The sequence below is a fragment of the Emydura macquarii genome, unplaced genomic scaffold (genome assembly GCF_026122565.2).
Source record: "Emydura macquarii macquarii isolate MOO-44397 ecotype Brisbane River unplaced genomic scaffold, CSIRO-AGI_Emac_v2 contig_1146, whole genome shotgun sequence".
Classification (NCBI taxonomy): Eukaryota; Metazoa; Chordata; order Testudines; family Chelidae; genus Emydura; species Emydura macquarii.
In genome coordinates this window covers 16,053,557-16,177,338 of record NW_027131283.1, presented here as the reverse complement: position 1 = coordinate 16,177,338, position 123,782 = coordinate 16,053,557, and the positions used below count along the sequence as shown (strand labels likewise).

The window sequence follows — 123,782 nt, the reverse complement described above, 5'->3', positions numbered from 1 at the left end:
AATTGAAGCAGGAATTAATTCATGGAAGTTCTATGGCCTGTGTTATGCAGGAGGTCAGACTAGATGATCACAATGCTCCCTTCTGGCCTTGGAATCTATCTATAAATGTTTCATTTTGATGTGCTTATTGTGGTAAAAGCAGGCCAAAGTCTCTTGATACCAAGTGAGCTGTTTAATTAATGTTGTCCTAGTAAAATGAGGCTTCCAGTAACATCTTAACACCTTGGAGCCAATTACCCCTTTATCACTACATTTGCTTGCTCGGCAGAGTTTCTAAGCTCTACCAGAGTAGGCAGTCTGTTATGGCAGAGCTCAGAGGTGCCTATTCCTGCAAACCTCCACCATGCCTAATTTTAATTTTAACAGCTCCTGAACTGTGGCTCCTTTCTTAGGCCTCCTTGCACCCAAGCCTGACTATTGGCCTGATCCAAAACTCAATGGGAGCCTTTCGATTGACTGCAATGGGCCCAAAGTCCTGATGTGACAGAGTGGGATGTCTTTCCGAGTGTGGAGTGTGCGCATCAGTTTTCTCATCTGTGAACCATGTTTTCCCTTCATATGTACTCCTGTATTTCAGTGGTGGGACCATGTCTTCCCTTTTATGTGCTATATTTCAGTGATGGGACCTGGTGTGTGAACATTGCAGAGACCACTAGAGGGCAGATGAATCCCCCAGCCCCCCCCCCCCCCCAGCCTCATGTAGGCAGACCCCCTCTGCTCTCCTGAGTCAAACCAGGTACAACAGGTTGTAACATCTGGCCTGGGAAGGAGACAAAGGAATAGGGAGGGGCAGAAAGGGGGGTCTGTCTGGGGGGCGGAGAGGAAGAGCAGTGCCCCGTGAGGGATCAATGGGAGTAGGGATCTCCAAGCATGGCTCCGAGGTTCCACAGGTGGTTGCTGCTATAATCTCTAATTAAGCTGCTAGCAAAGTCCTTCTACGCTGTGAACCAAAGAACTAATAAACCCTTATGACTTCCATGCTGGCTGTGAATCGCTTCTGACTGCAAGGTGGGGTACCTGGCCCTTTGGGGTGTGGAGGGATTCCCTGGAACCCTTCCAAGGGGCGGGGGTCCCCATAGGCGGAGTTCCAGGTGGAACAGGGGGCTGACCCTCTAAGGCCAGATTGAGGAGCTGGTTGTACTGATGTGTGGAGACTTGGGGTGGACTTTGGCAGACTGCAGCACCAGAATCCTGACTGGCCGGGTCGAGAGGGGACCCCGAGCACAAGTCCTGTGAGACTCTATCACACCTTCCCACGCCATTTTCTCTTACTGTTTGAAACAAGACAGATCAAATGAGTGCAACAAAGGACTAATAATGAAATAAAGCAGAAAAAGCCTTTCCTATGCTCTTTATACCAAAAAAGAATACACTCAGTGGTTTCAAAAATCCTTAGTCACCTTTACTGGTTTTGTTATTTGACACAGCCATGCTACCTCCCAGAAAAGATCTGCCAAATCAATATGCTTGAGTAGGTTGTCTGTAACATGCGGCTGCTCGTGTATGTAACCTAATGTTTCAGTGTGTTATGTAACCTCCTTTAGTGGCTGGTCCACAGAGGTTAACAGCCTACCTTGCTGCCAACTATTGTAGTTAGTCTTTTAATCCAAGTGATAGAAGTAGCCTGTACTGCAATATTGAATGGCCAGGGTTCAAACCTTACTGAGGATGTGGGTGCAGGCAGTAACAGAATTTGGTAAAAGAAACCAAGTCCCAAAAGCTACACACAAATGGCTTGACATTAAAGGAGTATTAATAAGGTTGCAAAGTCAAGACTCAAAAATTAGGAATTAAGGTTGCATATACAATCTTAATTTTATCCCCATGTGCATATGCATTATAGTACAGTTTTTAATTACATGAACACATACTATTTTTTCCACAGGGTCCTTGCTTCATTGAGTGCAAGAATGGAGGGTGCTTAAGGACTGTATCATGGTTGCGTAGTGAATGAGTTCTATGTGTAAAAATCCTGATTCATTCAGTCTGAGAAGAGCAAAGGTGATCTTATGGTCATAGTAGCTGAATGATGTACAGGATAACTATGTTCTTTCCCTGCCTCTGCCACAGAGTTCCAATGTGATGCTGGGTGATACCTAAAGCAAACTTTTGGCATGTGGTCACTAAATGTGAAATAAGAAGAGATAAATAATTGGGGAAATGAAGGAACTTGGGTAGAGGGTAGGGACAGCAGGATAGAAGAAGGGACAGAGAACAAAATGAGGGAAACCTTAGGAAGACTGCTGAAAGAAGGAAGTGGAAGAGTGCAAATAGTTAAAGAGAAGAAAAGCAACTAAGATAGAAAAAGGTATCAAGATAAAAGTGGGAGATGGAAAGAGAAATAAAGAAGAAAATTTAAAAGAGAGAGAGAGACTGAAAGGGAAAGAAGAGACAATTTTAGGATGAGAAATTTTTCTTTTGTTTATTCATGATCCTGTATCTTATTTCCCCTGGCAGAAAAGGGAAAACTGAAGAAAAAAAATGTAAAAAATTGTAAGGCAACAGCAGAGGGAACAGGGAATTCTCAGGCTAACCAAAGAGTCAAGGTTACGCTAGTACATTTCATAGCAACACAATCATCATGTTACGCAGCTTTAATATCCAAACCATCCACAATTCACAGATCTTGCCTAACTACGAAGAATCTTAATACCCAAATGCATTTCCACCACAGCAAACTCCCTTTCATTCCTAATCCATAATACACACATCCAGTTCCCCACAGTCACACTCAGATTTAACTCTGATTTCAGCAAGAAAAAGGAGGTGCCAGGGAACTATAGACCAGTCAACCTGACTTCGATACCTGGGAAGCTACTAGAGCATTGTATAAAACATTCAATTTGTGAATACATGGAAGATGAAGGGGTAATCACTAGCAGCCAGCATGGATTTACCAAGAACAAATCATGCCAAACCAGCTTGATTTCCTTCTTTGACAGGGTAACTGGTTTGGCGGATGGGGGAATGAAGTGGACATAATATATCCAGACTTCAGCCAAGCTTTTGACGCAATCCCATATGACATTCTGATAAGTAAGCTGGAGAAATGTGGGCTTGACAGAACTACCATTAGGTGGATATATAATTGATTAAACAACCGCAAACAAAGAGTAACTATTAATGCAATGATGTCAGATTGGAGGAAGGTCTCAAGTAGGGGTGTAACAGGATAAACGTTTAAACGGTGAGCAGCAGTCTCACCATTTAGCAAATTAACCAAACGTTTAAATGAGAGAGCCGGGGGAAGGCTCATCCTGGAGAGTCCTGGAGAGTGCAAGTACTTTCTCTTAAAAGTATATAGGGTGAAACCCAGGACCCACTGTAGACAGTGGGAGTTTTGCCATTATGATATTTTGGTGGAAAGGCATATGAGGCAAGGTTAGGGAGAATGTGAGTATTGTCTAAACTGGTTCTTTCTTTGATTTCAAATGGTTTTGTTGGTAGTGAATACACAAGAATGACTGTAACTCAATAAAGTTTTCTTGTGGGGAATGTCCTTTGTTTTTAAAAGTAGGGGGGCTATTGTTAGGGACCGGAAATATGGGTGGGAGCAATATGGACTGTTTCCCAAGAGGACATGGGAGAGGTGGGAAAGACATTAAGAGGTTGGTGGTGGGCACAGAGCAGTCAGGGTAACAGAGAGAGTATGGATGATGGAGGACGATGATGATGAGGGGATGATGAGGGCATGGAGAAATCGGACAACAATGTGGGTGGAGAGAAAGTACCAGGGGTGAAGACAAGTGGCATAGTATTTGTGGGTAATAGCTGGTGGCATAGGATTGCTGGGAGCAGCAAGGGTACTGTTGCCTGACAGTCAGAGCTTGAAGGTCTGCTATGAAGGCACTTTACCATCTGATGATAGTTACAAGACTCACCCGCTGCCTGGGTGCTCTTGAGCAGCCAACTGCAGGTAAGTCCTGCCTCAATTTCTCCTTGCTGCCCCCAGGGAAGACCAAATTGCTCATCATCTCCACTACAGATCAGACCACTGGTCACTTCTCCTACCCAAGAAGAGAATGATGGCCTTTTCCAAGTCCTAGCCAAGCCCTGTTGCTGGCCGTAATTTATTAGTACATTTTCAAACCAGAAAATCCCTCCAAGTAAAACAAACTCTCAACCCAAAGTAAAACAAGCAAAAGGCAATAGTTCTCCACCCTTCCTCCTGGAACATCATCTCCAGGTCACCCACTCAAGCGTCTACAGCTGGTTTGTTCTCCAAGTCCTCTGCCATTATGCCAGGGCCCATTCTCCAAACAGTTTACCTGTGAGGGAACAAACTCATTCTTTCCCCCTGTTCCAGGCTCTCCACACCATTGGCCATTCTTCTTATAGCTGTTCCAACCACAACCCTCACCTCAGAGCTATTACAAAATGGCTGCCTGCAGGATTCCACTTCTCAGAACCCTCTGCCTGTGAGTCCTCTGAGCTCCATCAGAATTGCCAACTTCCTCTTAGGGTCAGCTGGCAACTGGCTGAGTCACTTCTTCCCATTTACCTAGTGTCCTCTGTGCAAATCATTTACTTGGCAAGGTTCTTCAGCTCTGGCCAGTACTGTCCCACCAATACTTTTCATTGCTGTCTTTGTGCCAGCTCTTCTCCTCAGCAGCTCCCAGCTACTGCTCTCTGGTGCTGTTCATGCAGCTCTCCCAGGAAACTCTCACCAGCGCCCTGCTACTGCTTCCTGTTCTTCCATCTTTCATCAAAATTCCTCCAGCCAACTGTAGTTGTGATGAAAAAAATTGAATAACTTTCTTCCATTCAATTTTAAAATCTCCATTGTAGCCTGTGTTAGAGACGTGATGACCATGTCCGGGTGACAACTTGACTCATGCTATATTTACACTGACGGCGGCAAAATCGCCGCCGCCAGATCGATCTTTCAGGATCCATTGAGCGGTCAGTAGCGTAGCGCTGAGTCAATGGGAACACTGTTCCCATCGGCTCAGCGCAGTGTGAATAGCACGCAGAAGGGAAGCTGAGCAGTCCAAGTCAGTTACGCAAACTACTATGTGTAGTTTGCATAACTCCCATCGACTGCTGTCGAATCGCACAGTCAGTGTGAACCAGCCCTTAGTGTTACTGTTGCTGGTTAGTTACAGGGAGAACAGGAACAAGATGAAACTCTCTGTCATGAAGACATTTCAAGCCTGACTGATTAGCCATTGTTTTTAGTTGCAAATTTAGTCATTATTCATGCAAGAAAAGAAAAGAAAAGAAAATTGTCTTCGGAAAAGAAATTGTAGTAAATTTAGAGATTAAATTCAATCTTTTTGAACTGTGAAATTGAGGGATTTTAAATCCTGCTTTATGTGAAAAAATTAACAGTATTTCTACTGTGAAGTCAATAATTGATGTCTCCTTCATATATACCACTGGTATATGTAAGATGTATTACAGTGCCCTCTGCAGACACCTATATTTCATTTCTTACCTTAAATTCCTATCCAGAATAAAAGAAGAGACTCTAGCTGATCTCTCTCATGTATACTATGCTATACTATGATTTCTTTCTTTCTTTCTTGGATTTAAACTCATACAAAGGGAGTTTCAAATAAATTAGAGAGACAACGTGGGTGAAGTAATGCCTTTTACTGGACCAAGTTCTTCAAGTCTGAAGAAGAGTTCTATATAAACTGGAAAGCTTCTCTCTTTCTCACCAACAGAACTTGGTCCAGTAAAAGATATTACCTCCCCCATCTTCTCTCTTCAATATCTTCGGACCGACATGGCTACAACAACACTGCATACTTTCAAACAAATTGTCACTTGATAAGCCATCTCAGATACTGGAATAATATCTGTCTGGAAAAACACTTGAATCGGGGGCATAGGTAAACAGTGGTGTGTCCATCCTTGTGCTTGAAATGTGCTTGGAGTGCCACCTAGTGTTTGCTTTCATATACTTTCCTGGTGCATTAGGCAGTGGCTCTGCCAACCAAATACAGCTTCAGTTAGAACATTCCTGATTAGGTCAGTGTGATACTTTCCTTTCAGAAAGTCCATAACCCTATCTGTCAATCATAAAGTAATGAGCTATGGAAGAAAGATACTAATATGGAGAAGGGCTTTGCGTGAGAGGTTCTACTGTGTTTTTGTTTTTTTCTCTGGTTTATAGGGTAGTTGCTCATTATCCTGTTGCAAGAGCAGATCCATGAAGATGCATATATGGATATCCAGGGATGTACACAGAGACACACCCACCCACACAAACACACACGCATACACACACAGAGCAGCAAAAGCAGCAGCATTAGATTCCCAAGGCTATGATATAGCTGTGGTAACACTTAGAATGGACTTCCATCTTGAATGGCCCCTTGCAAGAGTTCTTTCTTCAGAAAGAATCAGTATGGGAGGATTTAGGCTTTCTTAAATGCCTCAAAATTGCATCTTCCCAGATCATTCATGGTTGACCTGGTGCACTTCTTCCTTCAACCTCAGCTCTTTAAAGCTTCTGTAAAAGAGTACCTTCTTCTGCATGCTGGACATGAACCCTACCATTGCAGTCATCTTGTTCTCATCTTGTTCTCAACTGATGCGAGACTGGAACTTGCCATGGAAGGGATACTCTGGAACTAAGTATCTCTTTGTTTGTGACAAAATCAAACCAATGGATGTTAAGAATATACCATAACTTTTGACACAGAAAGCTGTTTAGTTGCCTCTCTCCAGCTGTTATTAATGGCCATGTTTCTGCTCCATATAACAGAGTGGTCATCACCACCACACTGAACACTTGTATTTTATGTAGTTGTCACACAGACATGCCAGTGTCCAGAAGCCTTTGAAAATGCTGAAATGCCATTGACACAAGAAATGTGGATGGGGACCACGAGAGGCACTGAGCTAGTTCAGAGACATGCTTCCTCCATGTGGCTAGCTCTGGCCTCCTGTGGATCCCCAGAGTGCCACGTGGCCTCTGAGGACCACAGAGTTTGAGGCGGGACCTGTGATTCATGCCACAGAAGGTGTTTAAACTTTGCCCCTTGCCCCCAGTGGAAAAATGGTGGAGAATCTTGCAAGGAGAGTTGTGCAGTTTTCCTTCCCTTTAGTCACTGCCCATGGGTCTTACCAAGGAGGAGACAAACAGGTGGAGGAATACAAAATAGTCCCAAATGATTGCATAAAACATTCCTAAAACAGGGCTTTTTGTGGCTGTAACATAGGGCTTATTCAGCATACATGAGGGTATGGTTTTTATTAGCATGTGTTTGGGATGAGTGTACAACTTGTGGCTTTGTCATTTGTGAAGAATGCACTCAAGCCCATGAAATTTTTATTCACACTGCACCGTCATATATTCTGTGTACGTGCCTCTGTGTGACTGTGTACAGACATTTAGGCAGACAAGGTGGGTGAGGCAATATATCTTTTATTGGACCAATATCTTGTCTTTCTAATATCCTACGACCAACACAGATACAACTACACTGCATGAATCCCAACATTGTCACTATATGGGAATGATGATGAAGCATATATAATGGCTTGTTATCATGCTGATATTCAGACATTAGGACATCATGACATAACCGTGAGTACATTGACAATGTGAAAATTGCTATAGTAACAATAATTCCAGCTCTGTGATGTCAAACAGTCAAACATATTTAAATGACCTTTCAGTGTAAATGCTACTGACAGAAAGTAGTAACATAGATGGTACAGGGTATACAGTACATCATCTGCCATTTATTTCAATAGCATCCATGAAGGGAAGATGATAGTATGGTATTGTTTTCTATTAAGGTGCATTTCAAGATTTATTGACCAGTCTGGTAAACACAGACGTAAGCAAGGTGCAGAACTTCTTAGCCACATCACCCTTCTTCGTACTGTCCGCTGTTAGGAGCCATTTTATCTGTTTAGAAGGTGTAAGATTTAAGCCTACTACTACTACTATATCTGGGTTATGATCCATAAACAATAGCTGCAATTACAGCCCGATCCAACTCCCATTATTGTCAATGGGATAAACTTCCTTTGACTTCAGTGGGAGCTGAACGTGGCCCTTAGCTAGCTATAATGTGAGCTATTCTGGAGTCTCCTTTGAAATGTACTGTCATACACACCTTGTGTACTTTGCTACCCATTCCATCAATCACTTTTTTCTAAGCATGGTGGGTACAATATTATACCAAAACAAAACATATGGCATGAGCCCATGTGAGGAATAAATATATTTAGTGCAGATACATTCCATTTTAGAAATTCAAGAATTCTACTCATTGAGTTGATCTTTCTAATTTGAGAAAATTCTAATAAATCTCCTCAAAAGTATATTTGCCCATTTATTGTCATGCAGGATGTAAATAGAACTACACCTATTTAAACCAGCAGAGGAGCTAGCCCAAAGTTTGCCTATATATCATACGTGTCTTCTGACAGCAAAGCCATAGGTCTTATCCAAGGAACATTAGCTTTCTAATGAGCTATGAGAGTTCAAGGCTGACTCTGTAAACACTGAACCAATGCTTTTTTTCATCCTGAGTCACTGAAAATGAATTATTGCTCTATTAAACTCTAAAATCCACATCAGGAATAGATACATTTTTCCTGCTTTGTAACAGAATTGATCTCTTTGCTCCATAAATCCACAGAATCATTTATACTGAAAATAAGGAAGCTTACAATAATACACAGAACTTGTACCAAATTGGCTGGAGTGAAAATTGGGTTCACTGCTTTGCAATATGTATCAGACTATCCCTAATAAAAGCTTAAGGCTTTGATTCAGCAAGGAGCTTAAGCATGTACTTAATTTTAAGTATGTAAGTAGTCCTATTGACTTCGATGGGATTAGTCTCATGCTTAAAGTTAGACATATGCTTAAAAACCAGGCTAAATCAGGACCTTAAAGTAGTTCCTGTATAAATAAGAGATCCCATTGCTGACTTTTAGCAATGTTGATCATTGTTTATAAAGCTGGCACCAAATACTTTCAGGACAGATTAAATATCTTGACTCTGTTGAATTTAATCATGTTAAATAAATTCCGGGTTTATTGCTATTTTTTTCTCCTTGGATGAATATAATCAGTATTCTATTTTAAATGTACGCCTTTCCCTTGTTTACTTCTATACTACATTTTCTCAGTGGCATCTGTATGGTGGCAGATACCATCTCACACCCAGGTCCCCATATCTCAACTGTACACTGACAGACATGTAGATGAAATTTGTCTGACTCACTTGTGGTTTAATATTGATAAAATAAGTATCAGAATGATAGGAAAATGTTTAGTGTTTGGACTATGTTGAATACTTGTGAGTTACTGCATGCATTCATCTTACCTGTAATATCTGTATTCCATATTGTAATGTAACATTTGAGCGGGTGTACTGTGAGTCTCTATGACTGTGAATCACCAAACAGGAAAGGGACATTAATTAGTGTGAAGAGCTTCTCTTCTACAAAAATTGGTTACGCCCCGATCCTGAAAGAGGAGACCCATCAATACTAGACAGGTTATGGTTGGATCTTACAAATGGAAATTCCCTCCTTCTGGTTTGAGGAATAATCAGCAAATGGACTAAATACTCTTGTTGTTATTCTGCTCTCCTCCCCATGAACCTCAGTCATGTGAGTGGACTTCTCCCACCCGCTCAATTTACTGCTGAGAGCACATGGCAGGAGTGGGAGTAAAAACCCCAAGGAAAAGGAACTAAGGATCTCTATGGTGCTGGAATTCTATGGGGGACAAACCGTTTCCTAGGCATAAGCAGGAGAGCCCCAGTTACTTAGCATTTATTACCCCTAAAGAACAAACAGGGTTTGCTGATTATTGAAACCTCTGTTACCTTTTAAAACCTAAGACTATAACTCATTCATGTGTCTATATTCACTTGCTTTAACCTTGTAAATAACTCTCTAGTTTCCTTTTCCTATTTCATAAATCTTCATGAAGTGTATTATAGGATTGGCTACAAATGTCCCTGGCATGAGATCTACATCACAGTTGACCTGGGGTAAGTGACTGGTTCTTTGTGTGACAAGACTGACTGGAGTATCCAAGGGGGCTGTCTGTGACTCCATTTAAAGCTGTTAACATGCCTGAGGAGTTTGCACTGGGCTGTCGTCATTGGCAATCCCTTGATATGGAGAATGATGTCTGCCAGGGGGAAGGTCATTGATGAGACTTAAAATGGCTGAGGAGTCCAATTTGTGCTCTACAGATTTTTCCACATGTATGACAGATGGTTGCTTGGAGAGAGCACAACTGCTGGCTAGGACGCTGTACCTTCCTCCTCTGCCATTTCTCAGCCTCTTGAGCTAGGCGATTCTCTTCAAACCGGATTGAGGCTTGATGTATGATGCAATGCCATTGCAGTCTATTGCCAGCCAGCTCTTCCCAATTCATAGGTTCAATATCACCCTTCTTAAAATATACTTTTAGGGTGTCCTTGTAGCATTTCCTCTGTCCCCCGTGGGTCCTCTATGACTAAGTTGAGAAAAGAGTACTTGCTTTGAAAGACGAGTATCAGCCTTCTGCATACAATGACCAGCCCAGCGAAGTTGATGTTTATAATCTTCGCCTGAACTCTGGTGATGTTAGCTGCAGAGAGAACACTGGCATTGGTGCAATGATTTTCCCATCTGACATGGAGAATCTACCTAAGGCCACACTGTTGGACCATTACAGAAGCTTAAGATGGCTTTGATATGTCACCCATGTCTCGCACCCATAAAGAAGAGTGGGGATGACTACTGCATTAGTTTCCATCTACAGATCTCTGTCAATAAAGACATGACAGAGCAACTTTCCAAAGGATGCACTGGCACAACAGATCCTGTGTTTGATCTCCACATCAAGATTGACTGTCTGGGGAGATGTGGCTACCAAGATAAGGGAAATGCTCAACGTTTTCTAAGGGGTCCACTGCCGATGACAATTTGTGGAAGAAGGAGGGCAACTTGTGCTGGGGCAACCTGGTGGAGCACTTTAGTCTTTCCAATGTTGAGGGAGAGTCCTAGGCTATGATAGGCATCTGAAAAGAGATCTAGGATGGATTGCCTCAGTGTGTAAGAATAGGACAGTCGTCAGCATGCTGAAGGTTGGTAATAACAGTCCTGGTGATCTTAGTTTTAGAATGAAGACACCACAGATTGAAAAGATGGTCATCCATCTGATACTCAATCCCAATTCCAGAGAAAGGCAGTCACAAATAGGAATCAAGATTACGGAAAGATAGAAGGAGAAAAGGGTAGGGGCAATAACACAGCCCTGCTTTAACACCAGTATGGATGGTGAACAGATCCATCTCTAACCCATTACAGAGGACAGTTGCGGTCATTCTATCATGAAGTAGCCTGAGAATCCGAATTAACTTCAATGGACAAGCAAACCTAGACAGCATCTTCCATAACTCTTCATGATTGGTGGAATTGAAGGCTTTAGTTAGGTCAACAAATACCATAAACAATGGCTGGTGTTGTTCTCTATACTTATCTTGGATCTGTTGTGCAACAAAAATCATGTTGGTGATGTCCTGAGATGGTCTGAAACCACACTGGGCTTCTGCAAGGATGTCTTCGGCAAGAGGGAGGACATGGTTCAAAAGAATCTGAGCAATGATCTTCCCAGCAATGGAGAGGAGGGTAATACCTCGGTAATTCCCGCACATTGACTTGTTCCCTTTTTTAAGAATGGTCACAAGATTGGCATTCTTTAGATCAGGTGGAATTTCCTCATTAACCCAAATTCTAAAAAGAAGTTGATGAAGTTTTTCCATGATTGCCACCAACTTTGAAAACCTCCAGAGGGATGCTATCTGGGCCAGGTGCCTTGTTGTTTCTAGTCTGAGTGATGGCACACAAAACTTCCTCAGAACATGGGGGATCGGCAAGAGGTTCTATCACTGGATGTTGAGGAATGGATTTGATGGTGGCAGCTGAGACTTCAGATTAGCGGTTCAATGGAGTCTCAAAATGCTCCTTCCAACATTGCTTGAGGGCTACATTGTCCTTAAGATGGGTGGAGCTGTTCTGGGATCACAAAGGCCATTTGAACTTGGCCTGCAGATGGCTTTTGTTGCTTGAAAAAAGCTTCTCATGTCACGTTGATCAGTTAAACTCTGGATCTCCATGGCCTTTGCTTGCCACCACTGATTCTTGATGTCATGTAGCCTTCTTTGAACTACAGCTTTAAGGCAATGGTAAGTCTATCATTTTTGCTAGTTAGAGGGTTCATTTTGCCAAGCAAAAATGTGCTTCTCTTGATGAATAAGTGCTAGGATTTCTATGTTGGTCTCATCAAACCAATCTTGATGGCAGTGAGTGGAATATCCAATTGATTCAGCACATGCCTTGTGAATAATGGTCTTGAACTCCTCCCAATGTGTTTGGATGGCACTGATGTTGTCAGGTAGGTCAGAAAGACTCTCAGTGAGGTGTTGTTGATGAGTCTCATGACTAGCATGATTTTGAAGTGCCTTGATGTTAAATCTCTTTCAAATTCCTTTTGGTTGTTTGGAATTCTTTTCAGTTGTTTCAATTGTTGAGGTGCAAGCCGCATGTTCATGACTGATCTGACTAAACGATGGTCTGTCCAGCAGTCATCCATACATTTCATGGATCATGTAACATGGACATCAGTACAATCACAGGCTCAGACGATGACATACTCAAGATGATGCCAGTGTTCAGAACGTGCGTGTTTCCAAGTGGTCTTATATTTGTCCCTCTGTCTAAAGATGGTATTTGTGATATCCAAATCGTGCTTCACACATTTACTGAGGAGAAAAATGCCATTAGAGTTAACTTTCCCCCCTCTTTTCTTCCCAATGGTGCCTCTCCAAAGTTCGGGATGTCACCCAACTCTTTCACTGAAGTCACCCATGAGAATAAGACTGTCTTCCTTGGCTATGGCAGTGAGAAGTGCATTAAGAGCACAGTAGAACTGCTCTTTGCTGTCTTTGGCATTACCAACTGCAGTTGGTTGGTGAAATCTTGGTTTAGAACTAATGACCAATTTGGGGTTTGTGCCCTAGTTATTTTAACAGCCTGCCCTGAGGTTGGTATCCATGCTTTTGTGCCACTCTTGGGAACATCACAGCATCCCAGCTAAATTAGGACCCAATTCTGCAAGGTGCTGAGGGCCTCATGTGAATTTCTGAGGATGAAAACCATGATCCTACGAACAGTTAAGCACATGCTTAACTTTAAACATGAGCAGTTATGGGACTACTGTTATGTAAAGTTAAGCACATGCATAAGTGTGCGCTGGATTGGACCTTAAGTCCCATTGATTCATTAGCATTCTAATAGAAAACTCCTGCAAAATATTTTCAGTTAATGAAAATAGTTATTGAGCGTCAATGTATGTAGTTCAGTTTTCACTGTCAATGCACTGTAAGGTGCAGTTTTAAAAACAGCCAGTGCTCCAACTGTGAAGGAAAAGAAGGGGAACTCAGACTACCACCTAGCAAAGCACATGCTTCACTTTAAGCATGTGGGAAGTCCCATATAATGGTACTTCTCTGCTTCATTTCCACAGAACTACTCAGATGTTCAAAGTTAGGTACATGATTAAATACTTTGCTAGAGCAGGGCCATTATGCTACAGTGAAGGGCTGAAATGGGGACTGAAACACAGGACCAAGTAAAAACAGGCATTGCAGGTGCAATACAACTTTGAATTCCTCTTGTCCAGTCCTTCCACTTTGCTTTTCTGATGCCATTTCCTTTGTTCTTTCAATATTTGGCAGTGCTTTTACCTTGTTTTAGCAGTACAGTATTTTTATAACTGGTGAAAAGTGCTAAGACTTAGTTCCTGTTGGATGGGAGTCGGTGGGGCAGGGGAGTGGCGGAACTCAGCTCCCACTCCGTTTGGAGGAAACTCCTCCGCTGAAAGGCCCACACAAGGTGTGCCTGGACTGTTGGGGAGGGGATGTGAAAGCAGAGTATTTGTGCAGGGGTGCCTCTGCACACTCTGTACACCAGGGAAATGTACTTTGTGCCAACTATGCACGTGCTTCTATGGAGGAACTAGAATAGTGGAGATACGGAAATAGCAACCGAATTTGCACATATGTAGTCCAATGGCCAGTGTTGTCTGCACAGGGGTTCCACAGGCAGAGCAGTCACTACTAGAGGTGGGTGAAGTTTTGGGGGAAATAATTTGTTGAAAAATTCAGTTTTTGTTTACTAGAAGCTAGTCACCACTTCCATACAGGGCTAGCAAACAGCCTGTATCCACACTGTATAACCTATAGCCTAGTAGCTAGGGCAGTTGCATGGGACGTAGGGAAACCCACATTTGAATCCCTGGTCTGAACTAGGGACTTGAACATGGAATTTCCCCTAATGACTAGGCTATTCTAGGGTGAGCCGCTCTCAGGTTCTCCTGTTGAAGTTGTTCCACGTTGTCAAAATACTTAAATATACATTGAGCCAAAAAGATAGAGAGTGAGAATAATTCTGGAGCCTGGTGATCAAAGCACTCAGCTGGGAGGTAGGAGATGTGGATTCAAACCCCTCCTCTGAATTAGGCTGAGAAAAGATCACACTACCATCTTACAGACTGGCCCAGTGGCTGTGTTGCAGCCCTGCATCTTGCCTTTAGGCTAGGGTGTGTATCCATACCCCTATCCCTCTGTTGGACAGTCAGCAGCATAAAGCCCCATTACTCCGGCTCTATGTGGGATTTATGATCATCATTCTTTGAGTATTACAAATACCCATGCATCATTAACATCTCTCCCTGTAAGCCATGCTCCAATAGAGTCTGTGCAAATAAAAGTGCCTGATTATCAGAATTAGCTGCACTCTATATCTTCATAAGAATTTCAAATGGCTATTGACTCAGATTCCAACACAAGTGCATGCATTTATGCAAATCTATATCCTGAATAATAAAGGGATACATACAAAATATTTTCAGGGATACAATCTTTGTGACAAAACATGGATGATCTTTTAGTGCAGGTAGAGAGTCGTTTAAATATGTTTTTAGCAAAAACCATGACTGGAATAGCTCTGTCGTACACAGACAAACCAAAATATACAAATGAAACATAAGCATTGTGTATTATGGTATTTCTGATTCATTCCTTGCCATACAGAGGAGACATCAAAGATTCAAGAAGAAGACAAAAGAGATAATATCTCTTTAATATCCATGGTAAGATTAAACAATTTAAATCACTTACAAATGTTGCTGTTTTATTTTAGATACATATGAGCAAACAGAATATTGAGGCTGTGCACAGAAAAGATAGAAGTAGTATGATTGTTGGGAATAAAAGAACCCAGAGGTTATTTACCTGGGGATAGGGCTGAATAAATTGAAGAGTTTTTCAAAAAAGATTTTTTGTGTTTTAGGAAACATATGGAACATTCTGGAAAAGAGGAGGAAAAAAATTATTTTGTTTCAGGCTTTTTCACCCCATTTCTCTTCCTAAAGAGAACAAAAACCTCAGAAGGTTCCAAAAGCTTTTACATCATGAATAAATGGGGTTCTTCTCTCTCCCTGTTTGCATCCCAATCCACTTGACATAATTTCACCAACAAGACTTGGTGTCATTGAAAAAAATAATTTAGAAATTTTATCAAGAATTATATATAATGTGGTTATTATGTTTTGTACAACTGTTTACCATAATCACTGAAACTATCAAAAAAGGATTTGGTTGGGCTAGTATCAATACAGTGCAACTGACAACAATTTAAAAAAAAAAATCACATTCATTCTTTAGCTCTTTCCTGGTTGTGATTTGTAGATTACTTGCTTTTTGATGGACTACAGTAGAAAATGGCATGAAAACCCTAATTAGTAGCTGCAAGTTAATGTCATTCAGATGCAATTGTGTTGCATAGTCCTGCTGAGACCACTACAGTTTCTACTAGGGCTTGGAACCTGTGAAAAGCAGAACATTTGTAAAGTCTGTCGATGGACTCTGTAAATCCAGCAATCCCTAGAGATTAGGAGTCACTACTTTTTCCTTCCGTCTCTGGATTTCCCAACATGGCGTCGGATGATATTTCTCCACCTTCTGCTTCTTCATCTAAAAAGACATATGTACATGATAAAACACTCAGCACATGCATTCTCATGCAAAGGTTTGGCTATTTAATGGAAGATAAATATTTACGGATTGTTGCTAGTATCAACTGGCTCTTAACTACCACAGTAACAGATGTTTTAGCAAAACCACTAGACAGGTAGAATAGATAGATTAGACCGATAGGACTTGCATCTCATTTTCCAGCAGCAATTCCCTATTGATGCTGAGCTGCTTGCCCGATGCTTATACTGATCAGTGCATATTTGGTTGTAAGAATCAAACGGGAGATAATTCTTTTGATTTTTCTCTGTTATTTTCAAAGATAGGAAAGGATTTCACATTTTGGAGTGTTGCTTGGTTGCAGGCAGAGAATGTTACAATTTATGGGGATGCCAGTTATGACTGACTTTCCTTAGCACTGAAATGCCTCAGAGAATCCTTTACAAGATGAAGATTTTTTATCTGATTTAGAAAGTTCACTCTTTTATGGACTGGGTTAAAATAGAATGCCAGTGTATATCTTCTGATGTATTATACTGCTAATTCTTTACTACTGACTAAATAAACAAGTAAATGTAAGGTGCCCTCTGTTTTGTTTTCTCTACTGTTCAGCAACTCTTTCTAAAACCATTTTATCCTTTTTTATACACCACATGTGGCACCACCATTGAAGACAACGGGATTTGCACACACAAATCTAGGGCAGACTATGGCTTTTAGGGATCTGTTCAGACCAGGTAGCTCTGATTTAAGCACACAGTATATGGCTGTGGAACCCTCTGAGTCTTATGCAGTTTGACTGTCAGGATCTAAAGGGTAAATTTTCAGCAAGCAGCACTGGGAATTTGCCATAAAACTACCATTAGCAAGAAGAAGAAATCTGTATCTTATATCCAACAGAGTGAAAATATGCAACTACATATCATCCCAGAGCCAGTGCTCCCTGAGCATCACAAGGTCCATTCTGCAGGATTTGGACCAACTGCTGGAGGTGCTGAACCTCCTCAACTCTTAGGGAAGTCAGTGGACGTTGAGAGCGGCACCTTCATGAGTTGCTTAGCACCCTGCAGACCTGAGCTGCTCAAGCTCTCATCCAGCTATAAAGAGCTCTCTCTAATTCTAGGGTGACTGTGTTGACAGCTAATTTATACTCTGTGCTCTTAGCCTGCATTGATTAGCTGAGCAAGAAGTCATACTGAGACCATCTGCCAGTAGGTAAGACTTTAATGAGCTGACCACTAGTTGATTCTCCTCCAGGAAGCCAGTTTCCAGGCAATCCCAGAATGCAGTAACTCCCACAAAGGGGAGGAACCTGAGAGTTAACTTGATGTGCTCTTTACAGCACATGGACACACTACAGACTCATAGATGCTTCATATTCAAAATCAGCATATGCAGAGCCCATCCTTTTCTCCATGTGGAAGGACAGATCCCATTCTTGGCTTTTCACCAGTTTTGCAGTGGTTGATGGCATCCTGGAGAAAATGTAAAACTTATGGCCCACAAGCATTAAGAAAGGACAAAACAATTTGCATAAAGTACCCAAGATCATCACCCACATTTAAACCCAAATTGAATCTCCTTTCAGGAGAAAGTATGGCTTGCTCTGAAAAATAAAATCATTACTCTCTGCACTCTCTCTTCCCGGCTGGGAAAGAGGCTGTTCTTGGAGTATTTCTGGCTCAACAATGTAGGAATTGCCAGAAACCTCGTAAAAAAAACCTTTCCTTGTGAAATTTCCAGCTCTGTTTTACAGACACAAGTGCAGACAAGGATCCAAACTTTTGGGTACTTGAACCCCCAAACTTTCTGGGCATTGTCTTGGTCATTGCCTTGTCATACGTTTACTTTCCAACAGTGTATATGGGCTATAATCTGTTGCATACTTCAATTTTGATACCTCAAGAATTCTCAATGGGTTTATGTGGCATTTACTAGAATGATACAGAACGTTTCTGTAGCTAGTGTCAGGGAAACCCTTTGAGAACTCCCTGCTCATACGGCACCCCTAAGGTCAGACTTCAGTTCCATCCCATGCACACTTCCTGTTCCCTCATTTTCACTATTGCAAATTACTGATATCAAAGACGGAGGATCTAAAACAGCTCTCTTCAGAAATAGCACTGGCCCATTTATACAACAGTGTCAAGAGCAATTGATGATTCCTTGTTCTCCATTGTTCTTCAAATGTCTGCAGCTTACATTCATGTGAAAGAAGCAGCACAATTTGCTGGAGCTACTGTATTTCTGTTTTATGTGTTCTTAATAATAGATTGGATGGGCACCACGAGTGGATGATTATTCTGTCTGGAAGGCTAAATGCTCATGTCATTTTGTGTAATGCCTTGGCATGTCTTTTAACAAGGCTTTCAGTCTTTCATGTTCATTTTTACGTGGTAAAAGATTAAAGGGAGAGGTTCTGTGCTTTAAGAAGCACTTATTTCCCCCCAATGATTACGTTTTCCAGAGGTTAAAATGAAACAAATGGGATGAATCTTTCTTGATCTCCCTTTGTTTTGTTTGCTCCGTTTTAGTCAATAGAGTTCTCTCTCTCTCTTAAGGGAGATTGTTCTGAACAATATAAAGCTTAATATTTTTCAAACCAATGAATATTTTGTTAAGCTTGGTTAATGCCGTATTTCCACCGCTCCAGCTCCAGCTGTGAATAACAGCCCCAATCTACGTTGTTCTTAGCAACATCCCAGTCAGTAATGGAAATAGCTGCTCCCCAGTGGTGTAGTGAAAAAAGAAGGGAGTAAACGAACCTAAACTCTATATTACCCAAATGAGAAGTTGGTAATCTCCATTTACCCTCATTACATTACTGCAGCTCCCTTTCCCCCAATCTGAGCATTAAGGGAAGTGTGCCAAGCTCAGAGAAGAAAGGTTTATTACTTGTGAAATAAAACCGTATACACTGACCAACATAAATAATTCTCATTATAATATGTATCAGGAATGTGGTAGAGTGGGTATGTCTGTCTTAGGGTATGACTACATTGCAATTAAAAACCCATCGCTGGCTCATGCCAACTGACGTGAGCTTGGGCTAAGGGGCTGTTTAATTGCAGTGTAGACAATGGGGCTTTTGCTGGAGCCTGGGCTCTAGGATCCTGCGAAGTGGGAGGGTCCCAGAGCTTGGGCTGCAGCATGAGCCTGAACACTTACACCACAATTGAACAGCCCCTTAGCCCAAGCCCCTCAAGCCCAAATCAGCTGGCACAGTAATGGCAGAGTAGACATACCTTTAGTGCTACAAGTACTAAATCAGCCTCTTTTCTAATGCAAATGCCTGCAGGGAGATGCTAAAATATCATGGTGAAAAGTTCCAGAGGGGTAGCCCTGTTTGCTGTATACAGCAAAAACAATAAGAGTTCTGTAGCACTTTAAAGACTAACAAATTTAATTTCTGCAGACATAAGCTTTCGTGGGCTGTAACCCACTTCATCAGATGTAAGGAATAGAAATCAGATAGGGGGTCTATATATATATATATATATATATATACACACACACACACACACACACACACACACACACACACACACACACCCCTAAGGTTAAGGAACAACAATGGGGAAGTTTGCTTATACCTAACTTCCCCATTGTTGTTCCTTAACCTTAGATGTGTGTGTGTGTGTATATATATAGACCCCCAATCTGATTTCTATTCCTTACATCTGATGAAGTGGGTTACAGCCCACGAAAGCTTATGCCTGCAGAAATTAAATTTGTTAGTCTTTAAAGTGCTACAGAACTCCCGTTGTTTTTGCTAAAATATCAGTTTCCCTAGAGGTCTGATCTCGCTCTCACTCAAGTCAAGGGGAGTTTTTCCACTGACCTTAGGACCTGATTCAGTTCCTATTGTCCGCCTTCACTGTTGTCAGACTCTCAGGGCTCCCAGCACTAAGGCCTCTATAGTCTCCACTGCCCTATCTCAAACCTAAAGCAATATCTCTGGACCGCCTCTACTGTCTTTCCTTCTAGCTGAAGCTATCTGGGAACCGTCATCAATTATCTTTGAGAACTCATGGAAGACAGGTGAAATTCCAGAGGACTGGAGAAGGGCAAATACAGTACCTATCTTTAAAAGGGGGAACAAAGGGGACCCAGGCAATTACAGACCAGTGAGCTGAATTACAGTACCTGGAAATATACTAGAACAGATTATTAAAATAACCGATTTGTCAGGACCTAGAGAATAATAAGGTTATAAGGAATAGCCAGCATGCATTTGTCAAGAACAAATCATGCCAAATCACCCTCTTTGACTAGGTTACAGGCCTCGCGGACAGGGGGTAAGAAGTAATCATGATATCTTGATTCAATAAGCATTTTGACACAGTCCCACATAACATTCTCATAAGCAAATTAGGAAAATGGGGTCTACATGAAATTATCATAAGGTAGGTGCACAACTGGTTGAAAGACCATAATCAAAGAGTAGTTATCACTGGTTTGTTGTCAAATTGGGTGGGCGTAGCTAGTAAGGTCCCATTCCTCAGTCCTGGGTACAATTCTATTCAATATTTTTATTAATGACTTGGATAATGGAGTGGAGAGTATGTTTATAAGATTTGCAGATGACACCAAGAAGGGAGGGATTGTGAGCACTTTGGAAGACAGAATTAAAATTCAAAATGACCATGACAAATTAGAGAATTGGTCTGAAATAAACAAGATGAAATTCAGTAAAGATGAATGAAAAAGTACTTCACTTAGGAAGGAAAAAAATCAAATGCACATCTACAAAATGGGGAGTAAGCAGTTAGGTGGTAATACAGCTGAAAAGAATCTAAGGGTTCTAATGGATCACAAATTGATCAACAATGTGTTGTGTGTCAACAATGTGATGCAGCTGCGAAAAAGGCGAATATCCTGGAGTGTATTAACAGGAGTGGAATATGTAAGACATGGGAGATAATTGTCCCACTCTGCTCAGCACTAGTGAAGCCTCAGCTGGAGTACTGTTTCCATTTCTGGGTCCCAAACTTTAGAAAGAATATGGATAAATTGAAGCAAGCCTAGAGGAGAACAATTACATAAGGTTCAGAAATTCTGACCACTGAGGAAAGGTTCAAAAACTGGGCATGTTTAGTCTTGAGAAAAGAGTATGTTAAGAGTTATTGTAGAGAGGATTGTGATCACTTGTTCTCCATGTCCACTGAAAGTAGGACAAGACGTAATGGGCTTAATCTGCCACAAGAGAGATTCAGGATAGACAGAAAATTTTTCTAATTAGAAGGGTGGTTAAATTCTGGAATAGGCTTCCAAGGGAGGTTGTGGAATGCCCATCATTGGAGGTTTTCAAGAACAGGTTGAATCTGTCAGGGAGGGTCTAGGTTTACATGGTCCTGCCTCAGCACAGGGGGCTGGATTTGATGACTTCTCAAAGTCTCTTCCAGCCCTACATTTCTGTGATTCTTCTTTCTGTGCTCATCTGTCTCCCCCTCTACTTCACAATTGTTTGCTCTTTAACTTTATGTTCTCCACACACATACACCCTACATTTCTGATTCTTTTCCCCCCTCCGTCTAGTTTCAAGCCAGCAGGTGTCAAGTTGATACCTTTTGGTTCCTCTAGTCAAGTGCTTTATATTCCTGTGGGATCTGCAGAGAAATGGTCTGCCTGTTCATTACCCTCTCACAATTGCCCTATGATCCTGCAGTGGGTTGAGAATATCAGTAATAGAACCTCAGAGAGAGATTACACTGCAGAGATGATGACCATGGAAGATCAATGATAGCGACAGATTCTGTCTTTGAGAGCACCAAGGGGCCAGAATCTATCCATAACTTCCCAGCTGAGAATCCCCTTGGGTTGAGCAAACACTCAGCTGGGGTAAAACTGGCGTAGTTGTCTGCTCACCACCACTTCTCCACCCTAGCAGAGGAGGACAAAACATAACATCTCTCTCCTCCACAAATTCTCAGCTGAGAGATGCAGATGGTCTCCTGAGGATGACAGTCAGCTGTAGTAAACTGCTAGGGTCACCAAGGGGTGACTAATTTATTCTTGGGTTGGGGCCAAAGCTGCTGTCGTTTGGGTATTGGGGTGCTGTAAGTGGCTTCCTGACATCTGCCGTCCTGTGCTGAGAAGACTCCAGTGTAGGAGAGAATCTGGCCCATCGTGTGTTAACTGACTAACAAGATGATCAGTGGCACAACAGTGTTGTGGTGGTGGTTGGTTTTTTGTCGTCGTCATTGCTGCATGGGTTTGGAATTCCTCTCATAATTCTTGCTCCTCAGCCAATGAACGGCAGGCATAAGGGTGGATATGGCAAGGTTAGCTGAAGTCTGGTGTAAAATTAACTTTTCCCAATTAATGGGCACAGCTATCGGCTGCTTTGGAAAACAGAGGCAGACTTAGTTCTAGTGAGAGAAGAAATTATACCATAACTGAGAGAAGTGGTAAAAGTTTTGAGAGAAAATGGAGGATAATTGCATGAAATCCTTAGTTCTCACCAACTTGTAGGCATTACCTTTTGACACAGACAGTTCAGCTAGTTTGTGTGGCAGGTCTGAAGTCCCAGCCCCGGCTGCAGCCCCAGCAGGAGAACCCAGAATATCTGGTAAGGCATTTCGGCGACCTGCCCTTCCCGAAGCTGCAAAATCTGTGATCACAGGCTCCACATCAGTCATTTCTGACTTCTCTCTTCATAGCAACATCTGTAGATAGAACACACACCAAAGAAAAAAAAAAATCTTGTTACTTGACAATGGAAGGCAGTCAGCTTCTGAACAATCAGGTGCCAATGGCTTGTGAGAAGTGACTAACTAGTGCTTTCTTAATAAATGTTACATACTTCAATACCCTGCTTCCATTACTTTATCTATGCTGAGAAAACATTTCACTGTTCATTTCCTTCTCTTTCCATTTGTACTTTAGCAGCACAAACACAGATTAGCATAATGGATAGCTCTCAATACCAACAAGGCACCTATAAATAGAGGCAGCCTTTCTATGAGCCACTTGCATGTGGTTTTTTTGGGTTTTTTTTGTGTGTGTGTGTGTCTGACCTGATCTCTTCTTTTCTCTCTCTCTTTTTACGTGGTTTTACCAGATTGTCACTTGGAAGGGAATTGAAACTCTGCTTTGCTATGTTGTCTTTGAGGAGCAATCAGTGGGTTTTTTATTATTTATCATCATCATCCTTATTTAGGCTGAAACAAAATCTTTCCACAGCTGGAGCAGGGGGTACAGAGAGAGCTCTGTGCTTTGGGTCTGACAAAGAAATCAACATAAAACCTCACAATTCCACAAAGGTCCTTTATCCTACAAGTACAGGTACTTTTACTTTGCCCTGTGCCAACAGAAATACTTCTGTTAGGTTTAAATAAGACGTTGTCTCTTACAAATAATTTCCTTTAGTAAATAGAACCAGTATTGCCCTATCTAGAAGCCTGCTTCAAAGCCCATTGAAGTCAGTGAAAAAGCTCCCATTGACTGCGGTGGGCTTTGGATCACGATTTAGAGGACTGAGTGAAGTTATTTGCATGCAAAAGTGTTTGCAGAATCAGGCCCTAGAATACCAGCTGAGGCGGGAGTGTTTGTCCCCAAAGGGCTGGCGTGGAGGGGATAGTGTTGCAAAGTACAATGTATATGTATAGTTGTAACAATTACAAACAACAACTGAAGTTAATAGCAACACAACAATTTCTTGTAGTATCTCTTTAGTAACAATAAGAGTAATCAATCAGATAAATATTACTTTAAATGGAGCAATTACTATTTCCTTTTGGGACTTTTGAGTGTCTTATTTATAAATAATATGTTCAGTACTTTAAATAGGAAGAGGAGAGGAGGCATGGTCTGAATGGAAGAATTTTTGGGTTCTTACTCTGACATTTTTCATGGCAATTGTCCCTATTTAGAAGAGTTTTTTTTTTTTTTTTTTTTAAAAAGGAAAATATAAATCATGTTGCTACTCTGTTTCTCCTGTCTAGACTGTTGCTCATGTTTCATTTCTATAGTGCTTTTCACTTGAGAAGCACAATGCATTTTACAGTCACTAATACAGTAAGCCTCAGAACACCCCTGTGTAGTAGGTAAGAGTTAGTATCGCTGTTTTCTAGATGGAGAAACTAAGGCAGATAGTGATTAAACATGATTTACTCAAGATCACACAGGAAGTCTGTGGCAGAGCCAGAAATAGAACCCATATCACCTGACTCCTACTCCTATGCTTCAATCACAAAGATGATTCTTCCTCCCTTCTTGTAAACTTGCAGGAGTTTAGCTCCAATTTCAAACATAAATATCATAAATGTTCTAAATTCATCTTTGCATTTGTCAGGAGCTAAATATACTTTACAATAAATGGGAACCCCTCATGCCAACAGCAACAGCCATGAGCAAACTGTTTCACACCACATGAATGTGTAAACGAACCACTCTATTTAAACAAGTGCAGCAACTGTATGGTTATGGTTGGTGGGCTAGTGGAACTTTCCTGCCCTACATGCAAATGATCACATGTTCAAATCCTGGCGAATCTCTCCCAGATATAATTATCCATTTAATTTGTTAACCTGACAAGAAATGCTGAAAGGAGAGAGATTATGTACTGTATATATGTTTTTCATCATAAATATTTGTCTGTGTTTTTACTTACTTACTAGAGGAGTTCTGCAGTTGTTGCTCATGTGCTCAGTCTCCTCATGACAGCAAGGAAAGAGAGGCTGTAAATCAGATTTCTAAATAGAAAAGAGCAAGATTGTAATCAGTGTCCTCCTTAGCTGTTAAACTTTGTTATTTGTTCCTGGTGCCCAGCCCCCAGTGCCACAGCAGCTCCAATCTCTTTGGATCTAGCCAGTCAGGTATTGTGGTGGATGTAGCCAGTCTAGTGTTGTTCCTTTTTGACTGCTGTTTATTTGAAGATATGCAGCGTTGTTGTAGCTGTGCTGGCCCCAGGATATTAGGAAGACAAGGTGGATGAGGTAAGAACCATTATTGGACCAACTTCTGTGGGTGAGAGAGACAGGCTTTCGAGCTACACAGAGCTCTGTCTGAGCTCGAAAGCTTATCTCTCTCACCAGCAGAAGTTGGTCCAATAAAAGATATTGCCTCACCAACCTCGTCTCTCTATTTATTTAAAGATGCAGTTCACTGGCACCTTTGTCCCCTTATATGATTTGTGTACTCTTCAGTATAGGAACCTCCCATCTCCAGCATCTACCTTCCTGTATGATATAGTTTGCCTTCATCCACTCTTCCTCTCAATTCAAATCTCAGCTGAAAACCTCTTTTCTCCATTGCCCCTCTCCCCCTTCTTCTCCCTTGACACAGTTTATCTGACTAATTGTATTCTGGAATTCTGTGTTCTGGAACATTTTGCACTCCTTTTACTTCAATTTAGATTTATACATTCAATAAAAATATACCTGGCCACTGCCCTAGGCACTTTTGAGAAAGACTGAAAAAACAGCCCCTCAATGTCCACCAAACCAGCAGCCTGGTTTTATGGCCACTACTGAAGTTTAGCCAGCCAAAAATACCCCATCTTACCCACAACCACCACCACCACTCACTGCATTCCCTCCTCCCTTTCCAGCATTGCTGAAAAGTCAGTAGATTTAGAAAGGGAGGAGTGAGCTAAAAAGTTTAGTGCCACCCAAAACATCCTGCCTACAGCCCGTCTTTTAAACCCAGGGTGCTCCAGCTCAGACTCCTTCTCTAATTGCAGCTGTGGTTATATGGCATGAAGAGAGAGGTGGTCTGTCAGGTAGGCAGACCCTAAACTTTATAGGCCAAAAGCAACACCATAACTCTGCTTGGAGATCAACAGGCATGTATGAAAGACTGTATTCAGAATAACAATGCATTGTATTGTGTAAAAAAGCTCATTTTTTTCATATTGTCAGGGTTTTTTTTCCCCCCTAACTCTCTTACTATAATGCTTTCTAGGACCCACATCCTGCCCTTTCTATGGTGCCTTTGTACCCCACCATTGTACTCGCCTGTATAGGCAGAACTGGGAACTACTCTGTCGACATCTATTGTAACCAAGCATCTGAAAAGATTTGGTGTACCATAATGTCCCAGTTTCAATGTATGTGAGGGGGTAGGAGATGGTCAGTTACGGTGTAACCCAGGTAAAATGTCATTGCTGTATATATCAGAAGGTTAAACAGGAATACTTTGGATACTTGGACAAAATATTGACAGGCAAACAACCAATGTAATTTTCTTTTTTTTTTTTTTTTTTTTTTTTTTTTGAAGTGAGATTGCTGGCTTATTATTACTTAGATGCAGGACTTCCTGTCAGAGGCATATCCACCATGACTGTCTCCTGAAAGAAATGATGAGTCACAGTAGCCAACAAGGGCTTGATAAAAGCAAATGCCAAAGAGAGAAAAAATTAGTTTCCTGGAAGTCAACATCACAGTCACTCTTGGGATCAAGAATAAAGTGTTTCATGGTGAATGGGAGCAATAGGTACTCCGACCCATATTCATTGTCAGCATTGCCTCTCTCTCACTCTGTCAGGCAGCAGACAAATCACTGATACATGTATTTTTGAAGGCTTTTTCTCCCACTCTTTCTCCTGAATGCAAGGCTTACTCACAGACACATTACTGTGGTTATTCTGCTTGGGAGGACAGACTATTCCTCAGGAAACATCATAGTGCCTGACATTGATATTGCTGCCAGTTCACACAAGAAACAGAAATAAAAAAAACATCCCAGCTTGGTATTCTTAGACACGTCTACCTTTTCTAAATATTTGTACCTGGTTCTTAGGCAAATAGGTGCACTCTCTGTGCACCTTCAAAGAGAGAGTTATATTTGTTAACACTGTAATCTTTTGAAGGTCCATTTTTAAGAAGCCTTCCTGTATCAGAGAACTACACTCGAACATCTGGAAATGATAATATGTAATAAGTAAGAGTTACTGGTCCAGAGCCATGCTAAGATTTATTCTATATCTCAAAGGACTCTCAATGCATGTCAGCATCAGTTAAGTCACATTTTGTTCCTGAAAAGCTTTTCTTTGTTTTCACTTGTAAATAATCATAATATTTTGTGCTCTTATAGCATTTTTCTTCAAAGATCTCTGGCTACAAGAGGGTTTTCATGTGACAGCAGCCTAGGCCCCTATTAAATGATATACTGCCTACAGTGCAAATGAGAGGAAAACGACACCTTCTTTGCTATGTAATTCCTGTATTTTCATAACCTCTTACGTTGCAGATACACACTGATGGCATTACTTCCTACTCCTAAGAATTTCTTCTATACTTGGGACTCCTTCATAATCCATGCTAATGCTATTGCTGGTGGGAAGAAGGAAACATTCTGAAGAGCTTGCCACCACCATTGTGTCTCCCGCCATACAAGGAGTCTGCCCTCAAATATTTCAGTTAGACTGTTCCCAGAAAAAAACAATGAGAGTTCTGTGGCACTTTAAAGACTAACAAATTTAATTTTTGTAGGCGTAAGCTTCCGAGAGATTCAGCTCACTTCGTCAGATGCAGAGTTCCCAGAAAGTTTTTCTCAATTCTTCATTGTTTCTGGACACCAAATTATTTATAGCTCCCAAAAACTCTTTGTCACCTGAGACCAGTAAGGCAGCTGCAGATGATGGCTAGCCAACCCCTGCCACTGAAACTTCACCACTGGGTCCATGCATCTCACTGTACTTGCCAATGAATGTCCTGACCTTAAAAATAGGCTGATCAGTCCAAAATGCAGCAGCCTGGCTACTAGGCAACACCAGCTTCGACGAGCTCATCGACCCCAGTATTCTGTCCTCTCCAGACACCCCATAGAAAACCAACATATTGGCCTTTTTCTTTAAGGCCCTCCATGGCGATGGGCCGAGGTGTGCTCTCACTAAGGGACCAAGACTTCCTTGAGTAGTGACATTCCACAGGAATCATTGTTAACTGTTAACTTCAAGGGTGAAACTCACAAGAGTAGGGGAGAGATCATTCTCAGCAACTGCCCAAAGTCTCTGGAATTCCCTTCCAGAGGAGGAAAGAATGACCTCATGGCCCTTAGAAATAAATGTAAAACTTATTTTTTATCCTAATCTTTGCACAATACCACCAGAGCAACAACTAAGAAAAGAAGAGAAGAGGATGAAGAGAAGCTCTCTCACTCACACTCACACAGAAAAAAAACCTGTCAATTACTTTCCAGTACCTTCCTTTAGAGGAGGGAGAGATAGAGCCCATTTGTTGGGCACTGATTTGCATGAGTTCATTTTGGGGAGATATTCAGCTATCTATGGTGATGGCTGCCTAACAGGAACCTAGATAGATAGATACATGGATAGCACCTTTCATCAGAGGATCTCAGTGTGATTTTCAAATCATCAATAAAACTCACAATACACTGGTAAGGAGAGCATTGGTGCTATTTTACAGATGGGTGAAGGAAAGCACAAAAAATGTAAGTGACTGGCACAATATCATACACTGAGTCAATAAGTGAACCCATGTGTCTTGAGTCCCACTTCCCTATGCTGACCACTAAACAACATCCTGCACAATAACTAACACACAGAAGTGACTCATCTTACAACACTGCAGACCACAGAAAGGTTAAAGCAGAAATGAAAATAAAAACCTCAGCCTGGATTTCCCCCCATCCCTTTAGTTCCTTAATGAATGACGACCGTCGAAGCAAGAGCTGGTTTTTGACATGGCAAAATGAAAAGCCACATGGCTTCCCCACATCCTGAGTGCTGGCCACATGGGCTTCTGCACACCACTTCATGTCTCAAAGAGAATACACAAGTGCTATTCCTACACAATAAGACTAAATTACAGCCTGCATCATCCTTTTCAATCCATTTACAGTGAAGCAGCATGTATGAGTTTTTCCACAACTCTTGACATATTCGCGGTCTCATTTGGTTATTCTGGTTATTTATGAATCTGGGGATAACACTTAAACCTTTGTTATTTGTACTCAGTTTTTCATTCCTTTGGCTCCCCCTGCTCTGTGAAGCTTGGTGTGTTTGTGTTCCTGTTAGGGTCTTACGTTCTGGACCTGACACTTACTTGTTATGACATTCATACACTGTGCAATTTCCAGCTATAGGGCTTCTTTTGGATCTACATCCAAGCTGGTGGAATGCACTTCCATATGATTCTCTTAGTATTTTTACAGTCACACTTAAAATATATGTTATTGTTGGTTATCGTCCCATCTTCTCAGATAGATTACAGCGAGCAATATACCTGAAGCCTTCAGCTACAGCATGTCTCCTCAGAAACACTGGCTACTGTGAACACATCAGACCTGTCTTCTGCTCTCTACACTGACTTCCACAGAATTTCAAATCAAGTTCAAACTCTTGGTACTTATCTTCAAGGTGCTGCAAGATCTGGGCCCAGGGTATCTAAAAGAATAACTAAAATTCTGGGATGGAGACTGTGGTCAACAACTTTCACACCTCTGGCACATTGGAACTTTCTACCATAAGGAGAAAGCTTTGTGCAGGAGACAGTTCCTTGTTGGCTGGCCCAAGACTGTGGAACAAACTCCCCCAGGTAGTAAGGATTATCACAAATCTCACCACCTTCTGATGTAAGTGCAAGGCACATTCCTTTGATCTGGCTTTCTCGAACGTAAGTACACAGAAATGGGTGTGTGCATGTATTGTTAAAAAAATCCTAAACAAAGCACTCCACTGCATACACCACTCCTCCATCGGGAGAGGATGAGAGAACAAATGCATGACAGATGTTTGGTTGTGTTGCTTAATGCACTAATGGAAGATGCACAGATACTACAGTGATAAGCATGGTATAAAAAACCCATACAGAATGGAATTGATTGAGTGTGGGTTGTGTGGTTGCTATTTGGTTCACACAGCACTCTGATACACATTAAAGTTACTTTATACAATAGTAACTGCCCAGCTTTTCCACTGAAAAAGAAGAAATGGAGGGAGGCATGAGGCTGCTAATTGTATCAAATGATTGTCAGCAAGTAAAATTTAAGCTAAATACAGAGACATTTGCTGAAGACCATTGATGCTGGGCGAGAAAGCAATCACATTTCACATGATTTTGTCAGAGTACGAGCAGTGACAGATAAGAGCCTTAGTCATATCAACAAGTGAGGTAATGCAGCTAGAGAGGAAAACAAAACAAACAAAAAGATAAAGCCTATTGTATCTGCACATGGCTGAAAGAAAATCAATCACATCCATACCCTGCTATAAAACAAAATTAAATGCAGCAATGAACCGAGCCAAATGCTGTCTCCACTGTCGTGGCCATTCACCTTTACACTGTTTCCGTTCCCTATTGAATAAGTGGCATAAATATATAATGTGCCCCCTGTGCATGTATCATGGATTTATAGGAGCTGTGCTATGTTCCCAGGCTTTCAACTACCTCCTGGCAGTAACTCCATTAGCCTGTCAGAACCCAAGAGTCCACCCAGAATACAGGGTGAGCTCTGCAGCTCTCTGCATCCGAGACTATGCCTTTGGGCCCCAGCATCCCCATTTCTCGCTGTGGCTCCCTACAGCGACTCCAACTGAGATCAGACTCCTGAGAGAGGTTTTACCCTCTTAGAGAGCACTGCAACCTAGCAAGTATCTGTAATGACTCCAGGCAGCCTTTTAAAACAAGGAGGCATTTATTAGCCAACAGGAGTACAGCATATGACAATTCTTAGATTAGTATGGAAAAGTCAAGCTCAAGTGGGAGTCCAATATTAGTAGAAGAAATAGCCACACACTTCTATGCTTCTCTGGGAGCCATTTTGGCTCCCTGACTCTGTGTCTCTCTGTCTGTGGGCCGGTTCTTAACAGCCACCTGACACCTCATTCCTCTGTTCTCTTGGCCCCAGTCTGCTGTGTTCACATGTTCAGCCTGCTTTGGCTTCCCACTCATTAGGCATTTATGCCCCAGTCATTGATTCCTCCACTGGTTCTTCTGGGACCTTCATTCATATGTGTTGATTCCAGCCAGCTCTTGTTAAAGTATCTGGTATCAAACCAGACAGCACACAATACTTGGCCATGCCTTGTTCCCCTCTTGCCTAGGAGAAGCCAATCCATTTATACTCAGTGTACAGCAATACAAAAAAGGTGGATAAACTGAGGCACACGTATGGATCATAAACCTATTCCCCAAAATTCCTACCTTCATCACAGCATGGCACACATGCATCCTCACTACATTCATGACCCACCTCTTACCTGATTCCTATGGGAAACTTGCTGACGGGCAATGACAAGCTTTAGGATTTAATTTGGGAATCATATGCATGTCCTATGAAATCGGCCAGATTTACCAGCATATTCTGGATGCTATAGCCAGTCACCTAAACTAGGTTTATGCCTGTTTTGCATTGCTAGAGCAGGACAAAGCGGCTAGAGTTTACCACTGAATTTGGCCTTATATATATTGCGTTTATTTAGCTGTAATAGTATACTTATGTGTATGAATGTGTAAGTGTGTGTGTATATATATATATATATATATATTTTGTGTGTCTCAATCTGTTTATTTGTCTGTTGTTGCATTATGAGCTCCTTTGGGCAAGGATCGAGCCTTCTTTTCTGTCCGGGAAGTGTCTACCTAGGATCTTGTGGATGCTGTCCAACAAAAAAAAAAACAAAAACCAATAAATACATAATCCAGCAACTAGTTATACCATAATTAGATTTCTTATTGCCGCCATTCTCAAATTAGTTTACTCCATTTCTGGAGGAAAAAAACCCTACCAATCAAGATGTTCCACTGTATATAGTTTTCTCCCTTGATGTGACAGATGTTAGTCATGTCACTTACACCCAGATCCACAAAGAGACTTGGACATTGCACCACTGTGTGTCACAGAGCCTAACTTTTAGGTACCTAGAAAATCAGCAAAACCACACTGAGATCTACAACATCTAAGTTAGGCAACTTAACTCCCTGTACAATTAAAGGGGAGAGCTAAGCAAAGCCACAAAGCCAGCACACTAGGCTGGGAGCCACCTAAACTAGCCAATGGGAGATGCCGATCAGAGGGGGTGGAGAGAGGCACCTAAGTCTGGGCTGCAGAGGGGTACCTATCTCTGCTTGCAATCCACAAACTAGGGTGGAAATAGACATTCACCCAAGTCACATGAATCACAGCCTAAGTAGAAGCAAAATAGCTATTTCAATGCTAGATCATCATGTTTAAAACAATATGCCGGTAACTGGCCCAGCATGCCCACCCACTGACATGTAAGCCTGAGGACTCAATCACAGGTAGGGTCCACAACCTCAAGAAATAATGTGATCTCACCTTTTTATTAACTGTTCTTTTTATTTAAAACCCTGGCTGTCATTTGCTATAGTTTTTCAGAGGATAGAAATTATTTCATAAGCATGGCACATGCTGCACATACAACGATCTGTAATCCTACCTACAGAGTCATCACGTACCTGGCTGGCAGCCCTAAACAAACATCTAATGTTCCCATCACAAAACCAGATAGCTCCCCCTGTTCATTGATGGATGAGGTCCTGGTCAGATAGAAAAGACATTATGAAAGCATGCTGAGCCACACACCTGCTGACGACTGTTCAGAACTACATGCCCCAGCAAACTGCACGGCTGCCGACCCAGGGACACTGATCTTCCATCATATGAGGCACTATGAAAGGCTATCCAAAATTACAGACGGATGTGCTGCTGGACCTGATTGTATTCCACCAGACTACTCAATTAAAAAAGGTGCCTTTGAAACCAGCAGGCCTCACCTTGCATCAGCCATTCTTAAAAGTGTTGGCTTTAGTGCCAGAAGAATGGAAGATGGCATCATAGCGTCCAGTACAAAAGTAAAGGATCTCGCTCTGAAGGCCAGCCTCATTGTTATTGGTCCCTGGAAAGGTCTTTGCTCAGATTCTCCTAGGTGTGATGCAGCCACTCCTTAAAAGACATCGTCACGCACAGTAATGAGGTTTCACTGTTGTGTAGTTGACAATGGATGCTGTCCTTACACTCCAGCTTCTGGCTTAGCTGCACTGAGAATTTAACTGCCCACTTCACGTGGCATATATGGATAAAAAAAAAGCGGCTTTTGATTCAATCAACAGGTCAGCATTTTGGCTCGCACTAAAATGAGTTGGCATCCCAGATGTTCTGCTAAATCTGGTGCATGATCTTTACACTCATACTGGTGCAAAAATGTGTTGGTTCATAGCTTTCACTGCATTTCTGTGTAACCTCAAGTGTGCAGGTAAGATACATTCTTGCCCCGGCACTATTCTGTTGAGGTATCAACTGGATATTAAGACTTGCTGCTCCACAGAATCAAGATTGATCAAGAAGTGTTCACCAACCAAGACTACATTGACAATGCAACCTTGCTTGTGGAGAAGTAAGATATTTCAGTCCCGCCTTCCTATGTCTCTAAAATGCCGCCTACACTACGAGGTTCAATGTCTCATGGCAGAAGACCAAGGTCAAGAATCTCGGAATTGGGGCATCAAACCCCCAGTGCAGATGGGGTTGAGTACTGTGGAGAGCGTTGATAAGTTCATCTATCTAAGCTGCAATCAGGGTTCAAATGGTCTCAGCAAACTGGACATTCTTTGATGACTAGGTCTAGCCACCTCCTGCATGAAGACCAGGTCTCGCTTATGGATGCAAAAAACATCTTTGCACTGAGACAAAGTTTGGGATGTGTCAAACCTCTGTACTATCTGTATTGCAATGCAGGTCAGAAGGCTGGACCCTCATACAGGCAGACTTAGAGCAACCAGACACATTCCATATGTGCTGTCAGTGCCAAATCCTACACATAAAGTGGTTTGACTTTTGTAAAATGTCATAATCTCACTGAGATCTGGCCTTCCTTCAATGGCTCATTATATTCAAAAGTGGTGAGGGGCATGCTCTTTGGCCATGTCGCCAAGATGTGCAAAGACACCTAGCACACTATGTTCTCAAACTATCCATTGACACTTGGAGAGGTGAACTTCCTGATTTGCCTGGTGCCACAAGATTGGGTGCGCTTAGGGCCACCCCAGAGATTCAATGATTCACGAGATTGAGCCAGATCTGGGAACTTCTCTATGCAATGCCTGGTGCAATGCTATCAACCGTGGTCACTTTCCCTAGCTCAGTTTGTCCGCAGTAGACTATGCATGTTTGATGCTGCTGATACACCTGCTGCCATTTCACTTTCTTCTCTCAAACTAAATATACTTCTTGTGAGAGATGCTGGATTCATAGCCCTAATAGTGAAGTCTTCTATTGATCAACAGAACAGAAAGTAGCAATCCAAGCTTCTGTATTATTGTGCTTCAAATCTGCTCTGCAGAAACTACCTACAAGGATGAGAAGGTATTTAATTCTCCACAGTGCACCCAGTCCTTGCCCCATCTTTATCTTGGGGCTTCCTGCAAGACTCTCAACTGTGACAGTATGTTTAATGAAGTGGATGTCTCTCCATTATGAAATGGACTGAGAACATCAACTCATTTCATGTTGGCCACCAAACAGCCATTAGAGGGCAATGATTCTTGTTTACTGCCAATCTAACTGGATCTGAACTACTAACCTGGATATGAAAGCCTCCATATCTCATTACTGAGCTATAAAACCTTCAGATTGATTTTTTTTTTTTAAAAAAACAAACAAAAAGCATGAACCCTAAAAGGCACTTTATTCTTTTAATCCTTTAAGTAGATCAAGCCCAAGTTCATGCCAGATAAAATTTGACAGTAAGACCTATCAGATTTATGGTCCCCAGTAACAGACTGTTGGGTTTTTGTTTTTGTTTTTTTTAAGTACTAGAATGAGAATTCTCCGTCCACTGATTCAAATAACATAAGTCATGTAGGAGTGGGTTAATAGACTTTTTAAAAAGTATAATTATGGGATTGTAATTATATTTTGATCATTGAAGATATTTACTGTAGGTTAGTTGGTAATACGGAGTATATAGCAAAAGTATATGAAGTATTTATTATATTGTTGTTGCTCATGGATATTTGTTAAAAATATAGGGCCAAATTCTGCTCTTGGATACTCTGTTGTAAATCCAGAGTAAATCCACTGAAGTGAAAGGAGACATTTTGGATTCACATTGGCTCAAATGAGAGCAGAATTTCTTACATAGCGTTGAAGTGTTCTCTTGTTCTAGAACCTGATTCAAAGCCCATTGAAGTAAACATCAGAGGGCTTTGTATCAGGCCTGTATACCAGTTCCTCCTTTCTCTTATTCTGGGCCCAATTCTACTTACTAATGTGGCAGTTCTCATGTTCAGCCACCTTTACAATCACGTCCTTTTAACGCCCATTTGTTCAAAGAGAGATAGGGAGGAGAGAATCTTTTCAGTCAGGTGTAATATTTTGTGTCTTGTTAAGCACAGTAGATGGATATAGGTGTAAGTAGATCTATTGCAGTAGAGCGCCAACTCTGCTAAAGAGTGAGCAGTACTTTTGGTTCAAAATTCTCCTTTTCTTATTCTCATACCAGCATAGGGCTGGCATACTGAAACGGAAGCCCCTAGCTGCAGACCAAGAATTATTCACAGCAGTTATTTGGTGAATAATTTTGAACAATGAATAGATTTGATAAGGGACAAGAATTTCATTGAAAAAGTCACAAGCTGTTCTCAGATAGTTTGAGGTGGAATTTCTCAAATATACCGTTCATTATCAATTACTCACCCAACTCTAAGGAGAACATGTAAAGACTGGCAAGCTAAACCATTTCAGGTTGTTACAGTCCAACAACATAAGCATATGGATGACGATTTTTTTAGGGCAGCAATCTGCTTACACCACCTTGTGGTATAAATTAGTTTATAAATCAAAAGCACTTCTAAATTTTATTGTTGGGCCAAATTTCATGAGAATCCACTTTATGGATAAAGGTGTTTGCTACAATTAGTAATCCAACTAACTATATTGGTGTTGCTGGCACTTGTTACATTAATGGTTCACAAATTCAGTGCGTCTTCATCATCTAGTTATAGCCTTCTGTTGTGCATCACTCCAATCTCTACAACCCCCTCTCTGAATTCATCCTCTGTCTCCCCTTTTTCCATGGCAAACTTCTTGTCCTCACTTTGAAGGCCCTGCAAAATTCTCTCCATCCCTAATTATCTGTTCTTGTCTGTTGCAAACCCCACCCCTTCTGCTCCACTAATGATATAGGTTTCACTATCCAATTTATCTGCTTCTCCCATTAATAGCTAAAGAAATCATTTGTCGTTAGGAGGATAGGGCATTGGACAGTGATCCTGTCATTTGATTTATGTTGTAGAATGCTAAATCAGGAATTAATAAAACATTGACCATCCATAAAGCTGACAAAGACTCTTGCCTTTGTATGTAGAACTGAGCTCAAGGAGGACTATTCTGCTGGATCATTTTGGTGGAGTTAATTCCAAGCAGGACCTCACTGAAACATGAACCAATAGGGAGTCACTGTACTGGTGCCTCTGACCTGAAGTGCAGGAAGTCTCCTGTGTGTAAATCAGCCTTGACAGAACATATTCATTTGGAATGTGAGCTTTGTAATAAAGGCACAATGGGACTAGTGCTGGTGTACAAATCACTTTGTACACTGGAGAGTCCCTGTATGAGAACATGAGAAGAGCCATGCTGGGTCAAACTAATGGTGCATCCAGCCCAGCATCCTGTCTTCCGACAGTGGCCAATGCCAGGTGCTTCAGATGAAATGAAAAGAACAGGTAAACATCAAGTGATCCATCCATCCATTCCCAGCTTCTGGCAAACTGCAATCCCTGCCCATCTGGCTAATAGACTTGATGACCTATCCTTCATGAACTTATCTAGTTCTTTTTTTAAACCATGTTATAGTCTTGACCTTCACAACATCCTCTGGCAAGGAGTTCCACAGATTGACTGTGCATTGTGTGAAGAAATACTTTCTTTTGTCCATTTTAAATCTGCTGCCTATTAATTTCATCTGGTGACCACTAGATTTTGTGTTATGAAAAGGAGTAAACAACACTTCCTTATTTAGCAAAACTGCGAGAGTTTTGTGGCATCTTAAAGACTAACAAAACTATTTGGGCATAAGCTTTCATGGGCATAAACCCATTTCGTCAGATACCACAGAAGGTGGTACCACAGAACTCTCGCTGTTTTGCTAAAAACAGACTAACATGGCTACTCCTCTGGACTTCCTTCTTTACTTTCTCCACACTAGTCATGATTTTATAGACCTCTATCATATCCCCTTTTAGTCCTCTCTGTTCCAAGCTGAAATGTCCCAGTTTTATTAATCTCTCCTCAGATGGAAGCTTTTCCATACTCCTAATAATTTTTATGCCCTTTTCTGTACCTTTTCCAATTCCATTATATGTTTTTTGAGATGGGGCGACCAGATCTGCACGTAGCATTCAGGATTTATAAAGAGGCAATACGATATTTTCTGTCTTATTATTTATCCCTTTCCTAATGATTCCTAGCATTCTGTTAGCTTTTTTGACTGCTGCTGCACATTGAATGGATGTTTTCAGAGAACGATCCACAATGACTCCAAGATCTCTTTCTTGAGTGGTAACAGCTAATTTAGACCCCATAATTTTTATATGTATAGTTGGGATTATGTTTTCCAATATACATTACTTTGCATTTATCAACATTGAATTTCATCTGCCATTTTGTTGCCTAGTCACCAGTTTTGTAAGATCTCTTTGTAACTCTTCACAGTCTGCTTTGGACTTAACTATCTTGAGTAGTTTTGTATCCTCTACAAATTTTGCCACCTCACTGTTTGCCCCTTTTTCCAGATAATTTCTGAATATGTTGAACAGTACTGGTCCCAGTTCAGACTCCTGGGGACACCATTATTTACCTCTCTCCATTTTGAAAACTGACCGTTTATTCCTTCCCGTTGTTTCCTATCTTAACCAGTTACTGATTCAGGAATGGACCTGCTCTTTTAAACCAAGACAGCTTATTTCGCTTAAGAGCCTTTGGTGAGGGACCTTGTCAAAGGCTTTCTGAAAATCTAATTGAAAAACACTATATCACACTTGTCCGTGTGGTTGTTGACACTCAAAGAATTCTGGTAGACTGGTGAGGTATGATTTCCCTTTACAAAAACCATGTTGACTCTTCCCCAACAAATCGTGTTCATCTATGTGTAAGATAATTTTGTTCTTTGCTATAGTTTGCCTGGTACTGAAATTAGGCTCACCAGTCTAATTGCCAGGATCGCCTCTGCAGCCTTTTAAAAAAATTGACATCACCTTAGCTATCCTACAGTCATCTGGTACAGAAGCTGATTTAAAAATGATAGAACTACTAACTGTGGTTTGCAACCTGCAATTTTGCATTTGAGTTCCTTCAGAACTCTTGGGTGGATACCATCTGGTCCTGATGACTTAGTTCAGTATAATTTATCAATTTTTTCCAAAACCTCCTGCAATGGCACCTCAATGCGGAACAGTTCCTCATATTTGTCACCTAAAAAGAATGGCTTTGGTTTGAGAATCTCCCTCACATCCTCAGCCGTGAAGACTGATGGAATGAATTCATTTAGTTTCTCTGAAATGGCCTTATCTTCATTGAGTGCTCCTTAGCATCTCGATCATCCAGTGGCCCCACCGGTTGTTTAGAAGGCTTCCTGCTTCTGATGTACTTAATTTTTTTTTTTTTTGCTGTTCCTTTTTGAATCTTTGGCTAGTTCTTCAAATTCTTTTTTGGCCTTCCTCATTATATTTTTACACTTCATTTGCCACAGTTTATGCTCCTTTCTATTTTCCTCAAGAGGATTTAACTTCCACTTTTTAAAAGATGCCTTTTTGCCTCTAACTGCTTCTTTTACTTTGTTGTTTAGCCACAGTGGCACTTTTTTGGTCCTCTTACTACATTTTTTTAATTTTGGGTATACATTTAGATTGAACGTCAATTACTGTATCTTTAAAAAGTTTCTATGCAGCTTGCAGGGATTTCATTTTTGGCACCTTACCTTTTAATTTATATTTAACTAATTTCCTCATTTTTATGTAGTTCCCCTTTCTGAAATTAAATGCTGCTGTGGTGGGCTGCTTTGGTGTTCCTTCCCCCTCCCACAGGGATGTTAAATTTTATGGTCACTATTACCAAACAGTTCAGCTATCTCCACTCTTGAACCAGACTCCACTTTGTGCTCCACTTTGGACTAAATTAGTAACTGCCTCTCCTTTTGTAGGTTCCAGGATTAGCTGCTCCAAGAAGCTGTTATTTAAGGTATCAAGAAACTTTCTCTCTGAATTTCATCCTGAGGTGACATGTACTCAGTCAATATGGAGACAGTTGAAATCCCCCATTATTTAGTTTTTTCCTCTCTAATTTCCCTGAGCATTTCAGTCACTATCACCATCCTGATCAGGTGGTTGGTAGTATCACTCTACTGCTATAGTCTTATTATTCAAGCATGGAATTACTATCCCTAGAGATTCTATGGGACAGTTTGGTTCATTTAAGATTTTTACTTCATTTTACTCTAGGCTTTCTTTCACATATAGTGCCACTCCCCCACCAGTACTACCTATTCTGTCCTTCCAATATATTTTGTACCTTAGTATTACTGTGTCCCATTGATTATCCTCATTCCACCAAGTTTCTGTGATGCCTATTATATCAATATCCTAATTTAATAGGAGGCACCCAAATTCACCCATCTTACTATTTTGACTTCTACCATTTGTATACAAGTTCTTTAAAAATGGTCACTTTTTAGCTGTCTGCCATTATGTGATGTAATTGAATGGGACTCTCTTTCATTTGACTGTTTCTCATCAGATCCTACCCATATTTTATCATCTTCCATCCACTCCTCCATTCTAGGATACAGAGAATGTCCATTAATAGATCCTCCCCCAAAGGGGATCTGACGAAGGAGCTGATAAGGAGCGGATGAAGATTCTTTTTGTTGTGACAGAGGCAGTGAGGCTGACAGTTCAGTTCAGTGATTTTAACATTTATGTAGATGACAAGTAACCAGAAACACATATAAGGCTGGTGCACGCCCCATTCTTGTAGCACTCTCCATAGACTACTTTGGGAACTCCTGTTCTAATTATTTGTTTCTGTTCTGAAATCCTCTTTCAAACTTTTTTCCTGCAGCCCTGCTCTATAAATCACATTTACACTTCAGTTATGTTTTAACACATTGAGTCATAATTTATGTGTTCATTTGTTTTCCTGCATACAGCACGTGTACTCTTCTTAATACAATTGCACTCATTACACACCTTCTAAATCATATTTAATCTCCAGAATCTCCTGCTTCAATTGTTTTAATTAAATTAACCATAGCAAACTCTGTCTCATACAAGGGTGACTAACCCATGAAATTGGATTTGAGATTTTATTATTCAAAATAGCCTTAATCAGAAATGTTCCCATGCAAAGCCTTGTTGTTTGAATTCAACAGCTTCAGCTATTTTTGACTCTCAGGTCTTTAAATCATATTTTTGGAACATTTTAGCTACAGGTAGGAGAATATGCGCAAACACTTTCAAATCTTTTAAAACTTTTGAAAGATGTCCCATGAATCAACTTTAGGCTCTGATCCTACAATCATGCATGAGGCTCATTGGCATCAATGGGTAAAAGTTAAGCACATGCCTAAGCATTTGCAGGATCAGTGACTTCAATGGAACTTAAGATCATGCTTTACTGAATTGGCACCTCATGGGCAACTTTAATTCACGCTTTTTTCATTCCACGTATGAGACTGGAGCAGATTTTGATGCTTCATCATTTGTGTTGAATGGATGCATAGATATTGGTCCTTGGGTGACTCTGGGTATTTGCAGGAGAGGAGGGATCTGCAATATGGAATCATTTACAATACTGATGTCAGACATTATAGTGATGAAAGACATAATATTGGGAGGAATGACAGTTAAAGAAAAACCACATTATGCTAAGCTCAGCATTTTTATGGGTCATCTTGATGTGTCCCCAAGTCACGTGAGGATGCAGAGGCTGCATCAGTTTGTAGTGACAGGCAGGGGGGACGAGGTAGTAGTTCCAATCACACAGCAAGCCCACAGCTAAGTAAAAGTGTATGTGTATATGCAATAGAATGTAGAGATGAGGGAAGGACATCTCTGATGCTTCCTGGCCCCAGTCTTGTCAATTTTGTCATTTAGACAAGAGCAGCATTAAAAAAAAAGAAAGCACTAGCTCCCTCTGGAAATACCTGATAGATTTTTTTTTTTTGGTGGGGATGGGATAGAGGGGCTATAGTCGGGGAAAGAAAGTAAAGTAAACTTGTTTAACCGTAATTTGTCAAAAGCAATTTTGGTTCTATTCAAATATAAAAAAATGTGCAACAAAACCATCAAAAATACTATGATATAAAACCCATATGGGCTGTCCCTTCCACTACATTTAAGAATATTGGTTTCCTCCACTTATCCCCCCTGTAAAACCAGAAATCTCTAGCCCATATCTCCTGACATCTATATCAAATAGCAGTATTTTGACAACAACCAATTTAATTGCCATGTCTCCCAAGATTTCTGTTCTTTTCCTTAAATCACGGTTTTGTAACTTACCTTTTGTCCGATGGTCTTTTTTTTTTAAACCCCTTTTCTCCATCTAAATTTTCATCCTCCTCCATTTCTGTCCAATTGCAGTGTTGGTACTGCATGTGCAGCACTGCTAGACATAGTAATAAAGGCCTCCTCCACATACCTTATTCTATATGGATTTTACCCTTTGTGTAATAAAGGGTAACTGCAATGCCCTATTTGCTCCTGTCTTCCTGTCTGCAGCTGACAGCTTTTACTTCCTAAACCTCTCCTTCCTAAACCTCCTTCACTTTTATTATATTAGCACAATCTCCTCTTTTCCAAGGGCAACAGAACAAATGGGCCAAATTCATCCCAGTTATAAATCCAAAGAAGTGAAGTTACACGTAGGATTGATTTGGTTTACTTTCATTATCCTTTCACCATACCTTCATTTTAAGAAGGTATGAAACATCTTGATTACTCTCCGCTGCCCCTACTCTAAGCCATTTCAAATCCTCTCCTAGCCTTCCTATCATATAGCTTCCATTATAGAAGATGTTGATGAAATAGTTAGTCTTCAATCAAAATCCTTAGTAACAAACATTTGGGGAATTATTTTAAAGGCGCCCTATGCTTCTTAAGGGAGAAAGAATTTACTATCCAAACAAGAGCCAGCCCTAGCAAACCCTAAATCTAAGCATTATGCCCATCTCCAGTCTAAACAGCAAATCATACAAGCAGTCATCCCACTGGCTTGTAGAGGACTACCAGTCACACAATCAGCACATATTCAAATTAATGTAGTATGAAATTAATTTAATTCAAATTAGTTCTAATTAATGCAGATGACTTTCAAAGAACCTTTTCCCTTTTGGTAAATGACCCTTTGGGAAATGTATCCTAGTATCAAAATACTTGGGTAAGTGTTCTAAATGGGGACTGAGAAAAAAATAGCCAGTGTGCTAAGCAGACAGCAGAGCCGAGCAGTATAAATAGGGCCATTTAAAAGATGAAAAGGGAGAAAGAAAAAGTACTCACTGAACTTGATTCAAGTCATTTATAAAAAGCCAGGCGCTTTAGGCTATTTTTAGCTGGAACACAATCAGGCATTGAACTTTTATTTTGCTTTTTTTTATTTATATGGGCCATTGAGGCTTAAAGGGGAGGGAAAAAACCAGAGCAAAAAAAACAATGGAGTCTTCTCACATGTCACTGAAAATGAGATTAATCCTGTCTCTGTCATACAGGTAATGATACTTGGCAGCCAAAATATATTGAGCTCTCTGGTTTCTTTTACTTTACATTTTTTAACTCATTTTCTATTGGGTACTCATGTGCTGCTTGCTACATTCTGGGTTAACCGGCGTTAACATTGGCATTCAAGGCCAGAGCTGTTCTCCCATATGTGGTATCCCTCTCTGTCCAAGGAGCAAGCAAAGAAGGTCCCAGCATGTGTTTTTACTTAGATTACCTATAGAGTGGTTCCTCAGTCTTTTCATTCTGTCAATCATGTAATCAGACAGAGATGCTTTTATTGGATGATTTACCCTCCAGCACCCCCAATCAACTAAGTTTTGAGGTTCAAAGAGTTTCAGTCTGAACTGCCAGTGGTTTGTGGAACAGTTTGGGAAGTTTACAAGATTTTCCCAGAAGATACAACATTTAGGATCCATTTCAGCAAAGCATTTTAGCATGGGGTTAAGTGCATTCCTAAATCTTACTGATTTAATGGGATTTAAGTGCATGTTTATGGTTAAGCAAAAGCTCAAGTGCTTTGCTGAAGTAGGACAAAGCTTTTTGTCATACAAGATTCCTGTCCCTAAAAGTATAACCAAAGAGAGTAGCAATGAAATATTGCACCTCCACTGCAAGATTCTGTAGAATCCCAGAAGGTTCCATTTTCTCTCCATTCCTATTCAGCATCTACATGCAGCTGTTAGGTGAATTGATCAAACCATGGCCTTAAGTGCCAGGAATATACAGACAACACACGGTTCTGCCTATCTTTCACTATCCAAGCCCACCACTACCAAGGTGGTTCATTGTTTGGATGAGAACATCTTATGTATGAAGAATAGCTGGTTGAAGCTGCACTGAGAGCAAGACTGAGGTTTTCCTAGTGGGTTGAGCTACTTTGTGCCACGGCTGCACACTCTCCAGTCTCTTTTGGTCTATGGTACACACCTATACAGCTGGTCAATTAAGTCCATAGTTTAGAAATTCCTCGATTCCTCACCTACACCCTCACATAACAGCATCCATCAATAACACTTTCTACCATCCCCAGGTGGCTAGCAGACTCCAGCCCATCGTGGTGGACTAGGACCTGGCCTCTATTATGCTCATCTTCATCACCTATCAGCTGGACTACAGTAATGCATTATATCTGCATTATAAGTCATCAATCCATAGGAAAACTCTACAAAGTACAGCCCATCTCCTCAGCAACACTGGCTACCAGGACCAAATCAAGCTGGTCTCTGCTCCCTACACTGGTTTCCCATAGCATGTCTAGTCAAGTTCATGGTCTTGGACCTTATCTCCAAGGTACTTAGTGTCCTGGGCCCAGTATATCTAAAAGATCAGTTAAAACATGGGGATGAAGACCGTCATCAACACTGCTTTTCAGGCACAATGGAACTTTTTAGCACAAGGGTAAAGTTAGTCTGTGCAGGAGATAGAGCATTCTTGGGTGCTGGTCCAAGACTGTGGAATGAGCTCCTCCCACCCAAGGAAGTAAGGACCATCACAGTCTTCACCACTTCCTGCCCCAAGTTCAAGATGCAGGTCTTTGTCCTTATCTTCTAATATAAATATGCAGCAGGGAGTACACATACGTGCACGTGCACAAAAGAACATACAAGAACTCTACACAACACATACAATTCTCCCCTTGGAAAGATGAGAGAGAGTGAATTACACATAGCAAGTATCAGTCATGTCATTTAATGCACTACTGAAAAGCACTAAGATACTGCGGTGATGAAGGCAGTATAGGAGCCATATAGCATAGACTATTAAACTTTTTGTCATATCTCTGGTGTATAGTTACCAATAAGACTTGATATGTAAAATTCTAAGCAGTACCCTTGAAAACCACAATTAGGATTTATGACCTTCATGAAGTTTAAACAGCTATATGTACCTGCATTAATGCATGTTGTTAGCTCAGTAACTGCTGAATGATCAGATAAAGTTCCCTGTCCATCTGCTGTGACTATGACCTCTTCCAACTTTTCTATAAGCTGTGAACATTTTCTTTTTTTAGCTCTGCCTACATAATCATATTATAACCTGACACCAGGCAGTGTAAACTCATCTCTCTTATTTCTTATGCACAACTCCACACAAATGGATTTTTCCCCGTTGCATTTATTAAATAAAGAGAGGGAGGGAAGAATGAGGAGCTATATCCTCAGAGAGACATGCATCACCAGTTAATCTTTCTGTAAACTGATACTTCTGCTTTGATACAAATTGGATCCCACACAAAATGAGCTTTGAAGAACATGCTGAAAAAGGTTTTTTTTTTTTTTTTTTTTTCCAGAAACATGTTCCAAAGGGCACAAACCTGCATTCTTTAGGGGGACTTCCAGAGGGTTTTTGGTATGTTATTATAGGACTCACAGATCTGCTCAAATGTTTCAGGAAAGATGATCAGTTTTTTGTATTCAGTTCTGTTTTAGGTAAACACTTGTAGTAATTGCTGAACCTGCATTGATTTAATATTTAATAAGAACCCAAGAGTGGTGGCTGATACTGTTTTTCCAGCCCAGCTGGAAATTAGAGTTGAATACAGCCCTTCTTTTGGTATTTCTGCACTTCCCCATTCACTCTTCACTAGTTAGTGTGTGAGATGAGGAAGGAGATGTGATTTGGGTGGGTTTTCTCTGAAACTGACTACCTATTTTTGAAAACTTTAAGAAGATGATAGAAACCAAGTGCAAGTATATTTTCCTCTAATTTTCTTCCTACATTTTGGTGGTTCCATTTAAAACAAAGCAATAAAAAGTATTGACTTCCTTTGTTTCTCTCAATAAACACCATGAACAGTTCTTAATTCTCACTTGTGTGCATATACAAGGTTTGGCTACATGGTCGGGTAATGAGCACCGGGAATGTGATTTCTAAAGTGCATTCACATATTGCACATTAATAGATCCTTGTAGACCCTGCTGGTGTGCACCAAACATTCCCTATTGCATTTTAATGTAGTGCTGTCTCAAACAGCACTACATTAACGTGACTGGGAATGTTTAAGTGTGCAACCTCAGGGTCTACATGGACCAATTAATACACAACATTCAGCTGAATGTTAAACATCTATGGAATCTTAATAGGTAGTTTTACAAGGTAGAGTAAAAATATGGGTATGGAACATGAAGTGGTAGAAAACAGCACAAGAGAATTATAAAGTCTACTTGCAGGACAGCAGAAGTGGCATAAAAAGCATCAGTGAAATTCAGAACAGATTAGAACAGGATATTTAATGTCCGTCTGTCAACCAAGTCTTTCAACAGAATAAGTAAAATGACAAGGACAAATTGGATTATTGTCTATGAGAAAACAAAACTTGCATACATTTCAGATCCCAAAAAAACTAAGCCTCACATTGACTCCAATAATTGAGCAGTGTGTGTGAAATGTTCCTGGTGTAATAGTCAAAACTGTACAATCAATCCACAGCTACAAGAGTGTCTAGGAATGAACTCTGCATCTTCCAGCACTACAGAGAGGATCTGTCCCCATTTGCAGTATTGCTACATGTATACTGGAGGCAGCTGATGTAGCCTAGACACATAAGAAAGAAAACTTTGTATAGTTAAGGGCATCCTGCTATCTGTCTGCTTAAGATACAGCAATAGGCTTTCATTCTTTCTTGGTATTTGGGTAGAGTAATAATGCTTACCTAAAGAACCAGTCATTCTGGCACTATGGTTTATATCAATGTACTAGCTATGCTTAAGATGAATGTCTATTACAAATATCTATAACTTGCTTTACAAATACAGTACCATCTATACAAAGTCTACATCCCAGAGCAGCCAGCGATGGAACCGACAGAGAGCTAATGCTGGTTTAATCTGTATTAACTCCCAGATGTGTTTTCATGTAGAAGTTGACTGGCCCACAGGGCACAGTGCCAGGCAGGATGGCCAGTTGACTGATCTACCTGATTTTGCCCCAAAGACACTGTGGGATACCCAGTAAGGGGGATTCCGGGTTTGGGTAGGCATGATCAAGAGGGTCTTCACATGACTTCATCTCAAAGAGCCATTTATTCAAAGGTAGAAAATAATGAGGTAGAAATGTTTCTTTTCTAGATTCGGATTTCAGTTACATCAGTGTAAATCCAGAGCAATCTGATGTAAAATCTGAAGCAACATGGATTTACACCAGTATAACTGAGATCCGAACTCTCACAAAGTATTTGTTCCATACAGGACTTGTTTATATTTTGTGACTGGGCTGAAATAAGATAGAGTAAAATGGGCAAAATTATCCATGATGTAATCACACTATAATCAAGTGAGTTACACTAAGGATGAATTTGGCTGTCAATACCTTCTGACTTTGCATTGTTACCCATTTTACTTTTTCACAGCATAAAAAAAAATTAATATTTAGAACTTATTTATCTAATTATGCCAATATAGGATTTGATTCAGCAACGTACACAAGGACATGATTAAATTGCATTGAAATCTAGGCTGAGCTTCCCAGGGTAAAGAATTAAAGTCTATTTGATGATCCTTTCAGTCCTGAGGCAGAGCTTGAATTGGGCAATTATATGAGTATGTCATACCCACCATTCTAACTGCTGCTGTTAAAATTCTCATTGACGTCAACAGGGCTAAGATTTCACCTTAGAAATTCAGATGTTATTTTTGCTGATTCAAACCCCAAGTCATTTCCACCTCTTTATATTGTGCCTTAGCTGAACACTTTTTCCCCACTCCATTGCCATATATGACAGTATGAGATACAGCCCAGCTAGATGCTATTATATTGCAAAAAGCTGAAGAGCAGTTGGCTGTTTCACAGATGTGACTTTGTGTAAGTGTGCTAATTTTCAAGACAACTTTCTTGTTAAGGTAAAGACATTAGAATCAACATTTTGCACTGGGCATTAGATACAAGCTTATTATGGAGTGACCACTAGATAAAAAACAAACAATTGCCAAAACTATTATACTATATCCGAACCTAAACCACCAGAAAATATTGTTTAGTAAATGGTACAATAAAAGGACACATTTTAAGAGAATAAAATGATGCTATCTTCCCTGCAGCTTTCGACATTCTGCATCATTAGTTATTATGGTCTTGAGCCTGCCATTAAAAAGATGCAAAACCAATAAAATGTATTAGCATAATCCAGAGAATTTGAAAGATGTAACAATCCTTGGCTTTAGTTTGTGGGATCTGCTTAGTTTATTTTTCATGTGTAGTTAGAAAGCAGAATGCAGAAAGGCTAGACTTATTAAAAAACAACATCTGAAGAAACCACTTCTGAGTGAATGGAGCTTTTAAATGATATTGTGTAATACAAGACCAGTTTTGTTAGTGGAAGCAGCACACATTTTGAATTAAACAAATGAGAGGGAGTATTGCTTTTCCAACTCTGGGACAAACCTCACTTAGTGTAAATAGGTATAGCTCCATTGCACTCAATGAAACTATGCTGATTTACACCAGCTGAGGATTTGGTCCATCTGAACAAAGAATTAAAGTTTTGAAGCATGTCTTTATTCAGAAATTAATTCTGTGCACATGTGCCCTTTAAAATATGACATTTCCTGTGTTGATTTTAGCAGGATTATGGTTATTTTAGTACTGGAGAATGAAACACAAAGGGACTATTGGTTGGCTCTCTCTTATTTCATTTAAAGTTCAAATGCATTTTATTTTTATATAACATATATCCTGCAACTCCCCAGGGTTTCCATTAACACCAGCTAAAGGAAAGATTTCTTGACCTGTCACTATAGCTTCTAAAACTGGGACTCAGCACCTTTCCACACTTAGAGGTTTGCCATTTGGATTTGTGCCAGACACAGCAATTGGTCTAACAACTTCCTGTTCTCAAGGTGATGTTTTTAATAAAGTTTGCCAATTAAAAACATAAGAACAAATGCTATTCTTACTTATATTGGTGTAAATTCAGAATAACTATTGACTTAGTGGAGTTACTCTTCAGTTACACTGATGTAAATCCAAACAGAATCCAACCCATCATATAGATTACATAAAAAACAACCAGTGGATGCCAAGTCCAAAACAGAAGAACTGTTCCAGGCTGAAAACAGCCTAACCTGGAATGCCATTCATTTATTCAGACGCAGCGCTGAACATTTCTCATTTCAAAGCCTTTATTTGTTTCCCAGATAAGATTGTTCAGATTCTGCCTTGTTGATGTCCTCCACAGTAGAAGGACCTTGTTGAGAATGGACTTCAAAATCTTCTCAGCTTGTGTTTCAGCTAGCATCGATCATGGAGTTTCTCTGAGTATGTGGGAAGATTTGGACTGCAACTTCCGTTGTCAACCAGTTCCTCTTAGATCCCAACCGAATGAAACATCACATCACACGGCACAGTGGTGCTATACCTTGTTCAGCAATTATAAATCAATGAAAGAGAATGAGATCTCTTGTATTGATATGGTGGCCATATGCACTCCTGTTTTTATAGCTGTGTCAGGATTTCCATCATAATTGCCATTCCCAAAGGGTTTATAATTTGCATTGTTTGTATCACGTACCTTTGATATTGTTCTCCTGAGACACAATGTCTTATTTCATCGGAGTCTTGGTCCATAGGTGACTCATTCTTTTCTCTTCAGTTGTCCTTATCTTCGCTATAAAGGTTGCAAGAAAAGAGTGAAACAACTTTCCTTCAGTTCAGCCAAATATGGGATTGATCCAGCTCCCACAGAAGTCAGTGCAAAAAGCGTTAATTGAAGCCGATAGGAGCAGGATCAAGCCCAATGCATGCAGCTACCACCAAAGCTGAATCTTTGGTCAACTGTCATGATGAAGGAACAGTGCAATCACTACTTCTCATTCACCCCACTCCCCCCTCCCACAGAACTCACCCCCTAATGCCCTCTTCTTCTGCCAACATTGCCTCAAAGTCCTCAGTCTACATGGACGTTCCTTTCTCTTGCAGCTCTAAGGGATCCACAAAGTATCTGCTCCACTGTATATCCTGTGATTTGATAAAGTTTTAATTTTCAGCTGAAATCTGGCTTTTCTTGTATCTCAGATGTCACTTTACTGGCAGCAACACGTTTCTAAATAAATTCCTTTGGTAAGAGCTGTTGGTAGCCGCAGCCATATAACACAAATTAGAATTGAACTTACTACTGCTGTTAATCAGTCAAGTAGTTGTTTATTTCATTATGTTTCAATCAGATAGCTGCTTATTAGTATACAGCTAAATGAATGTCCCTAGAGTAACCTTGTTTGAATGTCACTATGGTAACCTGAAGCAACCATGGTATTATCCTAGTTTCCTCTGAAGGCCTGTTTAGGCTGCAGAAGTTGATTGTAAACTGATCTGAAGCTATATTTATTCTGTTTTATTGTTCTTTTCTTCTCCCCAATGACACTATGGTTATCTAAAGACCAACCCAGCTTACATTTTTTTTTTTTTGTACACAGCAGAATAAGTGGACTGGATAGGTGATGTTCTTGGACAACTGCTGGCCATGTGTCAGCCTGGTAGACAATATCCAACCACTAACTTAGAAAATATTCAGTTTGTGTCCATAAATGTACAAAAATAACCATGTTTAAATATGGCTATAGTACATTTGTGTTATCATGGCTTTTTTCTTGCTTATATGGAGTGGGGGGAGAAAAGCATGTTACAAATATAATAAAGAACCATCTTTTAATCCAGCTAGATACCAGGTCCTGATTCCAATCTAACACCAGTGAAAACCAGAAGTAGCTCCACTTAAATCAATTGAGTGACAAACAAAGGAGATCAGAATCAAGCCCCTAGTCTAATACAGGGGTCTTTAACACAGTCATAACATGTTCACACTGGGAAAAGAAAAAAAAAAAAAAAAAAACCACAATGTGGTAGTAGCACAAATACATTTCACAACTATATTAAAATGTATGGGGCCAGATCTTCAGCTAGTGTAAATTAGCATCACTCAAGAGAAGTCGGTGTTGCTATGTGCAATTTACACCAGTTGAAGCTCTGGGCCACTTGTTTTTGTTACAGTCTGGGTGAATTCTTGGCCTTACTGAAGTTAACATGAGTTCTGACACAGACTTCAGGATTTCATCCATTAAATAGAATATAATTATTTCTGACTTGTGACTTCCTGAGAAAGTGCCTCTCCCGATATTTGGGGCCAGCACTAATGTCAGTCTATCAGTGGAAACCCAAAAGAAAAACACAAAAACAAAAAGGTCTGTAAACGTAAAGTCTGTAAAGATTTACTATAGGTCCCAAGCTTAAAGATGACTTGCAGAGGAGGAAAAATAAAGAGTTTATGTCCTTTTTTTGCTGCTTTATGTACAAAGAAGAGCTCAAAATTGTGGGATTTAAAATGTTCTGCTTCTTGCTTTTCACATTTTAAGTTCAGGTCCTGTTTAGCCTGGAAGATTATAATGCAATGAGAAATGGCATCACAAGAACCATGAGAATATAAGCTGAGCAACTCAGAGAGGAAGGGACTTTCAGTCACACTGTTTAAAAGTCTTGGTTTCAAGTTTGTTTTTGTTAGCACTGGGATGTTTTGATGTTGTTATAACACAAACAAATAACTTTATTCAAGCTAAACTCTATGCTAGAAATATTGTGCTACAAGAAACTATTGAATATTTTGCTAAAATATAATTTTCTCCTGCTTGGTGATATTTATTTAGCAAAACAGTGGGGAGTAAGGCACTAACAGGTGACCCAAGTACAATATTCAAGTTCTCCTGGAGGCAGGTGTTGTTAGATGCTTAGCAATATTTAACATTCCCCATAATTGAAAGTAAATGAGATCAACCAATAAAAAGCTGCCAATCTGGTTAGAGGACAGTTATAATTGCCTGAGTTGCTGCACTTTCTATTGACTCAGTGTAATGAATATCTTATCCCCACAGGGCATGTTTATAACAATTTGCATATGACAATGAAAAGTTATCATTAAAGTGATCGATGGTCAGCTTTCAGTATTGTTATCAATTTTATCTAGTATTTGAATCTACCAAAAATTCAAAAGGATAATGATTCTCCGATGGTTATTAATAAGACAGTTCCAGGAACAGATGTATAACCAAGCATTGGAAACACAGGCATAGTGTACCCCCTTGCCCGTCTGACTTCAGGGAAGTTCAAACATTATACACACACATTTGCTTGCCAGGAGTAGTGGAGCACAAAGCATGAAGAACAACAAATGAGGTCAAATGAAGATGTTGGGGCTCAGCATTTTAGAAAACGGGGCCATGGATATAGAAGCCTAATGTTAGGCACCCACTTTTGAAAATCTTGGTTATCTACTTTTATCCTTTCCCTCATCATCATTCATCACCACCACCACCACTTCTATCTCACTAGCATATTAAGGACCACTTTTTATTCTCAAAAATGGCTCAGTTATTTTTCTTTGAAATTTTAAAAAATATTCACTTCTGAGAGAACATATCTAGCAAATTTCAGCCCCAAAATTACAACACTGAAATGTTACTATACACACCTGAAAACATTCCCCTAAAACTGAAGTGTTAGGTGGAGAGACTAGCTGCACATACTATAGACACGTACTTTTTAAACGCAGCAGAAGCTCACTGACTTGCAGGTTGCTAATCCACATTTTCAATCTGATTTTTGTCTCGGTTCAGTCCCCCTAATTTCACAGTTTTCTTATCGTTATTAGCCAATTCATTGTCTCAAGCAACTCACAGGAAAAGTCTCGTCTGGCTTTTTTACGTCTTCCCATTCCTGGTGTGGATTCTGACTACACTCATGACAAATGCTGCTGAATAAATTTAGGCACAAGTTTTCTGAACTGTAATCAGAACCCAGTTAGGATAGAAAAGAAAAACAATACACTTCAACATTATCTTGTCCGTCATAAAAGAAAAGTTAAAGCAGTAAATTAGGGATGCTTCCTCTGGGCCCTATCCTAAGCCTAATGAAGTCAATGGAAGGACTCTCATTGACTTCACTGGTCTTTGAATAAAGGCCTTAAGATATGGAGGCAGGTCTGGGGGGAAGCAACCTTTGACTGACGTTCACCTTACTCAAGCCTTAAAATGCCATGCTTCCAAATCTCAGATGCCCAGGAATCTGGTGATATCATCAAAAGTTTCCTTTCAAAGAATGGAACAAATCTACCTTTAAGCAAGAAAAATCTTAAATGTTTAGCTTATGGCAAGTGGATGTGGCAAGACCCCTTCAAGTGATTTCATTAATTTATACTTCTCATGTCAATTACAAGGGAAAAAACAGGCCTGATTTGAGGCCCTACAAATAAATTCAAACATATTTTCACATGGTGTAGAATCAGTTGAAGCCAATGATTGGACAGGTGATGCTTTTTTCCACAGTTCATCTCCACTTCATTGATTCCAACAGATGCTACAGTAAGTTATGCAGATTGGTCTTGCCAATGACTACACAGTTTTGCTCTTTGGGGCCCAGTATTTTCTTTCCACCTGGCTTTCAGTCTAAATAACAAATCCGTCTATACTCTTTAGTTGATTTCCTGGTTCCACTCCAAGTGATACCACCAAGATGTGTGCACTCTGGATGTGCCCTCCTTCAGCTTGAATATAGTTGATCTCAATCAAAGCCAGTGCACTGGATAAATTCAGCTCAGCCAAATGCACCTGATCTTCTATGTTCCTACTAACTTACTCTATATTTTCATTGGTGGCAATTGTTTTGAGAGTCTGAATAATAGTTCCTAGTTAACACACAGGTTGTGGACAACAGAATAGCATAACTGAGGGATATTGGTGGCACAGTGAATGAATAAAAAAGCTTTTCACTTCTGAAAAGCTGGGTTCAACTCCTGGTTAAGTGAGCTTCTAGTGAAAATTTGGGTTTTCCTCATAATGGATATTTGTGGGCATCACAAAACCACCAAACAGCTCATCATAGCAATCTTGGCTTGGGGAGGAATAGCATGGTACTGCAACTCACTATATGCATCATCAGTCTGTGTGGGAAAGTCTGCACAGCACTTGTCCAACAATGCTTAACTCTGATCAAAAACAGTCTCTCCCTCAAATTGGCACATAAACACTCTACTGGCCAGTCTATCATATCTAAGATCCTTCTGAACTCTGTGTGTATTTTCCCCACTCTTCTTGCACTTTATACAGGAAGCCAAATTCAGTCTTGGTGTAAATCATGTGAAGTCAATAGAAATGTGCCTGCAATGAATTTGGCCCACTATACACATGGAAGGTATTATTTAGGAGAAAGAAATTGTGTGGCAAGTGGGAAGAAGGAGGCATGAACTTGACAGGAGTGGACAGCGATGGTCCCACTCTGGGGAACCATTGTGCCAGCAATGGGCAGCATGACTCAGGGAAGGTCTGGGGTAACACACAGAGAGTGCAATTTACGGCTGCTAAAAAGGAGCAGCATACACCATCCCCTGGGACATGCACTAATGTTAAAAAAGAAAATTAAACACACTCACTTTAGCCCTTTTCTTGCTCCCACACGAATTCCCAGCTTCCACCCCAGTGTCCTTACAGTCTTCTTCACCCAGCCCCAACATTCCATCTCCTCTCCCCATACAGCTATGCCATTTATTCATGCAATTAATATGTAATATAGATATAAACGGATGACTTCACTCATTTCTTAAAGTAGACAACATGGAAGAAGTGGGTCTCTGCGGAGGATCTGAACAAGGAGAGGCTAGTAGCTTTGCATTCCATGGGAAGGGGTTGCATAGAAGGCAGTGCAGACAGTTGTGGCAGAAACAGACAAACAGGACAAAGCTGATTTCATTGGTGGTGCACTGAGGGCAAGGAGGCCATGTGACAAGGGCAGATAAATAGGAAGGTTACCATGTAATGTGTGATATTTCATAGTGCAGAGTATTTACGCTACTTCCTTATCTACCAGCCTGCGGGCATATCTGCACTGCAAAGATATCTGCATTTAACTCAGGTTAGTAGCATACGAGTTAAAGCCTATAGGGAAGTTAAAAGCAGAATTGCTGTGTCTTCAGTGCTATTTTAATCCAATTTAGCTAAGCCAAGCAAAAAACACGCCTTTTTCTGCAGAGTGGACATGCCCTTAGTAAAGGCTGATCCTTTTTAAAATCTATTTAACATGTGTGCAAGTGACAGAGAACCCATCAACTGTTAGAACCAGTAGGCCCAGTATTAAAGGAACTTCAAGATTTTGGCAACCTGGGGATGGTACCAGGTACCCAGCGGGGTTTGGTTTATGGATCATACAATAACCCAAAAGCAGATGTCTGCACTAAAAACAAGGTCTCTTGTCCTGAGTGAAACTGACACTGGGTTCAGTGTCCAAGTAATGATTTTTATTAAATGTTTCTACTGTTCTGAGAAACTCAGCAGGACAGGAAGGATAGCGAGTCTTTCCTTACACACAGATATCCTGAGACTCAGGAACAACGAGAAAAGGAAACAGATAATGAATGCAATAATATAGTCAGTCACAAAAAAAGATTTGTCACTGTTTCCCCACGAGTCAGGACTTGTGGAAACCCCTAATTATATGTCCAGTGTTTGAGTTCTCCTGCCTGTTGTGGGTTAGGTTGGAATTTCCAATCCTATGTCCTTGTAAAGCCAGATGAAACAGCAAACACACTGACTGCTTTGCCTTACTCACCAATATCATCTTTGAGAGGACAGATGCTCTTGTTTACCATTTTCTCATTTGTCAAATTCTCTACACTGTTGGTTGTTGAGCTCTGTTTTACTATACAAGACTGTCTCCTTTCTTCTGCTCTTTGCTTTTGCTATTTTATTCTCCAATTTACTCACTTCTTCTATTGACAGACTGGCTACTGTTTAAATAGTTTCCATTTTGCATTTGGAAATGTTCCTCACAGCTCACTGAGCTCTCAGATTCTTAGATTTCATTAAAAGTCAATGGGACAAGTGAGTTACTGAGGGACTGTGGAAAAACTCTTCAGTAAAATGAGATACACAAAATGTTTATTCAGCCAATTCAATTCTATTCACTTGAAGCTCATCTGTTCTGTAAGAATTTCTGGGGACAATAGTTACATCCACCATTTCGTTTGGGTATTTACTATCTTCCAATCACTTAATAAAATGAAGGCAATTCAATTCACAATGAAGTAGACTCAAAAGCCCAAACTGATTAAATGCATTGCAATGCAACATAAATTGCATTTCCAGTTTTAGTACAGCTGATCTCTGAAGAATTACTTCACTATAAGAGCACTACACCATATGGTTACAGTTGAACAGAGCACTTAACCATGTGCTTATCTTTAATTTGACTTTAATAGGAATACTCATACGCTTAAAGTTAAGCACATATTTAAGTGCTCTGATCAGTTGGGGCCAAATATCATTTTAATGATTACGTTATTTTATCTAGCATATCATATTAACATCTATTTGAGACTTAAAGACATATTACCAGGTCATAATTTGCCCAGATTTTAAGCTTTACAGCCCTAAATCTGCAAGATGGTGCACACTTTTGACTCCTATTGAATGAGGGTTGAGGGTTCTCTACACCCAGGTGGCTCTGGTCCCAAAAGAGCAGGCATTTGCCAAATCTCAGACCAAAAGAAATGTTTCCACCCATTTATTAAATTCCAATGGAATTTTTGTTAAACAAATACGCATTCCCTTGCTGGTTGCAACCTGCTGTTGCAAGTTCATACATAAGCAAGTGCATTCTTGCAAAGCCACATTATAGTCATGACCAAGAAAAGTGAAAGTGACTAGAACACAAAAGTGCAACTGGCCGCATTACTTTCATTGTCCAAATCACAGTTGCTAGGAGCAGCTCTTTAAATGCCATGAATAATACTTCAAGTGAACCGGTGGGTCTCCAGCCAATAGAGCCAATAGTGCACATTCTGGGGAACTTCTTGGTGGTTTTTCCAATCTTTAAAGGTAAGAAAAAATAAGCTAAAATTCACCAGAAACTCCCCAGCACCTTTCAGACCCACCCCTTATTTGAAAAGTCATTCCTTGTAAACATTGTGTTCATAGCTCTCTGCCCCATGGCTCTGTTTCCTCCGTAGCTCTTCACAATGACTTCCCTTTTTCACATTCCTCTGATTCCCCTGTTGCAGGGCAGGTAATTAACCACTGGAGCAGATTACCAAAGGATATGGTAAATTCTTCATCTCTTGGAGTCTTAAATACAGACTGGCTGAGTTTTAAAAAGCGATTTAAAAAAAAAAAACAAAACACAACCATGAGTTATTGGCCTAGATGCAGGAATCACTGGGTGAATTATGACCTTGATAGGCAGTAGGTCTAACTACATGATCATATTGGTTCCTCTCGCCTTAAAATCTATGACTTTGAACCTGTGTATGCTTAAGCACATGCTTAACTTTACTGCTGTGAGTAGGAATAGTCATGTTAGTAAAGTGAAGCATATGCATAAGCATTAGAAGCATCACAGCCTAAAAATATATGAAATGAGAAAAGGAAGCAAGCATCTTTATGAGAAGTCAATTAGATTTTAAATATTTTCATGCTATTGTAACAGGGTAACAGAGTTCTTTCAACTATAATTTTTAACTTGACAGTGTACCGGTTATGTTTTATAGCTGAGTCTTCACAATAAAAACCATTTTAAAAGAAACATTTTATTTAAAAGATACCTTCATGTTCTGAATCTTGAGCACGACTGATCTCCAGTGTAAACGGACGTGAATGGAGTTACGCTGGTGTAAATCTGGAGTAACTAAAAACAAAATCTGGCCCTTTGAGATTAGCATTTGGGGTAGATCCATCCTTGAAGGAAAATTTGGGGGAGAAGGGGGAACCCTCCAAACACCAGCTTCTAACCTCAAATGTAGGACGTTTTGAGATAGATAGGTGTAGTAACTAAGCCTGAAAAAGTAGAGGAAAGATTCTATAGCGCCTATTTGTGCGCAGCTTATTATACTGTCCACAGGTTTTTGTTAAGTGCAATTACACTTTGTCATCCTACCTAAAAAGAGTAATCACCATGGCAACCCCTAAATCACATGGCATTTACACCTGACACCAGTCTGGCTTGAAAATATCTTTTTAAAGGCACACACACTTCAAATTTGTGTATATGTTGCAGTGGCTCCAATATAAAATAATTGTTTTTTGTATTACAAAGAAAATATTTCCCCATTTTCTCTTTCAGCTAAAAAATGTGAAAAAAGAAATCAGTGATTGCATAAAGGAAAAGAAAGAGTGATGGCGTCAGTGAATAGCTGGCTTGTAAATAATGTATAATTTTTTACTGTACTATAACTGTTGTGGAAACACAGCCTCATTCTGTCTGCTAGAATGTGCACTCAGACTTTTTAGGGAAAAATAATGTAAATATGGCCCCCATCCCAGGGTACTTGAGCTCTTCTCAAGCACTGATAAAAATGGAAAACACATTATCTTTCTCCTGCAAGCTGGAAAGGAATAATCAGCTTCATTAGGTCTGTGGGCCTTTTTGGGTGCAGAATTTACTGAGAGAAAGTTATTTTTGTAGAAATGAGGTCTGCATTTGGCTCTGAAAAGGAGTGTTACCTCCAAGATGGGTCTTGACCTGAGATACAGTCTGCTATTGCACTGCGGAGACAGTGCATGTGCGATAAAAGAAAACAAGAAATTGATAAAGTCATGGTCAGTGTAGTTTTATGATACAGGAAGTGATTCTGAATGATGACAATGTATGTTTTATTTCTACCAAATTTCAAGGACATTTTCATTTATTTACAGGTTACGGACAGTGTTCAAATTGTACTTTTCTTTTACCGAATGTCCCTAAATTTATGGACGGTTGGCAACCCTGCTGATAGAGTGAACAGAACATCCTAGAAGTTTGCTGAAGTCTCTCTCCAGTTTTCATGGCCCCGTTCATTCCTACAGCTCAGTCAGAGCAACCTTCAGTTCTTTTCCAGTTATCCTTCCTCCTTTCTTGTACCTTTGCCAAAAGCCTTGTCTCCATTTTGTTCCTAGCAAGGACTAGCAACAAAGGTGAATGAAAACAATCCCAAACCCTAACCTCCAGGCAGATCTCAACTACTCACCAAAATATTTCCCGATGGGCTGGCTTGGGTATTTTCTATTTTGTTTTTTTTTTCCCAAATTATCATCCCTTTTATAATTCTTAATAATTCTGGTTTATATACTTAATTTTCCTTTAAAAATAATTATTGCCCTTCACTTTGTTTCCATCTTCATCATTATCCACTCCATCTTTCTCGGTTTTGTTTCTCAAATGGAAATTTCAAGTAATTCACACGTGCAGGTCATTTATCATGTTATTCCTCCATAATTACCAGGGGTGACTGCTATGGCCTTAAGAACACCCCAGATCCAACTGGCAAAGGGTTCATTACTGTGTCTCAGCAACAACGAACAGGCCTGACAACTCACTACATCTACCACACCACTGTCATAGTATTTATCCATAAAGGATATAAGATATCTAATAAAAGCTTATGGCCTACTGATCCTCAGTCATTGCAAGATGCATGAACCACTATGTAAAGATTTTACACACACACACACACACACACACACACACACACACACACACACACACACACACACACACACACACAGTTCCTAACAAGTCTGTAATATGTCAGAATATTACCACAATTTCCCTCCAGCCTTACAGTACATATCTATAAGCATGCTACAGGCCTGATCTCAGGCACAAGGGTCCCATTAACTTCAATAGTATAGCATCAGGTCCTATTTGCTTAAGTAAGAGTCAAACGGTGGCATTTAAATGTGTTATTTTTTAGAAGATGAAAGTTAGCTTCATTCTATTGTATTGTTTACAAGTGTTCTATGTATAGATATAATTCTGGTGTAAATGGTACTTTGGGGTGGCAGCACATAAGAACCTAGATAGAATGATATAACACAATAGTTCGAATATATTCAGAAGTCAAAGTAACAGATTATTAGGAGATTATTGGAAATTAATTCCTTGAACAGGAAATGGAATTTTAAAATCTTTAAGGGCTTGATTCTGATACTTTACTCCCGGAGAGGCCCCATTGCCTTTGATGGATATTTGAACCTAGCCCTTAATAAAATTTGTTATTGTGATCCTTGTACATGTATTGCAAGTTTTAGGAGTCCAAGTAAAGGCTGGGTGGGGTGGGGTGACAGTGAGAGATGAAGGATAGTATGGCCTCTGACTATTTATTGACACGTAAGAGAGCAATAAAAATAAGTCCTTCCTGAACGGTGTGTTATGGGACAATGTACTCACTATTATGAAATGCACAAAAATAGAGAGAGAGAGTCCCTGCCCTGAAAGAAAAAGTTTAGTAGTGAAGGGCTAATTAATTACACAGTCCAATCTAGTCTGGAAGATATTCGAAAGCAAACACTGAGGAGAAGTTCCAAAGGTGTAGCTGAGTTAGTCTGCTTCTAGCAAAACAGCAAGAGTCCTGCGGCACAATAAAGACTAACACATTTATTTGGGCATAAGCTTGCATGGGCAGAAACTGTGCATCCAGTGAAGTGGGTTTCTGCCTACGAAAGCTTATGCCCAAATAAATGTGTTAGTCTTTAAGCTGCCACAGGACTCTCGCTGTTTTACTGAGGAGAAGGGAATGCAAAGCGAACCAACGAATAGAATATCAGATTATATCAGCGATGTCAGAATGAAGATCCATTTGTTTTTCGTGTTAGTTCTTATATTTAGAGTCAGTGTAAAAAGAGTGAAGGTCAGAAATCTGATGAATGTATGTGTTTACATTCTGTCCTAGGTCATTATACATTTTTGCTGACAATAAGACTATGAGCCCTTCACTTCATACAGCTGCTTTTGTAATTCCACCTTCACAGAACCTTTGTTAACACAGCAGTCTTTTAACGCATATTAAGCTGCATGACACTATTTGTAGGTCATTATCCATTGCTACTGTCCAAACATTTATGGCTCTCAGATACAAAAGGGTGAACAATTATATATGCCAATTTGCATTTCTATTAACACACACTTTATGGAGATGCTAAACTGGGGCCTTGTGTTATCCAGCAGCAAGTGGTAGAGAGAAAAAATCACTAATAAATAGATGGCTAAAGATTTACTCACACAACTAAACTGGAAAATAGCTTCTGAGGCGGACTCTCTTCTCATGCTGGTGTAAAACTATAGAAATTACATTGATGTCTATTGGGTTACGCAGGTTTAAAACCAGCATGAGGGCAGAGTTAGGCATGGTATGTCTAAGAGAACTAACAGAACAGAACAAAAAGCTGCCTTTTGGGCTCATCTTCTGGATTCAAATGGTAGCTGAGGATTTTGTTTCCTGGGTTCTGTCTTAGTGTTAATACCCAATGTTAATATAAAATGACAAAGCCAGGATTCTCGGACAGATTTATCTTGAACTATCACAGATGTGGAAGCTGCTTTCCCCCCCCCCAGTTGAAAACAGCACACAGAAAGTTCTCCAAAGCATGAAGAAAGAGTGGGAAAAACTCAACCCACTGCTGCTGCTCAAACTCATGTGATTGCTTAGGCTCAAAAATGAATTAAGACAAACAGGATAAATGCATCCCTAGAGGGGGCTCTATAATATTCATTTATCTGGCAGAAGACCTGATGAAAACTGGTGGTCCTTTGGAAATGTACCAGGAACTGTAATCTGCTAAACTCTTAACACCTTTCCACAATTTGTTTAGGTATTAGTGAAGGATCCTGCATAATTTATTAGATAGTGGATGCTTCTTATAGCATAGTAAATTGGAGAAGAATAAGTGATGCAGTAAAAAGGCTCTTCACTTTCCAGTTACAAGACCAGTCCATATAATTAGTTATGATAAGCTCTCCTTGTTCAGCCAAGACCTCGCAGCTAAAATGAGGCAAGGATATGGACAATTTAACCTCACCTAATCTGTGTTTTTTATTCTACAGGAGTCTGTGAAGACTAAGGGGGTGGCGGCACAGGTGTAACTGAAGGTGAGATTTGGCTCATTTTGTTTAGTTTAACCTGGCCATTGAGGTGGTGAGTGTTTTTTCTAAGAGCTTGACTCTGTATAAAAGTCAGTTGCATATGATTTGTTTTTTCCAAATCTGGACTTTCCTGGTATCTATTGAAATAGTTTTGGTTTAATCCAAGTACAATGAAGCTTTCAGTGATTTTAATGTGGCCTGTCAAAATATAGAAATAATCTTTCATGTAGCTTTCAGGAGGCAGGAGTCTTATTTACATATTACAGAGTATTGCCCAAACAAACATCCATGTACTTTTCAGACTTTTGTCTGCCTCCCTTTGAGTAGGTTAGATGTGCCTTTCCCAGCCACTCCTAAGATTAAATACAAAAAGTTACTGACATAGCACTGTCATGGGGTCTGATACTCCACACAGGCCTTGAATGGGCTAATGTGGGCGTGAGAGGTCAATTAACGTACCAGGCTGCACCTGGAGAGGGAGCCAGACTTAATTAAGCATAAAGTCCAGCTGGGCAGGAACAGGCTTATAAGACTAAAAAGAGGAAGTTTGTAGCAGAAAAGTGGCTAATAATTGTTACCACCTATGGAAATAATGCCATCTGCTACCTGTGTAACAATAGCATGGATTCCGGTGCATGTCAGAATACCTAGAACTGAGATGGCTGAAAAAGCAGTAAAACAAGCTCTTAAAAAATTGACTAGGTGGATATTAGGGTACCCTTAAGTAGACAAGAATTTATTAGCGTGGTCATGAAGGAGCTTGCGAAGGAATGGCAAGGACTATGGACTAAGGAAACACAAGGATAAAGGTTTGGTGATGTATGCTCAAAAAAATCAAAGATAATACTGTACTCCACAGTCAGGACAGACAAACTGAAACACCATTTTTAGAGTGGTAGCAGGTCGTTGTGCTTTAAATTATAAGTTAAACTTATTAAAAAGATACAAAGACGGGCTGTGTGATGTGTGCAAAAACCAAAGAAACTGCTGATCATGTTCTCTGGCATTGTGGACAATAGCCTATGGAAAGGCAGTTTCTTTATGAAAAATTGAGTTGGCTGGGAAACTCAGACATTTCCCTAACGTCACTAGTGAGAACATCAGAAAAAAAAACAGTGCAAAAAAAGCCGGACTGCAGTTCCTTAAGGATACTAGAGTAAAAGGATACATATAAAACACTTGGCTGAAAATGAATGAAGAAAGTGGCAGTCAGAGTCTCATATGAGGAGGCTGCTGTGCCAAAAGACAAAGAAAGACAAAGAAAAAGGGCATAGGGAGAGAGTGTGCAGTCACCTCCTGGGAATAGAGGGGTACTAAGGAGGAAGCCCAGGAGGAAGGAAAAGGTCCTGGGATCCTAGCCAAACAAGGAGAAAGCTGGGCAGAAACGCTTGACTTCAGGGGAAAGGAACACCCCTGGGCAGTGAGCCGAGAGAAAAGAGCAGGACTTGGGTGAGGGCGTTAAAAAGGGAGTTAAGCCCTGAAAGAGGGCAAGGCTAGGGATGCTGGGATATGGAAGAAGGCTAAGTCGAAAGGGGAAAGGAACAATAAAAGGGGTTTGCAGGAAGGAATCTGTACTCTGAGTCTGTCCCTGAAGAGGCCAGCTGGGGAGGAGACTCCTAAAGTAGACTTTGGAGAAGAGAGGTTCCAGAGAAGCTGCCCTTGAATGTCAATGGCTTGGGAGGACATTAGGCTCCAGGGAGAAGGCCCTGAAGGCAGCACTCTGTGGTAGAGTGAGGAGGAACTCTGCAGAGCCTGGGTGTGGGGGAAAGCGTGACAGAGGATTGTTTCTAGGAAGGCTAAAAGTGTTTTTGTTCCTTTGAGTTGGACAGGATTACCCTAGAAGTGGACTGAACTTTGTGACTTGGCCAGAGGGCCAAGTCACAGAAGCCCTAGTAAGAGGCAGACGGCCAGCAGGAGGCGTTGAAGATGAGGACCCCTTGTAGAATAGCTATGGTTGCTCTGGGTGCTGAGCATGCAGTATTACCCACAAAATAAGGCAATTCCAGATTATGGCTACTCTTGTCACAAGCCCTGAGCCAAGAACACTATATAGGTATGCAGCCCGAGCTGCAGACCAGAATCAAACTGTGCCTCAGAATCATAAATCTGGTTCCAAGTTCCCACATTGCATTCGGATGCAATGAAGTAATCTCTGCTTCTTCCCTGTCCTTACCTAACCAGCTCCCAGCCACCTGCACAGGATGCAGAACAGCAGCCCTATGGAGGAGGCTGTCCCCCTGCAGCTCACAAATGCAGGTAGCCTGGGCAAGGGACTAAGCGGATGCCTTACATGTAAAGCACTTCACACATGGGCTCTTTGTTATAGTCAGCAAACACAAGCTACCGGTTAGCTTGCATCAGTCCTATGGGCCAGATGGTGATGACCTTACTCATGTCGAGTGGCACTTTGCTCCACAAAAATGCCATGGAACTACTGGCTGAGTAAATTACTACTCCAGAGGCGTCCAAATTTGGACCTATGAATTGAATTTTCTTTCTCCAGCCTTCCTTTAAATGCCAGCTATCCAGCGTCCAACCTCTCTGTGGCCCAGGAGAGTCAACACATCCCTTTATTCTTCTGAAGGGAAGTGAATATTGCATAAACGAACACTGTAGGATTTTTATTACAGTATGTCTTTAAAAGCTGTTTCATGCAGACATTAACAATCCCATGACCATTTTCATAAAATGCTAGTGTTGGTCCCCTTGATTAAAATTTTATCTTTCTACCACACCCCCGCAGCTGTCCAAAATGATGTGCCCTGGGTGGCTGCCTTCCCCCTCAGTGTATTGTGCACATTTAGTTTGTGAAGATTTGAAGATAAAAGATGCTGTCTAAATGTAAATTATTACAGAACGAAAGTTGCTTCAACATGCATTAAGGACCCAATTCAGCTCCCTTTAAAAATCAATGGGAGCCCTTCCATTGACTTCAGTAGGCGCTGGATAGGGCCCTAAGAGAAGGAAATTGTGGTTATGGACTCCCAACAGTGAAGAATTCTGCCTACAGTCAGGCACGTACAACCTTTCAGATGAAGCGTCACCTTTTAATCCCCCCCTCACATGGGCTATTCTAAATATGATGGATATTGGAAAGCTGCTTTTGTATATTATAAACCCACTTTGAGGCTCTTATCTGTCAAGTGGATGGAATTTACCAATTCACACGCTTTTGCCATTCCCGGAACTGTACAAAGATGTGCTGTACATCAAACCAGATAAAGATTCATTTTATTTCTGAACCCATGTCATGCAAAAAGAACCACCACAACTTTTATCCTTCACACGATCTTCAATGCAATAAAAAGAAAAATGATATTTCCTATGTAAAGTAATGCTTTTATCAAGTTAAAGTCAAGTTCTGTGTAGCTGATTGGTAGGTCAAGCTTATGCACAGACCAGTTAAATAAAACTTGCAGGTCCCTGAGGGGTTCAGTTTCTTTTCCCAATAACTTTACTGGCAAGATATTCTGTTCTTTTCAGTGAGGCATGCTAGGAATTGCCTTGCACTTTTAGATGCAGAAATTGTCCCACATGCAGGGAGATTTTGCCAAACAAAAAAGAAATCCATTTTTTCCTCTTTTTAATCCCCACTACACTAGCACCTCATACTCACATAAATTATAGACAACATATAGACAAACCTTGGAAACCTAAAATGAGTCACCTCCGCAAAGATTTTCAGAATAACTAGTAATTTGGGGCATCTCAGTTTTTAGGTGTTCAGCTGGAGACTGATTAAGGGGCCTGATTTTTGGAAAGTATTGATAACCCGACTTCTGAAACAGGCTATATTAAGGGGTCTGAAGTAAGAGCTCCTTAAAACATCTTGGTCCTAAATCCCTGTTTAGTTACCTAATTAAATTACCTTATTTTCAGACGTGCTGAGGTACCTTCCATGGAAGGTCTCAGTGCTTTGGACACACAGCACCTCTAAAAATCAGAACATTAACTATGTGCCTAATGTTCTGTGACTGATAAGAGCTATTTGTTATTGCAGATGTTTTCTGTGATTTATGAAGTGACTCACAGACAGATGTTTTTAACTCCTTAGGAATTGTTTGTCACCACAACTGTTAATAAGATAAAAGAACTTCTAATCCAATTATTGTCAATGTAAACTGAGAAACAAAATAAATTCCATAAATAATGAGATAAGTTGAGATATTGAAAACAGAACACATGAGGAGATCAACTGTGGGAAAGTAAATTTTCCTTCTCCACAAAGGCATTTCTTTGTCTCACACCCTGTAAAAGAAATAGATTTTGAGAGGTGAGAGTGAAAAACCTGCCATCTCTTCACAGTTAAAGGAAGTGATAATGTATACTTTCTGTATTCTGTATAGTTCTTTGGCATCCTTCAGTCTTGAGAGACCATGGGTATGCGTCCCTGAGAAGTAGAAAATTTACTCAATTGGTTTTATGGCAGTCACGGCTATGACTGAAGAGACCCACTCAAGAGAGACTCTCTGCCACATGTGTCATATTTAAAGATGGTGTTTTGACCCTTTGGGCTGGCTTTCTCCTCCACTAAGCTGGACTGCTTCCTCTCATAGCTTTTGAAACCTTTATTGAGCTCGTTTCCAAAGGCTGCGGTCTTGAGAATGATCTTCCCAGTTACCCATATCCATTTCTTTGTGGTCTCACTTGCACACATCCTTGAAATGCAATTTTGGGCGCCCTTTAGGTCTTTTCCCAGATGCTAATTTGCCATAAAGGATGTCCTTTGTGGCATGCCCATCATTCGTTAGGCACACATGCCCAAGCCAGCGGAGGTGTCTCTGTTTCAGGAGCGTTTGTGTATGCTGAGAACGCTGGCTAAAAATTCAATGAAGACAATGCATATGAAAGCTGTTGAGCATTTTTTCCTGATGAGAATATAAGGTCCATGTTTCTCTGCCGGACAAAAGAGTACTAACATACATGATACACACAGATCTGTGTGTGTTCTGTCAGTTTCTTGTTGTGCCATACCCTCTGTATTAATGCTGAATTAAGGTATTAGTGCTGTATTAATCTTTGACTAATAATCTCCGATTAAAAGTTCCAGTTGAACTGATTTGACATCTCATATTGTTTATTATTGGTATTGACACAACACCTCAGACTCCTATAGTACTCACATTTATGTCTTCCGAGAATGATTGAGCCACTACTTCCTCCAGCTTGCCCTCAGAGTCCAGCATCTCTTAATTCATACCAAACAACATTTCAGCAGTGAGGGACATATTAGTGATTCTCTTGCCCTTACTCCAGGTGTCCTTGTGTTTTCCTTTGCCTTTCCGCTGTCAGAAATGAACACTCTGCAAATCCCCACACCTGCACAGACACATTCTTTGCATTCCAGTGCATTCATGATCTACCACGCTAAGCATTTCCAGTCCCTCCTGAAGCAATAAATAATAAATCACTGCTGCTCCCAACGCAGACAGTGCTAGGTTGTGCTAATAGAGGTGGCTTTGGAAAACTAATCCATAACAGTTTACGGCTGCCCATGACAAACCCATCCTGTGCTTAAAATACTAGAAGAAAAACAAACTGATGTCCCTGCTGTGTCTATTCAAAGCAAGTTCAGCTACCTCCATGTACCAAGAAAGAAGTCCAATACGTGCCAACAACTGTTGGCTACAGCTACCTGCCATTGCTTTGTAGAAACGTCAGTGTCAGGAGTCACACACATTGTTTTGGGTGGGGGGCAGGGATGTTCAATTGAACATTCTGCTTTCCCAGGGCTGGGCAGCCGGTGAAGGAAGAATACTAGCCTCCTCAAAGAGGGAGCACCACACCCACTTCCTTCCCCACAGGCTGTACATGGATTCTACTGAAATCCCCCGCAGAAAGACATGGTCCCCACGTAGCCAGCGGTAGTCAAACCAATCCGAGGTGTTGGGGGGGGAATTTGAATGGAAAGGTAGAGGGCTATTGGCTAATAACCCTCCCGCAAATAAAATGCCACTGTTTTCAAATGATGATAGAACAGGACTTTGTTAATTCAGTTCAGTTCCAGGCCAAAAGGCAGCATTAGAGCATGAAATGGGGTTTCACAGATGGAAAAAGGCTCAACCAGGAGGTGGAATGAAAAATGTCGTGTTCCTGTTGAACTCATGTGAGCCCAGTACTCCTTATGCCAAGCCCGGTTTATATGGTGAAATGAAAGTTTCAGCACATGATACCCCAGCCAGAGAAGCAGCAGTCATTAAAAGCCTTGTGACTCGCTGGCAACAGCAGCGGTCCTATGACATTGCTGATTGCTAGCATTGCTGTGCTTTGGAAGAACAATCGATTTGTAAGCTGGCTGTGTGTAAAACAAGGTTAAATGGAGGAAGCTTACAAGGCAACCGCCACTCTAAAGAAACACCACTGGACATAAATAAAGCAATCAATGTATATGCCAGATCTGAAGTCAACAGTTCCAGTATCCACCCTCCCTTTCAAAAGAATGAATAGAAGAAAGAGGATATGAAAAGCATAATCCTCCATTAATGTGCACGCATGCAGGCAGCTGCTTATTGCTTATAAGAGTTCCGTCTAAACTGGATGCTGACATGTGCTACTGCCTGTCATTCTAGCAGTGCCTGCCAAAGGCTTTGTTCCTCCCGTGATGTAGCCGCTGAACAGCTGGCACCAAGGTGTGAAATTGTGCCTGGCCCCTGTGCAGGTGGCACAAAGGAGGGGTGGGATCAGAAGCAAGAAGCCCTTTTGCTCCCTTGTGCTCGCGATAGAGGCCCGACACAAATACAATCCCAGTGCTTTCCTGAGTACGAGGTTTGTTCCTTGCAGGGTCCCCTGAGATGCCAGAAAACAAGGGGAACAGGAATCAGGAACTGTGGAAGGCATTGTGCTTCCCTGAGGAACAATCCTTCTTGGTGCTCTGCACCATCCCCCTAAGGAGAACCTAAGATTTGCACTTCCATCCAACCAAAAATCTGCTCCATCCATTTGACTCAGACGTGTAATTGGTATCAATACATGAGTGGCAGGACAGGATATCACCTTGGAAATAAGCCTTAAGAAAAGTCACAACATTTTTACAATTGCAGTCCCATAGCCCATGCGTTTCCAGCTCCATTACCAAATTTGATACAGGTTTCCAGGCTTGAGACTTTTAAAATCCCCCTCTCCATTTTCAGACCTTTCCCATTACCGCAGCATCACTCCTCAAACAACTCTGCACAAAAGCCTATTGTATTATTAGCCCCAGTAAGGCATTCCAATCATTCAGGTTCTCTAAACCCCTGTCACAACACATTTGCTACATTCTTTTTAATCTAACAGACTTTGATTGATGACATGTCATCCTGCATAAATCCCTAGAGAGATCAAACTTCAAACCAAACAATCAAAGGAATCCTCACAACATCTCAGAGCAGAAGATACGTCATGTTTACGATCATTAAAACAGACAATTGTTTTTACACTCAGTCATTTGTGAAGATGAGCCTAAGGAATCCTAACCAATACTTTCTTCTTTTCTTTTCAGTGTGAGATGTACTGAATCCATATGATAGGAGACTATTGCATCTGATAGGAGATTATTACAAAGCTTTTAACAGTTTGTAAGTGAATGTAATTATCAGGAAAGGTGATGGATGTACATAATTGGAGAAAAGTCCCGCAGTCATCAACAGCATGAGAACAACAGGAAACAGTGTGGAAGCTTCCATTACATCATGGTGCTAATGTTCATTCCTACTCTGCTCTCAACAGAACACGTGCACAGGACATGGTCTAAACATGCTTCCTATTTGCTCATTATTATAACTTCATATTATTTTCCATACAAATGCATTCATCTCAATGGCAGCAGATGGGATGCAGCAGACAGGGTTTGAAAGAAACAAAATCATCTAAGAAAAGGAAAGAATTTACCATCTGTCTTTATTTAGCTTCCTAAAATTCTGTCATTTTAATATTTCTAACCCCTCCAACCCAGTTCTTGACCTATATATTAAATAGCTGTATGTATGCACGTATGTACAATATATCCAAAGTTATTTTCTATGTTGTTGGTGTAAATGTAAACAATATACAACTTCATAAGTAAATGCCAGTTTGTATATAAAATAGGGGCAATGTGGTGGGCATAATCACTTGCACCTGCATTTTTGCAAGCACACAGACTTGGAGTCCATAGCTAAAAATCTGGTATTTGATGACGAAAATTGTGTAGGGCAATAAAGATAGGTGAAACACACAATCAAATGATAATCAGCTGCCAGCTGATCTCTACTGGTAAAGGGCATCAAGACGATCGACATTACAAACACAATTACAAAAGAAAGTAAAGAAGTAGAATATACTGATATGGCCTTCCTGAGATCTCATACGTCAAGAGAAAATGCTGGTCCTGCAGCTCTAGAGGAGCTGTATTTATCAGACTGATTTTGGATTGCTTATTAAAAGTGAACCAAAAGAGATCAAGGGAAATGGCAGTTCCGAACAATAAATCAAGTGAAATAATAGACCATTGGATGTGTGACAGTAGTACATTTGCTTTGTACAGAATAAATTATTTATGCACCAGGATGTGTTGCTTGGATAATAAACTTTTTCAAGAATTATGATTTTCCATTAGCATCAGTTTGGCGCAACTGAATTCATGGTACATCACTCATTCACTCTTTAAAGGAACAAATTCCACCTCCTTTCAAGAATCTCTTTTGCTATTCTGCAGTTTGAGTTTTTGTCACACAGTTGGAAGACCAGTGTCATATGTTTGTTCTTGGCAGGTTGGGAACTATGCTGGGAACAGTAGATGGTTTGAAGTGTACTGGTTAGCATATGTATGTATCACTGCTACTGTTCGTGAAGAAGGCCTATTTTGCTTCTTGAGACTGAAAATGATATCTTTGGCCTCTGTTCTTCTGCATAAATAAGCTTGAAGGCAAAACAGATAAATTAGAAACCTGTACTGGTTTGGCAGCAGCTGCTGGGCTGCATTCTCCTCCCCTTTATGTGGCACCATTAGAGAGGCATAAGAGAAAAAGAGCAGGATCGTGGAAAAATAGGCTCGGAATCCATAAAAAACCTGGCCCCACATCACAGATCCCTGGCTAGATGAATGGCAGGAGAATTCTTTCCCCCCTTCTTCCCCCCCACCAACCCACTCACAGTCTTCTTCCATTTGGATTTGGAGGCATACATTTATTTGTGTCTGGCTTGACATGAGTAATTGGACATTTCTTGGGAGACCGGACCTCATTTCTTGGGAGACCGGATTATGAAGGTAAATGGATCAGCAGGCTGGAAACAGAATGTCTGTACTAGCTAAGATAAGGGGGAACACACAGGGAACCATTTACAGTGCACAAGGTAACGGGTAAGATAAGCCTGGAACAGAAGATGAGGTAAAGAGTAAGTCATGCAGGGACAGTGCATGCTGTAACAGTGACCAAGCCAATCCCAAAATGTGTGATGCAACGTATAGTAAATGCAATGTAATGTGTAAATGTATATAAAGGAAGAGGTTTGCTGTGTAACTTTGGATGTGTGATATGCCCTATACCCACCCCAACACTTGAATCTGAACAGCAAAGCTATACGGAGTTGAATGCCAAATAAAACAACCTTAGTGAAGTGACTGGAGTCAAACTGAGTTCTTGGGGAACTCAGTGGAAGAGGGAACCCCAATATCATTTATTCTTACAGAAAAACTGTAAGAATTTCTGATTAACTATAGGCCAGTTTTGACTTGGACTATGCCCACACAGCGGAGTAAGCAGAAGAAAGAACTTCCTCACCCACTGTGTGACCTACCTAAATCTTGTGCTCAGGTGCACAGGAATAAGTATGCACTGCATGCCAGCTACTCCCCTCCCAGAGCAGTGGGCAGGGAACGCATGGGCCCTTAAATCCACTCCCCAACCCTCAATATGCCAGCCAGTCAACACCACTGATCCAACACCGGTCTACTGTAATTTGCTGCTGATATAGGCCAAGAGTAAAATTATTATATCCCATCTCCTCTCCTCACAGCCCCGGGACAAGAAAAGGAATTGTGAATCAATGTACAAATGTTTTCTGGGGCTACCTTTGTGTAGCTGAGCTTACATAGCTCCCTTTTTCAGTACTGCAGCCCTAAAGGCCTGATTTTGCCATCCTTCACTCGCTATGAATACTATCTCACTCGGCAAGTAATTCAATCCAAATAGTGAAGACAAAGCACAGAGTAAGGTACTACTCAATGTGAGCAAACTTAGCATAAACAGGCCCTAAAATAATTACACCAAATTGATTACAACTTAAGTTACTGAATTTTCCTGGAACAAAATGGTCTCATAGGGAACAAACAGGAATATTAAGTCTGAAATTACATTATGAGAAAGAAATATTCATGTGGAGAATTGAACACAAGCTAGTTCATCACAGCTATCGAGGACAGTATATTGACGGCAGGGAGAGGGTTATGCAAGTGAATGGTGAATTAGATAATTAAAGATCAGTACTTGGAGAACTGTTAGATGTTCCATACAAATAAAAGCCAGAGACTCCAAACAGAAGATAAATGTTATTTATGTTGAAGCAGAGATCACATGCTTCACTAAAGATGAACAAGCTAAGATTTGTCAGGGTCCATTCAAGATCAGTGAGGGCTGGCTGGGTAGCACTTCACAGACTCCAGCCTCCTTCCCCCACTCCCAAATTTAAAAAAGCATATCAAAAAGAAAATTTGATAAATTCCTCTCTGACTTTCCATCCCAGATAGCAAAGATAACAGACTAAGAATTAACAACAAGTAGCCTGCTGCTAGTTAGAAATTTCTTTTAATTGAATCAGTCTTTACTGATACAGTAAGTTATAAACTGATTCTTACATATCTTAGTAGCTATTGTTTTCTTGGGACAGAGAAGAGACAAATCCATGAGAACCAGAATCCATTAACGTGATGAGTTGGTAGAAGAGAATAGGTGGGAAAGATGATAACTAAGTCACATTTCTTGTGAGTTTTTATGTTCAATTTCAAGTTTCCTTTTCCATTTGTTTGCATTTCCTCTTTGCTCTGAATACTCAGTTTTTGTTAAATATCCTGGAATGTCCTATGATAATATGTTGAAATTTCATAAATAGAGACTCATGTACCAGGGCGAAGAGAATGGTATAAATAAATGCCAATGGACAGAGAGGAAGAACTGAGAAGCCAGATATGTCTAAATGATGCACAACTTGCCCTATCACATCCTTCATTTTATCTGCTGCACCCCACTAGACTCTCAAAGAGATATGATAGAGGCGTTTCACACTAAATCCAAGCTACTGTCTCTCTGCTCTGCCATTAAAATCCTTGGAGATGCAGCAGCCTGGCTGTGGATAATGCATTCTAATTGAATATGCCCATGAACAGAGGAGACCTTTACCATTTTTATATTACTAACAACAGTTTGAATAAGTTCTTGAAATATTTGACTTTTTTTTTTTTTTTATTAAAGTGTTCTCTGCCTTGCAGAAGCAAACAGGGTGTTCTGACAGTTCCCAATAGGCTGCACTGGAGCTATTCCCACAGCTCTTGAAACCTGTGATTACAATTATGACAATTATTGTCCTCAAGGTACATTCATTTTGGTACCCAAAGTTCTTATGATTAGACTGGAGAAATATCTGCAAGGGATGATTAGATTATGCTACTCATTTTGGTTATGAAAGAGAACTTGACTGTTGTACATGTTAAAGAATCGACTAATTTCCTTATTTCCCACTAAGTCTCTTCAAAGTGATATTACCTGTTCTGTTTCCTAATAGCAGCAAAGTTTGACATTGGGTTTCCTGCACAAGCATATTACAATGTATAGTCTTGGAAAGAAGAACAATGCTGAAATCTTTTTCAAAGACTGTTCCATGAGCACAATCTACCACTTCTCTCTCTTTTTATTACTGATACTCAATAAGTAAGGAATATTTTGTACTTATGCAGAAACTTGTATCTGAGACTGTCTAAGCACTTTACAAACAATAACCCTCACTCGTGAATAATTATAACCATTCCACAGACTGGTAAACTGAGGCAGAGAGGTCAAGGTGGCATAGCAAGTTAGTGGTGGAACCAAGAACAAGAAACTTGTGGGCTTGATCACACAAGGTGCTGAGCAGTTTAGCCCAATACATCAGAAGACTTAGGCACATGCTTAACTAGAAGCACATTACTTCAATGAGACTATTCACATGCTTTACTTTAAGCATCTGCTTAAGTGTTTAGATGGATCCAGCTACAGTGCTTAGCACCTTGCAGGATCAAGCTCCGAGTCCCAATTCCTTGTTCTCTATTGATAAGACAACTCTCCTATACTTTGCATATGGTATAAATGCTGCATCAATAGTTCAACCTGTGGTCCAAAGTGCCCTTGCTGGTGGTCTGTGAAGAGTTAGCTAGTCATATGGCACTGGCCCCCTGCTCCTTGTTTCCAGCTGCTTCTACTAGAGGCCAGTGATATGTAGGAGGAAGAGAACAAACAGGAGCTAGCCTACAGAACTGGAGCCACCAGCATGACTGAAATTACTAGCCACTAGCAGGAGAATAATGTACAGAGCAACAGAGGATAAGGGAACTTAGTAGCAGGAAGGTACACATGGAGGAAGAGAAACCAGGACAATGAGGCAAAGAAGAATGGAGGAGCTTGAGGAACACAACAGATGGGAGTAGGAAAATTAGATTAAGAACAAAAGCAGACAGTGTGATTAACTTTTTCAAAAGATGCTAAAAATGTATTGGATTATTCAGGATCATTAAAATATATAAATTCTTTCCCATGTAAACACCTGTGGTAGTTGCCACCTGGAAGCTGCATGATCACGAATGGGAGGGGAGCTGGTCAGCAGCATCACGATGGGGGAGGTCAATGGGGCAGTCTCTCTATGATGATGTGGTCCACACTATGAAACGGTTGAGAACCCCCAGTGCTAACCTGCTATGGTCACTTTGCCATGACGTTTTAAAAATCACTATCAATAAAACTTGCCATAATGCTCAGGGTCAGATTTTATTCTGACAAATGGATATGCCAACAGTCCTCAGATAGGATTAACCTGGTGTTTACTGTAGTGAGGTCCTGTTACTGTAGTGTGTCCCTTATTGTTTGCTTTCAAAGTTAAGTCATTAGGCTTCCTACTCATACTGATTGAGGTTAGTATCTTTTTCCACACCTTTTCGGGAAGGTGTTTGTGCCTTTGACAAAGTGATCAAGCTGGTACCTGACTCCCACATTATTTCCGCTGAAATCAGGGCACGGGGGTTTCCTCACAGAAACATTTAACAGTTTTTTGCCTCCACTAAAGCAATGATGACCATTGCCTATGGACTGAAATGCAGAAATGTTTATTTGACATGAATAATAAAAATCAAATCTATACAAAAGTGAAGCTGAACACCACCTAATAGTAGAGATACAGAGTCACAGCCTAACTAGCCAGGCCACATATTCTGGTTACAATCTATTGCTCAAGTAGAGTCTGCCTTGTCCTTTCCAATAACATGCTAGTATAATAGTTTGCAGAATCTTTTCCCCATTTTCAGGTCTCTCTCTTCTAACAGGGCAGACCTCCAATAAATATCCATATATATTTAACACTGACAAGTTCTCTCAGTTACGCTTATTACATCCTAAAGTCTATCAATATTTGCTCATATCAAAAAGAATTCTTTAGACCTTACATATTGCCACTGATACCTTGTGACCAGAATCTGACCAACATCTCCTTTTTGGGAAGAATTTAGTTTCAAATATCATTTATATCTCACCTTGGGTGCTCTCCTTGTTTTCTCAGCCTAAATTGCCAGACTCCCTGACTTTTTACACACAGTTAAACAACTACATATCATTTATATATCTAACCGGCAGGTCCACCTGTTTTATTATATAAATTATTGACATCAGAATGTCTGAATGAGGAAATGGAACTGAATGAGGAAACATATTATAGAAAATTTCATTCAAGAAAGAGAAAAGCGTTAATACAAACTAATTCTTCCATGGTAACACTTTTCTTCATTGGGAGTTGTCACATCTTTGAGCTACAATAAATTGGGAGCTACAATAAATAGATTTCTTCATTCCCATCGGGCCCAGTAAAAGTCCAGATATCTGAATTAGACATGAACCAAAAGTGGAACTTTTAAAACAATCTTCCCTAACTATTGTTGATTTAGATAAAATGGAAACTAGATAAAAAAAGATCAGGCCACATTTTGGTTTTTCAAAACCAAAATCTAAATTGAAAAGTTTTCATAAATGCTCATTGACTCTTCTGTGATCTTATATTTCTTTTTCCAAAGTTTTGGACAGCTAAGTCCTAAGGGAGAAGATAGGACCTAGAAATTAGGTTAGGGTGTAGGACTGACCATGTACAAAGAGCATGCTCCAGCTCTTACAGGTCAGAATGTATTTTTGGAGAATTTACAATTAAATCTCTTAATTAGTTCATCGGTATTAAGCATTCTTTAAAAAGGGGTCCTTAAGAATTTTTTGTGCAAGCCTCATCTTTTTCCCCCCATATCCCTTTAGTGAAGAAATCATTGAATTCTGAGGTATGAAAATTGAGTAACTTCTAGATTTTAATCAAAACTTAAGGTATAGGCTACTTTAACTTCACTAAGGTGTAAACTACTGTTTTATATAAACAGAGAACAGCATCAAAAGGAGGATGTCAGCTCATGTGAACTTTCAAAATACTTGGCTGAACAAATTGGTGCAATTTTCTTTTAACAGCTTTAAAAGCTTTGGTTCACCAGTTACCAAAATTTCAAGAGATTCCAAAATGATTTCTTCTTGCTTTGTGTAATGTAATTTATTTGTTTTTACAAAGACTGGCCTGTTGACCAATTAGTTCATCAATATAGTAAATATTGAATTAAACACAGTAGGAATTCTACTCAGAACAGATAAGTAAATTTTCATACTTACGTTTGCTTTCCATGATTAGAAGCATGCACTGTTGCAGGCAGATCAAATCAAGTGACTGACTCAGTTTTCTTGTGAATACTCTAAGTTGTTTTAAAATTGTGAGGGTTGTTGTAATACTCAGTTACAAACATTAATTCTTCATTATAATTTTTTTTTTTGGTACTTACCAATGAAGTAAATTCTGAAGAGTAATGGTTCCATAAACAAAAAATCAACACAATATAGAAATTGGTTGGACAGACTCATTGTCCACTAATTTTGTCCTTTCATACGCAAGAGAATCCAATTCAATTCCAAGGAAAAAAATCCATCCGAATTGAGGTTCTCTCTGAGTGCTTCTTTAGGGTCCCATTCTACGAGGTACTGATTGCCTCTGCTAAGGTGCTGAGCAACCTCCATTCCCATTTAAGTCAATGGCATTTGAGGGCACTCACAGCACAGAAGGATCGAGCACTTACGCCCCAATCATGCCAATTACTCTGTGTGAGCACAGGAGTCCTAACAACGTGGAGCAGCTTGTAGGACAGAGGCCTTGATTTGCGGTGCCCAATGGATGCTCTGTTTTTTTTAAATGTACTTAGATTTTATATACCAAAGATCTGTTATATCATTATACATTTACATAGTCCCTAAATGCTATGGTATCAGAATGTAATTTCTATTGATGTTGAAGGGAGATTTGTGCGTAGGTTGAAGCTAGTGGATGGTCTTTAGTTTTTATTTAAGAATCATGTGTAATACTTAAATAGTGGTTTTAAGCCTTCGGAGAGCTTTATGGTCTTTAACTCATTAATCTTCATAACCCTTTGGTGAATGAGAAAAGTAAGCGTGACCAATCCCATTTTATAGATGGGGGAAATGAGAGAGAGAGCTTCAAGGGCCACATTTTTTAAGTGATGTGCACCAGGTCACGTCCTTTTGTGCCATTCTAGTTCTGGCCTGAAAATCATGAGGAAATTGACATCAGTTATTTATTCTGCCATCGTATACTTGAGTGTATTTTCAAGATGGCAGCCAGATGGTTAGTATTTTGCTGTCCACGAAGAACTGTGTTCTAGATTGCCCATTATGACTTGTACAGTACTTACTAGATAACCTTGAGGAAATTAATATTATGTTTTATATGTTACAATACATGATAACTATCTTAAAATTAGAGTCAATTCCACTGGCATGTTAATGAAGCATTCTTTCAAAAAAGAAAGACTATTGAACCATTGGAGAGACACCTCCTGTTCAATTTTATATATATATGTATGTTGGAAATGGGGAAACTGTTTTTAGGAAATGTATGTCAGTGTGCAAGGAAGACACCAACTGGGCCAGAAATAAGCTAAAAGTAAACAATAGGAGAAAAAAGACAGGCGTGTGTTATAGCATTACTGTGTAGGACTTTCATAGATTCTAGAAACCTTCAAATATAAAGAGGTATGTAGATAGGACAGTACTTTTTAGAGATTAAAGGAAAGAAAAAAGGGGAAAGGATAGAGAGACAGTTTTCCTTGTTAGGATATGTCTCAGTAAGGGGAGTGACATGACAGACTTTTAGAGGAATGCTGACACTTGGAGTTGACTAGGAGAAGGCCCGAGAGCCTTCGGGGGAGGAACTTTACTTCACAATGCTGTTAAAAAGAGTCACTTCCTGCTTCATGACAAAGGCTCTGCTCTATTTTTTTTTCTCACATCTAACTAGTTGTGTTTACTTGCAACTGTCATTTGATCATTTTCTCTATATAGTCTACCCCATGACAAATACATTTTGCTTTTCTTTAAGGTAATCGGAACTGGCTGCACATGCTCTTCCACTGAGGACAACTGCTGTTAGGCATCCTACTTGACTTCTGGCCTTAACAGAGCACGAGTAGGAGCAAAGTTGCTGTTTGGCCACTGATCAAAGGTCAGGAAATTGAGGAAGCTGATATACTGTGAGACTCAGAAGAGCTAAAAGATCAAAGGTGCAAGAGGTGTCCTTTGGGAGATGCATTTCTTTGCTGTTCTACCTGCTCCTATTTTTCATAGGCCCGATCCAACCCCGTTTCTGTGATTAGGAGTCTTTCTATTGACATCAACGGGCTTTGAATCAGGCCTCCTAGGCACAAGTTAGGTCAAAATTTGATCTCAAGAGAGCTGCAATATGTAGTCTCAATGGAGTGAGACCAAAACATAATTCTCAGTCTTTTAGAGGCTTTAAACAAAACCCTGAATCTCTCTCACACATACACACTTGCGCTCTCTCTCTCAGATAGAATTCCAATCCAAAAGTGCATGTCCTGTGTAACAAGTAAATCAGTGACTAAAGAACAAGAAAGCAAGACAATTGCTTCAGACCATAAAAGGATCACATGACACCTTCTACCGAGACACAGATTCAGCTGAGCGAGGAAGCGTACAGAGACCATTATTCAAAAAATAGAACCAGATAAGAAGCATATAATTCATATATTACACTCACCAGGCTCTAATCTAGGAATCCGACTGACCTCATTACTTTACTTACTTCCTCTCATTAAGATAATTTGTTTAAAATTATAGGGAGAACATAGAAGAGAAGCAGACTTTCCTTCCGCAGCTGCCGTTGTTAAAAGTTTACCATTCAGTCCCTGAACTGACTTAGATTACTACTTTATGTGATGGATGGGGACAGATTTTATATACACATATGGGCTAATTTTCAGAGATGCTGATCACTCACATCCTCCGTTTAAATTATAAGAGCTACATATTCTCTGCAATATGGGGGGGTAGAGAAGGGGGGAGGGAAATCAAGTCACTAATAGACATGAACTGTATTGAGCAAAGTGTAAACTGTCCTTTATGTAAGGATTAAAATGTATCAGAAGAGAAAAGTTAGCTACTTCTAATTAACAAGTCCTCTTCTTAGAGACACAGCATATTCAATTAAATGTTTTATTGTGTCCTGACCCTATATTAAGAGTCTTCATCATTCAGATGAATAGCCTGTAGCCCACATCAACAACAAAACATTCCCATAGTAACGGAGTTTTTAAATTTAAAAACAAACAAACAAAAACAAAAAAAACAAACTCACTTTCTTTCAGAATTCTGGCTTTTCCAGGACAGAAATGACAAGTCTAAGGTAAAGAAATGAATGTTCCTGCAATGTATACAGAACAAAGCCTCACCTTCAAATCCTTTTAAACTTCTAAAACCCTCCAAGGCAAACAATTAATAATGGGAGGGAAAAAGAGGGGGTGGACAAAAAAAGCACCTGCTTCCTAATGCAAAAGCTTTCTTATACCTCTTGGAGAACACGTGTTCAATTACTTACCTAGGAGCCCTGGCAATTTCACAATAAAGAGAAGAGTTTTGTCTGATGTTTACATAAGTGTGACCAAATCCGTAATAGAAGTAATCACTCTTCATGGAAGCAGCCTTAAATCCTAATAGCAGATTAGTGAAGAACTATACTTTCTCTGGAGACTTCATTAGCATGAGCTTTCACTACATTCCAAGCTCTCCTGAGAAGTCATTTAAAGACGGTGTTAAGAATAAAGTACACAAGCTGCTGCTACTGAATCTTTAATACTTGCTTTTTCCAGAGAAGAAAAATACATTTGTCAGATATTAAAAAAATACCTACTAACCTTGTGGAGGAACCCCTTCTTTAAAACCTAGACAAAATCCTATTATAGCCTATTCCTGATGATTAGGGAAGTGATAGAATTAGCTTTTCATTTTTGAACTTCAAATATTTGATTGTGCTAAAACTGCATCAAAAATATTTTTACAAAACTGTCACATATTCCTAACACTGCATCTCGCCTTCAGGAAAACTCTTCATCTAACAAAGGCTAGAGTTTACAGAGTAAGATTGTTACAGCCCAGACACAGCAGGTACAGTAAATGCACAATTGATTTCATACAAACAAGCCATATTTAACATAATTTAAATGACTGAATGTGACCCAGAGACCCCTTCATGCCAAATGGCAGAGGGAATAAGAGGTGCATGGGGTTTTACGGGATCCCTGGGTCAGATAAATGGATAATACTTGACCAAAAGTTGGCACTTGAGGTCTTTACCGAGAGCCGGTAGCCCACTGGTTGTCATAATCATTCCAAAATGTATGTACAGATAATATTTAAGGAGTTATTTATTTATACTAAAAACTATGTTCTTAAGGCCTTGGAATTAAGGCAGGTCACCAGGATGTGACATACCTCAGAAATGTTCCTTTCAGGCAGGAGATAGACACCTATCTCCCTGTCTGGTCATTTGTGTATTGTATGCTTCTCAATAGAGGCCTATTTTAATTCTGAGCCCGAGCAGAATGAATGACTGCAAAATCTACAAGAGAGAAAATTTGAGGATGAAACAAACAGCAGGGGGATGTTCTGTTTCTGAATAAAGACAAATTATTGTTCTAGTATATCCAGGGGTGAAAGGAAACACATGAAATCTTTCATCTAGGAGGCAAGTGACAGCATGCAGGTGTCATGAAAGGAGGCTCACAGCCAACCTGGTTGTAAAGCATTGCAAGGGTTTGGGGTGGACAATAATTAACTAGAAACCTTGTAGAACAAGTTTAGACTCTAGAATACATGTTATATTATTTTTATGTAACCATTTGTTTCCAATACTTCTACTTGCTATTACTTAAGTCTTTATGCTTTGTTAAATAAACATTCTTATTTCATTATAAACGTATCTCCGTGCTGTGTGTTAAACAGAGTGGTAATCTGAGGTGGAGCTGCTAAGCTGGGGTGTACTGTACTGCTTCTTTGGGAGCAGCAGATCAGTGAATACTGCAAGTGGCCAATGGATTAGGGGTTAGACATGCTAGGGAGATGCATGGGAAGTTCAAGAGCTGGGGTGTACCAATCACTAACCTGTAGAGTGACAGCAGGCCCTATGAGACCTAGAGGGAAGTGGAAGTGGAAAACATCATAGTAAATTTTTTGGAGCAGGGATTGTCATTTACTACATCTTTATACAGTGTTGCTCTAGCACAATGGGGCCCAACCTGGTCGGTATCTAGGTGCTAGTGCAATATAAAATGCTAAATATGATAGAACTTTTAGTAATATTTGATCTATCTTCATTTACTCTAGAGGGGAAGAATCCCTCCCCTCATTTCTTATATTTCAAGCACACCTGACAATTGTAATCTGGTGGCATGTCTTGCAGAGGACTCGTACTGAATTTATACTCCAGAAAACTGCTTCTTCTCTGGAGAAAAATCCATTATGTTTTACAGAGGAAAAAATAGGTAATGGGAGAGCCAGAGTTCCAGGATTGTGAACTCCAATCATCATCCTGAGACTCTGCAGCAGGAATGGAGTTATATTCCAATGTCTAACCAGGGCTCCCATACATGTTATAAATAGCTAAATTTAGGTGCCACCGCAACATCTTTAGATGTTCAGTGTATATATAGGGCCTGGTGAGAGAGGAATGGGCAGGCAGAAGAGTGGGCAGGCTAAAAAGTGGGCTGATTTAATCTGAGTAGCTCCTACAAATTACAGATGATGCAATTTCTTTTGGTTCCAATTATTGTCTTTTATTTTACAGATCCAAAAACTAAAATGTGGGGCAGATTTTGTTTATCTGAATTTATTTTAAAATGTCTATCCACAGATCTGCAGGAACAAGCACAGTACATTTATTTACAGTGACTCACAAGGACCAATGTCCTCCATCCCCATACACAGGAGTAATTTGGATATGGGACAATATGGCTGGATACGTGACTAGTTGTCCAAGGCCAAATAATGTACCAGGAATGGAACCTAGGTGGTCCTTGCTCCTATTCACTAACCACTGTACTGAACTGCTTTCTAACATCACAGGCTATGTTTTTTAAATAGGCTTCAATGTAGCCTCTAATTTTACAGGTGTAATTTTGTACCTATGTTTAACTGAAAGAAAACGAGAGGCTTTAGCAGTCTACCTAATTTGTGGGAATGAACATGTTGATAGCAAATTCTTAGAATTTGTGCCCAAAATTAATTATACAGGCAAAAATAGCTTTCAAAATCAGAACTAATATGATAGTTGACACTAGGAATAAAACTAACCAAATAAAAAAAAGTAAAAAAAAAAAATTCTGCAAACCTTCAAACCAGGAAGTGATTTAAAAGCCAAAGAGCAACAGTATTATAAAGAGATACTCAACTTATGTTTTGTTGCATTTCTTCCACCAAATAGGGCTTGCACTCTGTGTCAGATGTTAGTTGCTCAAAGAACTGGTGTTAGAAACTCAGCACTATTAACAATCATCAGTATGTTTTCCATGTTTTCCTCAATCCCTGTGCTGTTCCCCCAGCCAGAATGGAACAGAGGTTACAAGATTGCTTTATAGGCTAAAAGATTCTGGGCCCGAGGCTGAGAAGCTCTCAACAGCCCAACTATATCCTGGATGAAAATCAACTATTATAAGGTTGATTAAAATCTGATCACATCAGCTGCCGACTCAGAACAGCGCTATTTCACAGCTGGCTAAACCAGAGGGAGCATAAAAGCATCCCTAGCATATTGCCAGCAACATCCTGCCTTTACTGTGTACTACTATGGAAACCCCAGCTGAGTTCCAAACTCTATTTTCAGAGCTGTATGCCCAATTAAAAGCCCAATTTCTTCACCTATTCTTCCCCCTTTCTTCTTCTGCCTTTCTACTCAGCTCTAAGCTACTATGAGCGCTCACTGGACACAGGAGTCCTTTCCACAACATATGTTTTAAATTCTACAAATAGTAATGGACCTAATCCCACAATTCTTATTCAATGGAAACTCCCATCGACATCAGTAGGAGCTTTAGCTGAGCAAGGACAGTAAGGTTCAGCCCTGTATTATAAGCAATTGGTAAGTACGTGAACAGCACAGCACACATGGCCAAAGAACCAAAGCTGGATTGTTGCAAAGGAAGAAGATTATAATGATAGGCTCATTTTAATGTTAACCTTTCCAGGGTCACTCAGCAATATAAAAAACACTTATTAATTAGGATACACTATCTCACAGCTGCTAAAGGCTATAATTCTGTCTGAGCAGATATGATTTACTAAAGAAATCCAAAATATACAAGCCCTATTTCCCTAGCACAGGACGTGGATAATACTGATGTCAAAGAGGGTTTTAAAAGTAACTTAAATGGTGCGTCAGCTCCACGCAGAGAGGTGAATTTCATGATGGGGTGATATGAAGGTTTTAAGGGCTCTTGTTTGGTATCAGCTGCATAACTTGGTCATGGCTTTATCCCTTAGAAGCAATACAGTCATCGCAAGCTAATTCAGTACCACATCATCAAGTATTCTCTGTACTGTATACAAATATACTCACATACACATATTTCAAATTAAACCTTTCCAACAAGAATATAAGTGATTTTCTTTTCTGAACTTTTGTTATGTTATGTCTCAAACACAGCCACATCCAAGTACTGCAGTCAAAGAATTCGGATACCACAGCCACAATTTACATTCCCCAGCACGCAAACTAAGATTTACTTCCTCTTTGATTTCAATCATCCACATTTTCATTTTTAGCATGCAGTTCCTTATCTTACCTAATAAGTTCCATCATGTCAACAATGCTAAATTATTTGAATTCACAAATAATGTACAATGCTATATCACTTTTGCAGAGCAATATTCCTCTAACAATTAAAGTTGCAGAATGTTCACCTAATCTCTTAATTTAAAACTAAAAAATCAATCATAGAAAGTTATAATCATTTGTTTTGACTTGTAAAAACTGGCTTATATATTTATGTTCATGTGCACATTTTTTTCTAGGGATCTAACAGCTTTCCCATGTACTAACAGTTGTAGAATATGCAGGTCAGGCACTTAATAAAAATTTGCTTCAATAGTGGCAAATGGTCATGGAAGACTTGCAGCATTCCACTCCACTTCAATACACCTATGGTAAAATTTTCAGAAATGCCTAAGTCACGAAGGCTTCTAAATTACTTCGAATGGGATTTAGAAGCCTAAATCACTTTTAAAAATTTTACCCCTACTCTCTTTGCACTAATCCTCCAAACTATTGCTCTCTTCACTGTGGTCTGCAACCTGGTGACCAGGAATAATTACAAAGGGGTAGATTGTGTTTTGGCCCACCCACCCATACGCAGGGCTACATGGTGGCGTAAATTAACTCCCTTTATGTCTCTGTGCAGACTTGGATCTGGATGTATAAGCATAACCCGGTGCTATGCACTCACTACTCCCCTCCCCTCACCCCTGGAGCAGATGGCCATGGAGTGGGAAGGGAAGGAGTAGTACCTTGGCTATGCAACTGCAACACACTAGTCAGAGATGGGATACCGAGGGGGCAGCAATTTGCTGTTGCACAAGTAAGCAGCAAATACTGTCCCACTGGATCAAAGGAGAAACAGAGAGGGAATTGTGTCTCCGTGAGCCATTATTTCTTCCCCGGGATTCTCTGAAAGCAGCACAGCCACATACAGTGGGCTGTGTCTTGGTAGCATGATCTGGTACTGAATTACAAGTGTCAATGAGATCATCAAGGAAAGATCTGTAATATAGATATTATACACATATATCCCAAGAGGTTTCCTTTGTATATGCTACACAGTGGCATATGAGATACCACAGTTATTTCCTATTCAAAAGATAGCATTTCCCTATGTTCTCATAAATGATGCGAGCAGTTACTGCGGAGATATGTTGCATTTGTGTGACCACAGTAAATAATAGATAACAGAAAAGTTAGTGCAACTTTGGCCCCCATACATAGAAGTATCAAATCAAGTAAGTAATAGACCCCCTCTGTGAACCTATGGTATAACTGCACCTGGAACAGGTTAATCTCTGGGAATCTCATCATCAATATATTTCTGGTAAACTGGAGTGCACGACTATTGGGGAGAGATATGATTGAATGCTACAGATTTTTGATGACTAAACTCTTTCATGCTGCCTTCTTGTTCTCAAGAATGTAAGCTTACCTTTTTAAAAACAAAAGGATCTAGCTGAGATAGTGAGACTCATGTCATGTTTCTGAAGCTGACACTGGGACGTCTGCCTACATTTGCAGAAGTTGAAACAATAGATCTACCATATTCATTGCAATGGGTGCTAACTCAGTTACCCAATAATAATACTTTAAAAGTCACCATTGTTAATTATTTCACCACTCAAGTCACATTAAAAAAAGGGGAAGAAGGTTCAATCTGCACAATCGCCTCTATTTCTCCTCTTTCATCATCATGAGTGAATGAGTTTGGAGGTTACAGTCACTTTTTTGCCATCTCCACCCACCCCCATCAAGGAGCCATACCCAAGGAGCCAAGCAGAGCCAGACAGGGCCCCTGAGCCCCATCAAGAGGAAGACAAACTCAGAGAGACCCGCAGAGACCCTGGGTATATTCAGGTCCCAGTGAGGGCAAGCCATGCCCAAGAAGCCCAGAAAGTATGTATAATAATATTTTGAACATCTCCACCATCTACTTTGAGAGCTATCACTTGTGGGTGCTAACTGATCCCTGAGCACAAACATTTATAGAAATCATACTCATTCATGAATGATTCATTAACCAAATATTGGGATTCAAATATCGTTTGAAATGGATATTAGCTCTATCAATAAATGGACAATGGAGACAATTTTGCACTGACAGGCAAGTAACTAGATGACCTAACAGGTCTTTTCAATCTCTGGATTCTATGGTTCACATCAATATCTTTCTTTGAGTTTGTCTGGATTTCTTAAAGATCATTTCTGCTTTTATAGCACATTCGAGCAAAACAGCATATAATGCATGAACTGGTAACTGCTGTGACATGATTAAACTTAATTAAACTGGCTTGGTATGCATATTCCAATATACAAGGAATAAAAAAGCAGAAGATTAAGACTTTCATCTTATGGCACATTAAAAGACTGGTTTTTGGAAAGTACTTGCTCTTTCTAGGGATGTTTAAAGTTCCTTTAATAAAAAAAAAAAAAATAAAAAATAAAAAAAAAACTAAATTAAATCAGTTACAATGCAGCATTTCATAAACATCAGAATACAGACAGACACTCTAGTGAATTATTTCACCATTTCAAAGGGAATATTAGCAATTCAAATAAAAAAACTGGATCAGCTTGATCCCCAAGGCATCTGCAATGAACAGAAGTAAACAAGAAATAATCTCTCTTTTATCTCTGCTTTCAGGATTTCTGATCTGCTCAAATACTTTATCAAGATTTTTTGTTAGCAACAAAAGGCTTTGAAGACAAACAAGTCAATACACATCTTCATATTCCTAGTTCCTACACTGAGCCCAAAAGGAATTTTATTCTCTGCTGAGACTATTTGAATAATTAGCATAGACTACAGACTAAAAATGGAGTTAGTAGGGATGGCCGTAAAATAAAAATTCTGCTTCATGGATTTTGAGGGTTCAACGTCTTTTTCCATTCCGCATTGGAATAAAACCTAGACCTTTTGAAATTTTTCACAAAAACAACCAGGCACACCAGACAGAGATACATAATAGCCCAGTGATTAGGTCACTTATCTAGAAGGTATGAGATCCAAGTTCAAGTCCCTCCTCCGATTCATTTAGAACAGGACTCAAAGGTGGGTTTCCCATTTGAGTAGGAGCTATTTTGGATTCTCTCTCTGCTTTTGACCAGAATTTCCATCCTGGACCTGAAAAATCTTCTCATCAGAACGGATATGTTTTCACAAAAAGTTGCAGTTTCCACAAATAAGCATTTCTGACAAAGAATACTTTGCTGAAAAATTCCTGACCATCTGTAAGAGTTAAAACCTTCTTAGAATTTCCAAGGTCTATTATTTTTATTATTAGATTTTAAAATAAATCTATGAGAACTGGGTGTGTCTGTAGATGCTGGATATACGGTGTATTGTAGATCATTTACACGTCGGCTTCATGTTAGGTGACCAAAAGAATCAATATATTCTCTCTTTTTCTAAAGACTCTTGCTTTCTGTCCTGAAGCCAGGGTGGTTTATTAACATTTTCAGGAAAAAAAAAAAATCCATCAAAACAGAGCTAGAGAAAGTTTCTCTTACTGCAATTATTTTGTTACCATTGGGAAGGAGAGGAAAATTACATTAACATTTGAAGATTTTCTAGCTGGTCATTAGACCAAGATACAAAGGAATCTCTTAATCACAGATAAAATATATCTTAAAATTTCATCTACCCATTTTCCAGAATTGTTGTTTGCATAAAAAAATGCATATTGATTTAATCTATATAGCATCATTGTCCACAATAGTTGTGGACTTCTAGTATCAGATGTACTTTTCAGAGATTTATTTTAATTAATGTTATTGTATTATACTCAAAGCAGAAAAGGTCATATTTATTGTTTTCCCATATTTACATAACTGAAAAACGACTAATTTCAAAAATACATTTGTTAAAGGGTGCATTGTAGCATTGGAGCACTTTTGATCTTTTTTTCTCCCCATGGGGAAATTTTTTATATCTGATTGAGAAAGAATCTAAGATACTTATGACCCTTATTAATACAATATCCCAGCATCTCAAAACCTTTGATGTATTTAACCTCAGAGCACCCCTACCTCAGATAGGAAAAGACTGATTCCTACTACATAACTGGAGCTCTGAAGCACAAAAAGACTAAGTCACTTGCCCAAAATCACCCAGAAAGTCTAAGGTGCGGCAGGGGATTGAACTCCAGGTCTCCAGTGTCCCTAGCCAGCCCCCTAAGTACTGAGCATCAGCCCTGCTCTAGAACCAAGTGAGCCATACTTCCCCACCTCCTGAAGTGGGACTTTTTTCATGCCGCCTTTCAAAGGAATTTTTAATTACCTGACCCCAGGGCACATGCTTGTTAGCCTAAATGATGCCAACAAGAGGATAATTGAATCAAAAGATTGTAATAGTTATCTGTGAACCATGAGGCATTTACACAATAATCAGATGTATGGAATATCCACTTTTTAGTGACAGACTAGTGTCTGAGCCATTAGGTCAATCAAACATGCATTTAAACGCCACATGAGCAGGAAAGCAATATTCCCCTCCCTTTAGTAAACTTTCCCTGAAACCACTGTTTTCTATGCTCTCAATTTCAATACAGGTATTTACTGATTGTTATATGTACTGATTTCCTGGGCATGCCCTTGACCCATGAGCCACACATTTACTACAGCTTTCTTTAGAGATGGGTTTTTTCTGTTGGTTGTTTGTTCTTTGAGTGGTAACTTTTAAAGCACTTTGTCTGCCACAGACTGCATCTATTTAGGATACTGAAATACTTTATTTTTAATGAAAGAAACAATTCAGACTAAAAACCCCTTGTGCCCTTTTTCTACTCCAAGGCCTGGGGGAAGTTCTATTTGAAATACAGCCTCCGCTCACAGAGTCAGCTTTCCCCATCAGCCTGATGTAGACATGTGGAAATCTTAGTGTTATTTCAACGTGGGGAGGGAGCTGTCTCTGAGCCCGTTTTAGAGCAAGGAGACTTAATCCCCGCAAATGCCGTTTAGTCCACAGGAAAACCCTGGCAGAGTTTGTGGGACTTGCAGAGGGGACTGGAGAGAATCAAACAAACCACATGTGGCTGGCTGTGAACGGAAAGGTGCACTGCTCTAGCAGCCTTGTTTCAGGATCAGCTGAAAGCATCTGATAAGTGACCATGGGGAGAGAGAGCAGGGGACGCGGGTCCTCTCCCGCGGTGTGAATTATCCTATAGCCCAAGACGATCTGTCACAACACCAGTAGGCAACAGTAGCTCCCGGGTCCCTTCCCAGCACTTTCCTACCTACCTGCCTTGCAGGCTGGGGAAGGAAGGATCTGCCTCCAGCTCAGGAGGGGCAGGGTGCCGGGTTTAATTGATCTCGGTTTCAACCCTGTGCGGAGAACCCCAGCTGCTCTGAGCTGCTTTCTCCCCGGGGAGGCTTTTCTCCAGCGGGCACTTAACAACCCCGCCCAGGTGCCGTGCTCTTGGGGAGAGAGGCACTCCCGGGAGCTGGGAGCCGCCGTGGGTGTGAAACGGATCGCCTCAGAATTGCGGATTTGCGCTGAAGTCCCCAGCTAGGAAGGCGGCGGGCGGCAGTCCGCACCGGCGGGTTTCAGCACGCTGCGTGCGAGCTCGTGAGGAACGAAAGTATTGTTTTCAACAACACCCACCTCGCCACCAACAGCTCAGCTGCCGGGAAAGGTCAGTGACACGGGCCCCAGGGGATCACAGGCGGGGGTGGGGGGTGGAGAGCTTTATGGGCGCCCTCAATGCAAACCTGAAGCCCACCAGGCAGCAGACCTTACACCTGGGAACTTTGCCTTGCCCCGGCCCCCGGCCCCGGACTCACCAGGAAGGCGGCGGACTGGCGGAGGCGCCCAGAGGAGTTCCCAGCGGCGATCGGAGTTCCCCCGCGGACACAGCCTCCGGCTTGCCGCCCGTGCAGTCCGGGCAGGGCAGGGCGCAGCTGACACGCAGGGAGGAGCGGCTCCGGCTGTACCAGCTGGGGAAAGGGGCAGCTCCCTGGCTTCTCGGGAGAGCCCGTGCAAGCGCTCCAGTCCGTCCCCGCTGCACGGGGGAAGGCAAGGGAATTAGACACCCTCCCCTTAACCCTTTACACCAGGCTGCGGCGGGAGTCGGACCCACGCCGGAGCAGTAAGGCACGTATCCAGAGGCGGCAGCCATTGGTCCGCGGCTTTCTTGTCGACTCTGACACTTTCATTCAATCTCTGGCCCCTTCCCAGTGCCCCCGCCCCCCAACAAATGAGTAAATCCCGGGCGGATTAGGGGCGGGGCTGAAGGAAGGGGGGGGGGGGCTGTTGCTGGGATTTTTGCCACCTAGAAGCGCAGGAGTTCAATGGGAATCGTAGAAGTTGGAGATTAGAGACCGGGAAAAGGAAAAAGCTGGATCTGTGGGAATCCTGGAGCATGAGCGCCACGGAAAAAAAAAATCCCGATCTGACACATGGATCCTGCCTGAGCCGTCCGATTTTTGGCCCTCCCAGGCCAAATGCCATGGCATGAACAGAAAATAAGTTTAGCCACTCCGACTACAGCAAAAACACACACAAATCTGACACCGATGTACACGAATAAGCACCATAAAAATCTGGATCAGTTTTTGGCCTCCCAACCCGAAGTGTGCAATATAAAGAGAACACAAGAGCAGCCTGCTCTTACATCAGTGGAAAAAAAATTGGACCCTGGTGCATCTCCACCGGAAGAGCACCGGAAAAATATACCTGTGACTTGGATCCCACTCATTTTTAATTTCAGTTCACCAAGTTCCAGTCTTTGCAAAAGCTAGAGGATATTGGCCAATCAAAACCAAATTGTACATCTGTGCTCCTACATGATCAGAAATATCCAAACTTCAGCACGTTCTGGTGCAAGAGCAAAGCAACACACAAAAAACTGGCACAGACATTGCCAGAGCCAGCCTCTTCCCCCCCCCTTTTTTTTTTTTTTTTGTGGCCAGAAACCTCCATGTTCTATTACATGTACTATGAAAATCTAGCCTCTAGTATATCCTGATATACAAACATTTGAAAAGTCCAACCATGGACCTGCTTCCAGCGGAGTGTAGATTATTTTTCACTTAGACAGAAAGTACAACCATCTTTTTACATCACAAAAATCTATATCTAATTCATTATGTTTCAGTGAAATCTTAATAACGGAGATTTGCACATCTTGATCTTTCTAGATACAACCAAATATCATACCAACAGAAGTGTGTAAGCAGATGTGGATGACCACATTACATGAGGCTTTCTTTAGCTGATGAACTCTTGACAGATTTTCAAAGCAGTGCATTGGATACAGATTTATCTGAAGCATTCTTCTGTCTGTCTAGATCAAGGTGCAGTAGGAACAATTACTTTACTATTCATGCCATGAATTTGGGCATACCATTTGGTTCCTGGGAAAGACTTGTGTGACTGACTGCATTGTGCTATTTTTCTTTACTTATGGATACATCGTGGCAAACATCATCAATTGTGAGGATCATAAGAAGTTTATTCAGAGAAGTTAAAAACAATACCTTTAATTGTTCTTCCATTAAAATAATATTCATATAAAAAAAATTTACACCCAGCCACTGACTTTCCCCTCCCGGAGCTAGAGATTGAGATTTAAGTGTGACAGGCCAGATTGTATCTGAGTCTTGTGGGGGCACCTGAGGAATGGTGAAGTGAAGGCAGGATGCCCAGAGCCTCTCTGAGTGTTGGAGTGCTGGCCCAACAATAGTTCCACTGCAGATAAATGCTTAAATACTCACTGAGAGAGAATGAATGACTAGTCCAGTGGTTAGGGCAACAATCAGGAAGGTAGGAGACTCCAGTCCAGTCTCCCTGTTCCAACCACTCATTTATTCACAGTGGAACAGCTTCAACAGGAGATGTGGAAGGAGCCCTACATCAGAATATCCTACACAACTCAGTGGTGAGAGCAACCTCCTGAGAGGTGCAAGACCCCTGTTCAAACCCTTTCTCCTCTGCAGGCAAGGAGGGGGGAATTGAACCTGGTCTCCCACATCCCAAGTGAGTGCTCTAACCACAGGGCTAAAAGTTATAAAGTGGGCACCACCTCCTCCTGTGGAATTTTGAATGGGACCTAGCCTGGTTGACATGCTCAGAGGGCCCTTACCAGCTCAGACCCCACATGCAATTTAGGCAGTCGAACACCTATCTTCCCCTGGTTTGTGGATCCCTCTGGGGCTTAAATGGGAGATTGGGCATGCTCACTGTTGCCTCTCTCTGACAGGCACCTTGGGAACGTTTACCCTGAAAACTTAGGTACCGAGTGACTTTAGGTGCCTGTAAGGTCTGGTGGGAGGTTTGTGGATTGCAGGGGAGCCAGAACAGGGACTTGGGATCCCTAAAAGTACTTAGATGCCTACCACGGACCGCAATGGGTAAAGACTATAATTTACAGTTAGTAGGGTATGAAGATGTTCTTATAGTGGGTTGCTGTTCCTACAGCTGCTTTGAGTGGCATGAGTGTGGTTTTTCCCTCTGGGAGCTAGTCAGTTACACTTGTTCTCCACTGTAGCATAGACCTATTGAAACAAAATGGACAAGATGGGTTTTCAGCCACAAGCAATCCTTGAGAGAAGCATAGAGCATTATATTTTAGAACCAGACATTTTTCTTTATTGCAAACTGTTATTCCTTTGATTTATTTTTTCTCTGTAGCAGAATGAATGCCACTTCACAAACAGGTTTTAGATCTCCAAAGGCTTGCCTGGAAACTTTTGATGTGCTGTCATTGTAATATTTGTATATTTTTAGACATCTGGAAGATTAGGAAAATTGGGTCTGGGGTAGGATATGTTGACTTGTCACATGGATCATGAGTCCTCCATCTTCTACACTGGTGGCTAGTAGGTTTATTACTCTAGCTAATATCTGGCTGGTTAAATTCTAACCTCTATGTATGAAAGGATATGAGTGATAGGTTGTTACACAAAAGAAAGTTTATGGGGAGAAGATAGGAGGAGAATATATAAGGGAGGAGATAGAGAACACAATGCAGGGAAGAAGAGAGGGTTAAGTTGGGTGGAAGAGAAAAGGAAGAGGAAAGATGTTTAAGGCAGCACAGGAAATGAAATGCTATGAGCTTAATTTTCAGAAATGCTGAGCATCCACACTCCAAATAAAGTCTATGAGAGCTGTTGGTGCTCAGCACCTGTGGAAATCAGGCCCCAGGAGTTATTCCAGGAAAGAAAATGTAGGCAAGAAGTCAGGAAGGGAAAGAAAGTAGAAGAAGGCAAGAGACTTGTAGTAAGTTACATTAAAATATACACAGTAGAAGGTGGAGTGAAAACATGTGATAGTTAAGCATGGTACATAATAAGTAGCTACTTATTTCTTTAAATTGGAGGGGACTTAGCAATAGGGTTCTTGTTCACCCTTCAGTTCTTGATCAGGTGTACCTCTGACTTCTGTAGGTTTTTAAGAGCCTCTAAATTAGCATTTAACAAGGTTAATGTAAAAACCATAAAATGTCACATGAAGTCCCCAGGAAAGTTGCCCGTGCTTCAAGTAATTGAACTAGGGGAATCAATATGTTGTTTTTCAGGTGATTTTAATGCATTTTGAAATAAATATATGTTGCTGTTCCACAATCTTTCGGAGTGTAGCCATGTTCTGATTTAAGCTGCCCTTATTTCTTTCTGTATATGGTGCCCAGAATTTTGAGAACATGGCAATAATGCAGAGTTAAATCATAGAAATTAGAGATAGAAAAGACCTTCTCCATATGCTAGCCCATCTCCATTCTATGCATAGTTGTTCCTATTACACATTTTCTACAGCTAGCTATGCTCCCTAAATGCTGTTACCCTAGGTTGGGTCTCACAGGTCACCATGGTGTTCAGATGATCTGCCACTGATCAAACAGAAGGGCAGAGTGCTAGAGCACTGGTGGCAGAAGTCCTGTTCTGAGGCTAACCGATTGTGATAGAATTAAAAAAAAAAAAAAAAAATCTTATCATGGCTGTGCTGCAGGCGAAGAAAAATGTCTTCCCCACCACAGCATCCAGATCTGATTAATGCAAGTTGTTTGCATCTGTGACAGTGTAGAGTATTTCTCAGTGAGGAATTGGCAAATTATTTTTCAAATAAGATTGCTCAGATTCAGACGAAGCTGTCTCCTTGAGAGCAGAGCATGTTTGGAAGGGAAAAATGCAGAATCAGAATGTCAGCTGATGTTTCTCATTGAGGTTCTGGAACATATGATTTAGGTCCATGACTCGTTTTGCTAATGCAGCTCTCCAATACAGGAATTTTTAAAACACAGAGGACTTTCTTAAAATAATGACATCACCACCACACCGTGACTTTGAAGTTTAGTGATACTGAACACTAAAATCTAGGACAAGAAACTAAAAATCTCTCTATCAATTAATCAGAAATATCAGAATGGCCAGTTTTTTTATACCACAACAGCCCTGTTACAGAAACACACAGAGCCTCATTCCGATCTCAGTGGTGACAATCAAGAGTAATTCCATTTAAAGTTCAAAACTAGCAAAAGACAAAAGCCAGGCCTTACACTGCATGAGGGACACCCACATCTTGAGGATCAAGGATTCTTTTATGGTTTAGGATCAGATATTACAGCTTGCTGTGACCTAAAGCAGAACATACTACTATATGTATTAAAAATATCCCCAAAGATACAGGAAGAGATTACATTGCCTAGATTCAGAAGTGTCTACCTGGAGTACCTGTAGATGAAATTCACATTTGTATCAGAATGACAGAGCTAGAGTCTAAACCGCTGTATTGCTTTTTTTAGTCAGGAATTGGCACTGACAGGTGGCATGTGAGAGGTGCCCTGCAGCCATTTAGCACTCCTTTCCCTCCCATCCTCATATCCACACTCCCACACATGTTCATGAAAGGATCAGAATACTGAAATAGCCTGGATGTAAAGCTACAGAGAAATAGTGATAGGATGTAAATTACACAAGCCCTTGGCACTGTTTGAATCACACCAGCCCTAGCCTGGTCTACATTTATTCTAAGCATGCCTCATTATCATTTTCAAGCCCACTCTCTTTTGATATTTATATTGCAAGTTGCATGGGTTTAGTTTTCACTTCTTGAAGTTTTCCTTCCTCAGTTTTATTAATGTTCTTACCAAGTCTCCTTAAGTAGCTAATTTCCATAATTTCTCTCATCCTATTCTGTATTTGATCTTCAAATCTTCCAAGGAATATAAATAACTAATCAAAGAACAAGATTTAAAAAAGAATCTTCTACAGAGTAAGTTATGGAAAAAGAAATAAAAAGTCAAGAAAGGTGAGCCAACGTTCCAATCCACACTATTAAACAGTTTTTGTAATCGGGTTGTGATACATATACAAATACAGATGAGTTGAGTCCATGTCTTTTGGTCATCCTAGCATGCCTACAATATACCACCTGTCCACACCAGCCATGCACTCTCAGTGTTTGCTCCCTTGATTTTGTTTCAGTGTGTTCTAGGTAAATCAGGGCAGCAATTCCATAATGCCTCAGCAGGGGACAGAGAAATGCACCCAGAGCAGCACTGGCAACACATGGAAAAGGTGGTGTTGCATGTCCTACCACATGGAGAGCTGATAGGAAGGAGGACTGGTCAACTTGGTTACAAACACATGGCTTAGGGAGTTCTGTCCATATTGAATTAAAAAAAGGACTGATGTATCCTACTGGTCATTGTGTGCACTCTACGTCTTCCTCTGTGGTCAATCCACACAGGTTGTGAGTCTGTTACAGCTCTTAGCTTGAGAACCTGGCTCTTTAGCTTAAACAGCAACTTGTGCTTTTAGCTGTAGCGGTCCCCAGTTCAAACCTTGGCATTACCCAACATGGTGTCCATCAGGCAGAACCAGTTACAGGAAAACTACCATATATGAAACTAGGCAAGGACAAAAAACACTGTTAGTCGCCACAGTTACCAACCAAGGTTTAGCAGTGTGATGTGTAAACACAAATCATGGTTATAGCCAGCCACTAACTGGTTACAAATTTGATTAAAAGTTTTAGGCCTTGTCTATATTAGAGAAGTTTGGGTTTCTACCCATTGTTTGGTCTTCCTGTTATACCTATAACATCCATCCATAGACAAAATGGTCCCAGTGATGCGCAAGAAATCAGACAACCAGTTGGTGATAGAAATATAGCTAGTGATAAAGATATGCTTTTATAACAGTTGCTATGGTGAATAGACATATTCAGAACATACATTTGAGAATGATCATTGCCACCTTAGGTCAGTCTCCCAGTAAAACAAGGTTGCTAACTGGTGATATCATTGGTATACTGACCCAAATCCTCAAAGGTACCTACACATCTAACTCATATTCAATTCAATGAGAACTAGGCTCCTAAATACCATTGAGGATCGGGGCCTTTGCACTTGTTGCCAATTAATCCCAGTTGATTTTACATTTACCAGAGATCAGTAGGAAACAAGCACAGCTCTGCAAAGTAGATGTTATAATTATAAAAATACTGCATTTTTACTTAATTTTTGCTTCCAAAGTTTTTCATGGAAGCACTTGTAACAAATATATTTAAATGTATTAATAAATTCCTTGCCTAGCCTTCTGGGTGAAAGTTCATTGAAAGTCAGAATCAATTAAACAACTGGATTTGATAATGTTTTACATCAGCCCAGGACACAATGCTATGGTAAGTGATGATTAATGCTCAACTGATTATTTCACAGAGCAACAAACATTTGATCGATGTGAAAGAATACTGTCCAACTAAAAAAGTAGAACTCCGAAACTGACCTAATCAGAGGTAAAAATATGGTGGGAAACAGTGTCATAACCAAAAGGTACTCAAAAGATACCCAAAATATGAACTAGATTTAAAATGTATTGCAGGTAGTCCTTCAGCAACTCCATATATGACGTGAAAGAGGAAAGATTTACTTTGCAGCTCTTGGAGTGTATAAACTCTTGATTAGAAATGACATGGCAAAGTAACAATGATATCAGGTTCCTATTCCCCAGTATGATGGAGGCATAGGGGAGTTCTAGAGATAGCATTCTGGCCTTCCAAAAAAATGGAGTACTTTCTGTGTGGCAGCCTCACTTACTGACTCAGAGAACAAAGCTCAAGTGGTGCACCTCCAGAGTCACATTAAGTGCACTCAACTCCCACTGAACTATAAGCAGTTCATTGAGGCCCCAATCCTGCAAACATTTAAGCATGTGCCCAACTTTCCTACCATGAGAAGCCATCCAGGATCAGGGTCTGATAGTTCTGCACTATCAACACTCCTGGAAGAAGCATGTGAATGCACAATTCTTTACTAGTGTTATAAAATTCCATGTTATAACATGCTTTAAATAGTTTCCTTTAGTTATAGAACAGTGCTTTTCTATCCACATTGCTAGAACAGTTTTTTTTTTTTTTTTTAAACTGTGATTGCATTTACATAGATGTTTAAGTCAAGTACGTTAGCTTAAATATCTTTACTGTTCAATAGCTGAGGGAAGGGCCCTGGCAAGTCCATGAGAGAACCAAGCAGCTCTTAAAAGTATGTGACCTACATCTTCTAACTGGGTACAGTGGCAAAGGGGAGAGTCATGAAGGCTTCACTTATAGCCCTTTGCAGCACGTCTGATCACTCTACATCTAAAATGATTGAGCTTTGCCCACAGGTGGCATAGAAGGTCAAAAGCAGGAGGCTGGACTATTGGACCTGTCCTGGAAGAAGCATAGATAGGCAGCCTCTATGTTTGAAGCTAGTTCTTGCCACCTGGTATGCCACCTCAGAGGGAACGCCAAGGTTCTTTAAAGGAGTTGTCCAAATGGGGTGCCTTGAACCAAGAGAGTAGATTAGATGCCTCTTTAAACAGGGATAGATGTGATCCATCTTGTATCCGAAGAAGCAGATTTTGCAAGGCAGCTTGTCATTTGATGTCAGAAGGGACAATGCTGAACAGGACCAGCAGCCAGGTCAGGTTGGCTGGTCTCATGGTACCAGTTATTATACACACAGTTTCGTTTAGCAGAGTGTCCACTGGTCCTGTGTGAAAGGAAGTGAGCCACACTGGGGAGCAATACTCTGCCACAGAATAACACAAGGAAAGCCCAGAGCTATTTAGTGTTTGTGCATTGGTTCCTGGTTGAACCAGTTAGTTTGCTGACCAGGTTGTTTCTTGTCTGTATTCAGTGAGATCTTGGTAAGATGTCCCTTGAATGTCTAGGTGCCATCCAGTGTAACAGCTAAAGACAGTCTTTGAGTCATGGTTCAGCCTGTGGCCATTCTGGAAGATGTTGAGATGTTTCTTGGCGGTTGTGTGGTTTAGATGGAAATATCTGGACACTGTTTTTCTGGCACTTGGTTTAAATCTCCAATTTTTACAATAGTGGGCCCTTTCTCTCATATCTGCATCCAGGATTTCTTCTAGGTGATTGAAATCCTGGACCTGCACTGCCAAACAGATGACTTCTGCGTAGATTAAAACACCTGGCAGAAGTGTAGGGAAGGTCATTTGTGAAGAGATTGAAAAGCATTGGTGCTAGAACTGAGCCCTGAGGTAGACAATTGTTTTGGGACCTCTAGGAGCTGTATTTTGTCTAAGTGAAACCTGAAACCATTGGTCTCCCCACAGCAGTTCCACAGCCATGACAACCTATTGTGGTAGGAACAATGACAGTTTGTGCAGTAGGCCTGTATGCCAGATTGTGGCATATGCAGCAGTAAGATCTAGGAATACTGTGCCTGTCTTCTGCTTAGTTCTGAAGACATTCTTGATGTAGATGGGGACACCACTTGATCACAGATACCGTGGTTTGGTCTGAAACCTGCTTTATCTACAGTCAGGATACCATCAATGGCAGGGGCAATTCTTTAAAGGATATGCCTTTAAAGTAATTTTTACATGCATCTTAATAAAAAGAGATGGGGTGGTAATTTGCTGCAAGACAGTAGTCTTTTTCAGGTTTTGGCAAGCAATACACTTGCTCAGCACCAGATCTGAGGTATTTTATTCTCTTGCATGACTCCAGTTCTTCCCAGGTTCTTCAGGAATTTGGGGTAGATGTTATCAAGCCCACAGGCTTCACCCGTTGTCAGTGTTTTGATCGCCCTTTCTGTTTCTATTTCATTTGCAGTGAGAGACTGGAAGGTGTCTTCAGTTTCAGGTATGCACTATTTCAGCAGTTCTGAAAACTCCATAGCACCACAACCCCTTGTTGATACCAAAAATTACTACATGACCCCGAGAAGGAGGACCGAAGCCTGAACCTGAACCCAAGCCTCATAACCCTGGGTAAGGGGCCTGTAGTCTATAGCTTCAGGCAGGGGGACTGTAACCTGAGTCCCACTATCAAGGGCTGAAGCCAAAGCTGGAGCCCCACTGCCCAGGGCTAAAGTCCTCAATCCTCAGGCACTTGGGCTCAGGATTGGACTTCAGCTCTGAGACCCAGCAAGTGTAACAGCCCTGGCAACCCCATTAAAATGGGGTCACAACCCACTTTGGGGTCCCGACCCACAGTTTGAGAATTGTTGCACTATTTGTATTGCTGCCATTTTTTCTTCACCCCCCTCCTTCAACGTTTTCATCCATATCCACCTTTGTAATATTTATCAAGTGGGGTAACAAGGCTGTTCGGAGAGACTGGGGGATAGCACTATGTTGGAGACGTCAGAGCAGCACCACCTTTCCTGATAAAGGCCCATGCTTTGTGACTGGACCCTGACATGTTTATTTTACAGGGTCAGGAATAAGACCCCACAGCTGTGCCTGCTCAGTACTCCTGACACCCGAATGAGCCAGTTAGCCTGCCTGATGGACTGCCCTGCCTGACTGATGGAGGAAGCTAGCCGGCCGGTTCTTAAGCTCAGTGGCACCAGCTTGTTGGCTGCTCAATGCATGTACCCATGGACTCTCTTCCTCTCTGTGCTTGCCTCTCACCAAGCCCTGCTCCTGCTGCTCTCCTCCTTCAAGCTTCAGCCCAGATCCTCCCCTATACCCAGCTTTGTTCCCATTCTGTCTCAGCCTTGCTCCCACCTCAGAATCAGCCCTGCACCTGCTTTCCCTGACTCCTGGTAATCTGGTTCTGACCCTCAGCTCTGATTCCGAATCAGTCTTCACCCTTCGCTCTGGCATTCAGACTCTGATTCCAGTTCTGGTCTTTGGCCCTGCCTCCTGCTTCTGGCTCTGTCTTGACCCCTGACTCTGGCATTTGGACTCCAGCCAATAGACCTGGCTGCCTATGACCCATGGTAGCCTGCAGTTCATGTAGCATAGCAGGATCTTAAGACAATTATGCTGCAGTGTTGAATTTTGGCAGCACAAGGAAGATGTGACTCCAGGCAGAGGAAAGACATAATCCAGACACATGAAAAGTGTAAATATCCTGTTCTAGAACTGTGGGAAAAATCAATGATTTTGTTTTGTGGAATTTCTCAATAGTTTCTGCTGTTTTGTTACATGATTTCACAGCCCCCAGTTTTGCACCGTCTCCAGTGATAGAATGACTATTTTTTGCATCAAAGACTTGTGGAAATGCAAAGTTTGGAAAAGGCCTGTTTTTTCTTTAAAAAAATAGCCCATTTTCACGGAGAAATTTTTGCATGAAAAAAAATCACATATCTTAGGAAAAAATTCCATGAAAATGCCCCCATTTGTTTGTAAATGTAAAAAGCTCTTAAATTTCAATTAGTTCTGTGTTTTATTAAAAGTATTTGTCACACTTCTTATCTGCACTATGTAAACTTCCCTCCCTGTAATGAGTGAAGCAACTATGGAAGGGAAAGCTGTGCTGAGAATAGCAGCTATTTATTTATGTTACACACAAGAGCTATGTTAAAAGAACATTATTAAAGTTAAGTGAAGTACTGAAAAGATAGGAAATGCCAGATTTAAGATGGTCTGTGCAACTTTAATTTGGACCCCTTGTGCAAATGCATTATGATACAGTCATTAATTACATGATCACATACTTTTTTTTCATGGGACACCTGTTTCATTCAGTGCACAGCATGAATAGTGTTCAGTTAATGAATACCATTCAATATTTGCTTTTCTCTTCCTTGTTCAGTGTGTGGCCCTAGGTCTCATTTACTGCACGCTATTCAAATCATGTTCTGAAGACAGAATTATTAATTTCCTTGTGGAATTTTCTATGGTGCTCATCACTAACGTATCCGAGTGCTTCACAAACATTGATTTATCTTCCCAAAACCCATGTCAGTTGAACTGGTGATACTATCCCTGTTTTAGAGATGGGGAGCAGATGCACAGAGAGATTAAGATCAAAAGTGTCCACTAATATTAGGTTCCCAGTCTGATGCGCCCAGGTTCTGATTTTTCAGAGTACATAGCTTTGTGTAATACCTGACGTATTCAAAGCACAGCTCCCATTGACATCAGTTGCAGCTGTGAGCACTCAGCACTTCTGCAAATCAGATTCCAGGGTTCCAAGCTGAGCACCCAGAAAATGAGGAACACACACAAATAGTGGCCACCTATGAATAGTTGAAATGACAGCATCACATAGGAATTCTGTGGCAGCTTCATGCTTTCATCTGTGCTGCCCCTCACACCATGGAGAACCTCTCAGTAAACATCTGCAGAACAAACTCATTATCTTACTTCAGATCCCTCCCTAGAACTCTCCTTTGCCGTAAGGCCTACAAAAACTTGATATGGTTAGTCTGCTGGTGCGCTGAGACCACAGCCTGCCATGCTGAATGAATAAGACAATTGAGTCCTCGTACTGTCCCGTATGTCTGTATCCATTTGTTGTTTCTGTTTTGGAGCGAGAACTGTTTTTCAGTTCTGTGGTCAGACAGTGCCTAGCATAATGGGTCTTGGTCCATACTGGGGTTCCTAAGCACTACAATAATAAAAATCATAATAGACAGGAGATGGAATTCAGTCCTCCAGCGCAACATTCAACTGCCTTAACCATTCTTCCTCTTCCTGCAATTTCCTTCCTCATTCACTACACACCTTCCAATATCTGCAACAAATAAAGCTTCTGGCTAATTTGACCCCAGGCCAACAGAGTGCAGAATGATGCTGTATTTTGTAAGGACTGGTGCATTGTTGGACTACAGCAATGGGACTATTTACATCAATTCTTCACTTTGAGATCATTGCAGGAAGAATGCTAGAGGAGGGAAAGTGAGCCATAAAAATAAATCAATCAATTTTTAATTATTGTCCCTTCACTTCTCTGGGCCTTTATTTAAAATCTGTAAAATAGGATTACGATACTTCACTATTTACCTTCTTCAAAGAGCTACTGTGTGATTAAATTAATATTTATATGCATGCCCACAGAGATGCTTTTATCATATCTTCAGATAACTGAGAACAGAATTTGACTCAGTATTATTGCCTCACTTATTATATAGCAGACAGGCTCCCATTGTTCACTCCAACCATTCTATTTCTAACAGAAAAAGTATTATCCAAATTGGTCAGAGGATTTCATAGTAATATAATTATCCCAAATTCAAGAGAAGCAGTATTTGAATGCACACTATAGAGTGATTGCTATACACTAAGGCTAGGAATTCTCCTCCTCTCCGCCCCCTACCCTCCTCAATTCTTCTATAATTCTCTTTTGCTACCTAAGGGAAGAGAGGGTTTAGGACAAGCAACTGAATTTGGGTGTCCAGGCATGAACCAATATTTTAGTGATTTCAGCTAGGTTTGAAATCAAGTTTTTCAACCATCCAATATGTTAGCAAGATGATTTGTCTTAGAGGGGGAGTGAAATGTTTTGGGGTTTGTTTGGTTTTTGAGCCAGAATGCTTCACTCTTACTTATTTATTCATATTGTGGTAATGCGAAGTGGCCTAATGAGGATTCTGCTCTGCCGGGCATTGTACAGCTATAGAGATAGAATCTCCGTTGCAAAGAGCTTACCACATAAAGAAGGCATCATACAAAGGGTTCAGGAGAGGGATACAGTGAAGTGTGCACAAAAATTATTTTCCTTTTTAAGAAAGTGCTGTGTACTATAGGTGGAGCTGATAGTGTCACCTGTTATCAAAGTTGCCCAACATGTCCCATTATAAGTCCCTGTCTTCAGTTGCTTATAACTTTACCAAACTTCGAAATTTTCCATGTCAGGTCTGCCCCAGGCAGAGTGGTTTTGATTTTTTGTTTGTTTGTTTGTTTTGTTTTGAAGTTTCAGTCAAAATTGATTCAGCTGTTCCTGAGAACGAAGATAGGGACACTGGCAAAGTGTGTCTCATTCCTCATTGAGTACAGAATGATATTAGCCTTTTTTGCAACTGCATCATGTTGTTGACTCATTCAATTTGTGATTCACTATAAATCCCAGATCCTTTTCATCACTACTAGTCAGTTATTCCCCATTTTGTAGCTGTGCATTCAATTTTCATATGTAAGTTTAGTACTTTGCACTGCTCTGGACTGAATATCATTGTTTATTTCAGATCAATTCTCCAATTTATGAAGGTTATTTTAAATACTAATCCTGTATTCCAAAGCGCTTGCATTCATGCACAAATTTTATAAGCATACGCTCCATTCCATGATCCAAGTCATTAATAAAAATATTGACTAGTCCTGGACCCAGGACTGCCCCCTGCGGAGCCCCACTAGATACATCCTCCCAGTTTGACAGAGAACCATGGATAACTATTCTGAGTATGTTCTTTCAACTAGTTGTGTACCACCTTATAGCAATTTCAACTAGACCACATTTCCTTGTGAGAATGCAATGTGGGACTGCATCAAAAGCCTTACTAAAATCAAGATATATCACAACTATTTCTTCCCCCCCATCATCCAGGTCTCTGATGCTGTCAAAGAAGGAAATTAGTTTGGTTTGGCATGATTTTTTCTTATAACCCTATTGTCCTCTAGGTGTTTACAAACAGTTTGTTAAATAATTTGCTCCAGTACCTTTCCAGATACCAAAGCTAGGCTGACTGATCTATAATTATCCAGGTCCTCTTTTCCCCCTTTTTAAATATAAGTACTATGTTTGCCCATCTCCAGTCCTCTGGGACCTAACTCATCTTCCATGAATTTTTGAAGATAATTGCTAACAGTTCTGAGATTGCTTCAGATAGTTTTTTTTAAGATACCTTAAGATGAATTTCATCAGGCCCTGACCTGCTGACTTAAATACATTTAAGTTATCTAAATATTCTTTAATTTGTTCTTTCCTATGTTGGCTTCCATTCCTTCCCCCTTGTTGTAGATGTCCAAGAGCGTGATTAGTTACCAGCTCATCACTTTGGAAAAGCAAACAGCCATGTGGATTTCTCACTGGAAATTTTGTTTGCTTACTTAGGGCTAGTGTAATATTTACTCCCAAAAGTAGTCCCATAGACTTCAATGGGAATACTCAAGTGAGTAAGTCCTCACCAATAAGAGCAAGGGTTGCATAATCAAGCCCTTAATGTTTGTACTGAACCTTGAATATGTTGAGTGCTTGGTATTGTATTATTCTGTTACTACCTTTACTTCATAAAACCCATCAGAACATGAATCTCTTTTGAAAAGCCACAGATGTGAGCTATTGCAAACAAGTGGTGATTAGCAAGCAGAGTTCTCTGCTGACTTCTTTATTCCAGACTCTTAGATTTGCTGATATTGAATCTGATTCTCACAAGCATTATGAGAGAAGAACAGCAATTTTTAAATCAGCACTGCAGAGCTGGAAAGCTACAAGAGCAAAACCACAAACGTTGGCAGTCTTGACACTGAAATGTAGAAGTATGACTGGAAACACAAGATAACTACATCTCGCACAAGATTTATTGATTACAACCTGTCACATGACAAATTCTCTGCTAGTTTTACTACATTTGCTGTTTTACTGAGTTCTATGGAATCATATTAAAAAGAATATGAAAGGCAGAAATGAAGTATGTGAAACTAGAGCCTTCAACCATCCAATCTTCTGCTGTGATCTCGTCAGCTCTCACAAGAGAAACAGAAGCAGCCATGGTCAACACTTGGATGGGAGATTCTGGGTGAAAATAACATTAGAAATATCTACACTTGGTCTATACTAGCATTTGTATTATTGCCATCACTGATGAAACTGCACTGATGCTAGCCTTGCTGATAATTCTCAGTGTAGACACTGCCTTTGGTCTAGAGCCCCACCCAGATACAAAAATGTGGCTCCACATCCAGTCCACATCCATGAGAATCAATTTATATCTGACCCGCCATCTGCAGTCTATCTTTTCTATCCACATCAACACCTGCATGTCACCGGCAGCCCTGCAGCCCCCAATCAGCTGTTTAGAGCCAGCCCCCTGCTTCCCCACCCCCAGGACACTGAATCTCAAAAGCTGAATCTAACTGCGGATATAAAGCGGATATCTGTGGATTTGCAGGACTCTACTTTGGTCTATTACAACACTAGTTACATTGACAGGTAGACCCTGGCATGGGATACAGATGGTCCTGTGCTTGCATAATTGTAAGTGGAATTTAAAAGAAAAACAAGCAACTCATGAGTTGTAATAAAGGATGACAATGCAACTATTGGATTCTTTATTAGGGGTGGTCAAATTATTATTTATAGTAATTTAGCAAATGTTGGGATTGTTGACAAACATTCCTGAATAATTTTGCCATTGTTTGACCATCTCTAATGTTAACACTATTGCATGCAGAAAAATTACACCCTGCATTGCACAAAATGCATTTAACTGGTTACTCAGTAGAAAGGGAGGGACACTTGTTCTATGGTTCAATGAGCTCATTAAGAAATCTAGACTGGCTGAGTAAAAGTGGGTTGGTTTGATTTTTTGCCTTTTGCTGGTAATACTCATCATTGTAACTAGGTGACATACTTGCTGCCTGCTACATATTAAAAAATATTTTAAGAGTTATTGGTTACTAGACCCAATGGAAAATTTCCCACTAAAACATTTTGGAAAATAGTGTTTCAATTAAACAGATGTATTTGGGGTTTTTTGCAAACAATTCCATTTTTGTTTAAAATGTTTTGTTTTTTGTTGAAAAAGTTAAAATGTAAAAAAACTGAAAAACCTTCAGTTTTGCAGTTTTCAGTTTTTAGATGAAAACTTGAAAAATGTAAACGGAAACACAAAAAAATTAGTTTTTGTTGAAACTTGGCAAGGGGGAAAAAAATAATTTCCACAACAGCTTCACTTTCTGTGCCTACTGTAGTACAGTCCAGAACCTCCAGCAAAGGCCTGACAGCTTCCTGTTCAAAAGAGGTGTTCACCAAAGATAACAAGAGATATCTTTTTATAGGATTTTTAAGAGATTCCTATTTAAATGTATATAGAAAGATGTTTTAAGTGCTCTCACCCAATTGCAATTATTTTGCCACTTGAAGTATTAACTACTCAATCCTTCATATATCCAAGAAATAGGACTTTGATCTTAGCTACTTGAATTACAGCATATTTTATTTGCATGACTTGAATAAATATGCATGAATACTCTTTGATTCAGTCTGTAACTAATACATGTAACAGAAGAAAAATTCATGCTGAAAGTGATAATAGATGTAATTTGCTATGGAAGCCAAAGTGCAAAATCTTCATGAAGGGAACATGAGCAAATAGTACTTGGTACCATACATAATATAAATGAGATAAAGAGAGGACAGGCTGGGCAGATCAGACATATATTCCTATTTGTACTTTGTTTTCCTCCACGTTCATTATATATATGGTTCTTTCACCTCAGTTTCTATTCCACATCAAACATAGCTTATAAGGGAGGCACTACTACCTTAAGACTTCTTTCTATTAAAAAAACCCAAAAACAAAAACAAGGAAAGGGTCATTGATGTGCCAGCTTAGCAGTACAAAATATCTATAGTCCGCTCCCCAGGAGGAGTTCTTTTGATCACTTAGCAAATGAAAATTTCAAGGAGTGACCTTTTTGCTTTTTCTGAGTGTAGCTTTAGAATCTTTTCCAGCAGGTATAGAACAGTTAGTTATTGACGTAACTAGAACTCCCGAGTGATCTTTAAGCTAGTTCTCAGTCCATTAAGATTGAGCCACAACACAAGCACTTTTAAAGAGTCAGGTAAAATTTGCCTGTTTTGCCACTTTAGTAATAATAAAAATAAAAATTTTCACTTTTCTAGTGGTTGTCACCCATGGTCATCAGAAAATGTAACTTCTGTTAACTGACTGTCATAATAATCATGTCAGGCAAGCACACATTGGTCACCAGCTAACTCAGTAAGAACAACAATACAAAGATACAAACTAAATTTATAAATCAGTTATAAAACTTGCTGATAATTGCAATAATATTTTGTTTAAAAGAACACATTTTAGGAGGGGACTGAAAGGATTTTGTCTTTTAAAAAGTGCTATAAGCACTGTTTTCCCATTTGACTATAATGTGATTCAGTAATCTCAATTTAAGATGTATATATACATTTTAATTTTACCTTTCTTTCTTCTTCATTTTGTACCTCAGCAGCCCATTGTACCTGAATCCTTGTCTTGCTACATCCTCACTGCTTTATAACTTCCTGTGATAGGGCCTCCACCTCACAGAAAGTTGAAAGGGGTGAAGATATCCAGGCAGCCCAATTAACTCTACTGGGTGCACCTGGAGAAGGGGCCAGGGAGCTTGCCACTGATTAGAAGCAGGGTCAGCTGGGCTGGAACAGGTGCAACTCATATAAAGCCCAGAAGTGATACCCAGCAAGTAGGCTGTATTATTCTCTGAGTAGAGGAAGTGGCAAGGTTGGCAAACTCAGTAAGTAGGGGGAAACTAATCATGTAAGATGCTGCTAAGGGAAATAGTAGCAAGGACTGTGCAGAGGCCTTGATGTTGGTTATAGGATTCCTAGGCTAGAACCTAGTATTGTGGTTAGGCCTGGGTTTCCCTCCCAGACCCTGGGAAGTGGTAAGGGTGTGGGAGATGACAGACAGTGGATCTGGAAGAACTTTGAATTCTCCAGAAGGGGAGGACCTTAGTGACCTGGTCAAGCAGAGGAGATTGCAGATCCAAGAGCTACTGGAGCCATAGAGTAAGACAGGAGGGAAGAAGTCCCTGCTGGACAGGGAATGTCATGCCTGGTAGAGCTAATTCCCAGGACAGGCAGCAGGAGGAGCTACCTGTGGTGAGTGAACCCTGTGACACTTCCAGTTGTGTTTCAATTTTATCCTTTCTTAAAGACTCCTTATAATGCTCTAATTTTTTTTCCTAATTTAATTTGATCACTATCCCTTTCCTACTCAAAGTCAGGGCTTCAAAAATTAACACAAACAATTGCCCCAGGGTGAGCAAGAAACATTCTTGGGCATATGCTATTACTTTCTGCAGAATCTAATCTTTCATAATCCCCCTGCTCCCCAAAATACCCCATGACTCTGTCTCTTACGTTTGCAAAGATAACTTTCCAAACATGATCCAAATGCAATACAATGCAGGCATATCTGCCTCATTCTGCAAATGCACAGCTCCGGAGTCTCTGCTACTGGTAAACTTCTAAAAGTTGCAGAGACTGAAAAGCATTCAATTATCACTGATGGTTTTTCAAAAGCCTCTGGGAACAAAGGAAACTGACAAGAATCAGGTAAAATGTAAGTCTCTTAAAGCTTAAAAAGTTCAGAGCTATACAGGAAGGCTGGGGAGAAATTAAAAATATGAAAGCTAGGGGAATTGTATAGTAGCTTTAGCTGAGGGGGTGAGAAATAGAAACAGAATGGTGGTCCTCACTCTTTACCATCAAGCCTCACTTTTTTCTAAGCAAATGTGCTCAGTTGCTAACTTCAAGTGTGCTAGGGACAATACCCATATAGTCTGTATATGACTCTTTATGAAATATTAGCATACTAAAGTATATGCAGTTAGAATAGCTTTTACCTTGACCTGTTTCATGAGACGGATGAGCTTGTTTCTGTGCAACCAGAATGACTCAGACTGAAACTGGAGAGGTTCCTGCTCATCTTGTCATGGGAATGGGGCTGAAGGGAGAACAGGGCTTGAGGAGGAAGAGGCTGAGGGGACAAACTGGGAGCATAAAGGCTCAAGGGGAGCAGTTCTGGTTTTCCTGCCCCTTGACCTTCTGTACTCCCAGCCTGTTCTGTTGTGAGTCTGTTTTCTCTTAAAACCCAGTCCCCCATTCTGTCCCCCTCACCTTGCTATTAACAAGGCTGTCAGACAGCTGAGTGCAGAAGCCTCCTTTTCCTGAAGCAGAACTGAGAAGAGTCCCCAACCCTGCCTTCTGTTCTGGCACCACAGCAGTTGCCAGCAGCAGCAGGGTGGTTTCCACTGCAGGGAAACCTGGCTCAGACCCCTGGTGGGTGAGACACAGACCTTAGCCGGAGCTAGGAAATCTAACAGAAAAATGGGTGGGTGGGGCAGATTGCCATTTGCATTTTCTTATTTTCAAGATTGCAGATTTAAAAAAAAAAAAAAAAAAAAAAAATCAGCCCCAATCCAGACACATTCTTGCTCCCACTGCTGGTGGGGGTACACATCATTTGGGAAATCCTGATAGACACACCCCCATCCAAGAATGCTCCTCCAGCACCCTCGTGAGTTGGGTGGGGTGCTACACATTTATCAGAGGCCTATGTGAAGGCTTCACTGAAATGGCTAACTGCCATTTGGGAAGAGGTTAACCCACTCTCCAAACCTCAGTTGGTTATGGCACGAGCAGAAGAGAGAACCCAAACGTCTCTTCCCCAGACCTCTTGCTGGTTAGAGAGCTGGCAAGAAATCCCACCCGCCTCTCATTGGAGGTCGTAAATCCTATCCTATAGGAGGAGCTCAGCCCTGGCCAAGTGGAGACTGCTAACTGGGTATAGGCCAGCTCCTGGCCAATCAGCTGACCTACAAAATTTAAGACCAGGACTGGGACATAGGCTCTGCCCCTGAGCCTGTTGGACCATGTGCAACTTGATCTCAAAGTGCTTTACAAAGAAGGTCAGTATCATATCCCCATTTCACAGATGGGGAAACTAAGGAACAGAGGCATAGTGACTTGCCCAGGTCACCCAGCATACCAGTGGCAGAGCTAGGAAAGGAACCCAGGTCTCCTGAGTCCTACGCCGGTTGTGCTAGCCACTCAGCCACACTGCTAGAGCATAGAGAGCTGGGCCCAGACAGCAGATGGCATGAACCAGGTCTGACTCCTAAGCCCAGGAGTCAAGATAATCAGGGGAAAACCTTGATCTGGACCAGTGTTGAAGGGGTCATGTCACAATAGGCATAGTTATCTGGCTGCTGATGGTGCCAGAGAAGAAATGTAAGGCTAAGGGTAGGTCTACATAGCAAAGAAAAACCTATGGCGAGCCTGTGCCGGCCAACTTGGGCTGTGGGATTATTTCCTTGCTGTGTGGATTTCTGGGCTCAGGCTGGAGCCCTGACTCTAGGCCCCTGTGGGGTGGGAGGATCCCAGAACTCAGGCTACAGCCCAAGCCCAGAAGTCTACACAGCAAGGAAACAGCCTGCTTAGCTCAAGTCAGCAAGCACTGGCCAGCTGCAGGTTTTTCTTTGCTATGCAGACATACTCTAAGTGGCTGCAGTGTAGATGAGAGCTTCCTAGCTGAGCATGGCTGGAAAGGAACTAAAGTGGGATCCTCTTGGAGGAAGCACTGAGGCAATGGCATTTGGTCTCAGAATTAGGCTGTCCTGCTCATGCATCAAAGAGCCAGATTCTACATCATGAGCAACTTTTAAATCAAGATTGGATGTTTTTTCTAAAAGATGTACTCTAGGAATTATTTTTGGGAAGATCTGTGCTATACAGGAGGTCACATTAGGTGATCACAGGTTCCTTCTGGCCTTGGAGTCTATGAACTAAGAGCTAGAGGAATTCCAACCTGCCTTGGGCTACTGCTCAGACCCAAGAGTAAGAATGCTGACAATGTTTTCTTTAAAGAAATACCTTTTACACAGTGCATAGTTGACTGGGGAAATTATTGCCACAAGATATCACTGAAGACAACGGCTTAGTAGGATGAAATAGAACCTTCCATTGAAGGAGAGAGACTTTTAAGAAAAATGCTAGGGCTATTTCATTGGGAAGTGAAAGAGTACACACACAGAAAATAAATGGTAGACAGAAAAAAGGCCAAGCAGATGTTTCTTTTCACCTTTTCACAATAACAGGCTAGGAAGGCACTCGACAAAGCTAAGAAAACAAATCTAAAACAGATAAGATGTTTTACTCAGTCATGTAATCATCCTTGTAACTCACTTGTGTGGGACGGAGGCAAGCAGCAAAATTCAAATCCAGTTACATTAATATGAAATCAGGATAGCAACTGCTGTTACTACATTACAAAGTGATTCATCCTCTTGCTTTGTCATAAATCTCCAGCTGTGATTATGAGAAGTTCTCCCTGTACCATCGTATGGATAATTGACTAAATATACTATCAGGAATCTCACCTTTCTATGAAACACTGGGTACAGATGACCACCCACAGGATACTGAATTAGGTGCACCTGGGGACTGTTACTATATGGCTATTCCTATTTATATAACCCTGTTAGTTGCTTTCAAATATCAACAATTGTTTGTCTGGTTTGAGAATAACAGATTAGCCTACTGGGGACAAATCGAATCCAGGGCATGCCATTGAAGTTTTGCCTGACCGTATTATAACTCTGACATTTGACCAATGTCTGTTCACAATTAATGCTGCAAGAAGAAATCCATCATTTGGCAAAGTTACAGAAACAAAAGCAGATGAAGAATGCAATCCAAATACAAAACTTACAACAATTAATGGGGCAGAGAAAAAGGATTACTACTTTCAAACAATTACCTTTCTTCAGTTTCAAGGAAGTAACTTGTATCTTCATGGTGATGTATTAGGTGGCCCATAACTGACTCTGGTCCCACAAAATCTGTTGCTGAAGGGATACTCTGAATTCAGCAAGCTAAACTTCCTGTAGCTCAGGAGTTCAGCTGAGGGTCACATTGCCAGGTGCCAAAGGACAGTAGCTAATTTGCATTTATTAAAATATTTCCATATATTTAAATAGATAACCCTAATATTTGCTTGTAACTGTCTTCCTTGGTAAATGGGTTCCCTGGGTGTAAATTGGGTCAGAATTCAATCTCATCAGCTTGGTCCTCACCATGCAGTTAGAAGGACAAGGCAACCATTGGTCATGTTTTAGTACTTCAAAACAATAGTGACCTATGAACACTACTCTGGCAAGCAAGCTTAGCATAGCAGTGAGCTTGAAGCACAGCAGGGAGACTTAAACTTGATCACTGTTATGGCTTCCACCAACACCACCCAGGTGGGTCTTCTGATCCTGAAAAATGTCCTGAGCTGATGCTTCTGCAGCATTAATACATATTCAGATAAGCTGTGGTGATCTTTTCAAAATAAATAAAAGGATAACTTACTGAGATTCTGATTTTTCATTATAATTAACTATGCTACACACTGAAATTTATCTCCCATATAAAATTGATTCTTGCTCTGCTCAGTTGATGTATTATACATAAAAAGGAAATGAGAGATCCCAAAACACTTAGAAATTTGTTCCTAGAGGCTTTTTTCTGCATTTTGGCTAATCAATCATTATAATGCTATCATGTCACTACCACTGCTCCAGTGCAGAATACTCGGAATGATTGAATAACAGTTTTTGCACTGTTAAAATCAGCTTGGTAAGCCAGTGATGAAAAGGAAGGTGGAAGAGTGCATTCTTGTGTATGCTTTTTTCTTCCTTAGTATCAAATCAGTTTTAACTTTGAAATCTGCAAGCTCCTGTCTTACCTGATGGCCACCTTTTAGGGCCAAATTCTGTCTTACAGAACTCCACTGATTCCAGTCAGTTATCGTAAGGATTCAATGCTGATCTGGTTTACAGCCTATGTAAAGTTAATATGGGTACCTAAAATTAGGTGCATAAACAGGTTGCCTAATTTCTGGAGATCCAAAGCACCCACAAATCCCACTGAAGTCAATTGAAACCATCACCTGTCAGTCCACTTTATGTACCTAATTTTAGGCACTCATATTTGAATATGTTGGACCTGATGACCCCAACATAAAAAAACAATGATTCCTTAAGGAGACAATAGATTGTGAAAATAAACAGTTTCTTCCTTGACTATATTGATCTGTTTGCCTGTGGAGTCTATTATTATTATTAGACTGTACTGTCACAAAAGCAATTTTCTCCACTACAAGAGATGACAATGAACCATTGTTTAGCCCAAACAGAGAAAATGTCAGACAATTAAGTTGTCAGCATCATTTTTTTTCTGATTAGTACATAGTTTAAAAAGCCTTTCTCCTCATAATTTTGTCTGAGGCAGGACTCAGTTCTATAGCTGGTTCCATAGTTTGTGACTTTGGGTAAAATATTTGGTTTTTGATTTTATTTTTGTGGTTTTTCTCCCCCCCTTCTCTAGAAAAATTGGAATATTCCTTTCCTCTCGCAGGAGTGTTCTGTACAGATATGACAGTTGGAGTTGAATCCAAACTTGACCCATGTTCAGTGGGGACGGAGTGTTTTGGTTTCTCTAGTTGTGAGGTTTAACTAAGGTTCAATTGTTCCCAGCGTTGATGTGCTAGGGAGAGAGGATGCAAGGAACCACTCCCTCTCCTGGCACAACAGCAGCTCTTGTACTCAAAGCTTGCTCCAGACTCACGGCACGGCTACTGCTTGCCTAGTTAGAGTTGTGCTGAGTATGCCCTGCACAGAAACTGCATCCCATTTAAAGTGGCACAGAAGTCATGTTCCTATTTGCTCTTGCAGGCATTTTGCCTTCCTGAAGATATAGGCACTGCACCTCCATATTTCCCCCTACTACTGGTTCTGCTGTAATGGAACAATTGAACCTTTAATACCTGTGTTAAAAACAAACTCTGGTAACCTCCGATGAAACATACTATAAAAGAGAAAATTTGCTTGTATTGTTAAAGATGTTCCCTTTTAGCATTTAACTCTAAAAATAGACTTGACTTTATTTTTAATGTGCCAAGGATGTAATTGTACATCTAACCGATTTTAATTTAATAAACACACTGAACTTCATCTTCAACTATGTCAACAGAATGGTTCCTAATCCTTGTCAGTTCACCTAAAGCAGCAACAGCAGTGGAGGGCAAAAAAAACTTTCTTCCTGAGCTGAAAAATAAAGTATAGAAACAGGAGGCAGACCTCAGTTGGTGTAAACTGGCTTAGTGCCACTGACTCCAATAGAGCTATGCTGATTTGCACCAACTGAAAATTTGAACCAAGATGTTGTCCTCTTTTTTACAAAAAATCAGAACTTTTAAAACTGTTTTAAATTTCATGTGTGTTTTTCAAGGTCTATTGTAAGAACCTAGTTTTAATAATCAACTGGCTCAGGAATCTACTATCCAGAAAACAGATTAACTGAAGGACCATCTGGACCTGCTGCTTGCATATAACCTAGGTCTGAATTATAAACTGCATGGCCATTTAGTATTAAACTGTCTCCTTTGTAACTGGCCTATTTTTAGAAGACATTTAACTGCATGTCTTTTGTCAAAGAGCAAATTTCTGTAAAAGGTATAACTCATCACACAGTATATGTTGCCTGCTGCATACAAATTGCCAAATTCTCAGCTGATATATATTGGCATACATAGGTCCACTGATTTCAATAGTTATGTCAATTAGCACTAGCTGAGGATCTGATCTAAAAAGTTATTCTGCTCATTTAAACAGAAGTTAGTGAGGTGAACAGATGTAAAAGGAGAATCTGGCCCCAATAAGGCATCCCTAATGAAGAGAAACTAATACAGTGTATGTGCCTTATAGATACACCCCCATTTAACATCAGTGCTGAGCTAAAAACTTGAAATGATGAATGTAGTAGTAATTTGTGTGACTTACACAAATTTGTTCCTTGTTTTACAGGATACATTCAGTTAACATTCATCAGTGTATGGATTGCTTGCAACATGTACTCTGCAAGCACAGTTGAATATTCTATATTTGGTACATTTCAGTTACCTGATTGGATGGGAGTAACTCATCAAATCAGGTTTCCAGAGAAAATGTGTTATTAAAACAAAAAAAAAATTGAAATTTATTTTTCTACAGAAAGTGTACCCCACTCTGTGCCATTTCCCAGCGTACAACCTGAGCTGCTGTGTTCCCTAGCTCTCCAGGCTGGGAGGTTTTTTACACTGCTTTGCTAGTGAACAACAAACACCGCCAGCTGCTGATCACTCACAGCCAGCCATCCATGAATACATACAGCGTGATACCCTCATATCTCTCAGTGCCAGCCTTGCTACCCAGAAATGTGTGCCTGGGATCGTAAACTAGTTTGTCATTCCATCAAAGTGTAATGCATATGCACCAGCCTTGTCTCAAGTGGAGGCTTCTCAAACACATGGGTTTAGATAGAATACTAAAACAAGTTTATTAATGCAAGAGAGATTTTACCCTAAGTGTGATATACGTACCCCCAGGGGTATGCACGCTACCTGCCAATGGTAGGCGTCCACTGACTAACTAAGACTGCAGAATGTGGGTCTGGATCCACTAATATTTCTGCTACAGGAGGGGCTGGCTGCAGAGCCTCTGCTGGTGCTTGGCCATTCTGTGCCTCCCTTCCCTCCTGACTCACTCACAATGGCTGGCCAGGAGCTGCTCCAGTGCCGGCCCTGTCCCTAAGCAGTGTAGTAGCCACTCCCCCTCCCAGCCCCAGCCCACCCCCCTTCGTGGGCCTAGCACCCAGGACCAAGCAGCGCAGCGGCCACCCCTACCTCCCAAGATTTCACCAGATATCCACCAACTTTGCTCTGTCAAGCAAGCACATCCCTCATTAAGGGCATACCAGAAATCTCAGATGGTGTAAATTTATAACGCATTTAATATTTTGCAAGACTACAGCTTTTTATATACATAGTTGTGCTATTGATACAATGTGATTTAACAACACTTAGGTTTTAAGTTGGTTTTCACACAGTCTGGTTATAAAATAAATTGGTGTTGGTACTACGGGTGGTGGCATTTTATGTTGGTGGAGCGCAACGTGGCAGAGTTTGGGAACGGCTGTGATTAGGCATATAAGTCAGAGTGGTTACAAAAGAAATTAAAAAAATAAATAAACATGCAAGCTAATTCCTAAACTTTACCAAGGCTAATAAGTCTAAGGCTACCAAGTCTCTCACCCACCCCACTAGCTTACAGCAGTCCCTGCTAGCTGGACAGCCTTCCAGCTACAACTCTTCCCCTTGGTTCCAAAAACTTTCTTTGTTCTTTCAAGCGTTGTAGGTATCTTGAGCAGAGAGGGAGAGACAGACATGATGAGGAGATTACTGTTTCTCCTTTTTATACTCTGACCCTTTGTATTGGAAAAGTCTTTGCTGGGTCATGGGGTCAAGCAGTTCCATGGTGTACATGAGCTGCCAACTGTCCTTCAGGTGAATTGTAAATTTCTTGCTTACAACTCCCCTGATGGTGAATTTCTGATTAAGTAATGGCCTTTTAGCACCTAGCTGGCATGCTAGTTTGCCTTTATTCTTGAGAAAATGGTCTAAGGGTGCAACTGAAATATGTAGTAGTTCTGTGTAACAATCATATAGTAAAATCACAGAGCTCCATAAACAATGTTGATACACACATTTTAACAGGACAATGATGTTCAATAGATTATGCATTTTCAAACGATACCTCACAAGGCATACTTTGTACAAAATAGATCATAGCCATATAAAAGTGATGAACCCTGGCGTACAGGGTGTCACATAGAGTACAGTGTCATTCACCCCTCAAAAGTGAGAAGTAGGAAGTCATTTATAGTTTAGATAGAAAGGGCCATATTCTGCCTTCACTTTACCTCAAGGAGAGGGGCAGAAGTAAGGAAGGGGAGAATTTGGGAAACTATTACATATTTCACAGCATCAAGATGAAAACTTATAGTGGTTCCCAGTGTAAAGAAAGAGCTGCACAGTACTGATTTAGCATGGCAGAACAATCTGATATTTTCACTGTTGAGAAGCATTTCATGCTATTGTTAAACTGTGGAAATGTATTTCAAATGTTTAGTTAAAATTTCCTTTCAGAACCTCTTATTGGCAACATCTATTTTGCTGAAAAATGGCATCTTTGTTATATTGGGCTTCCACATACCACAAGACTGTAAAACCAGTTTCCATCAATTGTCGGTATGGTACTGATTATTTATTATAATATATCTTATTCATATGCAGATGAATTTTTAAAGCACAAATTGGAGTTATACCCCTGAAAATCTCTCCTGTTGACATGAAATAAGAGGTCAAATTCAGTCCTGGTATAATTCCAGTGACATCAATGGATTTACGCCAATACAAACACCAAGGTTCATATTGTTAAACTAGTAGCAAAGCAAAATGGGAACGGTTACAAATGATGTCCCTATCCACCATCCTTATGATTACTGCATAAATGCAAAATAATATTAAAACCAGTGGTTTGACTTGGCTAAAATGACAGTGTGAATTAAGATTGCTTTTAATAGCAAAGCCTTGTGCTGACACTGAATCCCATTAAAGTAAATAGGGCACCATAATGTCATAGTTTTGTCATGAAAGCCATGACCATTAAACATTCAGCCTTAATAATGTTTCATCATAGAATTGTATATACTTTCAATAAATCCTAGAAAATGTTCAAAAGAGCATTAATAGAACAAAACAAGCTTAGTCAGAGAGAGACAAAGATGTTTCTTTGGTTCCACTACCTTCCCCTGTTGCACTAAAAGCTGCAAATTGGGCGCTTAGGGAAGGTAATATTTAGCAAGGACCCCTCCCTTCTTCAGGTCCCCCCCTTCATCCCAAATCCATTCACCAGGAGGAAAATCCTTTTAAAATCACATAGCAGATACCAAGCATACAATTAAACAACTTATTAATAAGATAACAGCTCAGGGGTTAACTACAGAGGCTTTAAACCTAGGCCAATAACAAGAAAACAAAACTGTGGGCTACAGACAATCATAAATCAATACATCACCATCCTTCACTCAGGAATGGATCAGGTCAGGAATGGTCAGGTCAAGGAGCAGGAATCGGGACACCAACAGGAGCAGGAGAGCAATGGCGGAGAAACAGGAACAGCAGGATACAATGGGAATAAGTAAGTGTTCCTCTTATCTTGATCCGAGGATTTTCACAAATACGATCAAGTCTGCCACTGATGGATAGCTGCAAATGCAGTCCGTGCCGCCCTTAGATAGGAACCAGTCTCTGAGCAGATTACAAGTCACGTGATGTTTCCTACCAAAAACTTTTCCCACCATGGTTCAAAAAAGGCACCAATTGTCCATGAAGAAGACAAAGATGGAATCCATAAAACAAGATGAGTTTCACAAACCTAAAATGCCTTCTAACATTGTTCAATTAGAAATCCTGTCCTTCATCTCCTTCCCCCACTCTCTTTCTTCTATACTAGATGTCATTCCACTCCATTTCTTTCAATACTAGATGTAATTCTAGGTCAGACTTTAAAAACACAGCATTTGAACTCAGTTCAACTTTAGAAATTTGCACAAATACACAAATTCATCCTTGGAAATATGTACTCATGTAAAGAGAAAAGCAATGCATTCCAAAGGTGAAAAATCCTACCTTGAAATTGGCAATTGTAATTTAAATGCTGTCATCACAGTGCTGGCTCTTGTAGATGGTTTCCATTCTTTAGTTTACACTGACCTCTAGGGGACCAGCATCCTCTGATATATTTCAGAGGAGATATATATAGAATAGCATTGTAATAGCTTGACTCCTTCATCAGGCTTGGAAAAAATTACTCTCGCTGACTCCATCTCAGAAACTTTACCCTGCTGCTTAGTGTGACGTAGACCCTGTTTTTATATGGATGCAAGAGAAATGTTGTATAATTACCTCAACCACTAAGCCTCTTGCCACTTAGAACAACAAAAAATTTGTTGCCACTTAGAACAACAAAAAAAGTTTGAGAACTCAGCTGGTGAGGGCCAGAACCAGTTCATACATATATCAACTGTCTTCTGTAAATTATGATCAGGAAATTACAGCTTTTTTTAACATCCAAGGGCAATATGCCCTACTAAGCAGTTGCAGAAAAAAAGCAACCCAGAAGCATCACTAGCCTCTCCCTTTAGTGTTTCCAAGTTGATCCATCCTGACCAACTGAAGATATGAAGGATACCATTCCTCTAGGCTCAGAGGCCTGCAACTGGCTGGCTGATCTGCATCTGAGAAGAGCTGGAACTTAATTGGCTAATCCTCAAAAGGGCAGCAAGAAGTGGAAGGGGGAGATAGCAATACCCTCCAGAAAGCTGAGAGGCCAGGGCTGTGTGCCTAATGGACTGCTACTGGAGCAACTATAGAGAGGAATTGCTCCAGAAACCACATGGAAAGCAGGGAGACTGTGTAAAGTCTTTTTATTACTGAGGCTCTGAGGTAAGAGCCAGGACATTTTGGATTGCTGAACTTATGAGGGTATGAGGGAGAGACTTGGGGAAGGAACTACTCACCCTACACAGACTTTGAGGGAGGAATCTGTGAGATAGTTTATTTCAAGCCTTCTTAATAAATCAACTAATCCTGCTGGAAATTGCTTCTGTGTTCTGTGAGAGAGCTTCATGCAGAATTACCCCAAGGAATGAGCTGACTCAGCAAGAGGAGGAGGGTGCTATAAAATAAGCCCCAATCCTTTTATACATGGTGCCTGCACAGAGACTTAGCCTGAACCTTTCCATCAAGAAAAGCCATGGAGGAGATACTCTGTCTAATGGTGAATTAACAGCAGGTGGAGAACAAAAGGAACCACCAGTCTCAGGAGGCATTCCTGGCCACCCAGCAGCACCTGCAGGAAGCCCAGATGGCCAAGCCCGACCAGGATCGTTCCAAGTAGAAATGGCCGACTTGCTCTCTCAGCAACCACCGGGAGATGGAAACATCTAAGGAAGGGAGGCCTGCCCAGTCTCACTTTGACCAAGGTGGGCAGCAGTGATGACCCAGACGCTTATGTGACCTGCTTTGAGCATGTCATCACTACAGTGAGCTGTTAGAAGAGGCCCTGAGTGGTGCAACTGGCCTTGTACCTCACTGGAAGGCCCAAGCAGCTTCTCAGGCACTGAGTTTGAATGGGACACAAGCCTAAACAATGTTAAAGGCGGCCACCTTGGTCTTTCTACGGAAGCTTATCAAAAGAAAAATTGGTCAGAGCCATTCCTTAATGGGGCACATCCCTGGATGGTAGCTCAACAGCTCTGCGACTTGGGTACTCAATGGCTAAACTCAGAGGCCAAGACAGTGGCGGAGGTGATGGACAATATTGTCCTAGAACAATACCTGCATATTCCCTCTATGGTGGTACAAACCTGAGTTTGACAGTTTCATCCTACTTCCACTGCAGAGACAGTTGAGACAACTGAGGTTCTTGGAGGCCAAATTACCTAGGAGTGGCAAGGCCAGTCTCCTGGTGGCGAGAGACAATAACCTACTGAGGGTCGCAGTAATGGTCCTCCTTTCCTTGAGCAGCTGAAACTTAACTCTCATCATGGGCCCCAAAGTTCCAGACTTTCAAGGAATCCTTACCACCCTTCTGTGAAAGGCCAGTGGCATGTTATCGCTATGGGCAACCTGGGTACATCCAATGGGAATGCCCAATGATGGAATAGAACTATTTAGTATACCTCTTTGACCAAAGGGGGACAATCCACACTAGCCTACAGGATTGACCCCAGGACCTTTGTGGTCCTGATTAAAAATGGGGCCAAACACTGGAGAGATTGATAGACTCAGGTTCTGGGTAAACTCTACTTCAACAGGACTTAGTCTCACTAACAGCCCTGGATCCAGAGCGATCCATTCTGATTTCCTGAACCCATGGAGAAATATGTACATAGCTAATAGTCTGTATCATTTTGCAGGCAGCAGATCAGATAGGGCACCTACGGGTAGGAGTGGTGGATCGCCTACCCTGGCTAGTGATCCTGGGATGCAACTGGAAACATCTTTGGACCCCCCTGGGAGGAGAATCACTTCCCTCAAGCCCAGACCCCCTTCAGATGCAAGAAAAGAACCCCTCTGAGGATGCCTGGGATTTCCCCATCACTCAGTCTGGTCTTTTTTGAAGTCTCACGAAAGTCCCAAGGCACACAAAAACAGCCAAAGAAATCTTGGAAGGGAGGACAAGCCTGTGTCTGTGCTGGAGGCAACTCCATGGAGCCTGGAAAAGAATCTTCTTCCCAAAGGGTAGACTGTGGGGAGAGAACATCCCAACAATCGGCAGATTGTCCCCCACCCAAAGACACTGCAGAGCTCCTTCCCATCCTAAACTACAGTGTCCTGAGTGACACCTTTTGAGGTTGTGGCAGTTCAACATGACAGCCACATTCTCTGGGAATTTCAACCAATTCACCACAGTCAACAGGGTGGTCACCTCTGAACATGCATCTCACCAGCTTCCCAACTTTGAATTAGGGGATTATTATTTGGGGATGTCTCACTTCTCAGTTAAAAAAAAAAAAAAAAAGAAAACTAAAGAACCCAGATTATCAACTCCTAGTCCCCAAGCACACTTGTCAGGAGCTCCTACAGCTAGCCCATGCTCTTGCCATGGCTGGACACTTAGGTAAGGTGGTAATCCAAGAAAGATTGTTGGTCTGATTCTTTTGGCCAAGGAGATATAAAGTAGCTGATTTCTGCTTATGCCCCAATTGCCAAAAAGTAGCCCCAAAAGACTGGGGCCAGGTCCCTCTCCTCCCCTTACACTTCATTGCAACCCTCTTTGAGCAGCTAGTGATTGATTTAATAGGCCCTCTGGAGAAGAGTGGCTGAGGTCACAAGTTTATTTTGCGACTTGTGGAATATGCCAATACCCAAAGGTATTCTGCTTGGTGACTCACCACATTCACACAAGGCCAGGGCCCAAGCCCATTTGGAATTGATATAAAATCCGAGAAGGCAAAAATACCTTCTTAGTTCAGGAAGTACAGGAAATGTTAAGATTGGAAGTAATCAAGGGGTCTGATGGTTTTGATACCAAAGCTGGATGGGACTGTCTGATTTTGTGTTTAGATTTCCATCAGATAAATGCCATTGTTGAATCTGATGCATAGCCGACGACTCAACTCAATGATCTGATGGATTGTCTTGGTGAAGCCCACTTTATCACATTAGATCTACCTAAGGGCTAGTGGAAAATTCCCTTTCCTCCTGAAAAATGCCTTTTCTACTCTGTTGGGCCTGCTCCAATTTGTTACCATACTTTTTGGCTTGCATGGGGCCACAGCCACTTTTCAAAGGCTGATGGCCCAGATATTATGGCCTCGACTTTGCTATGCTGTGATCTACCTAGATGATGTAATGGTCTACAGTTGGGACTGGCCTACTAACCTCCAGAACCTAGCAGCCATCCTTCAAGCTGACAAGAGGCCCATTTAACAGCAAACCCAAAGAACTGCAAGATGAGAAAATGGAAGACTATTTGGAGTATATAATAGTGAATAGTAAGTGGACAAAATTGAGGCATGAGCAAACACCCCTATGTCCAGAACTAAAAAGTTGGTCTAGGTCTTGCAGAGGACTATAGAAGATTTGTGATGACTTTGCCTTATTAGCAGCTCCTCTTAACAACCTTGTTTAAAAAAAAATCAGTCCCTCAACAAGTTAAGTGAGAGTGTGATCAAGCATTTCAGAAAATTAAACACATATTATACAACAACCCCGTATTGCACAACCCTGATTTCTCTTGAGACTTCATCCTACAGACTCCTCACACTGTGCCATGGAGGCAGTGCTATCCTAAACCTTCCAGGGATAAGAGTATGCTATCCTTTACATAAGTAGAAACCTCTTAGTTGAGGAACCCCGGTGCTCTATCCTCGACAAGGAATGCATGTATACACTGGACCCTAGGGCCACTGAGATATTACCTGTTTGAAATGCCCTTTGTCTTGGTCACTGACCATATGGTACTAAAGTACTTCCAAACCATGAAGGACTTGAATGCCTGTGTGGCACATCGGTACTTAGCCTTACAGCCTTTTCAAGAAGGACTATTGGAATGCAGGCTTCCTTTCAAGAGCCAAAAAATGCAGGCTCTGCAGTGAGTACTCTGACAGGCCCACCCAAGGTGGGTGAAAGAAGAAAGGATACCATTCCTTTGGGGTCAGAGGCCTGCAGCTGGCTGGCTGATTAACCCTGCCTGCTGCACCTGAGAAATAAACTGGAACTTAATGCGCTGACCCTCATAAAAGAGGAAATTGAATATTTCTGATATTAAGAATATAGATGTCATTTTTGTCTAGAGAACATACAACTACTCAGTAATCAGTTTTTTTTATTTTTTGGGGGAAACCAAGTCACAATGTTTATTCCCTATGCAGTTCAGTACTCCATGTTTCTAAATACTTTATTAAAAGCTAATTCCCTGTGTACCTTTTTAATAAAGACAAATCTGTCAGGCTTAGTGATAGTTGAACATATTTGACAAACGTAATGGTGGCCTTTTGCAGATGTGTAATATTAAACTGAGGGTAAGTATTTAACTCTGTTCTTTGTCTATTTGCCTGTACACAGTTGGGCCTTGATCCTACAGGGAGTTACACCCAAATGGATTTGCGGGCCCAGGCGGTGCTCATTGCAAGAGTGGAAGCTCCGTGTGTTCATGCATTTGCCCGTAACAAGAACTTCCTATATTGTCTGACCCCAGGCTTTTCAGGTGGGCCAATTTTCCTTTTCCATTACGAATTAATGTCTCACCTGGCAGTAGCTGCTAGACTAGGGGCAGCTTCTCCCACCCTGAGCCCAAGAGGAAAGCAGTAAGGAAAATGTTCCAGCTGGTCCCCCAAGCTAGGGACGAACCAGCTGGGTGGGGAGGGAGGCCAGAAAGCGCAGAGGGTGTCTAGAGCAGGAGCGCTCGCTGGCCCCCAGGGATGTCTAGGGAAGCTTCAGCCACAAGGCCCAAGTGACTCAGGCCT

At 40.7% G+C, this 123,782-nt stretch overlaps 1 protein-coding gene and 1 long non-coding RNA gene across 7 annotated transcripts; one reads left to right on the top strand and one right to left on the bottom strand.

The window, feature by feature from the left end:
* Positions 1 to 14,712: 14,712 nt before the first annotated feature.
* On the bottom strand, positions 14,713 to 107,402 carry PKIB (cAMP-dependent protein kinase inhibitor beta). Of its 6 annotated transcripts, none has more exons than XM_067546680.1 (5): positions 107,304 to 107,334; positions 49,215 to 49,310; positions 24,629 to 24,706; positions 22,492 to 22,678; positions 14,713 to 16,010 (listed from the first exon to the last, which is right to left on the bottom strand). In XM_067546680.1, exons 4-5 carry the CDS (start codon positions 22,649 to 22,651, stop codon positions 15,928 to 15,930), a joined length of 243 nt encoding a protein of 80 aa, XP_067402781.1. In that variant the 5' UTR covers positions 22,652 to 22,678; positions 24,629 to 24,706; positions 49,215 to 49,310; positions 107,304 to 107,334; the 3' UTR covers positions 14,713 to 15,927. The 6 variants fall into 6 exon arrangements, with proteins under 6 accessions (XP_067402781.1, XP_067402777.1, XP_067402776.1 ...); XM_067546676.1 differs by having other exon boundaries at positions 24,625 to 24,706; positions 107,304 to 107,330; XM_067546675.1 differs by lacking the exon at positions 49,215 to 49,310 and having other exon boundaries at positions 24,625 to 24,706; positions 107,304 to 107,402.
* LOC137152134 (uncharacterized) lies at positions 89,187 to 100,616 on the top strand. The gene is made up of 3 exons (XR_010919440.1): positions 89,187 to 89,598; positions 99,027 to 99,184; positions 99,631 to 100,616. It is a non-coding gene; the product is annotated as an uncharacterized lncRNA (long non-coding RNA).
* Positions 107,403 to 123,782: the final 16,380 nt, after the last annotated feature.

Coding starts and splice junctions, on each gene's coding strand:
- PKIB (XM_067546675.1), bottom strand. CDS start 22,651: ATGACTGATGTGGAGCCTGTGATCACAGATTTTGCAGCTTCGGGAAGG. Junction 16,011..22,491: donor TGAACTGTCTGTGTCAAAAG/GTAATGCCTACA, acceptor ATGTCTTTTTAG/ATGAAGAAGCAGAAGGTGGA.